Source organism: Paramisgurnus dabryanus, chromosome 21 (genome assembly GCF_030506205.2).
Source record: "Paramisgurnus dabryanus chromosome 21, PD_genome_1.1, whole genome shotgun sequence".
NCBI classification, from domain to species: Eukaryota; Metazoa; Chordata; class Actinopteri; order Cypriniformes; family Cobitidae; genus Paramisgurnus; species Paramisgurnus dabryanus.
The window spans coordinates 18,927,919-19,047,480 of NC_133357.1; the positions used below are offsets into that span (position 1 = coordinate 18,927,919).

At 36.6% G+C, this 119,562-nt stretch overlaps 6 protein-coding genes and 1 long non-coding RNA gene across 11 annotated transcripts; 4 read left to right on the forward strand and 3 right to left on the reverse strand.

Annotated features, from left to right (window-relative positions):
• Nucleotides 1–2,875: 2,875 nt before the first annotated feature.
• On the reverse strand, nt 2,876–8,638 carry commd7 (COMM domain containing 7). The gene is made up of 9 exons (XM_065286127.1): nt 8,485–8,638; nt 7,572–7,625; nt 6,358–6,460; nt 5,782–5,838; nt 5,662–5,699; nt 5,482–5,572; nt 5,330–5,379; nt 4,422–4,470; nt 2,876–3,817 (listed from the first exon to the last, which is right to left on the reverse strand). The coding sequence occupies exons 1-9, from the start codon at nt 8,566–8,568 to the stop codon at nt 3,741–3,743; spliced, it is 603 nt and encodes a 200-aa protein (XP_065142199.1). The 5' UTR covers nt 8,569–8,638; the 3' UTR covers nt 2,876–3,740.
• A 1,049-nt stretch (nt 8,639–9,687) lies between these two features.
• Nucleotides 9,688–64,430, forward strand: dnmt3bb.1 (DNA (cytosine-5-)-methyltransferase 3 beta, duplicate b.1). The gene is made up of 22 exons (XM_065286128.1): nt 9,688–9,884; nt 14,282–14,374; nt 33,162–33,312; nt 34,985–35,073; nt 37,303–37,446; nt 42,843–42,962; nt 43,984–44,142; nt 46,313–46,420; nt 47,194–47,335; nt 53,842–53,982; nt 54,231–54,275; nt 54,462–54,541; nt 56,612–56,724; nt 56,864–57,047; nt 57,126–57,210; nt 57,309–57,454; nt 59,814–59,904; nt 61,164–61,312; nt 61,424–61,509; nt 61,661–61,730; nt 62,232–62,350; nt 62,448–64,430. The coding sequence occupies exons 2-22, from the start codon at nt 14,315–14,317 to the stop codon at nt 62,587–62,589; spliced, it is 2,424 nt and encodes an 807-aa protein (XP_065142200.1). The 5' UTR covers nt 9,688–9,884; nt 14,282–14,314; the 3' UTR covers nt 62,590–64,430.
• Nucleotides 64,431–65,101: 671 nt separating this feature from the next.
• On the forward strand, nt 65,102–80,350 carry LOC135775706 (uncharacterized). The gene is made up of 22 exons (XM_065286129.2): nt 65,102–65,191; nt 69,337–70,893; nt 72,436–72,577; nt 72,672–72,755; nt 72,861–73,006; nt 73,097–73,183; nt 73,346–73,489; nt 73,599–73,706; nt 75,211–75,352; nt 75,448–75,768; nt 75,872–75,916; nt 76,001–76,080; nt 76,271–76,383; nt 76,639–76,822; nt 76,921–77,005; nt 77,247–77,392; nt 77,510–77,600; nt 77,865–78,013; nt 78,138–78,223; nt 79,397–79,466; nt 79,549–79,670; nt 79,774–80,350. Exons 2-22 carry the CDS (start codon nt 69,349–69,351, stop codon nt 79,922–79,924), a joined length of 4,041 nt encoding a protein of 1,346 aa, XP_065142201.1. The 5' UTR covers nt 65,102–65,191; nt 69,337–69,348; the 3' UTR covers nt 79,925–80,350.
• Nucleotides 80,351–80,413: 63 nt separating this feature from the next.
• cdc42l2 (cell division cycle 42 like 2) lies at nt 80,414–82,602 on the forward strand. 3 transcript variants are annotated; one of them, XM_065286140.2, is made up of 6 exons: nt 80,414–80,619; nt 81,076–81,200; nt 81,423–81,495; nt 81,774–81,874; nt 82,037–82,174; nt 82,249–82,602. In XM_065286140.2, exons 1-6 carry the CDS (start codon nt 80,601–80,603, stop codon nt 82,336–82,338), a joined length of 546 nt encoding a protein of 181 aa, XP_065142212.1. In that variant the 5' UTR covers nt 80,414–80,600; the 3' UTR covers nt 82,339–82,602. The 3 variants fall into 3 exon arrangements, with proteins under 3 accessions (XP_065142212.1, XP_065142210.1, XP_065142211.1); XM_065286138.2 differs by having other exon boundaries at nt 80,417–80,619; nt 81,977–82,174; XM_065286139.2 differs by having other exon boundaries at nt 80,418–80,619; nt 81,060–81,200; nt 81,977–82,174.
• A 134-nt stretch (nt 82,603–82,736) lies between these two features.
• LOC135775710 (F-box only protein 44-like) lies at nt 82,737–96,009 on the reverse strand. 2 transcript variants are annotated; one of them, XM_065286136.2, is made up of 6 exons: nt 95,844–96,009; nt 90,701–90,935; nt 89,084–89,123; nt 88,884–88,979; nt 86,722–86,857; nt 82,737–84,157 (listed from the first exon to the last, which is right to left on the reverse strand). In XM_065286136.2, exons 1-6 carry the CDS (start codon nt 95,856–95,858, stop codon nt 84,014–84,016), a joined length of 666 nt encoding a protein of 221 aa, XP_065142208.1. In that variant the 5' UTR covers nt 95,859–96,009; the 3' UTR covers nt 82,737–84,013. The 2 variants fall into 2 exon arrangements, with proteins under 2 accessions (XP_065142208.1, XP_065142209.1); XM_065286137.2 differs by lacking the exon at nt 95,844–96,009 and adding an exon at nt 91,498–91,601.
• A 419-nt stretch (nt 96,010–96,428) lies between these two features.
• Nucleotides 96,429–100,413, reverse strand: LOC135775708 (F-box only protein 44-like). Of its 2 annotated transcripts, none has more exons than XM_065286133.2 (7): nt 100,054–100,413; nt 99,857–99,960; nt 99,236–99,485; nt 98,007–98,121; nt 97,827–97,922; nt 97,251–97,386; nt 96,429–96,937 (listed from the first exon to the last, which is right to left on the reverse strand). In XM_065286133.2, exons 2-7 carry the CDS (start codon nt 99,932–99,934, stop codon nt 96,791–96,793), a joined length of 822 nt encoding a protein of 273 aa, XP_065142205.1. In that variant the 5' UTR covers nt 99,935–99,960; nt 100,054–100,413; the 3' UTR covers nt 96,429–96,790. The 2 variants fall into 2 exon arrangements, with proteins under 2 accessions (XP_065142205.1, XP_065142204.1); XM_065286132.2 differs by having other exon boundaries at nt 96,433–96,937; nt 99,857–99,972; nt 100,054–100,410.
• Nucleotides 100,414–103,427: 3,014 nt separating this feature from the next.
• Nucleotides 103,428–106,036, forward strand: LOC135775705 (uncharacterized). The gene is made up of 5 exons (XR_010543918.1): nt 103,428–104,542; nt 104,873–104,970; nt 105,112–105,197; nt 105,278–105,392; nt 105,531–106,036. It is a non-coding gene; the product is annotated as an uncharacterized lncRNA (long non-coding RNA).
• Nucleotides 106,037–119,562: the final 13,526 nt, after the last annotated feature.

A 119,562-nucleotide genomic window follows, 5' to 3' on the forward strand; every position in this document is an offset into this window, starting at 1 on the left:
CCAAATATTTTCAAATACAGTACTCTGATTGGATGATCTACATGATGAAAACGCCTCACAGTATTTCCTTCTTTTTTGTCTCATTCTTTCTCGCTCGATCTATAATTTGCATTTTTGAGCTCACTCCAGGAGTATTGTTTAAAAATTAAACCAGTGGAAAGGTTTGGAATATTTCACACACATTCACGGCCTTGATGTGATATTAGGTTTTTATAATCCATAGAAGACAGTAAAAATATAATCCACACCAGAGACAAGATTAATAAGATATGATCAGTTTTGTACAATCAGGCAAAAGAAAAACCTGATATCTTTATTTAATTCTATCATTGTTATGTGCCTGAATATTGCGTTGCAGTCCAAATGGTGATGAGCTGTATAATTGTAGAAGCTCTACCCAAATTGACCCACATGAAAGTTCATCTGGTTTTTAATTAGATTTCAGTGATTTTTTTTTACAACAGGCCAAACATTTGCAGGCAACTTGGACACCATGTATTTTGTCTTTAAAAATGCAGCCAGAAATTGACATGGTGGACACTGAGATTGTTTTATAGCATAACTTGTCAATAGTACATGGCAGATGTTCAGAGAATTGCTTTAGGGTGTCTAGCTAGTAAGTTTGTGGGAATGAAACTTCCTCTTTTTGCCATAACAGTAACCTTTCCATATACCCCCTTCTCACTTATGAACCTACCATAAAACACACACACGCACACACAAACACGCACGCACAAACATACACACACAAACACACACCAGGTGTTTAGTGGATGGCAGGTGTGAACAAGCTTGATTGGCCGGGAAATGCAAAAATGCCAAATCTAAGATCTTCAAGTGCTAAGATCTGGGATTTATTCAGACAGAGTCTGTTTAACATCATAGGTACATTAGTGATGTCATGATTTACATTTAATTGCCCGCCTATTGATGGATTTATGGATGCCCGAAGACAGAATATTACATTTACAAATAAAAGCAGTATTTAATATCAGAAGTATTAAGTGTTGGACAACTCATTTCAGACATTAAGTACATTATTTAGTCCAATAAGACTAAAATTGCAATGAATTTTAATGATATTAGAAGTTCACCCACAAAAAAAAAAATCAGAGTAGAGATAAATGCTATAGTTCTAGACATATTCAAATAACTAAAATATTATTACATTATATTATTGTATAACAAAATAATTATTAAATAAAGTGTAAATATTAAACATATTTTAAAAATATTTGTATTTGACATTGAAAGTGAAACTGACATTAATACAGTGACATAAATTGAAACAATAAGTCATGATATAACAGATTATATGTCAATAATTCATATTATGATAACTGATAATTACAAATAAATGAACTATTTGATTGAAACTTTATATATGGAAATTTGGAATTTACGTTAATTGGTCACCAGTTATCAGATGTGGAATATTTTTGTTTTCACTTTGAGATTAATGTTATTAATGTTGTAATTAATGTTTCATTGATGTAAACACACCCTTTTACACCAAATGACAATACGATATAAAGGTCAGTGAGTTTTACTATTAAACTTAAAAGGTTTTGTCCTTCCAGAATAAAAGCGGCAAAAATGGGCACAAATGTACAAATCATAATTTTAAAAAGACTTTCTGTTTACCAAGAAAAGTACTGCTGCAGTATTTGATTATTTGGCAATTCTTCTCAAGACTTGTGTGTGTGGTGATGTCAGTAATGATTGCTCTTTCAGTATTGACTAAACAACATTACAAATTCCACCAAAAAATGAATGATTTTTATTTAAGGTTTTAATAATTATGCTTTGCATTTTTGTGCTGATATATTCCTCTTTCCTGGCACTTTGCAGTCATTGAGTACCTGTACCAGATTAATAAGAGATCTTCAGTCAATTGTTTTCCTATTAAGCAATTATACATTTATTTCAGCTCAGCCAAATGCTTAAAATGAGTTCTCTCACAGTGGTGTCAAGTGAGGCACCAGCATCATCTTCAGATAATGTTTTCTATAACTTGCTGTATGTTTCTTTGCTTTCTGTAGCTTTAAAAAATAGATTTTTTTTACTTTTCTTCATCAAAATCCTCACTAGTCTTTTCTTGAAGTGGTACAAGGCAGTTGAACTGACATTTTCTTTATTGTGCAAACAAATTCTTGTTAAAATTGTCAGTTTTAATATTAAAGTTGTAAGCAAAAGCAGAATTGTTTGATTTCAGAATTACTGTTTAGTTAGATCATATGAAGATTAAAGGTGGTAAATGAAGACGATCTGAGAAAATGTACTGTCATGTCAACTTACTAATTTTTATCATTACAAGAGAAAAGTTGCTACAGCTTATTAAATTAAAAAGATGACTACTTTCAACTATGTTTTATAAATTATAACAGCATTTCTAGTCTAGATGAATAATAGTAAATTAAAATGCCTTCTGAGTTGATTAAACAAACAAAATATTTAGGACAGCAAATAATTTTTTTACAGTGTACTGTTTTGTTAATATGTTTTTTCTTTTTTTAGAAAAAAACCATGACCATTTAATTAAACAGTGTTGAAGTTTGTCTTTGATTTTAAAGAATACAAACACAAGAGAAGAACTTAAATGAATAGATACATCTATTTCATTTAATGTTTCCCTATAATTATTTTTCTCTTTTGTATAGTTCCTTTATTTCTTTTGGTTGATAAAATCCATTTGGGTTTTCACACTTTGTTGTAAAGAACAGGCTGTGACATGCAGACAGAAGAGTGTCTGTCAATGATACAGAATATTGGATGAAAAGACTACACAACCTAGTACACAAATAGTAATGAAATATGAGAATGAGACAAACTGAAAATAGATCAGAGGAAAACTTAGAGGAATGCAAGAGTGAGAAACAATAAGGACAGATATATTTAATCAGTTGAGTCAGATGATTATATCCACTTGGTGTTTCTTTAAGCTTTAATCTTTGTATTACATTGCTCCAGGATACAAATGTCATGTTACAAACTCTCAGAAAAAAGGCACATCAAGGTACCTTTTAAAAAAGTATGTTTATGATGTGTATTGATGTACTTATTCAAATGTAGTAATCAAAATGTAATTTTATTTTAGCTTGACTCACAAATTTTATAAAATAAATAAAAGTTGATACTATCACTATCATACGTAGTACTATATTGATAAATCAATTTTATTACAGTGTTTTCCTGTGAACCTGTGCTGTATGAAACCAAAGATAATGGATATTACTCATATTACTATAAATAGGGGGGCAACTGAAGTCCCACCTTTCAGTTAAAAGAACCAATCATCAATCTTTTAAAACTTGTTGATTTTCTGAGAAAAGGGGCTCTGTACAGTCGCGTAAGGCGCTTACCAAACAGTCCCCATGTGCAAAGATAACTGCTGTAGCCAAAACAACGAGTGCTGAGCTTAAGAAACAAACTTTATAATGACAATTGTCATTTTAGCATGTGATTTCAGAGATATCTGTTCTTTTCTCATTCAAGCTGAATTTCAAGTATGTACATTTAAAAATAAACATCTTAAAAAAGCACATACATTTACAGAAATAAACACCAAAGTTTATTCTGAGAAAAGTGATTAATTACAAAGGATCAACAATGTGGAATGTGATATGGTCACAAAACACACAAATGCATACATTCACATACATCAAGAAAAATCAATCAACCATTATTTTAGTTGAAACAATTTGTCAGAAAGTCTGCACCTGTGAAAACATCTGAAGCAGTTAACTAAAACAATCCATACTGGCTTTGGCCCTCTCCATCTCATGAAGGAAGTTATAGAATTGGGGTAAAGTCAGCTCTGATGAGGAAAGATAAGATAAAATACATCAACTGCATACCAAAAACATTCAGAACAATTACAATGCAATGTAAAAAAAGCAGCATGAAGTTAAAACTATTTTGTTTAGCAAGTCAATTTACCATACTATTTTAACATATTTTCCGGACTATGCGTCGCACTTTTTCATAGTTTGGCGGGTAATGGAACTTCAGGTGCAACTTAAACGTCAAAATTATTTCATATGAACCAAGAGAAACCATTACCATCTACAGCCGCGATAGTCCGCTCTATGCTGCTCCTGTATTTATGTAATTCAATGGATTCAGTGATGGGGAATGACTTTGTGACCTTTTTGAACTTGATTTGGCTTGTCGTGTTAATTTAGCCTATTCAGCCTTCCAGGTATGCTACTGTGTATTAATTTACACCTATTCAGCCTGCTGTTCTGTGCTATTGTTTAGTTGAATAACTTGCATTCCAGATTAAATGTCTGTTCTTCTGCTTGGATTTTGACTTTGGACTTTAAGTCCGGAAAATAAGTTAAATTTTAATTTAAAGTACCCTAAAAATTTTATGTTGATTTGACAAAAATTCTGCATATTCTTACAGTGTGAGTACTTACCCATGTACACATTTTCTGTTGCGTTTCCTTTTCTGATGACCAATTTTAGCTGTAAGAATAAAAAAATCAAGTTTAAAATGGCCAAATCAAAGATTACTTGGGTTTTTACCTATCCCACTGTTTTCAAAATTCAGATACAAGAACAACAATGTTAGTCTACTTCTGTTCCTTTGACTACAGAATAACACAAATAATACATTGATATCACAATTATTTACAGAAACCCCATATTATAGTATGTGTCTTGGTGAGAAGCATATCTTTATAATACTATACTTTATAATGCAACTGACACCTTTGAAATCTGGGAAAAGTAAACATGATAGGAGGTCAGTACTATTAATATATACAAAAAATGTCTTATGAAAATCCCTGGGGTTCATTTACAGCTGTAAGAGAATCAGTAAGGGGTAGGGATGTTCATATTGACCGGTTAATCATAGGTAAGAATTTATGATTGATTCATATTATCAGTTAAATGAAAAAAAAAAAAAAGTGTTAGCACATGGTGCGTGTCGACACGTGCATATAGACAATTTCGGCACCTTTCTATCCTAAATTTGTGAATGGCCTGTAAATGACGTGAATTATTGCTGCTCTGACAGTCTGGTAAATAAATAATTTGTATGAGAAATCGTTTATAGTGCATATGTGTCCGTGCTTGAGTAAGGTTTGGAAGCTGCGCGTGTGTGCGCAAGATGATGCATCTTAATCCGGACAGACCTTCGCTATTCGCCCTAGACCCGTCCATGACCATAAACATCTCTCTTTTTGCACAAACAGAGAGAAAAACTTTTTTCAACTTTTTAAAATGTGTCCTGCTTTATAAATGGCAACTGTGGTAGATGGAAAAAGAGACATTCTGCCTTCTTTAGACATTCACATTTTTAATAAAACGAGACGTTTACCTGTAGAAAAATATTTCCGGTCTTTTGTAGCTCACTTGTACCAACAGTAACTGCAAAGGATTATACAATTACATGTTATCCAAAGCACATTATAACCACGATGTTCTTCATCACTGCAAACAATACAGATACACAATGTATCCTTTACATACCACCAAATTTCCATTCCATATCAACAAGCTGGTTGACCATTAACGTCTGTCCTACTGCCAGTCTGGATAACACAGGGTAGTGAACTTTCCACTGAAATAAACAGAAGTAAACTGTAAAACTTGCTTACAAACTAACAGATAAAATGTTCACAGAAACACAGTAACTTATTCAAGAAGTACCTGCTCGGAGAAATGACTGGCTTTGTCCTCATTTAATCCTATGCAAAAACAGATAATTCATTTTAATATGGACTCACAAGCGATATGATTAATTTGCACAGGTGTGTGGTAAGAGCATACCTAATGACAGAAGATCGAGCTTCACCTGTTCTGCTGTCAGGTTTCTTTTCAAAGCACCTGAAAAATAAGCCAGAGGACAATGTTTCTACATGCACATTGTAGGCTTTCAGCATTCTGTAACCTTTTCTTATGTTTTTTCTCTTATATAAAAGTGATGAGTCTATTTCATGGTTTGATTATGTGTGACTCAGTCTATAAAATTCCACCTAAAGTCATTTTTGTGCTTTAGTGTTTTCTCTGGGTGCGATTTGTTGGGAAGGATGGGGGGATTTCCCCCCTTTGGTCTTTATCTCCCTGCCTCTGATTCATTATTTTTTACAACATTTATCCCCCCATGATTAATGGTCATCAAACGGCCATAAAATACATCAAAGATAATTTAATATAAATAAAAACGCTGTCGCGCAATAGTGCAAACAACAGTAAAATCAGAAATGGATTATTACTGTCAGCGCTTCCACTCCTGTGACAATAGATGACGTCTATGTTATGTCATGATCTTAATGTCACAATTAGATCATGAGACTTTGGTAAGAGTGATGTATTTATTCAAAATAAGAGTCCTGAATGTGGTACCATGAGGTAGCAGGAGGACACTCTTCATCAGACTCTTCAGTGGCCCCACGCTCATCCCATTCTCTCCAGCAAACTCTGTCAGCTGTCGCAAGAATCGCTCCGACTGAAAGTAAAGACAGGTACAGTTTTTCTTCCCTTAGGTCATTACCACTAAAGTGTTCACACCCCACAGGCACTATTCAAAAGGTAATAACACCTGAGGTGATCCATGCAAACATGATCAACGCTCCCCAAACAATGACAAAGCATTACAATTCATTGACTTTGGACAATGACATTAGTTATGTATGTAGGCTACTGGCTACTATGGACAAAACTTGCTAACAGTTGTTTTTATAACTTTAACTTTAATCACTTTTTGGGTCTCCAAAGCAAGAAGTTATTCCCTTATGGGAAAATCATGGGGTAATTTTGATATTTGGCTAGAGCATCGCTTTAAATTGCACAATGTAGTTCTGTTAGTTGAGGCCTTATTTGTCTAAAGTTGAATTACACATATTATGATTAATGATCATTTTATATGATTTAAAAATGATTTACGATAAATAAATATATATTTTTCAAATGTAAAACTAGGGCCCCTCTGGCACCATCTTGCAGCCCTTGGGGAGCCACAGTGCCCAGTTTGAGAACCACTGCTTTTGACAACGTCGGCGTCTGTACGTGAAAAACACAAAGGAAAAACTTATCCATTTTTAGTACACTGTTGTCGTGTAAATGTACCCTTAAATGTAAATGTACCATTTAATTGTCTACCTGCCTTCATTCTGCATTGATAGGGCCATTAAGGGTTGGGTCTTTATCTTCCCTTTAGTTTGAATGACATCAATATTCATGACCATCGACTCCCTCACATATGGCCATTTCACAACAAAAAGTGTTTTACAAAAGTAAAGTAAACAATTTGTTTAATGTAAAAAGTGGCCAGTTTTGTTTATATATTTATATTTATACTTTACTAACCACCCATGCACATGTCCATGCATGCTGCCCACGTATTATTGTAGCACAGTTTTTTTTAAGGCTTCATAGACTTTTTTAAGACTTCACTGTCATAGCATGTCAAATCTTCTCCAGAGCCCCAAAACCCCTTTAGATGCCTGAGGGTTAACTTTCCCCTCCTTATGTTACAGATTGAACACAGAGAAATGGTTAGTGTTGTTATGTTAAAGTGACAGGGAGTCTAGAGATCTAATCTGTAAACCACGACTTACCTCTTTGGGCTCTAGTAGAAACTGATACAAGATCTCTGTCAGACTCACAAACTGCTGCAGAGGGAATGAATAAAAATGTTTTAGTGATTGCCTTTGAACGAAGTTTGCAAGTATGCATTTGTCAGACACTTTACTCCAAAGCAACATACAAACATTCGGTTCTTTAATCAGTATGTCTATTCCCTGGGACTGAACCCATGACCTTTGCATTGGTAACCATTTGGTCTACCAATTAAGCTGCGGGAACTTAAAAGTACACCAAAAATGTATTTTGGAAATAAAAACACTCTTAAATATGTATTTTTATATATAAAATAATATACATTAAAAACAAATACATGTAGATGTCTGATTACTTATATTAAAAACAAAAGTTTTATTGTTTACACATTTTATATTACTGTTGTTTTGTATAATATGTGAAAATCTGAAAAGAACAAAATATCATTAAATTGTCTGATCTACAACCAACGTTACAGTATAGCACGCCATAAACTTGCAATAGCATGCCATACATTTTATGCCATAAAATTTTACATCCTATCGTTTTATTTGTAGGTCTGACAATTCTTTGTAAATGTATTTCCGCATAGATCTGTGGTCTATAGCCATGTATACATATCACTGCAAATGTTTAACTTTGCTAAGCAAACTTGCACATCAAATACATATTTTAGTTCGGGAAGCTAAATTAACTGAGCATAACCCAGCTTTGCATCACTGAAGAAACAGCAGGTTAATCGGGTTAGCGCTATGGTCATCTCACGTGATACACACTGAGCCAGAGCTCATCTGACTTTCTAATTGTTTCTTCATCGCAGTATTTTACGTGCTATCGTGTACACAAATGCTGACTGCAAAAACGTCACACTAATATCACCGTTCATTCATTCCCAGCATACTGAATTCCTACCTGTTCACTGAACTTATTGAGGTTTTGAAAGTCAGTGCTGACATTATCAGATAATGTATCGCTCGTGAAATGTAACTGTAACATCGTTTGTGTGAAGCTCCGCTGTTGATAAAGTCACTGAACTGTCACATCTGCTTTCACACTTCCGCTGCTAACCGAGCCATCACAAATTCATTTCAGCACTTTCGCTATTCTCGGGCTACCCACGCGTCCGCTAAACGTGGGATCTTGGATCTCTTTTTTTTACTGTGATAGTCAATGCTAATAAAGCTGTGTATTTTTATTTTATTTGTAAATGTATCAGCATTTCAATATTAATGTGTTAAGAAGAAAGACCATACTAGATTTATTGTATACCAATTATTATATATACATACATACATAAAAAAATGGGTCTTTATTAAATGACTAAATAAACTCTTGCACAACACCTAACACAATGTACATCAATAACGATAGTATCCAAAAAGTATACAGTAGGCTACTGTTTAAAAGTTTAGGGTCAGTTATTCTTTAATTATATTTTTATTAATACTTTTAGTGTAAAGATGGAATTATGTTTTATATAAAATATCCAAAATAAACTAAAACTATGTTTTATTTCAGCCCTTTTCCTAGAATTTTTGTAGAATGTACTTTTAGCTCAGGTGCTTTTTAAACTTAAATTATTCTAAACTACTTTTTCTTTATTATTTGGTCCAAGTCATCCATTAAAAAAAAAAACATTTAAAAAAAGATAATCAAAAACATTTCAGCTAAGTGTCTAAACTTTTAACGACAGTGTTAATTTTTGGACTTAAGAATTATTTAAGAAACTGTAGTTTGCAAGAAATGAACAAACTAAAGCTGTGCTTTTCTAATAAAAATGAAAAATAAAATAAAATAAAACTGATGCATATCTGATTTGCAAAGAGACAGAACCTCAAAGAACATTTTTACGTTACAGGATACGCGTCTGATCAATAGAAAGGAGGTGTGTTCGACTTCATAGGCGCTGCACAGATATAGTAGACTGTAACATTAAGTATCGCGACAACTATTCCAAAGCTTGGCTTTTATATCGCTCTCGCGATACTTTGATGGCATTCGCCGATAAGTCTGCGCAGCGGCTAATGAAATCAAACACACCTAGGATTAAACAGAAGGAGGTAAAAGTAGTTTTTATTCCGTGGATGCGAGATTCGAGACCCGGGAAAAGTCACGCCTGGAGTAGAGGCGAAAGACCGAACGGTCCCTGGGAACGAGACTCCATTTACATATTCGCCCCAAGGGTTTAAAGGCGTGTGTAGCAGCAAAGGTTAGTGTGGCATACCGCAGCAGCCTGGCAGTGGACTACTTTAACGGCACCATCAATCTGTGCTCTCAGTCATTTTAAAATAACACCGCAACTCCTGAAACAGGTAAGTTTCACTTCACTTCTGCATAGAGCCGTTTGATGCGCGTTCTCAGGGAGAGTTCAAGTGCAGCGTGACCGCACATGTCTAATAGAATGGGTTACCTGCTAAAACTTAGATTGTATTTTTGTAACTTTAAGTCAAATAACAAATACTACTTAAATAAAAATGATTGCCTTTTTATCCAAAACTGGAATAACATGTGATTACCGAGCGTGCACGCTCGAGGCGAGTTGAAAGATTTTAGGTGATTATGTAAGTGGCGCGAGGGGGAAGATTGAAAGACGTTTTTTGGGCAATAACTGTTTGTCAGAGTTGTTTGCTATTTTTTGTGTTACTTTTATATAATTTTTATTCGTTTTAAGATAATTTATCGTTGGATTTTCACGTTTTACGTTTTTATTAAAATCCAGATGTTTGCAAAAGACGCATGTGGGAAAAGTTCTCTGAATGAACCGGTAAATTCTCTGAAAAGTTTTTTTTCCTCAAATAAGTTACTCTTTTACATGTTCAAGTAATTGCAATCTGTTAAAAAGACACTGAAGCACATTTACTTTGTAAATTTTTTTATCGAAGCAAAGCGAGTTTAATTAATATCATTATGCAGGTCACGAAGGAAACGATCTCAAATTATGTTACATTTCTGTGATAATAAAAAGCGGTTTATTTTGTTATGTAGCCATAGAAGTTTCATAACAGCGTCATTAATGTTTTTACAATATGGATGATTGATGAATATTGTCCTTACGAAATTACCTATGGTTTTTGTTTTATTTGTAGTAAGACCATAACCACACATTTACCATGGTCTCACTAGAGTAACAACAGTTTAGCCATCATATTCATGGTTAAAATGTATTAATACACAAATCAGTTCATCACCAAATAACATGGGTTTGCCATTGGCTATAGTAATAACTGTGTAGTTAGACGTATTTCCAAAAACAGATCTGTGAGCGCGTGTAATTAAAATAGGGGTGCGGAGTGCAGGTGAATGCATCGGGGTGAACGCGAGTTGAGCGCGCGTGCATCTGAACGAGAATAATTTGCGTCGGTACGGCAGAGCGCGTGCTCGAAGCCCGTGGGGCCTCTCGCTGGAATTCCGCAGCAGCCGCGTCGTCACCTTAGTTTTGCTCGGGTGCAAAATGACTCAGACCTTCAATCAAACCTCCACTAACAATGAGCTCAGCACACTGAACTCAGAACGGTACGGACAGCTCAAGCTTCGTGATTGGTGCTTGAGAATTAAACAAAACCTTAAGTCGGTCATTCAAAAACTTTTCTCTTATTTCCAGCTCACAGCTGCATTCACTACAGTAAACTCAATGGGACTTAAAATCACTTGTACTGAAGCCCACCCTTATGTCAAGTTTGTTTACAGCAAGGCATTTGATAGTGGTCTTAATATGGGTTAATGTGGGTTTTGTATTCTTCAATTGCAGGCACGCACACACACGCACAAATTACACAAATGACAAAAACCCTTCCCACATCAGGTCCACAATCTCTGTCATTCATACAGACCTTTGATGTGGACTCTTATTGTATTCTCGGATTCACTCTTTATTCACTTGCACAAATGCTTTCAGTTCTCCCGCTGTGCTATGCAGAATAAATGTGAGTGTGCGTCTTAATGCACGTGTGCTTGACTTCATAAAAAAAACTTAAACATTGTCACCTGTAGATAATGGACTTCTGAAATAAGATCCATCAGCACATGCTGTAGATACTTTTGTGTGTGCGTACTTGCAAACGCTTGTATGTGTGTTATTCAGTTATTGTGGAGGATGCACCTGGAGGTCTCGCCTGTGTTCTGTCTATATATAGTGGGTTGGTTAAGTGGATTTATTTTAGTTTTTTATTCCTCTATTCAGATCCAGGGTTCAGGTGTGTTAAGCTACAAATACAGTATACTGATACACTACTTAACTAAAATTGAATTTTACTTGAAATATTAATTGTAATAATTTTTTGATTATTCGTACGTAGCAAACAATCTAAAGACCTGTGAGTTAATGGTTTTTGGTTTCGATCAGTGTGCATGCCAATTAAAAGGTTAAATTCAAACAATTTGTGGGATATAAATGAGGCAACAAAAATGTCTTCCAACGTGATGGGCAAGAGTGAACACAGAAACACATACGTCACCCTCAGGGTGTAATGTGAACAACAGCTGTAAACTGAAAGTATGAGTGACTGATGCCAGTTATGTTGATAGGCTGATGCCAGAAATGTTTCCAACTCATGGGAATTTTGGACTATAGAAGGGAAAATAAACTCATGCAACATGGCTAATACAAGTGATGCTGTTAAAGGAACAATTCTCCCAAAATTGCTGTCATCATTTTATTTAATCACCCTAATGTTGTTCCAAACCTATAGACGGTTTCAGCAGTAACAACAGTACTTCCAGTAAACTCCAAAAAATAGAATTCATTTAGAGTAGTTTATTTCTGATAACAAGCAAGATAGTTTACCTTAGTTCAAATCAAAGTTAAAGCGAATCAAAAACTACACTGAGCTAACGTTACTGTGTAAAATGTGTAATATATAATATTATCTAAAAATCGGCTCCCTTTACATAGCGGTGATCCATGATCGCCCTCTCCCCTCGTCTTTAGAAAACCAAAACATTTGTTATTTTCGATGAGGTCTATGTTCCGGAGTCCAGTTTAGCCACTAGCCATAACATTAAACAAACAAAGACCAGAAGTTAAGTTCCTTCCAGATGCGTAACCGCGACGATGTGCGTTCGTCCAATATAACGTCTATTTGACTTTTTTCTGTTAGTGAGGAAAACGCCATTGTTTTTCAATATTTGACTATGTTCTTACCTCAACTTAGACGAATTAATACATCCCTATCTTTTTTCAATGCACGCACTTAATCTTTGTACAGCACGTCGTAAAATGTGTTCGCAATTAGCCTACCCACATTCATTCCTTAGGATCCAAACAGGGATGAATTTAAAAGGCACCAAACACTTCCTTGTTTTCCGTATTTAAAGACTGTTACATGAGTAGTTACACGAGTAAGTATGGTGGTACAAAATAAAACGTGGCGATTTTTTAAGCAGATAAAAATGAGAACTATATTTTATGCCAGAAGAGCACTTCGTTTGCAGCACTCCGACCTCGGCCCACAGTAACATCATCACTCCTGACTACTCGGCCCTGTCGCTCAAACTTCCGTCAATATTACTGCACCCGAAGTAGGAGTTTTGCAAACTAAGTGCTCTTCTGCAATACAATATAGTTCTCGTATTAGTCTCAGACGACAACATATTTGTCCTCTATCAACTACTGAGGCTTTTCTTTGCGTTTCGAAATTGAGGTTGGTTGCAATTCACAATCTCACCACTAGATGCAGCCAAAAACACTGGACCTTTAAACTCAAGATTCTGTACGATTCTGTGAAGCAGGTAGAAATCAGGGGCTTCCAAACTCTTAAAATCTGATTTGTGGTCAACTTGATATTAGGGATGCTAAACAATTAATCGCGATTAATCGTTAGCAGAATAAAAGTTTTTGTTTAGATCACATATGTGTGTAAACTGTTTATAATAAATATGTATATATATAAATATGAACACATTCATGTATAATTTTAAGAAAAAAAAAATTATATATATTAAGTATTTATATTTATATCTAATATAAATTATACATAAATATACAAATGTATATACACATGTAAACATTTCTAAAACATATACATGCATGTGTGTACATTTATTTATACAAAGTTATTATACACAGTTCACACACATATATGATGTAAACAAAAACTTTTATTCTGCTAACGATTAATCGTGATTAATCGTTAAGCATCCCAAATATTAAGGAAAAGTTTTCATCTACTTTTGTGCATAATGCAAAAAAAAAAGGTTTTGAATAAAATAAGAGATTAAATGTTAGAAAGGTAAAACCTTCCTTAATGTTGTGGCTTTCATTGTTTAAAGTTGAAATTTAACCACAGATAAATTTTTGCCTAGACTGAACATTATAAAAGGTTCACCTAGACAATTATTATCTGAAAAATTCCTAAAAGTGAAACCAAAGCTACAAACTGAAATATGCTGTGGTTGTTGATGATGTAATGGATTATATTTATTCATAATTGATGAATTTTATTTTGTTATTCTTAAAGGTATTTCAAATACATTTTTGTTTCAAATAATTTCCTTATTCCAAATATGGCCACACTGTTGGTTAATATGACAGAGGTAAATATTTTGTTACTGACATAAAAACACTCCTTAGATGCCAGCAGATATGAACACTAAGAACATTTTTATTATTGGAGCTTATAACTGGTTCAATTACAGTATATTGATTGTCTCTTTCCTTTTTGTCTTTTACCCATTTAATCCTTTAAATAATGAAATGCTTTTATTTTGACAGGAAAGAGAAGAAAGAAAAAAGTCTGAAATAGTGATGCCAACCAACAAGTATTCATCCGCCATCATGGCGGAGAGTGACAAGATGACTGCCACGGTAAGATAAAGAAAGACTGTAGGGGTAAAGTAGCAATACGTTCATTACTTAAAGGAACAGTTTACCCAAATTAATAAAGATTCAAGGATCACTTGCTTACACTTAAGCTTTATGCAAAACTTCAATGCTTCAAAACAGCGATGTCTGGTTAAAAGATAAATGACTCAATCTGCTTCTAAGCATCTATAGACCCCTTTAAGGTTTGTAAACATTGAATGACTATCGGGTGCGCGCGCAGCATGGGGTCAAACTGTTCATACCATCCAGGCTTTATAATTTAATCTAACAAGGCTGGAAAATGATGACTTACCTCAAATGAAGTGAGCACTACAAACACAAGCCTCTTTGATATTTGCATTGTCCCAGTCTGCACGTTAATTGCTTGCAGCCGCAGATGTTGTATTTTTTTGTTTTTGAGATTCTGCATGAATCGCGAAAACTTAACGGAAGACCTGGTGTGATTTTCAAAGCCCACGACGTAAGTAGGCATTTTTGACGATACCGAATAATACGCAACTCAATCTGCTCTAATGACTTTTCTGACCCCGACATGCGCAATGGGAACCGCCTGTGACGTGAACCGTGAAGGGGTCTATTCTCCAGCACTTTATTTTACAGCCCTGTTCTAATGCACATACTATGTACTTACTTTGTAACTATGTAATTATAAGTCACCAACTTTGACTCGAAACCTAAACCTAATCCTAACCTATATTAATGCAGTTACTAGTATTATGTTGGGTAAGTGCACTATAATTACACTGTTAGTGCTCATACCCAGTGTTCGAAATCTAAATGGAATTTAATGAAGTATCTACAAATTAACCGTTAAAACGTTATGTTTTACTGTATATAGTATGAATATGGTAGCGTGAATTAAATTCATACGTCGTCATAAAAACAAGTGAGCCGTTCACTGGGATGCTGTTAAAAAAGCCATTTTAACCACAAGAACAACTGTTTACCTAATGTATTTACATCTGAATTGAGCTGAATTGTTACCACCTGCTAACATTTTTTTGAATATGACAGCATCTTCGATTCCTCTCCTGGTGTTCATAGGATAGTAAAGTGTCTATTGAATGTAGACTTCAAAATCTTGTCGGAAGTGGTAGGTCATCCGGGTATTTCTCGCCTCCTTTTTTAATACTATGAATTTGGACATACTCTCCTTGTCATGATTTTTTACATAATATGGAAGTATGCGATTTTGAACGCAGCCACTGATCCTCTGTAGGTTGTGTAAAGCAAAACCAGAATGGTCTAAAATGTTTTGTTTAGTAATCGGACATCACAATTGCAGCTTTTTTAAAAGCATATGGACCACTTAGAGTGAACTGTCTCTTTAAGGGTTTATTATGTTCAAAAGCCTAAAGCAATATCTGAAATAGCACATGACAAATGCTGTTATGATAAAACAGATGTTTTCATAAGCTGGAGGATTACTGCCATGTAATCACTCTGGTCCAAATATATGCCCATCACTTGAATAGCCTCACTTATCCTCTCTACTACACACAATGATGTGTAATGGTGTCAGTTTCTCGCACATTTCTTAACTTTCATGTGTTTTGGGTTCAGAGTGAGGCCAACAGTTCAGTGTAATTTATGGGATTATAAAACAGGAAAAGAGGGAGTGCTTTTCACAGAAAAGAGAGAGAGAGAGATAGGAAAAATGATTACTGTATATCTGGCTTTATCAGTGGAGGAGCTGATGTATCAAGAATTCCAAAAAAAAGTAAGATTTGTTACGCCATGCTTTAAAATATTATTTTATTTGTACTCATAAAAGAATATATTATTTGTTTATTTCCTTTGTCACTAAATGAGGCAAGACTTTATCATTCTTTTCCCCATTCCTTCACTCCACAGAGCATAAAGAAAAGGAGATGAAAGATAGTGTGATGAAGTGAGATAAAGAGTGTGAGGGAATGAAGGGACTGGTTTAGAAAGATATAAAGAGTGAGGGCGCACTCACATTATCCAAACCAAACCAAACCAAGCCCCAGCGCGATTGTCACCCCTCCCTACTCCACCAGGTGCATGCACTCACACTGTACTTCTTATCGATCCGAGTCCGGGCGCGCTTTCGTCATTAAGATGCGATTGTTTTGAAAAAAGCAGGAAGTAAAGCTCTCTCTTAACACTGGAACCCACCGTAATGATAAGTCTGTGTTTTTCATTCGGAGTCGTTTGGTGCGCGATTACAGACAGCCCTCTCACATGTCATCATATTGCTTAGTTCATCTGTCACGTGCGCAAGTCAGACATTCACGTAACCCCGCTGCGCGAATCAAAAGGTTTTTACGGAGGCAGATGAAGGTGAGTGGTCGCGCAGCTGACGTCTTCACCTTTTGAATCGCGCTCAGGCGCGATTGCGCTCACACTACAGCCTTCCGCGCCTGAGCCCAAGTGAACCGTGCTCCGGCCCACCTCTGCAACCCGGCCGTGGCGCGAATAACCAATCCGGGCGCGGAACAGAGCGATCACACTAGTCAAACAAACCAGGCTTTGGGGGTCAAACGCGCCCGAGCGCGGTTTGGTTTGGACAGTGTGAGTGCGCCCTGAGAGAGGGATGAAGGGTTTGGGTTAAAAAGAGTGAGTGTAGGCCTGTCACGATAACTACTTTTCATAAGTCGGTTAATTGCCTCAGAAATAATTGCGATAGTTGATATTATGGCCTTTTTAAGACCATTTTGTGTCACAGATTAGATATGTCAATAAAATAGCATATTAATGCAAGTACATCCTTTTTAAGAACACAACTTTGATTTTTAAGAATATTAACCCTTGTGGGTTGTTCAAATTCACTACCCTTTTGGTTTGTTCGTGTACAAAAAAGGCCACTTAATCTTTTATCAGATTAATATTTTTCCAAATTTTTTTCATAAATCTGTTAAACAATCTCAGTACTGATCAAAACTACCAAATGTTTACAAATTTTCCATGATTTTAACTGTTTAATTGCCAAGTTCATAATTGGCGGGGGGAAACACACAAATATTTTTAATATAAAAAGTGATTGTGTGCTGGATTTTTAACCTTTTTCACAGTCTTGGGCATGCCAAAGATTCGTAAAAACATTGGCTTTGATGCATTTTTAGTTTTTGTGCAGGATCAGTTTGTACACACCCACACACACACACACACACACCCCCCACACACACACACACACACACGCACGCACGCACATTCACACACACACACACACACACACACACACACACACACACACACACACACACACACACACACACACACACACACACACGCACGCACACACACACACACACACATTCTGGTTTCCATGTTTTGTGGGGACATTCCATAGACGTAATGCATTTTATACCATACAAACCGTATATTCTATTCCCCTTACCTGCCCCATTCCCTAACCCCAACCATCACAAAAACGTTTCAGCTACTTCACATTTTTAATAAACATTATTCTGTTTGATTTGTAGCTTGTTTCCTCATGGGGACATCAAAATGTCCCCACAAGGTCACAAAAACACTGGTATTCCTATCTTTGTGGGGACAATTGGTCGCCACAACGTGATAATTACCAGGTACACACACACACACACACACACACACACACACACACACACACACACACACACACACACACACACACACACACACACACACACACTAATATGCTGTTATACTCCATACTCCAACTCAATTTACAAGCAAGAAATTAAGCTTTGTTTTTTGCACAGTCCTACTACAGGGTTAATGGTGCCACATGGTGATCAACAGTGAAAATGGCAAATTTTACCTCTTAGCAAAAGGAAAAACCTCCAACAATCAAGAATGCATGATTATAAGGTGTGATGGCTTTGCATTCAAAAAATGTTGTTATAATGGAAGTCAATGGTGGAAATAAAGCCGCAAACAACTAATTAGGGAGAAAAAAATAAAAACTGATGCTGCACAAAAATAAAAATCTATCAAAGCCAATGTTTTTACCAATCTTTGACAAGCCCAAGACTGTAAAAGAGGTTAAAAAATCCAGTCCACAATCACCTTTTATATTGAAAATCTGTAATTTTGTGTGTTTTTTGTCATCAAATCAGTGACACCACTTATGAACTTGGCATATAAAAAGTAAAATCATGGAAATTTTGTAAGCATTTGGTAGTTTTGATCAGTACTGAGGGTGATTAACAGATTTAAAAAAAAAAATGTGGAAAAAAATATTATTCTGATAAAAAAATATTTTAATTCAGTGCCTTTTTGTACACGAACAACCCGAAATGGTAGTCAATTTGCCCACGGTATATTGTTGAGTTTTTTGGAAAATTTTAAAAGCAAATATTTGTCAATATAAGATTTGTCACCAAAAATCATTCCATTTGCTGAAACACAGAGAAAGTTGTGGCCAAATTAAGAGATAAAAAAACAAAAATGACCAAAAATGGCCTCAACAACCCATAAGGGTTCATGTAAAATATATGAAATATGAATATGGAAATTACATTGGAAAGTAATAAAAAAAATATTCGAAATATTTAAAACATAAATAAATATAATTAAAAATGCATTTCAAACAGCTAATAGTGATTGTTCAGTATAAATCCCAGCTTGATCACATCAGTGAGTCGGGCTGTCACTTTTTATTCGATATTCGAATATTCATTCGAACATGACGTGAAATATCCGTATTCGAACTTTAAATAAACCATCCGGTTTTTAAAATGACATGTTTAGCGCATTTTTCCCAGTAACATCTCGTAATGGGAAGGAGGCTGAGAGTGAGACCGACGACGGCAACTGTGCGCAAGAGAACATGAACCTAATGTACATATCAAGATAGAATTATAGTTTGTAGATAAAGTGACATATTGTTTATAGTGTTAAATATTATAGCAGAATAAAAAGCTTGTGTTAATACGTTCGCATTATGAAATAATAGATATTCGAATATATTCGGATACATTGCATGATATTCGAAATCCGTTCGAATTTGATTTTTCTCAAAAGTGACAGCCCTATCAGTGAGTATGCGCCATTACACACAATCATGTTTATAATAGCTACACCTCAGATTTAAACAAAATACTAAAATGCTAATGATATTCATTTTTTTTGCAAACAAACACACATGTAAACACTATGGTAATATATCGCCTCTCAAAAAACTACAGACGTCATGTTCACCTATCGTTCGATAAGTTGATAGTCATTATCGCGACAGGCCTAAGTGAGTGAGTAAGTGAGAGAGAGAGAGACAGAAATATGAAGGGAGTGGGTTAGAGTGAAATGAAGAGTGTGAGGGGTTGAAGGGAAGAGGGAGAGAGAGAGATGAAGGGATAGGGTAAGGGAGGGAGAGAGAGAGTTCATGCTCTTTGAACACTGCACCTGGGTGAAGCCATAGACCAAAGCTGCTTGGCCAGGGAGGAGAGAAACACACATGGCCATTCAAATGCCTGAGAAAATGTGCCATGAAATTTTCTGCAGAATCGGCCTGAAAGGATAAATCCACACCATAACATTTTTACTATTGCTTAATATAAAGTTCTTATAATTTCTGAATTTAGTTTTGTATATTCTGTGAGGTTACTTTTAACCTTCTTTTAGTATACCGGTAAGCATGCCAATGTTGTGGTGTTATGAATGGCAGTAATTCTTTTGAAATGCCCAATACAACACCTGTCGCATGCTTCTGGTTGCTAGAATAAATAAACAATAAGAATTATTTGTTGACAGAATTCCACTTACTATTAGGGCTGGGCGATATACCTAAAATTGGGAGTCTGTCCTCCAAATAACATCCCCTTAGGTTGTTTGTGAAAGCAGCTTATCACGCCCTATAGAGCTCCTGCAGTTGACATCACACAGCCTAAACTCTGTCTTTGGCAGGCAATCATAGAGCGATTGAGTGCGGTAGCATTGGTATCGATAGTGGTTGAACAATAATTTTAAACTAGATTGTTTATACCTTACAAAACTTACTATTTCAACATGTTGTATAATGATTTTATGTTTTTATAGTAACCCTGAAATTACATGAAAGAGTTTAAAATGTGGAAAACAACTGGGCTGATACACGTTAAAAAGACATTATAGGGATATGTTATGTTTTATCTTAGTCGTGGATGTACATATCTATCAACATCTTTTGATTTAAAGTGCACAGTAACTCTGTTGCCATGAAACTCCTGCTGGCGCCATTAATTTCATATTCACTCCCGGACATTCTTGTCTGCAAGTATGATGGTGTAAACAGAATCCGTCCGGACCTTTAATGATAGTTTTCTTGCGTCATCACTAGTGCTGTGTTCAAAATATCGATATGACGATACATCGTCATGGACGCCTGACGATGCGCGCATCGATACAGCACCTTCCGTATCGATTCGGATGTACTTTTGAAAGTAACGTGACGAAATGCTGTTGATCCGTGATCCATATGGAAAGGACGCATGTGTCCCGCGGAGTACGTAGAGTTAAAGGTGGCGGGGTATACTTTCACTTTGCGTGTCTGTCTCGCTGGCGCACGTGTCTGCATAGTGAGCCGCGTACTCGCGCTCTCTCGCGCGCGCGCCCATTAAAGTCAATGAGTTCAGTATGAAAGCGCAGATATCTTAGCCTATACTACTGCAAAGGGCTTTATTAGCCATGCTCTTATAAAACAGTACTAACGCATTTGAGAAGAAACACGACAAAGATTTGCATGTGAAAAGTGTACGTCTAGAAAAGAGATACAGAGCTACTTCAAACTATAACTGTCACATTAATAATCAGATTTCTATTAAATAGTATTAAGTCTGACTGCATGTTTATAGATATATTCATAGACGTGGAATAATGAGAGACAAGAGTAAGGCACCATCTTTGTAAAACTGCTTTTAAAAAAACATAAGTTAAGTACTAACTCTGGGATTTTAAATATTTCTAATGGCTAATAAATGAATGACAAAAACACAACTGTTACAAGTCAACACTGCTTATTCAATGTACAATAAACAAATAATAATAATAATAATAATAATAATGTTACTAAATTCTGAACAAAAATGTAATTCAAAATAGTTTTGTATCGGGACCCTTGTATCGGGATACGTATCGTATCGGGGAATTGTTGGCGATACACAGCCCTAGTCATCACGCACTTAGGGGAACGCCCTCTGGTGGGCAAGAGAGCGCTATCTGCTATTGAGGAAGGTTAGAAGTAAGCGATTTCTTTAGTTAAATTGAATAGTAGTTGTGCAATAAAATGCATGACTTACAAGTAGATAGTCCTGGGCTATGCTTCTATAGACAAAAACCCAGAAAAGGGAAATCAGTGAATTTTGTGACATAAACGCGTATGCGCCTCTGTCCCTAGCATGGGGAAACAATGGCAGGCAGCCATCAATATACACTCGTATTTACAGTGACCACTTCGTCAAAGGTAACTCTACATAAACACTGGATATATTAATCATTGTATTTTTGCCATAAATAATATCTTTGCGTAATTATTTTCCTGGATTTTGGTCGCGTACTGAGGCAACCAAGTACAGTGATTAGGTAAACTAACTGCTAAAGTTAGCTAAAAAGTTGTCATGTGAAAATGCGAAATTGATGTGAAAGAGTAAAAATGCAATGTTTGCGAATTCGTTGCTGTATATAATCGTAAGTGCCCAAAAGTTTAGTTTTTGTGCATTATTTTGTTCAGTAATTTAAATATTCGTGGCTTAAAACACATGGAAAATTGGCCAGCTTATGGAGAGCCCGATGGAAACTGCCGCTTTCTTGACCGCGGTATATATTTATTGAGTATGTGTATTATGTGCTGAACAACGCATTACGGTGACAATTTCTGTGGCATTGCGTGCTGGAAGTGGGACGCTAATTTAGTGAACATCCTATGGGTCATATTGAGTGAAATGCCAAATGACCTCCTAGATTGTTGTATAGGTTGAAGCATAAGTTCAAAGTTTGACTTTAGTATGTCATATGTTTGAGTTTCGCTCTTGTGTTAAATGTGATAACAGGCTTTACTGGCTAAAATAAGTTGTTTTACAGGTTTAAAGACACAACATGCTTCCAGTTGTGCTCATGTTTTGTCTTGTCTGGAATTATAGATGTCTGCTAACATAACCGTTATCTGATTAGTGTCTCTGTGGTGCCTTTGGCTCTCTCTCTCTGTGCGCTCACATGGTTGGTAAGCATGGCTGCAAATAAAGCATGAGTTTCTAGGAAATACCGCACTGCAATTCCTCTCCCTTTTCTCTCTCTCTCTCTGTTTCTCTCTCTCTCTCTCTCTTTTGTGTAGTATTATATGATATAAAGCGAATCTGAACCACCTAGTTTGATCCTCTGACTTTGTGCTTTTCTAAAGCTTGAGGCAGGGGCCTGGGTCCCCTTTATGCAAGGCCAGTGCAGGGGTGTCATTGATAAACTGAATGAATTAAGGAGCATGTAACCCCTTTCACCCTTCCAGCTTCCCGGCATCTTCCTAAACTGAGAAACAGAGGTGGGAAATTTTTCTTAGAGCATTTTTTGTGCTAAAATTATTATACTGGCTTGTGATTTGATTTAAAGTTAAAGTTTTTTATCGACTTTATGCATTATGTAGCTTCAGGAGGCTCATTAATATTTTTTTTCTGTGCATGCACGTTTCAAATAACACATGTTGGGTAAATATTGGACAGAATGCACCTCTGGGTTAAAATTGACTCAATGCTATGTTGTTTTAAGCCAACTGCTAGGTTATTATAACCCATGGTTGCAAAACAACAACCCAACATTTGGGTCATTTTTAACCCAGCATGTGTTTTGTCCAATATTTACCCAACATTGGTCAAAAATAACCCAGACATTTTTGAAAATGTGTGGGCCAAAAATTCAGTGTGTTTTTAATGTATTATTTAAACAAACCATTATAAAGATTTTAACAACTGTGTAGAGATATGCGTGATGTGAAAGTTCTGTTTCCCATCATGCATTTTGTGTGTTAAATTTTTGTCATAGTTCAAGATCAAATTGTTATTCAGAACTTGTAAAGGCTGGCAGTAAATCTCAACACATTCAGTGTGATTGGTGGGAATGAGTGAGTGAGTGAGTGTGCATGTTGGCAGGAACACTGATCTTCTGCAACACAGCTGTGGCATGAAAGATGTCTGGTGTTTTAGTAGACAGCGATGGCAGCCAATATTGTTTCCACATCCATGAACACACAGATTTCTTTCCACGTTCATTACTCAGAACTGTTCTCAGTGTATAAAATCTGTATATTTCATCTATTTAGCAGCTGAGTCCTTTAAGAAGTTCATTATTATTGTTGTTTGGTTCGAAATGATCAAACATTTGGATTACAGCATATATTTAATACATTTCTACAATACATATGCTAAGAATAGAGAATGAAGCTAATTAACATTAAGGGCCCTATTTTAACGATCTAAGCGCATTGTCTAAAGCGCACAGCGCAACATCTAAATGGGCGTGTCTGAAGTTAACGACGGGAAAAATGGTTTGTGCGCCAAGCGCATGGTCGAAAAGGGTTGGTCCTTTTTTTAATGAGTAATGGGAGTATTTTAGGCGTAACGTGCAATAAACCAATGAGAGTGTCAGCTCTCATCCCCTTTAAAAGCCAGTTGCGCTGGCACTATGTCTAATCACTATTTAGATGACAGACTTTGTAAACTGAAAAACTAAGCAGAAGAGGAAGAAGATCTCCAGATTAAGATTAATGTTACATAATGGGCCCTATTTTAATGATCTAAGCGCATTGTCTAAAGCGCACAGCGCAACGCCTAAATGGGCGTGTCCGAATGCACTTTTGCTAATTTAACGACGGGAAAAATGGTTTGTGCGCCGAGCGCATGGTCGAAAAGTATGGAAGGTTTTTTTGGTCTTTTTTAAATTAATTAATTAAATTATAAAATAATTAATTAAATTATAAAATAATTAATTAAATTATAAAATAAAAAATAAAATCGCAAAATATGTCCCAAATTTGAAAATGAAATGCTAAAATAAAAATTTAAACATTATATTAAATTATTTAATTTTCATTTTTAACGTGATGAAGCATCATTCCGGCCAAATTGAAAAATTAAATTAAATTGATGATTTCACATTTCATTTTCAATATAATCTTGAGTCAAGACTGACAATATTAAAATAAAAAGGCAAGCTTGAAAAGGAATCTGTAAATATTTTTTTTTTAAGGGCTTTTTATTCATGCCCAAGCAATAATAGGGACAAAATTAAAATAAAGTTCAGTTTTAATTTTATGTTCTCTTTTATTTATTGGTTTTCATTTTCTTTTTCATTTTCGTTTTCATTTTCGTTTTCAACTTGTATGCAAATTCAATGTTAATCAGTGGGTGGGGTTTACTTGCTCATAAAAAGGGGAATGGCTGAAGCAGCATAGATATGTGAAGCAGTGTTGCCAAGTCAGACACTGTTTTGCCAACTTAGCGACTACATCTAGCGACTTTTAGACCCATTTAGACAAACTTAGCGACTGTTTGGATTAATCCTAGCTTCACATCTGTACAGAGAAGCTACTGTGTCGCATGTACCGGCCCACGAGTGCTGGGTGGCGCTGTCTCGGTGAAATGTGCGTCTGGTGTCTCTGTACATGCTGAGCAGCAACATATTAGACTGTACGAGCTGACGCGTGGATGAGATTCGCGAACATTGTTTACATGTCAAAGGAGGAACAAACAATAAAAAGGGGCTGGTCCACTGTTATATATGTGCGTATTTTCACACATTTGATCCGGTGAGGCGTCAGTCATTCTCATCAAATGCATACACATAGCACAGTGTGATTATCGTGCAATACATATGCCAAATTCCGGAAAGTATTGGCGTATCATATGCTCGCAAAATTGGAATTTGGCTTATGTATAGCACGATAATCACACTGCGTGTTATTTGTATGCATTTCATGAGAATGGACATACATAGACACGTCACTTACTTTTGCAGCGGGCACACTGGTACAGAACAGACCTTCAGCCTTTGTGACGGGGCTCAGCTTCGGCCCAATTTAAACCCTTCATCCTCATGTGTTACGCTGATTTGTGAGTAGGGCTGTGACCGTACAGGATTTTGTTTTACCGCGGTGAAGAAGCAACAAAATCACGCGGTTACAGCACAACAACCCACCCCAGGAAAGCAGTAATCTTATATATCATTAAAACGACAAATTATATTAGCAATAACAGCATGAAATAATATGTATTTCTTTATGTTAACTTTTGTTTTTTATATCTTTTGAATATACTATTGATTATAGAACTTTTATGTCACCGTTTATAGCCCATTTTATACAATACATTTCATAGAATAACAACCTGAAAAGCTGTAGAAAGAATATGCAGTTTAAGATTGTTTCTGATGAGTTGTGCAAAACCTGATTCCTATTTCTTTAGACATTGTTTTTCGGTTAACTTTCCGTGGATAGAAACGCACTTCTCCAAACTTGTTGAAACGCTGAATAATTTATTGTACAAAAAATGGGTTAAAAACAATGACAAAAACGGTTCCATAATTGATATTAAACTCAAAAGATATCGAAAATAAATAGTTTTTAATGTTATTATGATTAGTATGTTTAATTCGATTTTTTCAAAGTGGATACAAAACGAAATAGCCTATTGCATCATTCCGTAAATAACTGCGCAAAACTTATGGATACTCCAATCAATGCTTTCAATTTCAGCTGTCCATTTACATCATCAAGAAGATAAGACTTTTTTAACCCGAGCTGGAGAAATTCACTTACAGCAGCTCCAGATATAAACACAGCATTCAACCAAATAACGAGTCGCGCTGTCGGTAAGCGCTCACCTGCCTTCATAACGATAGTTGTCATGTTTGCCCATTATAGTTTAAAATTATTATTATGCTATTATTATCATCACCAACACACAGTGCCTGCTTCTCCTTGAACGAGAAATAATGCGCGTGGCTCGGACTCCTTGCACATGAACTTGCATTGCACTGACATTTCCTTGCAGAGATGATGTTATTCGCGCAGGGGTTTAAAACCAGGGAGTGAGTCGGTACCGTTCAAGAAATCAGAGCACCTGTGCATGACACGCTTCATGTTTAAGAAGGTTGCGGCCGTGACATCACCGCAGCTGGCATCTCACGTATGGCCGTACGCGGTAAGCGGCAAAATTGCCGAGCGGCTTCAGCTTTTCTCTTGTATTGGAAGCGTTTTGTGCAGCATTTAGTGCAAATATGTTTATCTTCAACGGTGCCTGTCATGAAGTACCATGTCCGGAGAAGGAATAGGATTTTGGGTGCACGAGCAAGGCGTGTGGACCAACTCCGCTTCCCCTCTGTAACCGCCCCCGTTTTGCCGCTTTCCGCACGTCTCCTATTGAAAAAGAACTAAACACTCGCGGTTGCCGCGTACCATGTGAAACGGCTACTGCGGTGATGCAGTAACGCGTTATCGTCACAGCCTTTATGTGCTTGCTTCAGCTATGGTCAGAACTGTATGTTGTGTCCAGTGCAGTGTACAGGGTAGACCCTGAAAGACTTGCATTTCACAGAGGACGCAAGTCCTGATACGATACTTGTAAAGACAACACATAGGCTGAATAAACAGATAATGTTCATATAAAAGTAAGTGACTGGTCGGTGTATGTCTTCAGCTCGTTAAACTGACGCCTCACTGGATCAGATGTGTGAAAATACACACATACATAACAGCGGACCAGACACTTTTAGTGTTTGAAATGTAAACAATGCATGCGAATCTCATCCACGCGTCAGTTCGTAAATTGTTCACTGCTCAGAAAATGCACAGAGGGTAGACGCCAGGCGCACATTTCACCGTGACCGCGCCACCCAGCAATCGTGGGCCGGTACAAGCGACACAGTAGCCTATATGTGCAGATATGAAGCTAAGATTCATCCAAACAGTCGCTAAGTTTGTCTAAATGGTTTAAAAGTCGCTAGATGTAGCAATAAGGTCGCTAAGTTGGGAAGCAACACAGTCGCTGAGTTGGCAACACTTCAGCCAATCCCATTTTTTTTTAGCAAGTAAACCCCACCCACTGATTAACATTGAATTTGCATACAAGTTGAAAATAAAAGTGAACACGAAAATGAAAATGAAAAAGAAAAAGAAAAACAGAACATAGAATTAAAACTGAACTTTACATTTTAATTTTGTCCCTATTATTGCTTGGGCATGAATAAAAAGCCTTTAAAAAAAATTATTTACAGATTCCTTTTCAAGCTTGCCTTTTTATTTTAATATTGTCTGTCTTGACTCAAGATTATATTGAAAATGAAATGTCAAATCATCAATTTAATTTAATTTTTCAATTTGGCCGGAATGATGCTTCATCACGTTAAAAATGAAAATGAAATAATTTAATATAATGTTTTAGTTTTTATTTTAGCATTTCATTTTCAAATTTGGGACATATTTTGCGATTTTATTTTTTATTTTATAATTTAATTAATTATTTTATAATTTAATTAATTAATTTAAAAAAGTCCAAAAATACCTTCCATAGAAAAGGGTAGGTCCTATTGTAGTGGGAGTATTTTGGGCGTAACGTGCAGTAAACCAATGAGAGACTCAGCTCTCATCCCCTTTAAAAGCAAGTTGCGCTGGTGCTATGTCTAATCCCTATTTAGATGACGGACTTTGTAAACTGAAAAACTAAGCGGTGGAAGAAGATCCCCAATTTAAGATTAATGTTAAATAATTGTGTTGTTTTTCACTTGTACTGAAATTGTTATTTTTTTATTAAAACCTTTAAAACCCGTTTTCTTTAAGTCATGGAAGTAAAAAGCAGGCAATTGCTTTAAATGTATGGCTATCCAATATCATCAAAAAAAAATTTACAAGTAGGCTATGTAAGATAAGGTTTGTACTCTAAAAATACTTTATTTGTAACAAACAGGGGATAAAGAATTTACAAACGGCTCTCCTCACGTTTCAGCACTTTGGACAGCGGTTTTTTTAGCAAAGAGTTTTTTTAAGCATTACTTAAAAATGTTTCTCATCTCACCATATCCGCAGGTACAGAGTCATCCATAAATCCGTGAGGAGCATTTAAAAAAAACATTTAAAAACAGATGCATTTGTTTAAAGCAAAGCATTTATTTACTTACCAGGCTGCAGGTGAAGCAGCTCTTTGCGCCTTCTAACGTCTCATAATTGGTACTCATTTATGTCCAAGAGACTCAATAATAATCTTTTACATTCAATCCTTTAATCTTTCATATTTAAAAGCGTTTTTGTGCTGCTGCGCACTCATATAATTTGTGATAAGCAAACCCGCGTTGTCCCCCGTGTATAGGCGCATTTTACTAATGCGCTCTTTAAATAACATAAAACACATTGCGCCATTGACTTCAGACTTTAGACCAGGTTTTTGTTGGTCAATGGCGTAGTCTATTTTAGTTTCCTCAAAATAGCAACGCGCCAACAATGCGCCTGAACACACCTCGTTTTCAGACCAGAACGCCCATGGGCGCAAAAGGGGGAGCAAATGCATTTGCTATTTAAACAACGCAGCGCTAAACGTGAAAATTACAATTGCGCAGGGTGGAAACTAGCAAAATACACTTGCGTCGCGCATTGCGCTGCATTGCGCCGGGTGTAAGATAGAGCCCAATTGTGTTGTTTTTCACTTGTATTGAAATTGTTAATTTTTTTATCAAAACCTTTAAAACCCATTTTCTTTTAGTCATGGAAGTAAAAAAGCAGGCTTTTAATTGCTTTAAATGTATAACTATTCAATATCATCAAAAAATTATTTACAAGTATGTAAGAAAAGGTTTGTACTTTAAAAATACTTTATTTGTAACAAACAGGAGATAAAGAATTTATAAACGGCTCTCCGCACGTTTCAGCACTTGCACAGCGTCAGTTTTTTTAAGCATTACTTAAAAATGTTTCTCATCTCACCATATCCACAGGTACAGAGTCATCATATACATTAAATCTGTGAGGTAGCATTTTAAAAAAAATATTTAAAAACAGATGCATTTGTTTAAAGCAAAGCATTTATTTACTTACCAGGCTGCAGGTGAAGCTGCTCTTTGTGCCTTCTAACGTCTCATAATCAATCCTCATTTATGTCCAAGAGACTCAATAATAATCTTTTACATTCAATCCTTTAATCTTTCATATTTAAAAGCGTTTTTGTGCTACTGCGCATTCATGTATGTGATGACCAAACCCGCGTTGTCGCCCCGTCAATAGGTGAATTTTTTTGGGGTCAATGGCGTAGTCTATTTTAGTTGCCTCAAAATAGCAACGCGTCAACAATGCGCCTCAACACACCTCGACCAGAACGCCCATGGGCGCAAAAGGGGGCGCAAATGCATTTGCTATTTAAACAGCGTGGCACTAAACGTGAAAATGATAATTGCGCAGGGTGGAAACTAGCAAAAGACACTTGCGTCGTGCATTGCGCTGCATTGTGCCGGGTGTAAGATAGAGCCCTAATTGGTCAAAATAAACTAACAATGCACAATTCTTCTAAAGCTTTTATTAATCTTAGGTCATGTTAATTTCAGCATTTACTAAAACATTTTTAAAATCAAAAGTTGTATCTGTTAATGCACCATGAACTTACATAAATAACTATTGGCATTAACAAAGATTAATAAATGATGACAAACTATATTGCTTATTGTTACTTAAGCAATATTGCTCGAGTATGAGTGTGATATTGTTGGATAAAAGCAATATAGCTCTCGGAGTCATGTGATATAGCTATCATCATGGCTGTGATTAGGCCAGATGCAATAACTATATCACACGACTTTGAGAGCGATATATTGCTTTTATACAACAGTTCGACGGCACAAGTTTGAAAAAGAAAACTAGAAAACAACAGAGTTATTTTAAAAGCCTCTTTGTTGGGGAACTATGAGATGAATAGATGGACATTACATCAAGGAATGAGGACGTGGAGAGTGTCCAAATAAAGGTACCTCAAATCGATTTTTTACGTGTGGCATCGATACATTGGATTGTTAGAAGTAAAATGTATGTTTCAATCAATTTTGATGTATTGTTACACCCCTAGTCAGTACTACATATAACAGAATAATAAAGTGTTTAACACGATGTGGACGCTGCAAACTCTTTATTTTTCAATCACTCCGCAAAAAGACTTAAATTACTCTGCTGATTTTTGACATACAGATATGATTTATACATCATTTAAAACGTTAAAGTGACTAGTTTTTTTCTGTCCACTCCCAATAAAAACAGAATGTTGTGCTTTTTGCAAAATTAAGAAAATAAACATGATGCACGTTTTGTTCTCTTTCCCTCAGTGAAGTCCTTTCAGAAACGCGTCAGAAAAATTAACTGTCACTTAATGAATACTTGTCATAGAAACAAAAGATAAATGTCTACATAATGCTTGGAATGTCTCCTTTTAAATGATGTAAGTGAGATCGAAAACAGATATTATAATTCGGTGTAAACTGTATGAGAAGGAGGAGAGGTACCGTCTTTCTTCTGTTACCTCATTATCTGTAATGAGAAGAGATTGCCACACCTCCGCGCCATTGAAGTGAACGAGCAGAAACATCCATATGCATAACTCGGGCCTCCTGCAGTCAATGGATATGCAATCCTCAACCCAGTCTCTCTATTCCTTGTTATGCTGAGTTGTTTCATCCGAGTGCATCAAACATGACATCTAAATCCTTATTTACTTGCGTATGTGTGTCAGTCAAGTGTTTTCTTTGTTCTTCCGTCAAACACATCACGCGATGGGAACGCACATACACAAATCCACGAGTCAGGAAACTCGACGCGCTTTTTGATATTCTTATTAAATACGCGATTGCAAACAGTACAATCCTTATTTAGTTGCGTCTAAGCATATATCTCCGCACAGCAAGTTTATTAAACACAGGATCACTTGCATGTGCATACATTCACTGCTTTCATGATCAACACGTGAGGTAATGGCGGCAGCTATAAACAAACATTGATAGGTTTATCACGCCTGACCAACCAAACACTAACCCTGTGTTCATTTTACGATGGCCAAACAGTATCTTTACCATGATTAGGCTACTATGTTTTTAAAAGGTAACTTATATTTGTGAAATTAATAGAAAATATTTCAATAGAAATATATATAATGTGTGTGTGTGTGTGTGTGTGTGTGTGTGTGTGTGTGTGTGTGTGTGTATTTACATTATATTGAAAAGTAAACCTTATCATGGTTTTACTACAGAGAAAGTCACATCCCCGCAAGGCTCATTATGTGGCTATTTTGTTTCTCAGCTGTGATTATTCAGGAGCTTTCCCGCCTCCACGCATGCGGTCTTTCCCAAGCAAAAGTGTCTTAGAAATTGTAAATCAATATATTGTTTTATGTGAGTGAGTAGGCAGAATGATTTTCACATAATTTTGAAGAAAAAACTCTAGACTACTAGATCCTGTTTAGAAAAGTCTTGGGAAAACATGTTTAGAATGAGTTTTGTGGACTTATATCAGTGACTTAAATATTTTGCTTTTTCAAAAACCACGCATGAACATTTTTCTCTTAAAAATACAAACATGTACATACATGTTGATTATATAATATTGTAGCCCAGTTTGTGCTGAACACAGTGTTATGAGACTTTTGCCATTAATATGTTTTTAAGCAACTGAAAAAAGCACAAATGTCTGTGCATGTCAAAACTTCTCCAGGGCCCTAAAAACCCCTTAGACCCCAGAGGGTTAATAGCACCTAAACATGGAAAAAGTCAGATTTTTATGCTATGACCCCTTTAAAAAGTTTTTTAACTTGACAAAATACTCCACTTATTGCGTGGGACTGCCTAAAATAAATTCAGTCTTTTCGCAAGAGTTCAACTGCAAAATTCAAAAGACAAACATGTTTGGATCTAAACACCATTCGTCAGGCACTTCAAACGCATTCAGGGCCCACTAAGGGATTTTTGATAAGCCATCAAGGATATTAACCAATCCGCATGCTGAAGAGGCATGACCGAACACATATCCGTCCTCAGACGCATGTTGCTTGCGTATGCTCTGTTGACACTTCGCACTGCCAGCGCAATGATCCTGTGAATGCTCTGAACGATCTTCTTCAAGTTACAACACAGCTGTGGCTGCTACAACAAACAAACCTATGAACAAATGACATCGGAAGAATTAAAAGTGCATTGTGTTCTTTTTCCTGCTACTTTATTCAAACAAAACAGAAAGTAACAACACTAAGCAAATTGTTATTTGCACTGCAGTTTACATAGTGGTGGGATTCATACCTGTGTAACTATGAGAAATTTGGTCATTTAGCAGAATAAGTCACCTGACCTGAGCTAGTAACTAGTAATTTATAGTCAGAATACATAATTTTTAATATAAAGAACATTCAGTGAAAATATAACCTTGATATCTTTATTATATATCATAAACTTTGTTCTCATAATTTGATTTTGAGTCTTTATCCTGGATTTCACGACAGGGTCACATATTACTGTAAAATGAGCACAATTTCATCTCAATATCAGATATTGAATAATATTGTATTATCTGATGCTTGCTGATTCACAAGTGTATTTATAATAAATGCTCTGTTAGGTTGACAGTGATGTAGTGGAGCTGTTTCGACCTGCCCTCAATTACTATCTCTTTTTATGAATGAGACCAGCATATGTTTGTATTGTCAAACACTCATTCAGATCATGCGGACAAATACAGGGATTTACCTCTGTTGTTGCTTTGCTTTTCCATATATTGAATTCCTGGAAGACCTTGTTCCAAGATTGTGGGTTTGTCTTCTGTGAAGGTTAAAAACAGGATGTCTTTTTTTTTCAGGCGGCTGTGAATGGTGACACGGCTGTTGGAGAGGGACTGACACAGAACGACAGCGGTCTGGAGATGACCAATGAGAAAAGCCCGCTGACCGCAGCAGAGCCACCTTCACCTTTCAGTCCCAAAATGAATGGAGGCGCGGCCTCACCCGCAGGTACATAAGCAAGCATGATGCACATGGTTCACATGATGCAACAAACACATATTTTAAAATGACGAGCAACAAACATGACACTCCGAACACATATTTGGATTTGCACCCCTCGGAAGAGAAGTCACCGTCCGCCACTGGATCCCACAGTTAATACACAGCTTAACTACATTTGCACTTAAATTTTTAAGTTTAATCAACATAAATTTCAACTTTCTTGACTAGTGAGGAGTTGCTATAAATTAAAGTAAAATTTAATTAGCTTAAGGTAATTCAACTTTATTTTTATAATTTAGATAACTCCTCACAAGTCAAGAATTAATTGTAAATTCAAGTTTATTAAACTTGAAAAATGTAAGTGCAACACAGAATTTTTTTGTGTATATATCATCACTGTCCGGCAGAAACGTTGCATATCCATTTTTGGTCCCTTTTCCCAAAAAACATTGCTATTAATTCCTCTTTACGTTTGCCTGTGGGTTTTGCGAATAATTGACAGATAAAAAGTATTGACAAGAACTTGAACCTCAAAACTTTACCCCGCGTCTGAGAATAGGGTGCCACACATTCCACACACATTTTCAACCTGTGGTGTCTGCGTAGTATGTTATGCAAGGGTAAATAAAGAATTAATTAGAAAAATATATACAGCATTTTCTTTACCTCAACAAACACTAAAAGCTTGTGTTTTATGTATTTGAGGAGCAGAGAAAAGTTTATTAGTCTAGCAATTGTCGTCGCGTCACAACACACACAACGCTGTGTGTATCATTTCATCTTTTATTATTTGTTTGGTCAAATGACAGAAAAACCTGAGTGCCTACATTGTTATAATAAACGTAATAATCTGTAAGATTGTAATGTGATGTGATGAAGACCTTTTTAATGTTTTCTTATAATATAAACATATTTATGCGCTTTGCTTTCATATTCTGGTCTCATTTGTTTGCCTTTACATAATGTGCTTATTTTTAAGGTGTGTACTGATTTTTGTTCTTTATTATCACAGTCTTAATGCCTGTGTCACGTAATGCTTTGTCTTTGCAATGTTTTACTATGGGAGAACAGTTTGCGTGAAACTTGTTGCGTTTATTTTCTGGGCTCATCTGCTTGCCTACACATAGCATCCTATGCTTCATAATGTATGTACTGAATGTATGGGCACGGTTGAACGCACAGCCTTGCAAAGCATCGTTTATTTGACTCAAACGTGTACACAGATGTTCAACGCATGTGCATTGCGACAAAAATCAATGCATCTCCTGCTGGGCGACATGCTACATTCTCCTATACACGCATGCGTGACCTACGCGTTTAAAGTACGCATGGTTATAACACGGACATAACACAAATCTCCACCATCTGCTTATGACGCTTTATCTGCTTATGATGGTTTATGTCCTTCTGGGCTTGATTTTGTTAAAAATTAATGACACGTGCAAATATCTGACCATATTTTCACCGCAATATGAACTTTGACAAACCCAATGTTTAATTGTTTTAAAAAAGTGTTTTTATAATTTCCTGAAAAGTAGCGGTTTTGGAGATTAGAGGTTTTGATCGAACAGCAAGGATATAAAGCATCACTGTCTGACAAACTGCAGTTCTGTATTTGTGTCTGAAATGTCTTATACGGTATTCTGTTCATTTAATCTATTTGTGATTTATCTGTCAGATGAGAGTGAGAACAGCATGAGAAGAAAGAGATCTCGTAAGCGCTCTGAAACAGAAGAAGACAGCGCCTGGGATTCCTCATATAGTGAGGTGAGAACTTCATTACACATCAGATATAAGGATCATATTTTATTGGCAGTGGTTTTTTTAACCTATAGTTATATTACTCAGCATCATGTGTTACATATTAGATCATAATATAATTATATAATACCCATTAGCTAGTTTTCATGTCAAGCACTGTCGCTCATTATAAAATGTGTGTAATAGCTTACATATGTGTCGCCACATGCATTTGTTTGTCACACATTCTTGATAAATGTCTAGTGGTAATAGTTACCAGAACATATGCTGACTGCTTTAGATGCAGACCGAACAACTCTGAAGATCACAAAGATGAAAGCACCTCATTTACTATGGAAGGTATTTTTGGTCTTTTTTAAATTAATTAATTAAATGATCAAATTAAAAATTAAATCGCAAAATATGTCCCAAATTTGAAAATGTAATGCTAAAATATAAATTAAAACATTAAATTAAATTATTTAATTTTCAAAGTGATGAAAAATCATTCTGGTCAAATTGAAAAATAAAATAAAATTGATAATTTGACATTTCATTTTCCATATTATCTTGAGGCAAGAGAGCCAGTATTAAAATAAAAAAGGCAAACTTGAAAAGGAATCTGTAAAAACATTTTTTTTAAAGGCTTTTTATTCATGCCCAAGCAATAATATGGACAAAATTACATATATGAATATATTAATAATTTAATTTAATGTTTTAATTTTTATTTTAGCATTTAATTTTCAAATTTGGGACATATTTTGCAATTTAATTTTTTATTTTATCATTTAATTAATTAATTTAAAAAAGACCAAAAATACCTTCCATAATTTACGTCAGGCAAATAAAAACATTTGGCGTTTTTGCAGAACATATACTATGGACTTTAATGGACCCTAACACTTAACAGTTTTAATGCAGTGTAAAATTGCAGTTTCAAAGGACTCTTAAAGATCCCAAACGAGGGTCTTATCCAGCGAAACGATTGTCTGCACTTTTAAACCACAACTTCTTGTCTTCCTCCGGTCCTGTGACGCACCTCATGTAATTGCGTAATGACATAGAAAGGTCACGTGTTACATATATGAAACGCACATTTGCGGACGATTTTAAACAATAAACTGACACAAAGACAAAAACATACAACAACGTCGGAACAGTCCTCTTTCTCCACACTAAACACTGGGACGTAGTTTTGCATACGTCGTCTGTGACCTTTTGGTATGATGACGTATTACGTGAGGTCGCACTGTCACACGACCGGAGGAAGACAAGTTGTTTTTATTTTTCTTGTCAAAAATGACAATTGTTTCGCTAGATAAGACCCTTATGCCTCGTTTGAGATCATTTAGAGTCCTTTGAAACTGCAATTTTACACTGCATTAAAACTGTTAAGTGTTGGGGTCCGTTAAAGTCCATTAAAATTAGAAAAAACCTGGAATGTTTTCCTCAAAAAACATAATTTCTTCTCGACTGAACAAAGAAAGACGTCATCATTTTGGATGACATGGTGGTGAGTAAATTATCAAATTTTTTTTAAGAAAATGGACTTATCCTTTAATACAACAAGATGATGCACAGAGAAAACACAATTTTGCATTTAATTTATTATTAAAGGATTACTCCACTTTCATTAAAACATTCCAGGATTTTATTCCATATAGTGGACTTTATTGGACCTCAACAGTTTACAGTTTCATTGCAGCTCATTTCACTTCATTGCTCTAAACAATCTCTTAGCAAAACGCTCGTCATTTTCGCAGACTACTTAGTTTGAATCTGTAAAGCCACAATGGTATTGATTTTCAGTGTAATGAAATAAATAAGACATACAGCAGCTCACTGTGCTATTTCCTGCCACCGCTTTAAACAAACACGCTGCTGCGCTAACTGAAAACACTCAGCATGTGTGTGCATGTTCACGTGTGTATATGTTCGGATAAACACATCTCGTCTTTCAAGAAGATAATTGCTGTGATATCGCTCACTCTCTGAAATCAGATCAATTGTGATAAGCCGAAATTAGACTACTATGTTCATATATCACTGTTATCCTGACTTCTCTTGACAACAACGGCAAGGGTTGTGCAACCAGCTGAAAGGGAAAAAATGAAAAGACATAAATTATAATGACATATTTTTGCAGACAGAACAAGTGTTGTTCTGTGAATGAAAGGTTGTCTCTATCTGTACATTTACATGTTATCATTCAGCAGACGCTTTTATCAAAGGCACATCGGCATGTTGTTTCAGGAAAAAGCCGACGTTGGGTCCGGTTGTGAGACGGGTTTGCGGCAAAGGCCTCGTCCGAGGACCATCTTCCAGGCCGGACTGACGGGCCACAGCAAACCACGAAATAGAGAGGGGGTGCAAAGCAAACAGGAGCTCAACAACCTGGTAATACTCAGATTCACACGCACACCGTGACCGAAATTTTTTAAAGTTTATCGCTATGACACATTGAAGACAAGGAGCTGAGTTTAAGCTGTTACAACACTGTTGTCTCCACACACTTAACTATTTTAAGTATCGATGTCTGTCAGCTCTCACCTCTCTTTATGTTGACATACAACTAAAGTCGCTTCTACCCAGCCAATCAAACACAGCAGTCTAGGAGATGCAAAGAGAGAAAAACGTCAATCGCCAAACATATGTCACTGCTAGCTTTAACTTGTGTTGTGGCAGGGTAAGACAAGACAGACAAGTGGGTTTGGCGTTGGGCCTAGAACATAAACAATAGATGGGGATTATGGTAGACCACCAAAACCAGGTTGACTACTAGTTAGAGACCAGATACAAACCAGCGACAGAATCCAGCATCTCAGCAGCATGATGTCATTTACCACAGAAAATAACTCATCTCAGTGGCCTGACAGTGATGAAATCACAATGGACTTGAATGGGTGTGCCCCAACAACCTTCACTGTAAGTGCTTAGCTGTCATTTGTTTTTGTTTTTAGGAAATTAAGTACAGAAGTTGAAATTATTTTCTGTGGTAATGAACAGCTTTTTGAATTCTGTGAATTTTTTTAAAGTAATTTTTTGGGCCATTTTGCCTTTATTGATGATAGACAGTAAATGAGAGACAACATGAAAGTAGAGGGTGGAGAGAGGGGTATGGAATCGGCAAAGAACTCAGGATTCGAACTCGGGTCGCCGGAAGTGCGTTTGCACAATATGTCGTAGCGCAGCCCACTACACCATCAACTCCGACGAATTCTGTGAATTTAATTTTTTCAAAAAAAAATAAAGATTAAGTGGACAGTTTACTAAACGGGCCAAATTAGCACGAGAGCGCAATTCGCAAAAACGCAGATGGGAGTGGAATATCTTTGGGTTATTTACTAACGTTATTTACTTACACTTGAGTTAAGCACCACAGACATCGTAAATGAAAATTCTGGGTATGAAATCCCAGCTATCGAAGACGAAGTACGAGGGGCACTAACTCAAAATAAGTGTTCGGAGTATCATGTGTGTTCCTTGCGTTTTCAAAATATGTGTTTGTTGCGTCATGTAAACCATCTGCATCACGTGTTTTGTCAAAATAAGTGCCTGCTGCACACGCGTCAAAACCGTTTATGATAAAAGAGACGCTCACGTTCACAAAATACACACAAGACACTCCCTTAACACTAAACTCTGATTACACATGAGATTATGAAAGTATCTGGCAAATGCGAGTGTCTCTTTTATCATAAACCCTTAGACGCGTCTGCAGCAGGCACTTATTTTGACAAGACACGTGATGCACACAGGATCTCTCGATGTGTAGAACACATATGGTCGCTGTCCTTCCGAAAGCACTGTATTTTTTATTGATTACACACTGTGTTGTCTAAGTTGACAAGCACTTTTAATACTTTTTATTGATGTAATATTTGCAAAACCCACTGACAAACATAAAGAGTGACCAATAATAATGAGTTATGACAAAAAAATGAATTCTCATGATATGGAGATAAACGGTTTCGGAAGGGCAGCGATGATAATTTGGAAAAAAAAGGAAACAAACACATGACGGGTTACATACATGTTGTGACGAACTTTGCATCAAGTGCCCTCGAAAAAAGAAGTCACCAGCCACCACTGCAATAAGGTCAGTTGCAAAAATAACTAGACCACACCTTTTCAGGCTAATGATCCACTGCGTGTCTTTAGTAAATCCTGACAGTCGTTATTTAACCCCAAAATGATGGTTTGCGCTGGTGCAAGCTGTTAAGAAAATCTGTCCCTAAATCATTTTTAAAAATGTATACTTTTTTAAATATTACTACTCCAATGTAGCATATCAAGCGAAAACTTTAAACGCTGCTCAACTTATATGAAATGTTTAAGAACTCACTCCTTTGACATCTTCTAATGTAGGTGTTTCATGCTCTCCAAAAAGTAAAAACTGTTAAAGTCTACCGATTATTAGTGCATTTTTATTTCATATTTGTTAGTGTTTTTATTTATTTCTAAGGACCAGATTTACCAAAAGACTGCGCCAGCATTAACCTCCTAAGACCCAGGTTTTGGTTTGTCTTTTTTTTTTCAGATTTCTACCAGCTATTTTTGGGGTTAGGAAGAACCAATAAATATAATAATAACCAAATTGTTTTCTAAGAACATGAAGCAGTGTATTTGTCCATGTTTGTATACAACAGGTTCCAGTTACACAGAATTAAGTATTATGGTGCAAACATCAAAAAATGTCATGTCCACATATGTGGACATCCAGGTCTTGACTACTATCAGGATATACTAAAGCCACGCAGTAAAAACTTGTATTTAGTATATGTAGTGCATATTTGACTTTTCCTTTCAGACGCAAAATTATGGTTTGCGCTCAACAGTTTAGTGGTATTTGCAGCATTATTTAATCATCTTAAACCATATGCCAATTTGTGCTCCTCTTGGTAGATAGCGTTGGTCTTTATGAAATGTTTGCACTTGTGATATTTAACAAGTGCCTTGTTAGTAAATCACACCAAGAAATTTACACTCTCATCGCCGCTTTTTTGAAAATGCTCTCTCACGCTAAATTGTCCTGTTTAGTAAATCTAACCCTAAGGGGCGGTTTCCTGGACAGGGATTAGACTAGTCCTTGACTAAAATAAATGTAAGAGCTGTCCAAACTGAAAACAACTTTCATAGAAATATCTTAAAATACATCAGTGCCCTTTTTTTTCCCCTCAAAATGTCCAAGTAATGTTATGTTTGTTAAAACTACTTATATTTCCTAATTAAACTAAGGCCTAGTCCTAGCTTAAAGGGATAGTTCGGCCAAAAATGATATTGAACCCATGATTACTCACCCCCAAGCTGTCCGAGATGCATATGTCTATAATTTTTCATATGAACATAGCTCCCGTTAAGACCGCCATCTTAGGGCGTTTTCACATTAGCACTTTTGGTGCGCACCCAGGTTCGATTGACATCAGAGTTCGGTACATTTGAATGATGTGAACGCTGTCTTCCGAACTCGGGTGTGCACCCGCGAAACGTACTCGAGTCCGCTTGAAAAGGGTGGTCTGGGGTCCGGTTCATGTGGTCTCCAGATCGTTTCGCTGCTAATGTGAGCGCAATCGCACCAAATCGCGGAAGTGAACCACTGTTAATTACGTATTATATGGAATGTCCCACCAAAACAGACGTGTGTGTTTGTGTGCGTGCACTTACCTTGACAACAAAATGCATAGAATGCTTGCTTGACTTTTGTTCTTATTTTTTTAAACGTTTGGTTTTGTTTTCAAAAAAATAATACAGAAACGCACTTGCGTCTATCTGGCCCAAACATACTAAAGTCGTTTCGATGACAACGGTCTGTCCGCCGACGTCAATTTTTGCGGAGGCATTCAGAAATCATCTCTCTGCCTGGAGTTCGTCAATCACACTTGTCGTCTTCTCGTTTACAGCGGTTGCCAAGCAACATGATAACGCGCCGGCTGCAGCTTGATGATGCAAGTGTACCGCGGTTCGGATGCAAAAATAATATGTGAACACAGTCCATGGGGGGCATGGGGAGGGGGAAGCAATCGAACTCGGGTTTGGACCAGGCAATCGCACCAAATGTGAAACCGTCCTTAGACTCTGTGTACACTCTCATCTTGAATGCGGACGCGACTAAGATGGTGGCGTTACCGGAAGCTAGATATTTTCATTTATAAAGATATATGGATATTGGATATTTCTTAAACAAAATGGCGCGGATTACCCTCAGAAGGCCTTTGTTTATCATCGTGGAGCCGTTTGGATTTCTTTTGTGAAGGATGGATGCACATTTTTTGGACTTGAAGGTGGACCCCGTAACATTACATTTAATCAACTGAAAGATCTAAAACATTTTCTAAAATAACTGAAAATGTGTTCATCTGAAAAATGATAGACATATGCATCTCGGACAGTTTGGGGGTGAGTAAATCATGGGTTTAATATCATTTTGGCCGAACTATTCCTTTAAGCTAATCCCTGTCTCTTTTTCTTGCTATACACATATATACTTTTAGGGATTGTTCATACTTTTGTACATTGTATATTAAAATGCTATCAAGATATATAAAAAACACAATTTTATTTGGAAACTCATATTTACCATAATTTTCGATTGCATGTGAAAGCAGCATTATGTCACTCACTGGGTTTATTAAGCCCCATGTATTTTGGTCATTTGTATTTTTAATTTGAATTGATTTTTTTTTTCAGCTTTATGCATTCAACATTAAGTGCAGCCAGTTATTTACAGTAAGTTTGATAACAATATACTGTCTTCCTAATGTCACACTTACTATTTATCTAACACAATTTATATTTGATATAAATGGATATATTTTTAGTAAGGGGGTCCCTCACAAAAGGTTCTTTATTTTTGAGGGTCCCTGACATTACTTGTAAATAAATGGCACTGATATATGTTAAGATACATCAGGGCACGATGTTTATATATTTAAGGACAAGTTCGGTATTTTAGACTTAAAGCCCTGTTTTCAGATTGTTTATGGTAAAATAGAATGATCTTTTGCAGCGATTTTTGTGTGAGCATATCAGTGAACACCCCTGACCACTCGGTGAGTTTCACGTCTTTGTAAACGAAAGTTTAATGCATTTTAGGAAGGATTGTTCCAGTGCACCATTAAACCCATTGTAGAGGTCTGAGCTGAAACACAAACACGCGAAAATTCTCAGGGCAGCCGCAAATGTCGAAATTTCAGTCAAAACCGTTCTATTTCACCATAAACAATCTGAAAACAGGGCTTTAAGTCTAAAATACCGAACTTGTCCTTTAAGGCAGCTCAAGCATGCATTTTAGGTTGGGACTAGGATAAGCCCTGTCCGGGGACTCTGGGAAACCGATCAGTAGGGTCTGGTTGGCCAAGGGGAGTTGCATTCTTAATGACCCGGGTTCAATTCCCACGCTGGAAAAAATAGTAGATGCTTATTTTTTTTTTATTTGCAGGATCTCATTTGATTTCAGTTTAAGTTACTTCACTAACCTAATTAATAACTTAATTGCATTGACTTGATACTTGCTTCTCACAAAAGAGATATCACTGCTTGTATTTTAATAGCATCTAATGGTTTAACAGTATTTAAGGGATAATTAGGGCACATCGACACTCACAACAAACAACATCCCTCAAATTTGAAATGAATGAGTTTGTTGCCGTTTGATGGATCAGTGTGAATTTACCCTTAGGGCTTTAAACATATCATGTTACGTTTCTGTTTACATTTAGTGTAATACTTTGGCTTACAAGATCAAAGATTTCCAGTTTCTATGTGTTAAGATGTCTGTGCTACTTTGTGTGCAGGTTCCTAATGTTCCCGAAGGACCCGTTCTTGAGCTGATGGAGCAAGACTCCAAAGACTCTGCACAAAGCAGTGCCACTTCAACGTCCACCGGTGAAACAGCAAGCCAACCTGAGTACAAGGTACCACGACATCACACACTCAATCTCTCCACCCATCTCTTCCCGCCTCGTCCCGTTCCTCTTAACGCCCATGCACAAACAACCCACGATTACCTCTGTTTGACCACCTGCCTGTGACATGTAACAGTAGCCTCGCCGAACGGCTTTGTTTGAATGCGAAGATAACAGCCTTTGTGATTGTGGCGTATCCTCTAGTTTGTGAGTTGCAAAGCCGGGCAGCTGTGCATTTTGTGAGCACTGATGACCGAGACAAAGAGACTGTGGAGTGTCTGAATGGGGTTTTTGTGGGTTATAGCGGTTGACTAAGTCGCTGTTGACCACAGACACATAAACACTCATGCATACACACTTGCACAGGTGAGGGAACAACAGGGTGTTGAAATGGTACCTGATTGATTGGGAATCGTGCCCGGACAAGCTCAGTGTCAGAGGTTTTGCTTATGTCTCAGTCCAGATTTAAGCAATGTGCAGCACCATTATAAGTCCTTCTTTGTGTAGTTTGATCAAAGAAATACGCATTTAAAGAGATCTTTCATGCAGGGATTAAAATAAGCTTACTCTTATATTGTTTGAAAGCTGTATGAGTTTCTTAGCATATTTTACTAAGCTCTGATAAGTATCAAAACACCACAAAATAGTATTCAGAAGAAGCAACATTGTTGCAAATGAAAAGAAATCGGAAGCATTAGAAATCTGGGAATGCACACATTTATTAGCAGAAAAAAGTGCTTGACTTTGGTCTATCACATTTGGGTTTAAGATTTTTATTTATGCATTATATCCACAGTGACTTACAGTGCATTACAAGTGATATATTATTAACAGTATGTGTGTTTCCTAGGTTCAAACTCTTGATCTTTTGCAATTGCTCTACCAGTAAGCAATAAAGGCGCACAAGATGCACACATTTGTACAGTAAATCCCAAACTCTTTGGTGAACTGTCCCTTTAAGTGCTGCATTATTTAGTTTGCACAGCATATCATCAGTTAATTTTATTTGTCTTTCCTTTCTTCCCTCCAGGATAACAAAGGTTTTGGTATCGGAGAGTTAGTCTGGGGCAAAATCAAAGGTTTTTCCTGGTGGCCGGGTATGGTGGTGACCTGGAGAGCGACAGGGAAGAGGCAGGCCTCTCATGGCATGCGCTGGCTACAGTGGTTTGGAGATGGAAAATTCTCAGAGGTAAACAGGTTGAAATCATACCAACAAACATTTATGCATTTGGCAAACAATTTAATCCCAAATGACTTGCAGTATATTCAAGCGACACATTTTATCAGTATACTTGTTTCCCAGGATTAAACCCATGTTTTTTGTGCTTTTGTAGAGCACTTGAAGCTGAAACCGATAGATGGCAGTACATTTTAAGGAATAGTTCACCCACCTAATAATTTACTCTTAAAGGAAAACACCACTGTTTTTCAATATTTTACTATGTTCTTACATCGACTAAGACAAATGAATACATCCCTATCTTTATTCAATGCGTGCACTTCATCTTTGTACAGCGCGTTGTGAATGTGTTAGCATTTAGCCTAGCCCCATTCATTCCTTAGGATCCAAACTTAGAATTTAGAAGCCACCAAACACTTCAATGTTTTCCCCTATTTAAAGACTGTTACATGACTAACTCCTTACACGAGTAAGTATAGTGGCACAAAATAAAACGTTTTAAAAATTTTAGGCGGATACAAAATTAGAACTATATTTTGTGGCGGAAGTGATAATGTAACTGCGCCAACGTCAAAGTGCTGCAAACTAAGTGTTCTTCCACCATACAATATAGTTCTCATTTTTTATCCGCTTTAAAAAATCACCACGTTTTATTTTGTGCAAGTCTTTAAATAGGGAAAACATGGAAGTGTTTGGTGGCTTCTAAATTCATCCCTGTTTGGATCCTAAGGAATGAATGGGGCTAGGCTAAATGCTAACACATTCACAACACTCTGTACAAAGATTAAGTGCACGCATTGATAAAAGATAGCTATGTATTAATTTGTCTAAGTTGAGGTAAGAACATAGTAAAATATAAAAAAATGGTGGTGTTTTCCTTTAAGAAGATATTTTGATACATAAAGGTAAACACACACAATGGTACCCATTGACTTCTATAGCCATAAATATCATTATTTATTAAAATATGTTCTTTAGTGTTTAACAGAATAAAGACATTTATACAGGTTTAGAACAACATGAGGGTGAATAAATGATGAAAAATTTTTACATTTTAGGTGAACTATCCCTTAAAGGCTATGTCCACACGAAGCCGGTGCATTCCCTATCCGGTCATTTTTTTTCCTTGCTCTAAAAAAATAATCCGTAAACATGAAACCGACTGTGTAGTATATATGCTGGACCAATATGGGGTGCTGTAATTCTGCCACAGATATACACTATACACGGAGAAGAAGACTTTGAGCATGCGCATAGCCAACGTATGGTGTTGTCCATTATCGCTTGTTGGTCACCACAATTGCATAGAAGTAATAGATTTTGCTGTAATAAAGCTAGTAGGCTTTAGTAGCTTCTGTAGCACGAACACTATCACGTAGTCCGACTCCGCCGTTATTGTTGTTGCTGTTAGGTGTGACGCTTCCGACACGTGATGTGATGACGTTTTCGCTTCACAAAATATACGGATTGGCTGTACACACGAAACCGCAAGGGTGTCGGTTTCAAATTTATCCACTTTAGGACCCGGTTTCAAAAAATAGCGGATTCAGTCTCCCAAAACGCCGGATCCGTGTGGATGAAACGCCAATACGATAACAAATGTATATGTATACAGTGATACGTGTCTCCGTGTGGACAGCCCCTAAGTCAGGGATGGGCAACTTCGGTCCTGGAGAGTTAAGGCTCCAACCATAATTAAACCCACCTGAAGCAGCCAATTAAGGTCTTACTAGGCATACTAGAAACTTTTAGGCAGGTGTGCTGAGGCAAGTTGGAGCTAAACTCTGCAGGACACCGGCTCTCCAGGACCGAAGTTGCCCATACCTGCTTTAAGTGATTCTTTATACTGTTTACAAGTTCCCTGCAAAATCAAATAAGAAATATTAGGCAGTTGTTACCAACAACAAATATCCGTGCACGTCTTTTCACGTAAACGTAAAACAACAAACTATACTCCGGGCTTTATAGCCATTGAAAAGCCTAAAATTGTAAATCTGCCATTCTTGCTGTTCAAATTCTACAAGAAATGCACTTTAACATAGGAAACGTATGTGATAAATATGAAAAAATATACACTATACATCAGTTGCTGCCATCTCTTTCTAATGCTGTGCTATTCTGTAAACTACTATTCAAAGCGATTGTCTGCAATGCATCACATGTCTGGTGTGTCTTACAGGTATCCGCTGACAAACTGGATTCCATCACAGCCTTCCCAAAGTTTTTCAACCAGTCATCCTACACAAAACTCGCCTCCTACCGGAGAGCAATATTCCAGGCCCTGGAGGTAACAACACATTTTTGTCTTTGTTAATTGTTATTGTAAACACTTAGCGACAATTGTCGCCTTAAGGGAAATTAGTTTATACATCCTACCCAACCTTTGATGTATTTGGATAACCCTGTCAGGCAGAGTGGTTACTATGACAAATATCTCTGATTATTTATCATTGTAGTCAGAGTGAAAAACTGAAACTGGCCCTTAACATGTTGCCAAGGACTAATGACACAAATCCTTTTTTAGTTTAATTTCTTGTTATTCATTCATGCCGGTAAAATGTAATGTTTGAAAGGCAAACAGTGTGTCTGTGCCTGAAAGGGTTAACAAATTACATCTGGACACAAATATCCACCTGTTCTTCTGAAAACTAGCAGCTTTATATTACTTAATAGACTTTTTATGTTTATAAGTGTGCGAGTTAAACAGACGACTGGGCAAACACTTACTTGGGAATTATCTGGAATTCCCCAGAGGTCCCTCAATTATCTCTCTCACAATCATAGCTCCTAACAAACTAAACAAAAGCATCCAAGCCCAGACATGCAGCGGTACTACAACAGGACTGCCTGTGATACACTCTGTTGTTCTCCATATAACACGGTTTACAGTCTGTCATTTATCTCAGTTTCACACTTAATCTATTTATTTTGTGCGATAGAGTTCACATAGTTGGTATTATTCCAATGTATTCATATTTTTCTACCTCTGATGTAAAGTCTGTCTCCAAGAAATGTTATTATTACTTTGACACGCTCCCCTGTTCATCGGGTGGTCCTCAGGTGGCCAGCATTCGCGCAGAGAAGACATTCCCCCCATCCGAGACGGATAGTCTTGAAGAACAGGTAAAGCCCATGCTGGACTGGGCTCACAGCGGCTTTCTGCCCAAAGGTCAGGAGGGCCTGAAACCCAGAGAGAACACAGGTGAGAAAACATTAGGATGATGTCATCTCAGACCCCTCAGACATTCCAGAACTGATTCCTGCATTACTTAATTGCCCCGGGATAAGTTAAGGTAATCCTTTGAAACAGTACTTAACTGGAGTGGACTAATACCAAACAACCTCCAAAAAAAGTCAGAATTTAAAAGGTGTTTTATTATATCAGATAGCAAAATATTAAAACTGATTGGCATTTGTTTTAAACATGTATTTTACATTTATGCAATTTTTTTAAGCAAATATAAACATGTTAGGTATAAATAGCAAGACCAGTGGCGGCTGGTGATTTTTTTTTTGAGGGCGCACAATGCGATGCTCGTCACAACATGTATGTTGCCCGTCATGTGTGTGGCTCGTCATTTCAAAATATGTGTTTGGCACTTCATGTAAACTTATGTGCATCACGCGTGATGTCAAAATAAGTGCCTGCTGCAGACGCTTCGAAGGGGTTTATGATAAAAGAGATGCTCGCGTTTGCCAGATACTCACTTAATCTTATGTGTTATCAGAGTTTAGTGTTAAGTTACTGTTTTGCGAGTATTTCGTGAATGTGAGCGTCTCTTTTATCATAAACCCTTTCAACGTGTGTGCAACAGGCACATACTTTGAAAAGACGCATGATGCACATGGTTTACATGATACAAAAAATACATATTTGGACATGATGAGCAACACACATGACACTCTGAACACATATTTTGAATTTGGGCCCCTGATCAAGACCCAAATAGACACATGTAGGGCATGGGAGGAAACGATCAAAAACAGGTTGAAGGACAAAAAGATCAGAAACTCAAAATAAAATAAAAAACATAAAAGTCTAAATAAAGTGTAAGAAGAACCATCACCAGATTTGAAAGAAGAAACAGATATTTTTTGTAGACATTGTTATATTGTTGAAGGGTTAGTTCATCCAAAAATGAAAATTGTGTCATAAATGACTCACCCTAATGTCTTTCCAAACCCTTAAGACCTCCATTCATCTTCGGAGGACAGTTTAAGATGTTTAAGATTTAGTCCGAGAGCTTTCTGACCCTCTGTTGATAATGTATGAACCTTGGGCGCACCAGATAACACGTCAGCAGCGTCATACGTTAGCAGCGTCACTGCAGTTTGGTGAACGCGGCACCAGACCCAGAAGAGAAGACAATGCTGAATTAAGTCCAGTGGCGACAGGTGACTTCTTTTTTCGAGGGCGCTCGATGGGAAGTTCGTCACAACATGTATGTAGCCCGTTATGTGTGTGGTTCCTTATTTCAAAATATGTGTTCGGCGCGTCGAGAGATCCTGTGTGCATCACGTGTTTTGTCAAATAAGTGCCTGCTGCAGACACGTTTAAAGGGTTTATGATAAAAGAGAGCTCACGTTTGCCAGATACTCTCATAATCTCATGCGTAATCAGAGTTTACTGTTAACTCTTTCCCCGCCATTGACGAGATATCTCGTCAATTAAGAGAAAACGCTTCCCCGCCAATGACGAGATTTTCCGTCTTTCCGCAATACCGCTATTATCCACCAGGTGGCGCCCTTCCGCAACTTTTTAAAACCGCCCTATGGCAACCGCCCAACTTTTTTATTGCCCTATGGCAAGCGGCTGCATGTCCGTGTCTGTTTTAAAGATCGCTCTGAATGGGATCTCTATGAAAAGTCCGTCATAAAAATGGAATTATCTCTGCTTTTTGCTCAAAATATGGTGTTTTTGCAAAAACCTACCCATATTCAAAAGCTGATTACAAAAGAACCACTGAAGGTAGGATAAAACGTTTTTTTTTTGTTTGAAAGCAGAGGGTCTGTTCTTTCATTTGGTATAATGTATTTTCTGGAAGGCATTCAACTTTGGTGAAAATCATGAAAAACGCTGGTGCTGGCTGGCAACTTTTTTTAAAAACGCTGGCGGTGAAAGAGTTAAGGGAGTGTCTTGTGTGTATTTTGTGAATGACAGTGTCTCTTTTATCATAAATGGTTTTGAAGCGTGTACAGCAGGCACTTATTTTGACAAAACACGTGATGCACATGGTTCACATGACGCAACAAACACATATTTTGGAAACGCAAGCAACACACAGGACACTCTGAACACTTATTTTGAATTTGCGCCCCTCGGATGAGCAGTCACGAGTCGCCACTTTTTGTTATTTTTGGATGCTTCAACAAATGCTAACTGACCCACTGATGTCACATGGACTACTTTGATGATGTTTTTATTAACTTTCTGGACATGGAAATTATACACTACATAGATTTTCAACGGAGGCTAAGAAAGCTCTCGTACTAAATCTAAAACAACTTAAACTGCCATCTTAAATCTACTTATCCGTGTATATCTATACATATATATTATGTTTTAATCCCCATAAAATTGTAAAAAATTGTACCAATTATGTTATATATCCTCTATAACCAGCTCTGTCTGGCTGTCTCCCAAGGGTTTTTTCCCCTCCTAGGACTTTTCCCACAGGGTTTTTCCTAGGTTTTTTTTCAACCCCTGGGAAGCAGCTGACATTGGCCTCACTTAGCACCCTCTTATTTGTGTTACATTATTACTACGCTCGGTAGTATGGTTAATCTTAATCTTAAAATGAACAGAGGTTTTACAGGTTTGGAATGACATGAGGTTGAGTCATTAATGACATTATTTTCATTTTTGGATGAACTAACCCTTTAAGTCATATAGTACATGTTAGCAGCAGGAAAGTAATGTAACTTGCTATTCAAGTTTTCTTCAAACACAAAAGTCATGTTTACCTGTGAGAATATTATGAATTAATTTGTCTTATCAAGCACATCTCTTCATTACCACGCACATAACGGAAAACATGTCATTTTTATGAAATTGATTGTAAGCAGTGAGGCGTGAGAAGCTGTGCTGTATCCGGCAATAAGTCACGTCTGCAGGGTGTTGTTAGGCACGATGCGAAGTGTAGTGTCTGCAACCCCTTCACCTGTGACTTATTTACGATACTGCACTAGTCCAGAGTACCGTATTGCTTTTATAAAACGGTTACCACACAATACAAATATTAAAGCAAAAAATATATATCTACAACTTTCATGAAGTAAAGTCTTTCTTCCGCTGGAAAAAATAGTCCCTGACCGACTGTGAACAGCAACAGAATGTTCAGACTATAGATTGAGATGTCATGATGCAGTGATACAACCCTAAAACGTTTACAAATAAAGCTGTAAACCCGCAGGCGTCAAGCTCAACCAGGTGTAGACATGTTACTGTCCCACTTAGCAGCTCTCCTCTATAAATCCAGCCATTAACATCTCTGATTATAGGCTTCTGTGAGATGTCATGTTTACATAGCCATACTTTCAGCTTTTGAACGGTTGTGTTTTCCTCTGGGCAGGAATCTACTGTGGCTACAGCTGTGACAGTGTCATTAAACTAAAACTATGTTTATATTATAGTGCATTTTGACTTTTGCTATGGTTACTCCTGGCATACACACTACTCTTGAGTTTTGTATATATGAAGGTGCGTTCCATTCGACCGTAAGTGGACTGTGAAGTGGACTTCACAGGGTATTCCGCCATCTTAAGTGAGATTCCAATCTGAAGGGAGCGAACATGTTCAGTTCGAAGGGCACTGCGCACGGCATAGGGAATCAGGGAACATCGATACAAAACTTCACAGGAAGTGGAGAGCGACAGTTACCCAGTCTGAACGATCAGACCAGTATGCAATTATATGACCATTTCCTTTATTATTATTATTATAGTTTCACATTAACATGCACATTGCGTGCTTTTCCTCACATGGGGGTTTGTGGGCTTCACTTACGCGAGAGAGCTTGTAGAGAGAGGATTCCTTCTTGCACGCACATGGACTTAATGCACGCGTCTTGGACTCCTTCTAGCATCTGAAATAAAACCAGTGCGTCTTAAGCAGCTGCCCTTCTCTCTGTCTCACGTGCACGCGCTCTCGCATCTGTCCAAAGTCTTAACATAAACTAAAGTAGTAATCCTTACGTATTTGTTCAGTTTTATGCGTTTCATGCGAGCTGAGGCAAACTATCCCTTTTGTTTAAAATATAACCCGGTGCATCTTGGCGGCTCTCTCGCGCACGTGCAGAGAGCTGCGCTCTGTCCGAAGGCAGATCACTAGGTAGTAATCCTGTTTATGATATGCATTACAAGGAGTTGTAGCAATACATCCCTCGTGTTTAAAATACAAATCACTTTCCGCTGGACACATGTTTTTAAAGGCACCTCTGAGAGGTTTATTTTCCCCCGCTTGACAAGCCGACTGGACGTGACATGAGGGCGTGGCAGCATCGACGATCCCATTTTTAATTCGAAGTTCGAGGTTGTGACTTAATTTCGATCGATTTCGATTTAAAATGTACAGTACACTGGACAGTACCCTTTCAAAAAGGTACACCTTTACCAAAAAGTGCATATTAGTACTTCAAAAGTACATATTGGCAGTTCAAAGATACATATTTGTACCTAAATGGCACATATTAGGACCTTTTATAAAGGGTACTGCCCCAGTGACAGCTTTGTACCTTATATTTGACTTTATGTGTTTTCTCTGATCGGATAGCTATCTCATTTGTTAAAACTGTTCCATTTACATTTGGCCACATAAATGCGTGTGAAAACGGAAGATGCGTCTTCTACTCCCGCGCATAATGCAAATACACCATTCATTACTTCGCCTTAAAAAATGTAAGACGATGTTTATTCAACAACAGGTGGCACTTACTGTATGTTGTACTGTATGTTGGGCCGGGCACGCGCTTCTCCTTGCTTGGTATGAGCTGGAGCGCGCAGTACAGAACAGCAGGAGAGTGACGGCGCGATGATTTAACATACAGGTTCATGACGGGGAAAAGCGTTCATCTCTCTCTCAATGCTTTATTTCTTTGTTTAATATCATTTTATTCGTTCTAGAAACTTTTTTTTACTCACTGTCGTCGCTCCATAAAGCATAAACGTGTCGACTTTGTTTGTTTACTTCTTTGCCGGTTATAACTTCCAGGTGACGCGCTTACGTTTGGGAGGAGTAAAACACTGACATGTGGTTTTCCTTTACCTTTGCTGTTTTGTTATCTTTTCTCCGCCGCCCTGTCTTTTCTCCGCCGCCCTGTCTATGAGGCGCCGAACTCTGCAAGCAACAGTGCGCGAGAGAGACCGACGCTCCGTCCCAAAACGCATACTATATAGTAGGCGAAAAGCACTACTTCTCATACTATTTGCCTACTATATAGTATGGAATTAGGCGGTTTGGGATGCAGGGCGAGTGTGTTCACTCCGCTCCGCGCTTAACTGAAGTTTTTCCTTTTTTTATTTTTATTAAACGTCTCTGCGTCACGCGACACAACGAATCGATTATGAAATTCGTTGCCAACACTTTTAGTAATCGATTTTTATCGATTTAATCGATTCGTTGTTGCAGCCCTAATAAATAGAAAAACCAAAACATTTTTAATTTTGACAAGGTATTTGTTTCAGATTTCTGGGTATTTGTTTGGTCAGTTTAGCCACTAATCAAGTAATTAAACAAACATAGTCCGGAAGTTAACTTTGGGCCAGGCCGTAACTGTAGTATGTTAGTAAACTTACGATTGATTTACAAGTAAATTTAAGGTGGAAAGATTACACCTTGGACAAATTCTCTTTTTTTATAATAGATATTTTAAATTTTCTGATTTAGGGTAAAATTTTAGTTCGGCTACTTCCATTTAAAGTTTATCAGGCCCTCTGGTTTAAACCTAAATCTATTTATCATCCGAAATCATTACACATACAGATGACTTCATACAGGTGTGAAATTAGGAGTATTTAACTCAAAAATAAAACTTGAGAACTGTGAACTCTTGAGAAAAGGTTATCTCTGAGTCTGAAAGTGTGATCTTACAGTGGTTTCTGAAAGAGGAAATAGCGTATCTAATTACTGTGGGATTTATAGTTTGCCCATAGCGATGGCAGATGTGCTGTACGAAAGCCCAACAGACCGTCTGCCTGTTTATGGCTCTTGCGCTGTATGTGAATCGCATGATGAAATATCTGGGTCATTGTCCTGATATACATTTACATACATTTACAGATATAAATATGACTTTTACTGTAACTTAAACTTAAAAAATAATTTCGGGATGGATAGGGATGTATAGAGCACAATGCAGATTTGTATAACGCTTAAAAAGCAAATAACATCGATTAACAACGTTTAAGCTCATGGTTACATTAACTTGAATAAATAAAAGTTCCTTAAAGGTTTTATGGACTGTCTTTAAAAGCTTAAAAGATAGTGTTGAAAATCTATTTCCTTATGGAAAACAGCAACTGAATTTTATGTCTGGAACCCAGCTGTTCCGACTTGATCTACCTCTTGGTACTTGAGGACTTAAATATTGTCAAAGCTGCTTTGGGGGCCGCCGGAAAAGTTTGAGAACCACCGCTCTAATGTGTCATTTTTTAGTGTATATGTGTATGTTTGTTTACAGTAGTGAGTAATGTGTATGTGTCTTCTTCCAGCTGAGTACTGTGTTTTTCCCCTGGCCTCGGAGAGCTCGGCACTGCTGGACTCCAGCCCTCCAGAATTCCCTCCCTCTGCCAAAAGAGCTCGACTCAGTATCTGTAAGGCCAAATCTGGCACTGAGGACGTCTACAGCAGAGGTCAGATATGGGTTATTATTCATGTTGATGCCTGACAGCAGATTACCGTAACGTTAAATGATATACGTGTGAATATAGATGTGTAAATGTGAGGTCTGAAATCGCCTATTCACACCAGATTTGAAAGATGCATGATTAGATTGTAAAATAAAACCTTGTGGAAAACTAAAATGAGGTTTAAATGTTTTATAATGTTTGAATTGTTGTTGTTTATTATGCTAATAATGGCAGTTTCATCTGTATTGCAGAACAAATGGTCAATGAAGTTTTAAAGAATAACAGAAGTATAGAAGGTAAGAAATGTTTTAAGCTACACCTCCAATACAAATATCACACATATCCCCCCTTTATCTTGAGCTTAATAAGCAATCAAAATATAAAAATAACTTGAAAGTTGATTTTCCAGTGTACCAACTAGTTTGGCTTCCCAAAATTGTGTTTGTTTAATTTGCTTGATTTGTTCTTGCTCTCTGTTCCAGAGTTTTGCCTCTCTTGTGGAAAAACGAGAGTGGCAACCTTTCACCCCCTGTTTGAAGGAGGCCTTTGCCCAACATGCAAGGTAACTCCAGGTTCACCTACTTATCCTCTCCAATCTCATGTCACACAATACAACCTGAGATTCTGGGAACCTGGCGCTGCAACACGTGCTGACATGATTGCTCATAAAAGTGTCAGACAACATTACTTGATCCTAACACCTGGACACTGCTATTGTATCTGTTGGTTATACACTGGGATAAATAAAGTCATGAGGAACTACAGATTTGACATTGCTGCCTCCAATGCAATGAACAGTTATACTTTATCTGAAACAAAATAACAGATTTGATTAACTCTTTCCCAGGCCATCGAGATAACTTGTCAATTTATGCTGGGTACACACCAAAAGATGTTTTTACATCTTATAAGATTTTCAAAATGTGATAGACCACAAACATTAGGATAAAATCCTAGATTTAACTGGTGTGCCATGATGTGTCAAAAACAGCACACCACTCACTGACAGATTTTCGCCCAGAGGACACAGGAAATCTCACAAAATCTTGAGACTTCAGAATAAGCATGGCGGACAATATGCAGGAAGACATTTCAATGATAGTGTTTGGAATGATTTTTACAGAAAAATTATGGAAAATTAAAAAAATGGTTCGGATGAAGTCGTCGAGGCAGCGGGAACATGGTCTGTACAAGTTCACTTTGCATCAACTTCACTTTTTGCTTTGCCATGACTGCTTCCGTCTTCCATCATCTTGCTTTCTGATTGGATATTGATTAGTTTCACGTGATAATCTCAAGAGCATGCGCGCGTTTGTCCTCAGGGTTCCCCCCCACATCAGGATTTCTAATGAAACATTTAATATTTACGATTCGCGATCGGGGAGGCTCCGACGTTCTTCCAGTCAGGTTCGGACACTCTTTACACACCTCACACAAAGGGAAAATCTGATGAGATAATCTGTAGAACCATCAAGATAAACGGGACATAGCTAGGATTGTCGGAAGGGGGAAATCGGCCCAAAATCAGCCCGATTATCTTTTGGTGTGTACCCATCATAAGAGAAAACGCTTGCCTGCCAATGCCTGCAATCCATATTTCCACTATTATCCACTAGGTGGTGCTCTCACCCAACTTATAAAATACTGAAGCATCCACTGATCCAAAAACAGTAAAAACTCCATGTATGTTTTGATCATCATTCTGATTTTGATCTTTAACCAAAGTCCTTTACAAAAATGCAATTATCTCTGCTTTTTGCACACAATTTGGTATTTTTGTAGAAACCTACCCATATTTGAGAGGTGATAAAAAGAGATAGGATGAAATGTCTATATATTTACATAAGAACATTTCCTGTAAGGCATTAAACTTTTGTGAAAATCATAAAAAATCCTGGCGCTGGCTGGGAACTTAAAAAAAACACTGGCAGGGAAAGAGTTAAGAAAGTATGGAGTTGCATGCGGTTGGCATATAGTTTGTAGAATGAATGAGATTATACTTTGTGTAAGATATTTAGGAAATATTGTTCCTAGAAGCATTGTTTTTTTATGTGCTTGCACATTGGCTGGAGCAGCATGAATAGTTTTTAATGGTGTCTTAAAGGAACGTGCCCACATTTTTGGAATTTAGCTTATTCACCGTATCCCCCAGAGTTAGATAAGTCCATACATACCTTTCTCATCTCTGTGCATGCTGTAACTCTGTCTGACGCAGCCCCCGCTAGCTTAGCTTAGCACAAAGACTGGAAGTGAATGGGTCCAGCTAGCAAACTACTCCCAATAAGTGACAAAATAACGCAAACTTTTTTTTGCTCCTTTAAGTTAATGCACGTTGGTCTGTTTGGTGGTTTTAGAGAGGTTGTGAGCACTTGGCTGATCATCTGAACCAGCTAAGATCAGATTGGACAAAGTGGGAGAGCAACAAGACCACATTAAAACTAGACAAGACCAGCAAACCTAAGCCCGGAGTATAGTTTGTTTTTTATGTGCACACGCATTGTACACAGAGTCTCACGAATGCGTAAAAATTTTCATGAATGAACATTGCTGTCAGATTTGATTGCATTGTAATGCAATTTTGATTAAAATGTAATTTGTTACGTATTTACAATTGTGTTTTTGTTTGCATCAGGATGTTTATTTAGAAATCTCCTACATGTACGATGATGACGGCTACCAGTCCTACTGCACCGTGTGCTGTGGCGGTAGAGAGGTGTTGCTTTGTGGAAACGCCAACTGCTGCAGGTACCAAACCAAACGCATCGTCTCACGCTTCTCAGTCTTTCACATCTGACGATCTCTTGCATTCCACTGTAACATCTCGGCCCCTCGTCACTCTTCACCTCGATAACTGTCTGCATATTGTCTTTCTGTCTACCTGCAGGTGTTTTTGCGTGGATTGTCTGGATTTATTAGTGGGTGCGGGGGCGGCCAACAGCGCCCGTGATCTGGACCCGTGGCGCTGTTACATGTGTCAGCCCCTGCAGCTGTACGGTGTACTGAAGAAACGCCACGACTGGAGCTTAAAACTACAGGAGTTTTTCGTAAATGACAACGGACAGGAGTTTGTAAGTCTTACATTAACTTGCAGCAGTCTTTGTTTTTGGTGTTGTAGGTTTTTAATTGCGCCACTTTTTTTCTTCCAGGAAAGTACCAAGATTTACCCTGCGGTTCCAGCGGAGCAAAGACGTCCAATTAGAGTTCTTTCGCTGTTTGATGGCATTGCCACAGGTGAACATGAAGGCTGTTTTAAGATTTCTTTATTCAATTTACGTTTTAGTTATCGGTTTTCACAGGTTTTATATCTGAATACTGATGTTGATTTACAGGTTATTTGGTGCTTCGAGACTTGGGCTTCAAGGTTGATTTGTACATTGCATCAGAAGTATGTGAAGACTCAATTTCGGTGGGCGTCGTCCGGCATGAAGGAAAAATTCAATATGTGCATGATGTTCGCAACGTTACCAGAAAAAACGTGAGTGTACCGTGATTGTTTTCTTTTGGTTTGTGTCTCGTATGGATTAAGATCATGATTTTGAATGCAAGTCAATGACGCCCTCTGCCGGTGTCATGAGCAATTCGGTCCCCCCTGGGAATTCTTCCCCCTTAGGACCCCCGCGTGATTCCATTGGCTGAAAAAACTCCTCATGGGTTGTTTTCTTAGCACCTTATTACCATTTCTACAAATCACGTTATGATTTATGTAGTTAGAACGTTGTTAAAATTACAATTGATGTCTTTTAAATGATATGTTTCATATAGTAGTATATAAATGAGGCTATAGGTGGGAGATCTACACATTGCTTGCATCATTTTATTATTTCGATTATTATACTGTACCCTTTCCACTTTTGTACTGTGTAAAGTTACTTATACAAAACATTACTACATAGCTGAATCAAACATTAAAATTATAATTTATAAGCCATGATTACTACACTTTTACTATTAAAAAAAATACATTTCGTAAGGTATGTTAATCATTTACAAAAATAAAAGTATTGTTTTTGTAAAACAGATGATGACACAAAAGTACTGACGTGTCTGCAACATGAATATTAGTTTATTATATTATTTTTTTGTTAACTTTTATTTTAAAAAAAATTATGCTTCCATATTGTACAACGTAATTAGCTTGCTAGACCGCTAACGCAGACGAGATATCGCAATTGAACAGGCATTAGTGCTAGGTACCAATCGGGGTCCTAGGGGAGACCGAATTGCTCATGACACCGGTTGGGCACACCAAGATGGCCGCTCGGACTCTCCGCTGGCTTAACCTTACGCTGTTACATTAGGTGTTATATGCGCAATCCAGTCATTTATATAGATCAGTGGTTACTTCAAAAATATGTGTAAAGTCAGATATTAAATGTTTGTCCCACCACAAGAAACCAAATTTGAATGACATGCACATCTGCAATATTCAATGATGTCTGTATATTATGCACTCCTAATTAAATGTTTAACAATGACAGTAACATGTACAATAAAATAAATAAAATATTTAAATTTGATAAAAATATACAAATATTTTAAGTAGCACAGGTATATTTGTAGCAATAACCTACAATACATTGTATTGCTCAAAATTATAGTTTTTTATGCCAAAAATCATTGGAATATTATGTATAGATCATGTTCCATAAAGATATTTTGTAAATTTCCTAGCATAAATATAAATTAAAACTTTATTTTTGTGAGTGGATGCAATTGCTAAGGACTTCATTTTGGACAACATTAATCAATATTTAGATTTTGTGCACCCGTAGATTCCAGATTTTTAAATAGTTCGGCCAAATATTGTCATATCCTAACAAACAATAAATCAATGGAAAGCTTATTCATTCAACTTTTAGGTGATGTATAAATCTCAATTTTAAAAATAGAGCCTTATGGTTTTGTGGTTCAGGGTCACATTTAAACAAAGAAAAGTACATTCACATTCCTTTTTTTCTCAACTACTTGTATAAATGACTCTTGCTTTCTAGTAGTTTTTGGCAGGGTATCTTCACACACACCTGGCCTGAGATTGTTTGTTTAGCAGCGTGTTGCTTGTTCTAACAGCACCTGATAATAAGTCTAATGGCCTCACCTGAGTTTTGCCTTTGTAGTCACACCTCTAAGTCTGTTTGGTTTCCATTATCCTTCTTACTTATTATCAAACACACACACTTACACACACAGAAAACAGCGAGTTGTCTTAAGCTTTAGTGATGGAACACAAAGGCTTGTTCGTCCGTCTTAAATCCCCTCTCTTTCAGTTCATTCATTCACCTCCTCACCCGCCCACCCACTCAATCATTCGCTCACCCATCCATTGTTGTTCATGGGCTGGATTGGGTGGGATTGCAGAGATGGCCGTATAAAAGGATTCTTGTCGCGGAAGAAAAGAGAGAAGGGGTATATTGAGGGTGGTGTGGGGCGGATGAGGCCCTTGATAGGGTTATCATTGAAACACTGAAAGAATTAGTAGACCAGCTGCAGACACACTTTCTTACTGGCACTCACAGATGCGCTGTCGGCCTTGGACTGTTTCTAGAGCATTTTGAAAAGTCCCTTTAAATATAGTCCATAACATTAATGGCTGAGCAACCAGTAGTTAGACTTATAGAAAAGTTTAGATACTGAGCAACAAATTACTCGGATATATATGTTAAATATTTGTAATCTCATACTCTTTTATGGTCAATTCAAGTAAAAGTGGTTTTCTTCTGAGAATGCCAGTGATAATATGTTTAATGCCAAATGAATTGCTGGTAGCTTCACCACACATCTGGAGCTTCACTGTTACTATGTCTACTAACACTAGATGGTGCTGTTCTGTTATTCAGATTGCCGAGTGGGGACCCTTTGACTTGGTGATTGGTGGAAGTCCCTGTAATGATCTTTCAATTGTCAACCCAGCCAGGAAAGGTCTGTATGGTAAGACAGTATCACTTATAGTATATATTTTTTTTAATACTGTTATTTCTTAAAGGAATAGTTCACCTAAAAAAAATTCTTGTAATTTACACCCAAATGCCATGACTTTTATTCACATTTTACAATTATGCATTAAGCAGAAGCCAAAGCAATTTACAAAATTGAGAAAAATTTCAAAGTGATGTTTTTTTAGAATACAATTTTATATCAAAAGATCATGTTATCTTCTTATATGGGAGCAAACATGGTGAAGCTCCAAAATGCACATCCCTTCATCATCACAAATCAGATGTCACCATGTTGACCCCCATATAAGAAGATAAAACAACAGCATTTTAGTATCAAATTATTTTTTTAAATTAAAATAAAATTAAATTAATTTTTTTTGTTTTTGACTGAAGAAAGTCATTTTTGGGTGAACTATTCCTTTAAGCTTTAAAGAATAGTTTAACCATGAATAAAAATTTATTATAAATTATACATTTATTATAACTTTATTCATTTACTATTTACTTAACAAATCGTTCAATCTGAATTGTGATCAACCCGGTAAATTTAATTCTTGGAGTGAACTACTTCTTTAATGTTACTAAGATTGAGCCCTGAGCCTTGTGTTGAAGGACGAATCAAGCTATATAGACTTCAGGATGTGTTTTTTTGTCTTGCAACATCTGCTTTTTTGCATAGCCCATACGGCAAAAAAATCGAAAATAATTTTACATATATTTTTTGGCAATTTTTTAAAATACACTTTAAAAAGAAATATACTTTTAAAGCATTTTAACATATATTTAGCCCTCCATATATTTTAATCCAAGAAAATATATTCACGTCCCATTGGAAAAAAAACTTTGTTAGATTACAGGTTTAAAAAGATAAAAAATAAATATTAAAAAAAAATGTATTCACTGTTAATAAAATTTGTTTAGCAAATACTGTATTTAAAATAAACTTTGTCAGGAAGAAATATATATTTTGTCAAATGGGGTGTAAAATTTGAAATGTATTTGCTTACCCCATAAATATGTTTCGAAATAGATGTTGATATGACTGTATGGTTAAAACTTAGAACTATTTTCAAATTCAAAATATATATAATTAAGCTTTTCTTTCTACAAAATATTTAATCATTTATTTAAAGCATATTTTTGGGCATATATTTTTTGGCTGTATGGGATGCATTTATATCAGCAGATGATAAAATCTAATATAAAACTTAACTGCATATATTTGCCAAATTGTATATTACTCTTGTTTAGAGGGGACCGGGCGGCTGTTTTTTGAGTTTTACCGCCTGTTGAGTGAAGCAAAGCCAAAGGAAGGGGAAGACCGACCTTTTTTCTGGATGTTTGAGAACGTGGTCGCCATGAGCGTCAACGATAAGAGAGACATCTCACGGTTCCTGGAGGTTTGTGCTTTCGTTCTAGATCGATATGACTATGTGATTTGCTTTGAATCTGCTTTGTTACAAATTTACTTGATGAATAGCTAATCTCATCCTGTTTTCTGTGTGCTGTAGTGTAATCCTGTGATGATCGATGCCATCGAGGTGTCAGCTGCTCACAGGGCTCGATATTTCTGGGGAAACCTTCCGGGAATGAAGAGGTACTTACACAGCCTCTTATCTCATACTGTCCTTATGTGTAATCTCCTAGTGCCAATGTATCCTCTAAATTAGATTACAATAAAGATTAAATTTGTCTCTTTATAAATGGAACCATTATGTAGTGATATGAATAAAAGTGCTTTGTTGCAGACCTCTGTGTGCCTCTGGGATGGATAAATTAGAGCTTCAGGACTGTTTGGAACATGGCCGTGTGGCAAAGGTAACATTTTGTTTCTTGAGATGCTTGCGATCTTGACACATTTTGCACACATGTGACCCTGCATGTAAAACCCAGCTTAAGTCATTTTTTGTGTTTTAAATAAAATCATCCTACACAATGTAAAGAACATTTCGTTAAAATAAAACCCAAATTTTTTGAATATTGAGAAAAGGTCATGTCTAAAAAGTGTAATCAAACTTTGATGCTCCTAAACTCATAATTAGGTTGAAATTTTGGCCTGGATTTCAAAGACAGAGGGTCACAAATAGGCATTTTCTTTACAAACCAGAAGTGTAGTACTTGCCAGGGCAATTGCAATGACGCCCCCTGCTGGAAAAAATTTGGCAAACTTTTTGTAAAATGTTTTATTCTGTGCAGCAAATAATTACTTATTTTACTTGTTATTTTGTCTGATAAAGAAATGCTAAATATATACTAAATGGCATTTGATTAGTATACTATTTGGATGTTAAATCTAACCCTTTAATATGCAATCTGTAGTTCGGCAAAGTACGTACCATCACAACACGGTCCAACTCCATTAAGCAAGGCAAAGATCAACATTTCCCCGTTATGATGAATGGCAAAGAGGACATCCTGTGGTGCACAGAGCTAGAGAGGTTTCTTCATACACCATCAAAATATTCGATTGAATGATATAATTGAAAATATCTTAACCCGTATCCTAATCAAATTTTTCTCATTCTCCCATCACAGGATTTTTGGCTTTCCCGTCCATTACACGGATGTGTCCAACATGGGACGTGGTGCCAGACAGAAGTTGCTGGGGCGGTCCTGGAGTGTACCTGTGATCCGACACCTGTTTGCCCCACTCAAAGACTACTTTGCCTGTGAATAGCATCTGCAGTCCACGATCAGTTAGTCTTAGGTCACACAGCATTATATCAAACACAGTAACAAAGTACAAAACCAAATGTCCTCATTAAAACAACAAGGACCTCTTGGAGATTTAGGAGATTATCTCCTAAATTACAAAACGATCTCAGTTTTGGAGAGATGAGCTGAGAGGTTGGGTTGAGGTCGAAGTGGAGACTCCTGACCATCAGACCAAACGGTAGTAGTTAGACACTGTGGTGTGATGTTAAGAACATCACTTATTGATAACATGGTCAGTTTTCGTACTAGATGTTGTACTTGACGTGTCAAGGTTTGAAGCTGTCAGTAAGGTTTGATCTATACACGTTTTACAGTTTTTAAAAGATTTTACACAACGCCTTATAATAACAAGCCAAACGTAAAAATGAAACAAAGCAAACTTCCACGGTATCTTTTGAAGCTTAAGCTAAAGAATGAGTGATTTTTTTATATCATGTGTAATGTCATTATAGATCATGTATGCTTGCATGTGACACATTTCCATTGTATTGATGGTGTGAGAAAATACTTGAAATTTAGCATTGCAAATGTGCAAATACAAAGCTGTGAGCCCTCAAAACAATGCATTAACGAAATCTTTGCTCAAGGCATGATTTTACCATGCCAGATTGTTTTACTTTGATTTGTTTGATTAAAGGTAGAAATCTCATTTATGACACTTAAAATATTGAAATTTTCATGAACATTCCCCAGACAGTATAGTGTTTGTAAGGTCGACATTCGCACAAGAAAAATATAACAAGAAGGTGTTTTTATGAGCAGGACTATAGGGCATTAGCCTGCGCTCAACTCAGAATTTTCAGCTTGTTTTGTTTAGGATAGAGATCATAAGTGTACTGTATTTTTACCTTGAAATTAATGTTTACAAATTTTAACACATTTCAACTTCTTACGTTTTTTGAACTTTTTCATACAGCATACTTTAAATTGTCATTTTGTAGCTCGACCTCTGCGACGGAGGACTGGTTTAGCAAAATGTTGACTCTTTATGGTTCGCTCTCACAGAGATGCTTTTTAATTTCTTTGTTTTTATAGTTAAAGTTGCTGCAGTTTTCTAAAACATTGTATCACTGAATGATTTGTGATACCTAGCACTCTTGATTCTTTAACGCAAATGCCTCATTTGTCAGAAACACTTGTGTGTGGTGCCTTTTGAAGAGAAAAGATACAGCCTACCATATAAGGTTTAATTGTAGGTTGCGAAGAAATTTTTGACTTTTGTTGTTATACTTAATGCTGTAACCCAAACAGTTAAATACGACTAATATATATGCTTAAGAAAAACTACTGTCCAAACTCAAAGCTTGACCATTTTAGTAACTTTAATACCACATGAGACTTATGAATATTAAACCTTTCATTTTTTACTGTTTTCTTTTTCATTTTATACACCTTTAAAGTGTTTGTTAGACAGGCATAAACAGCACAAAGACTGTCTTTTTCCTGTATGCTTTTTTACTGTACATTTTAATATCATAGCCTTAATATTTTGCTTAGTAGATTTTCCAATTTGATATAAGATGCTGTCATTTTACTTAATATTTTACCTGCTTATTCTGTACTTTTCAACCTTAACAATACTTTTATACAGTCGATTTTATATTTTTTATATTTTTCTTTTATAGTTTTTGTATACAAATTACTGTTCTCTTGGGACAGTATAAAAATAACCAAAAATGTTAGTATCTTGAGAAAAAAGCAATAAAGACCAAGAATCCAAAACTTTTGGACTGTGTGTTTCCTAAAAACCTAATTGGTTGTTTTTTATGTGAACTGTCTTACTATAAATTAAATGTAGTGGGGGTTGTTACATGTATGGACTATATGAGTAATTCCAGCATTTTGGATGCAACATTTTCAGTCAAAAAATAAAACACAATTTCTCATAGAATTTACTTATTATTAATATATTGAGCTGATGATCCAAAATTCTGAAAAATATCAGTCTTTATTTGTGTTTTATAATTTATAAAAGAAAATAAACGTGTTATGGATGTGACAAAGAACAGAGACAAGTGTGGGAGATTACTTTGTAAGAATTCTGTTAATTATAATGCACAAACAAGAAGCAATAATACCAAACAAATGAAGAACAAATAATATTTTATTTTATTTTGTCATCTGCGCATATATGAGAGAGAAACCATGTTATAGATGTGAAAATTCTGCTCAACTGTGTAATCATTTGAAAAATTATTTAAAAAAAAAATTAAACTGGTATTTATGTTGACATCTGATATATAAGTGTGGGTAAAAACTTTTCTTCATGGTAAGGTTGACATTTGCGTGAAATTGCTCACTTCCAGTAGACATACAATATTTGTCTGACTGTCAGAATGAGACCTGTTCGGATAATTTTTTTAAATTCAGGTAAGCTTAGCTAAATAGTTACATAAATGTTTTGTCATAGTACTTCTGTAGAACTACATTACCCATGATTCTGAGCGGAACGTGCTCTAAATTGGGCGGAGCTTGTTGTGCGCCTGTCGTTGAGCCCATAGTTGAAGCGACGTTCTGAAGAAATAGCGGGAATGTAAGAACGAGAAGCACATGAAGAAGTACAGGTGAGTTTACGAAATCTAATGGATTTCACTTTATATCGGAAATGTCAGTAACAAGGCGTGCAAACGCCCGTGTCATTATTATATGAACTGTATTGTATTGGTTATGTTTCAAGTACACATTCATCTCATGTTTTGGAAGTGCCTGTATAGACATCTGGATAGACATGTTTAAAGACAGAAAACGTCGTTACAATATTCAAGACGGTCGCATAATTGTTTATTTATACATAGTTTAATTGTCAGTTACCTCAGAGTAGAATCGTTTAGAATTAACGTTACACGTTTCATATCTGTTTTAGCCTAAACGTCAAGCAACTAAAAGTAGCATGTTTGTAAACCATGACTTTTTGGTCTTTATGTTTACCCCTGTGTTGGGTAATTGCGCTTATATCATTGTTTAATGTCTTTCTTAAGTTTCGCGCTATAATAGTGGAATCTTCTTCTTGTAATGTGTTTCGGAGACGGGCTGTCATACAGGTATTGCATTACTGCCACCTACCGCATTGGAGTATGGATTGGTTATTTGATACTATATATTTATCACCTGCAAGTGTTGCACCCCCCCCCCCCCCCAAAAAAAAAAACATAATGCAGCTGCTATATTTTTGTGTTATTTTTATATATGTCTGTGATGACAGATTGAGTAACATATTTATTTGAAATATTTCTTTAAAGGGGACATTTCTTTCACAAGACTTTTTAAGATAATAGAATCTTTGGTGTCCCCAAAGTACATATGTGAAGTTTTAGCACAAAATATCATATAGATAATTTATTATAGCATGTTAAAATTGCCACTTTGTAGGTGTGAGCAAAAATGTGCTGTTTTGGGTGTGTCCTTTTCAATGCAAATGAGCTGATCTCTGCACTTAATGTCAGTGCCGTGGTTGGATAGTGCAGATTAAGTGGCGGTATTATCCCCTTCTAACATCACAAGAGTAGCCAAATTTCAATGACCTATTTTTTCATGTGCTTTTAGAGAACGGTTTACCAAAACTAAGTTACTGGGTTGATCTTTTTCACATTTTTTAAGTTGATATAAGCAATGGGGACCAAATTATAGCACTTAAATATGGAAAAAGTCAGATTTTCATGATATGTTCGCTTTAAAGTAGGGCTGCAAAACTATTAATCACAACTAATCGTTTGCAGAATAAAAGTTTTTGTTTACATCATATATGTGTACGTACTTTGTATAATAATTATGTCTATTTAAATACACACAAATGCAAATATATATTTTAAAAATATTAACATGTATACATTTTTATATTTAAATATAGTTTATATTACAGTTTATATTATATGTAAAGAATAATTGATGGCGGGCCATTGAATTACAAGAAAATAATGCACACCCAAGGTGCAATGTGTAACACCGCGGGTGGGCATTATTTTCTTATAATTCAAAGGACCGGAGTCAATTATTCCTCTTATACCACAGTTACCACAAATATTGCTCTGGTGCCCATTTTTAAGACATTTGACAAGTTAGGTGTGCGGTTATCAGAAATTAATGCATACCCACGGAACAGACCCGTGGTATAAGTAAGCGATAATCCACGGCCAGCCATGCATTAAAGGGTTTTAATGCACGACGTAGAGGCGAAGAACCACCCGACGCGTAGCGGAGGGTGGTTGCCTCTGCGAAGTGCATTAAAACCCTTTAATGCATGGCTAGCCGTGGATTATCCCGCTTATACCTTGGTTATTTGCCAAGTTAAAGCTGTAATTAATGTTTACAGTGTAATTTTAACCGACAGGTAAAAATGACGGTCATCTTCTTAAGTTAAGGCTCGCACTCCGTCCGCTTTAAATAAAGTAGTGCCATTGTATTGCATTTATTTAAATGAATTATCATATTTATTTAAATTCATTAAAGAATTTATGAATGACAGCCAACACTGACAGTGACAAGGCAATCTTTATTTGAACTAATCATTTATTTAAATGAATTATGTAAAGTGTGAAATAAAACCGACGTCTCTAACCACGATTACTATATAAGGACACATTACATTTATTGAAATGGATTAAATTAAATGAAAACAAAAATCAAACAGTTGGAAATCTCTCTCTCGCTCTCTCTGCAAGTGTAACTGTGTTACTATGGTTACCAATGTTTATAGTAGTGGATTAATTTCTAACTTTAATCAAACTGACTGGAACTACCTGTGCGTTAAACGGTTTTAATGCACACCTTCCAGCCAATCAGAATCGAGTATTTAAACAGACCATGGTATAAATAATTATAAATACTTATTGTAAAATAGTTTTTTCTCTTAAAATCATACATTCATGTCATTGTGTGTATTTATATATGAGGAGCACTTTTCCAAAACGCTATAAATCCATTTCAAAAGTTTTCAGAAAAAGTTAATTTTTTACCTACCTACACATTTTGTGAATATTCAATTTATTCTGTTAAAATGTTTTTTTTTTGCTCTGTCTGAACATGTTGAATAATGATTATTAAATCAAACACAATATTGTTGATTATAAATTCAAAGTTACTTTTTTTTCAAAATGCTATACCCATCATCAATTGTTTCCATAAATTAATTGTTTGTCTTTAAAAAACAAAAAACACAAATAAGAGAACATGCAACATATAATCAGGGACTCTTCATACTATAAATGAATAAGTAAATTATTCAGATGTGATATACATTGGAGCCAGTATGAAATAAACTGAATTACACATAACTAACTTGCTATTACTCCCTCCACCATTTTAGTTTTCTCCGTAGCAGGGCGTTAGGAACCTCTTTATATTTATTATACACAGTACACACTAGGGATGGGTATCGTTAAGGTTTTAACGGTAATACTACTCTTACCGATACTACTTAACGGTCCGGTACTTTAACGGTATTCTTGTCGGTACTTTGGCCAATGTTAACATTTGATCATGAACCTGTGTTCACATGATGAAGTTAATTATGTGTCTGCATTCCATTATTACAAATTAATTATTTCTAAATAATATACATATATTTGTTAAGGCACCAGCGTGAAAGCTGCAGAAAAAATACTCTAAATAGGATATTTATATGTAGGCTATTTTGTAAACTAACTTGAAGTGCTGTGCATTTAGCCAAATAAATGTTTACATACTGATTTTTCTTTATTTGGGATTTTAAAAACAAGTAGAAAATATGTTGAATGCATAAAGTCATTTCTCCCAAAAGAAACCAACAGAATTTCAACCTAAGGTAAGCAAACCAATTAGGGAGATTGTACATTTATTTTAATGACATGGACAATGTTGATTCAACACGATTTTAGCATAAATGCCTGACAGGCGCAGTGGGCGCGTGCAGCAGGTGACGCAAATTATGGGTCCTCCGAGGATTAGACCGTCTCATTTCAGTTCTCTTCGCGGACTTCTGAGGCTGCCACCTTGAAAGACCGAGTGCTCGCCTTGTAAGGTTGCATGCTTAGAAAGTCACAGCCCTTGAATTGGGACACAGTTTCTGTCTGGACGTAATGCACTTTTGAAAGATGCTTTATCAGATTGCTTGTGGTTCCGCCCTTACATGCAAACATCTTGTTGCACTTACCTATATGACAATGAGCGTTGTCTGCATCAACTCTAGTAAAGTATAAATGCACTTTTGAACGTTTTGCTCTATCCGCCATCGTCACTCTTTGTATTAAGTGGGAGTTTCATGCTGTTATGCGTGCGCAGCGCTCGTTGTTGTTGTGTGCGTGCGTGTGACAGACAGCCTCCGCGGCGTGCATGAGAGATCTCGCAGATCTCACAAACAAACATCATAATATTATCGCAAATTAGAAATGTTTGGTGAGATAAAATGTGCACGAAAACATTATTAAGCAAGAATACATAGTACATTTATTTTTATTTTTTTCTCCAGGACCGAAAGCAGAACCGATAGCGTCAGATCTTACTGATACTACGGTCTTTTATAATTTAGCCCTGGGGCCAGTTTAATACCGGGTTTCGGTACCCATCCCTAGTACACACACACACATTATGTAAACAAAAAACTTTTTGCAACTATTCTGCAAACGATTAGTCGCGATTAATCGTTTTGCAGCCCTACTTATTAAATTCAATACTTGACATGTGTAGGTGCCTTTTTCATGTATTATGTAATTTTCCCCCTTTTATTTTTTCATAGATTGCTGAAGTAATGGAGCGTTCTTTAAGACCCTGCCATGTTGTTTTGGATCGTTCTTTAAGACCCTCCCATGTTGTAAGCACACAGTCTTCAAACAACATGACAAATGCTATGAAGAAATCCAATGGGGAATCTTCAGACTCTCAACCCTGCAGCTCTGCCACAATGGGTTTAATCAGAAAATATTGCACGTCTGCGTCAGCTGATGCTGGCTCGCTCATGAACGATAGCAAGGTCCGACATCTCTCAGACCAGAAATATCTGGAAGACCTTGCAGCCATCTGCAGTCAGACCCCATATTGCCTTTATTTTTACCATGGAGTTGAGCTCGAGGAGGAGAAGGTCAGTGTGATCACAGTGGGCTTTTTTGACAAAGCTACAGGGGAAAACAAAATCAGACTGCTCGATGTTTTTAAACCAGAGGAAGAGACTGCGGATGCCATGTGCACCTGTATTGTAGAGACTCTGAAGAAGTTCAAAATACCCCTGATGAACATGGCCATTATCCATTCAAATTTCCCAGATCATGAATGTCTGCTCTCAGGTCTGAAGATGCTGAAACCAGACATCGTGTCTTTATGTGGACTTGCAAATATGGCGGGACACGCGTCTCACAGTGGTGTTTCGGAAATGGATTGCTCAGACCCGATTCGGAATCTTATCGTTGAGATCTACAAACACTTTCCAGACCTCCCAGCTATCCTAAAAAAATCCCTAGTAGATGTTGATGGGTCAATGTTGAATCAGCACTTAACGTCTCACTGCTCTCTCTTCTGGAGAATAATCAACAGAATGACGATAGTATGGTCACACCTTGAGAAATACTTTGATGAAAGGGCAGATGGAAAAACAATCCATCTCCTTCTTAGTGATCCTAAAATAAAACTCAATGTTTTGTTTCTTAGGCATGCGTTGCAGCCACTTTATTATTTTCAGGAGAGTATTAACCGAGGTGTCGGCGTCATGCAGTTTTTCCAAGATGCTTTTCAGTTACTGAAGTTTTACACGACGAGTTTCCTCCACCCTAAAGCAGCAGATTCATTTCTTAAGAGAGGAAAGATCTCATTTCTGAAGGATACAGCTGGACATTTACCTAGAGGACAGGTCGACATTGGCAAAGACGCGGCTGACTTTCTTCTGAAAAATGCTAAGGATTTGACCGATTACTTGGAGGGTTTCCATAAATCTATTATCTCTTTCTACACAACTGTTACTCTTGCTATTGTGGGATGTTTACCATTACCGGGCTACATGTTGAGGAACGTGTCTCTGGTGTTGAGCCCAGGGAAAAAGCTTGAGGTGACTGGCAAAATAGTCCAAGATTTAGGTCTTTGTTTTGGAGTCTGCTCGGGACCCGAAAAGCTTGGTTTGCTGACGGATGAGTTTTTGGAGTACCAGCTCCTTGATGAGGAAGACGTATGCCCAGATGAGCTGTCAATGGAGCAGTACTGGAAGAGAGAGCTGAGGATTATGGGAAGGACGTCTTTTTTTGGGAAATTAATACTGAGCATGTTGGCCCTACCCAGGACGTTGAGAAAAGAGAGCATTTTTGAGCAGGTTAGTAGCTACCTGGTGTATAAGCATAAATGTGAAGAGTTCAGATGCAAAACCTCAAAGTGCATCTGATGTAAAATAAGCATTTTTTTTCAGGCTTCAGTAATTTCACGTTAATGGCAATAAAAAGATTATTAGTCAGTAATTGAAATGCCTTTTTTCCACAAAAGTTACTTTAGTCATTTCATTGTTATTTAACAAATTTGACTGTCATTCGCTGCAAAACCCTTTAAGTGCATGCAAGCTGTTTTGGCAAAATCCTCCCCTTACTATAATACGTATCAAGAGCATTCGGTTAATATCATAATCTCGTTTTGGACGGAGCTAGTGTTAAGCGGCATAACGTTGGTAATAGGCATGCAAAATTTCCATGGAATTAACGGAAATATATGGGAATTAATGGGAATGAACTGTGAATTTTAAAAAATTGCATATAAGAGTTGCATATAACAGGGAACTTAAATGTAGTTTTAAAAGCCTTGCAGCATAATTTTGTTTAAATTGAACAAGATTTAATCTAGTCTTATAATTTATTCTTAAAATTTAATTTAAATTTAACATGCACAGATAATTTCTTGAATCCTGCACACAATATAATGTCAAAATGTCCATCTTTGCATGTATTCACCTAAATTACATACATTTGTTAAAAACTTCCTTGTGCTTTGTGTAAGCTAGTGTGCAACAACATTATACCATTGTTAGGACAAATACACTGACGTAGAAAACATTTAGTTAAGATAATTAAAAAAGTAATAAATAAGAATGTTTATTTATGTTTGTATATGAAATAGTTTGTATAAATTTCCAAATAGTTCCCGTAAATTCCTGTTAAGTTTCCAATTTGTAATATTTCCAAAATTCCCCAGATAAAGTTCCCATGAAAAGTTTCCAGAAATGTCCTAGAAACTTTTCTTACTTTTGCAACCCTAGTTGGTACCCACATAAGATAATTAGTTGTGCCTTTAACAAATCTTTAATTGTACTTGCTGTGCGTTCACACCAGACACGGAAAAGGCAGCAAATATGCGCTATTCGCGTAGTTGGACGCTTGAACATTTAGAGTTTACTCGCTTTATTCGCACGTGAAATTCTAGTCATTCGAGACATTCACTCATAAATTTATGTCATGGGAGGGACTTATATAGCTCAAATTGAGTAAATTTACCAGATTGTTCAACCTCCTCACTCACTTTCTTCCAAACAAGATCCTTTTTATTCCTGTAAAAGTATGAAGATGTCTTGTGTAGCGATTGTCCTGCATTGTTGTTTTGTTCTGCCTCTGCTCGCTTCCTTTAATCATGTCACTGCTAGAGCAAGCTCCTGATGCGCGGCACGAAAATCAGCCAAAGTTCAGATTTTTCAACTTAGGCGGATCACGCGGCAACGCTCAATTCGCGCGGAACGTACAATCCGCGCCACAGGATACCTTGACTTCCTTAAATCACTCGTGCTTGCCGCCTCTTTTGCGTCTGGTGTGAACACACCATGAGTCTTTGTAGTTTGATTTAGAGGACATCATAATGTTTTTTTTGTCTGTATCAGCTGTTTCATCACTTCAAAAATGGAAACTTGGGACAGAGTGAGGATATAGACATGATGGATGATGATGACGTCACAGACAGCAGCTCATATAAAAGCGCTCCCTCACATCTCAGCACTGAGAATCATGGCAGCATCACATCCGGTAATGATAACTTACAGATTTACTTCATAACATTATTACTTATTTACAAATTTTTTAATAAATGAGGATCTTATCTCATAAATTTAAATCTTAGAAGTCACAGATGTGATGGAAGTGGAGGCTGCTGCATCAGTGTCACCTGCATCACCTGAGTCAGAGAGCCAGTGTGACACACAAGGTTTTACATCCCGTTTAAAACTACCACCAGATGTTGTTTTATACTTTCCACAGTTCAACCTTATGTAATCTTTGGTTTGTTTAGATTTACTGTGTGCATCTGTAGTTATAGATGATGATGATGATGACATCCCTGATGATGACGACAGCAGCAGCAGCAGCAGCAGCAGCAGCAGTAGTGATGATGCCAAACCTGAGGATGATTCCAGAAGAGATGATGATGATGATGATGTCAGGAGGAGTAATGCTAAAGTAACTATGCAATGATTTCTTTGAGAAGTGGGTGTTGTTTTACTTTTTTTTTTTTTATGTCCTGATTAAACATTTCACTTTATTTTCCAGAAAAGGAAAAGAAATATCTCATCAATGCATAACAAACAGGATAAAGCAAGTCAGCATAACAAACAGGATAAAGCAAGTCAGTACCAGGTAAATTGATATTTTTTGCCTGATAAGGGCTCACCTTAGCACCAGCACTATGTAGAGGCAACTATTTTCAGTTAGCATTACAATCGACAGTGCTAAGATAATGAATAATATCCATAATGCTAATGCTGTATTTAAAAAATGACACTTTGTTTACCCCTTTAGGGCGATTACAAAGTTGGTGAAATGGTTTGGGGGCCTATTGAAGGCTTCGGTCTCTGGCCTGGACTGGTTCAGAGCTGGGATAGCGAGAAGCCATGTGACTCCATGCGTAAAGTGATGTTCTTTGGTAACAAGATGGTGTTAGAGGTACATAATGCAAATGCAGGCTGTTAAATAGTATGCAATCTAACATTGTAACCTTTGTGCTTGAGTTTTTCAAGCTCCTGGTGAGAAAGATTGTCTTTTTTTAATGCAGATCAATGCAGATGATCTCCTGCCTTTCTTTGCATTTGCCAAGTGCTTCTGTTCAAACTCCTTTGCTACGGTATCTATGTATAAAGACGCAATCTTCAGTTCTCTTCAGGTAATGCAAATTTTGTTTTGGTAATGCCATCTTTTAAGTGCACCATTATCAGATTATGAGGCAAATTATTTAATCAAGATTGCAGTTTTGTTTGGTATTACTAGAGGTCACCATTCAAAAAACTAAATCGTAGCTATGATGCTCTGAATAATGGGAGTTTTAGTGTTAATCTCTACTGCATCAGTTCGACAGGACTGGACTCACAAATCATGTTTATGGATGATGTCATGAAATAAAGTTTTATAACCGTTATGTTATAAATTAAGCAAACAGAGTGGCTTGATAGAAAAAACAATAGTGGCGTGCTAAAATATTACTTCCATATGTGGCACTGCACAAATCGATCAGCGTATGAAATCTTGTGAGAGCAACTCTATAGTACTGCTTTTGGATTGCTCTCGCTATGATGTCATACACCAATCGGTATGTGCAGTGCCGGATGAAGGTGAACACATCTATGATTTCTACCATAGTAAAAACGAAAGAAAAAAAATATGCGGACATGACACCATTGACAAACCACCCTATGAACAGGCAGTATGCTTTAAAAACGGCAAATTCTCTATATTTAAATGTTGATAAAAATATTTGGGATACTTTTATATTTTTAGTACATGTGAACAAAATTTATAACACTGTGCTAGTAGTTTTTGTATATTTTAATGCAAAAATCTTACATATTGTACCTTTAACTTAAAGGCTGTCAAACGATGAATCATGATTAATCGCATACACAATAAAAGATTGTGTTTACATAATTTGTACTTTGTGTATCTATTTATTAGGGCTGGGCAAAAAAAAGTTATTTTTCGATTAATCGTTTTTTTTTTACATGGTCGATTCAGAATAGATTCTCAAAGAGCAGAATCGATTTTTTTTCCATATTTTTCCTGCAAACATTGAACTTAAAATTAACATTAATCCAATTACTAGTATTCTTCACTAGATGTCACCCTCTTTTTTGCCTTGCGCGATGTTACCAAGGAGCCTGTCATTCTTTCATTCAGTGCTTAAAGGTGGTTTTAGGTGCTTCATTGACGTTGATGCCACCTTCACATAAAAAGTAAGAGGTATGGAAGCATTTTAGATTTTGCAAGCAAGACGACAACGACAGTGTTGTGGCTTTTAATTTCTTTTTATTAATTATCCACTTGAATCGAAAATTGAATAGAGAATCAAAATCGAATCGATTTGATAGCTTGTGAATCGAAATTGAATCGATCTGGAACATCTGAATCGATACCCAGCCCTACTATTTATATATGTGTGTGTGTGTGTGTGTGTGTGTGTGTGTGTGTGTGTGTGTGTGTGTGTGTGTGTGTGTGTGTGTGTGTGTGTGTGTAAATGTAAGAAACATATTATTTATATATATAAAAAATTGTATTTATATATATATATATTTACACAAACTTTTATTTTGTATGCGATTAATCGTTTGACAACAAAATGTAACTCCAAAGGTTAAAAAAAAATAAAGATTTTTTTTTCCACATTGTATTTCTAGGTGGCTTCCAAACGCAGCCGAATGTTTTTTTCTCCTGACACAGACAGTAAAGATGAGCTGATTCAAGTTATGTTAAACTGGGCCTTTGGAGGCTTTAAACCATCAGGTGTAAATGGGCTTCGACCTCCATCAGAACTCCGTGGTATGTAGCAGATACCTGCTGGAAAGAAGTGCTAATGCTGGATTTTAACACTGAGACTAGTATTAATAGTTACTTTAAAATCTCTTCATTTCTAGAAACGGATCTTACACCACCACTGTTGAATGGGAACGCAAGCTCTCCAAACCACAGTCAACACCCTGAAAAATTATTCAACTTAACTGTTTCTCTAAATAAACTCTCTGAATCTCTGGACCTGAACAACGGCTCGATAGACCTTAGGGATGAAAACGTTTACAGGACACTCGAGTCTCCCGAAAGGAATCAGAGGCCGTCTCAAATCAGGAAGACCCGGAAAAAGTACTTCTATGCACGCCGGAATAAACATGAAATTATGCAGAGCATGCAGGAGATTGAAGGCATGCAGGTCCGGCCGAGACAGAACAGCCAACAAAGATGTATGTATATGTAGTAGTACACCATTCTGATGTGTTATTACAAGTAACATAACGGTAAACCACAAACCCAATTCACCAAATGTTATGGGAATTTTTTTTACAGATGAAATGGTGAATGAAGTTTTGGCAAACAAGAGAAATATTGAAGGTAGGAGAACCTTTAATATACTTTGACATTTGTTGAAATAGCCGTTACATGCAGATGCAAAATTCAGTTTTTCTTTCCTCTTAGAGTTCTGTTTACCATGTGGAAAGACATCTGCTGAAACCATTCACCCACTTTTTGAAGGCAGCTTGTGCTCAACATGCAAGGTATACACCACTAAAACCTGGAGTATTGTCTTTGATATGAATGGGGCTTTATTATCAAGTTCACTTCAATGGAGGGCAGATTCTTGAAAATACCTTGATCTCATTTGTATTTTTGGAACAAAGTTTCTTATGGTGCTTTTAATAAAATGATTTGAATGATATCTGCTGTTTTTGTGTTTATCATGTGTAGTATAACTTCACTGAGACGCTGTACACATATGATGAAGATGGATATCAGGCGTACTGCACTGTCTGCTGCTCCGGCACGGAGGTCATTCTGTGCGGACTCGACAGCTGCTGTCGGTAAGCGTGTTTATGATGATAAAATGATGTTTTAGAGATGTGCAATGTAAGGGCGCACCCATATAAACTAAACCATACTGCACCTGAGCAGGTTTGACCCCCAAAGCCTGGTTCGTTTGATTGGTGTGACCGTTCCATACCGTGCCCTGTTTGGTTAAAAGATGCTTGCAAAGATGGTTAAACCCCAGTTTAGGAAACCCTGTTAAACAGGCCCACACGCACACTCATATTAATTTTGGTATTTTCCCTTTATAGCTGCTACTGTATGGACTGTCTGGATATCCTAGTAGGCCCTGGGACTTTTATCAAGTTGAAAGAAATTGACCCTTGGGTCTGTTTCCTGTGTGCACCGCAGAACGCCTCCGGAGCTTTGAGACCCAGACACGACTGGAGCATCCGTGTACAGGAATTATTCGCCAACAACAGCGGCTTGGAGTTTGTCAGTGTTTGTCTTTATACAGTTCACCTTATAAAACAATTGTGTTTGTTTGACTCTATCATTTTGTAATGAATGACCGTATCATTTGTTCTCTGCAGGAACCTCATCGTGTTTACCCAGCAGTCCCTGCTAGCCAGCGACGACCAATCAAAGTCCTTTCTTTATTTGATGGTATAGCCACAGGTAACTCTGCCCATATGGTGAACGTGATTTCACTAAGTAGGATGTGATCCTGGATTAACATTTTTATTAACCAATCAGATTGCAGGATTAGGGTGCATGTTAGATTTAGGTTTAGGATTGGGATTGGGTTAGGGGCTGTTAAAAAATTCTTCTCAAACTATTATTTCACACTTATTTGAGAGGTAAATATGGTTCCGGTCGCTTCAGGTGCATTTAGCTTAAATTTGTGTTTGTGTTTCAGGATGTTTAGCTCTACGGGAACTTGGCTTTAAAGTGGAACAATACATGGCATCAGAGGTGGATGAAGAGTCTGTTATCGTGTCCATGGTCAACCATGATGGAAAAATCACACATGTGGATGATGTCAAAAAAATTACTAAAGAACATGTACGTTTACGAAATCATATATTGACTAGTTGGCTTTCTCTTTTTGACTCTACACTGATTTTTTATATAATTATGAAAAAACTGAACAGGCTAAACTTGCTTGCTTTCAATGCTTAGATTAAAAAGTGGGGCCCTTTTGATCTTCTCATTGGTGGAAGTCCTTGCAATGACTTGTGCACAGTCAATCCTCACCGGAAAGGCTTGTATGGTAAGACACTTAAGTTAACAAGATTATTTAAGTTTTTCCACATCTGACTATTATTTTGGTATTAACAGCTTCAGACAAACAGATCATAAAACCAGAGTAACCTCTGGTTTACCCAACAATTTCTTATTGTTTTCTTTCTGGGCTAAGGATAAGCTTCATTATGGACAAGTGAATTAAGTCACTGACAGGCACTGAATCTCATGTGAAATAATTTCATCCATTTCTATGAAGCCTTCACTGATTTATAACATTGACTTTTTGCAGATGGTAGTGGGCGGCTGTTTTTCGAATATTATCGGCTCCTGAATATTCTGAGGCCAAAGGACGACGATCCACGGCCATTCTTTTGGCTGTTTGAAAATGTCGTGTTAATGGAAAACAAGACTAAAAATGCCATCTGCCGCTTTCTAGAAGTAAGTGTTATATAAAGTAGAGGTTTAATAAATAATAAGTTTTTCTTCTTCTTTTTGTGGCTGTATGCTGAATTTATTCTTGCGTTTTTGTTAGTTATGAATTTTAATAAACATTTGTTTGTAGTGTAACCCTGTGCTTATCGACGCTGTGAAAGTCAGCCCAGCTCACAGAGCAAGATACTTCTGGGGAAACATACCTGGCATGAACAGGTGAGTATTTATAAGACTATGAAACATTGATACTTATACATTGTGCCATGTATGTATTAGTATTACCATAATATGAGTTATTTATTTTGGTATTTTAGTAAAACTGTTAGCGTGTTACCTAAGAGACAGGACAATTACTCTGCTTCGTGTCGGTTCCTGATAACACGGTCGGGTCTTATTTCTGCAATAACAACAGGCTGCCGGTTGCACAAAAATGCTATTTAGTTTAATCAATTGTAAAGGGTTACAATTATTAGGGTTAGGTTATTAACATTTTCCCGCCATTGACGAGTTATCTCAATTAAAGGTGGGGTGCATGATCTCTGAAAGCCAATGTTGGTATTTGAAATCACCTAAACAAACACGCCCCTACCCCAATAGAATCTCCACCTTCTGTTGATAGACCCACCCCACAAATACGCAACCCAGGCAACAATGTTGGTTAGTAGACACGCCCCTTACTGCTGATTGGCTATAAGTGTGTTTTGGTACTCGGCCCGACTCCCTTTCCAAAGTATTTTTTCAAAAAAACACTTTTCTCTCTCTTAAAGAGAAAACATTTGCATAAAAAAGTGTTCCTGATTAATTTTTATGTTAATCTACAATACCGAGATTATCCACTAGATGGCGCACTTGCCAAATTTATAAAAAAATCTGAAGCCAAATCGTTATTTACTAATGTTTTGATAATCATTCTGAATCTGATCTCTAACAAAATTCCTTCACAAAAATGCAAATATTTCAGCTTTTTGCTAAAAAAAATATTTTTAAAGAAAAATACATATTTAAAAAAATATAGATAGGATGAAAAGTTTTTTTCCCGTTTTGTTTGTTTGTTTATTGTTTGTTTCAAAGCAGAGTTTGTTTCTTTCATTTGATATATTTGTACGTTTATATATTTTTAGAAGACATTTTTCCTGGAAGGCATTTTGTGAAACTTGTGAAAATCACAAAAAATGCTGGCGGGGAATGAGTTAAAAGACATTTATATTTCATTTTTGTGTAATATTAAACTGTTCTTGTCAAAACCGTGTGTTATAAGTTTTAAGCAGTATCTGGGAACAACAAACCTGCAAATGTCTTGACGGCCAATCAGAATCAAGCATTCCAACGAGCCATGAAACCATACCATAAGCAAACTGCATTAAGTTTGATCTCTTCTCATTTGACCAGACCAATCGTGCCCTCCAAGAGTGATAAACTAACTCTTCAAGACTGTCTAGACGCTGGCCGAACTGCAAAGGTTTGAATGCAGGACATTATATCACATAATACTTCATTATTGTAGTACTATGCAATTACATGAGTTCTGTCACTGTTTTTAGCATGAAAAAATTCGTACGATTACCACACGGCCAAAAGCAATGGGGCCGGGGTGCACTTATAGTGAGTGCCCAGTCATTATGAACGGACAAGACGACATTATATGGATCACAGAAATGGAGAGGTATCTTTTATTACTTTAATATTATTGTAGCTACGCCACACAAATATACCCCACTCATAAAACTTCATAAACTACTATTTCCTTTGTTTTTTGTGCTTTTCAGAATATTTGGATTTCCGAAGCATTACACGGATGTGAGGAACTTGGGCCGTTTGCAGAGGCAAAGAGTTTTGGGGAAGTCCTGGAGCGTCCCTGTCATTAAACATCTGTTAGCACCACTGAAGGATTACTTTGCTTGTGATGAACTGAACTGATGTTCTCTGACAGTGTGAAGATTTGGATACATATGCGTTTTGTTACCTCACATCTGTGGTGTCAGGCACTGCGAGAGAATGTTTTGAAGATTATCTGCTTTGGATCCAAGCACTGCAAAAGCAGGATTGGCACAATTTGTCTTGAATTTTTTTAGCTGTAATTTATTTTATTAAATGTGACATCATATCACAGATACAAATGTCTTTTTTTTCAAATGAACTAGCTCAGTTAGTAAAGGATCGAGCAAACTGAATCAATAAACCTGATAAAAGCACCTGTAACGATGCCTTGACTGTTGTACATACTACAATAGCCACAGGATTAATCGTATTTTGGTATGTTTATGTTGAATACAAAGAAGTCATTGTTCAATACTTTAATAAAAAGTTTTGTTTTTTTCTTAGCTTCTGCATCTAATTTACTGATTGATTCAGAGCTTCCCGATTTGACTTTTAATATGAAATGAGAAAGACTTTTATTGTGAAATGCACCAAACGCGCCGAGAATGGGCAGCTGGTCATGGCACTTGCCTGTCGACTTTTGCAGTTCGTTGCTTATAAATTGACGTTTAATTTTAGTTTAAAATGTTTAAAGTGAAAGGTCAAAACTGTTGTACAGGTGCAGTGTTTACAGAGTTCACCGCAGACGAGTTAAACTTGTGCGTCTTGTTTAAGCATGTTTCGTCACTCTTCTGGTAATGTGGTTCATAAGAAACTATCGTTACACACACGGGTTTTGTGTGATAAAAATCTCATCCTGTTTTTTGCTTTAAATATTTTTCTGTTACCTGCCACAGTATAAGCCAATCATACAACTTGCAAATTATATATCGTTATATAATTATATACCAAGCATGTCAATAAGTTTATGTCCCAGAAGTACTGCTGTTTTATTATAGCAATATATTTGCGGTACAGCAGAATAATCTGTGAAACATTGAATGTGTAGTTTATTTTTGTACTGTGACATTAAGTATTGGAAATATATATATTTTTTGAAAATAAAGACACAACATTTGAAAATAAAATTATATCAGTTTGATCAGCTGGATTCAGTCAATTAAATCTCAGAAGTCCAAACTTAAATAAAAACGTGACCTTTTGCATATATGTGTTATTGTATTGTTAATTACAGATTATTTTGATGCCAGATGCTGGAAAACAACTTGTTACAATGGCAATGCCCACTATTAAATGTGTGGTGGTTGGAGATGGTGCTGTGGGTAAAACCTGCCTTTTGGTTTCGTACACAAACAAGTTCCCATCACAACCTACAGTAAGACTTCCTCTCTTCATTTAATAATTCAGTATTTTTGAATGGTTTTATTGGTGTGCTTATCTTGCCTGGTTTCAAATGAGAGAGAGACAACTTTTAACCCATTATCAATGGCAAACAAGAAACTGCTGATTAAAAGTATTAAATAGTTATTTTGTGAACACATTAAAATGATCCTAGAATTAAACATGAATAATAATTGCTATATTTAATGTTTTTCAGGTGTTTGACAGACATGCTGTGACCGTCATGATTGGTGCTGAAGCTTATACCATTGGATTATTTGATGCTGTAGGTATGATGTTGCTCATATTAATGAAACATAAAAAGTACATTTTATATCTTTCCAGAGCTATATATTATTATAATTTTTGCCGAGCATATTGTATATTTATTATATACAAGGTCTTTTCTGCACAAAGACTGGCACTAAATTGTCAAATAAATTGCATATGAGTATTGAATAGGAAAACATTTATTAACAGAGATAAAGATTAAACACATTTCACAGAATTAAAAAAGTCATTCCTACAGACCTATCTTAATCCAGTTCAATTTTTTGTTATTTTGTAGGTCAGGATCAATTACGGCCTTTAAGCTATCCCCAAACAGACATCTTCTTAGTTTGTTTCTCTGTAGTTTCCCTCTCCTCATTTGAAAATGTGAAAGACAAGGTGAGTCAAAGAGATTGCTGGTGGTGTTTCTGGAGCAATTTTTATAATGTACAATTATTTGGCATCAATGTTTTGATAAATTATTCATCATTTGAAATGCAGTGGGTGCCGGAGATAATGTATCACTGCCCGAAAACCCCTTTCTTGCTTGTTGGAACTCAGATTGACCTAAGAGATGATCCTTTAACTGTTGAACAGCTTGCAAGAAACAAACAAAAGCCAATCAAACCAGAAACAGCAGAAAAATTGGCCCGGGACTTAAAGGCAGTGAAATATGTTGAATGCTCTGCACTAACACAGGTGGGTATGTTTATCAACTAAATTGTGTTGTCCCCAACAAAAAGGTCTATATATTTTCTTTTATTTATTTTTAGAAAGGACTGAAGAATGTATTTGATGAGGCAGTATTAGCAGCCGTAGAGAACCAAGTGGCCCAGAAGAAACATAAATGTGTACTTTCATGAGGTGGACAGAGCAGCTGTCACACCAATGAATCTGGGCCTAAACAACAAAATCTTTTATCCACATGTTTTAAAATGATCTCTGATTCATTTATTTGCTTTACTAAATAATTCATTTTTTATGGTGTTTAATGTTTTAATGATACTTTCTTCTCACACAATTGTTCAAATATTATAGTAAGGTTTATCATATTTTTGGAAATATTTTAAATCTGTAAAAGTTGCATATTTTTATTATAATGTAATAAAATGTAAAGCGTGGAGATACATTGTTGTTGGTACAGTATGAGACATTCATAATATTACCTTACTTGATCCTGCATAAACAAGTCTGTTATTAATACTGTGGATATGCTCAGTACACACATTTAAGAGTTTTCATTTGTTGAAAAGAAATGCTGAATTCACTTCATATATTATGCACTAAAAGTATGTACTCTTATTGTAAGAGCATGCATTTGAGGGCGTAGTAAAAGAGAGTATGGGGTGCAGGGGCATACTAACTTGAAACAAGTGAACAATGTTGCCTAATTACACACACTGTGACAGTTCATACACATCGAAGTACAACTCACTGCAGTTCAGATTTTCTTTATTTCTTGAATTTACATTTTGAAATTTCACCACATCATTTAGGACATCATAAATCTAATTTAAATCATATTTGTAATGGATAGTATTTGAATAAGACAGCAACACATTTTGAAAAGTTTTATTATTGCAAAATCATCAAAATCTGCATAATTGTATTATTGCAAAATCATTTGTTTGAAAAAAAAAAAACACTTAAAGAACCACCAAGAATGTTGAAATTGAATCAGCTAAATATTGATTTAAATGCAAAGGAAACAAACAAGAAGCATATAATGCATATACTGTAGCCTGCACAATGTACAAACCTGTTAAGGCAATGTTTCACAATCAGGAGGCATGGAGTATTACTTAAAACTGAATTATATTTAGAACAAAAGCATGCATTAAAACAAGCTAAAGCAACTAAACAGCAAGATTTTCCAGGTGTTTGATTATTTTTATAACACATACAGATACAGTACTGTGCAAAAGTCTTAGGCCACCATGCCAGAATTAGATTTGATGTTTTTGCAATGTTATAGTGCTCATATATAATTGTTTCTCAGTCTCTTTAATAGAATACATCCAGAAAATACAGGAAATGTGTATGTAGTATTAAAAACTGTATACAAATGTAAACTGATTTGTCATGTTTTTAGGGTAAACTCCCCTTCCACTTGAGCCATAGCAGGAAACTGCAGGATCTCTTAAACCTAAATCAAATTAAATCCTAATTATTTTTTTAAGAAATTAGTCTTTTTACTTCATTCTGCTCAAAAAAGATGAGTTTAGTGGCAAGAGAGGTCACACTAAACACAGACGATGCCTAAAGAAGACATTTAGTCCTTTAGACTTTTTTGCACATATTTTCTGTTTGTATCTTAATAAAATAGATTGAAAAATAAATATGGATGGACATTATAACTTCTAAAACAACAAGTCTGGTGGTGGTGGCCTAGGACTTTTGCACAGTTCTGTACATCTAGTTATTCAAGATCTATAATATTTTACATGAGTAGAAGTTGGGTAGAAATTAAATGCATCTGCCGATTGTGTAAATGTAAATGAGCATAACTGCAACACAGTGCAAATAAAAAAAAAAAGATCACTCTTTCTCAGGACAAATCTCTACACTACTGTTAATAGCCTGTATTCCATGCGAGCCTGCCCAGTTCCCTGTATCTATCATTCCATGAGTGAAACAGATGAACCGAACTCCAGGTCCATAAGCTTTAAAGACATGTGACACCTGAAATAAACAAAAACAGTTTTAAAAAGGGTCATTTTACCCAAGTTAAAGTTTGTTAACATTAGTCAACGCCTTATTTGACAGCCAACAGTTTGTGTTAGATCATTTAAATGCAATTACTTGCATTAGTTCATTATGCACTAACTAAAGTGAAAGTTGGGCTCATACGTTTACACACCCCTTGTAAAATCTGCAAAATGTTAGTATCTTGCAAAACTAAAAGGATCATACAAACTGCAATTTGTTTTTAATTTAGTACTGCCCTGAGCTATTACACATAACAGATGCTTACATTTAATTCACAACACAGAATAATTGTAGGAGTCAAAATGTGTTATTCACTTTGACCATTGTGTGGCGCTGTGACCATTTACATTTTGCATAAAGGTTGCCTTCCTATTATGGCCCTGTCCCAAATGGCGCACTTCATGTGGATTTTCAGTCTCGTGGCCTTAAATTGCACGTTCTCGCTTAGTCTACGAGTCCGTAGGGTGTCCCATCTGTCATTTTTAGGCTTTGAAGTGTGCTCATCAGCACCTCCTTTGCCCCCTTGATGCGTTCTTCAGCGAAGCCCGCACTGCAGCAGGCTTCGCGCACTTTGCCAACCCAGAAGTCCTTGGGAAAGGGCAATCAGACCAATCAGACGACGGAAGGGAGGAGTTCACACTGACGGGCAAATTCTCTACCTATTTCCGGTGTGATGCTCGAGTCTGTCCCCAAATATGACTCCGGTGCACCCACGTGGACTCTCATCAAGGGTCCCTAAAGTCTGTACTACGTGATGTCATCAAAGTGTGGACTCTGAGGGGGACCACAAGTCCGGAGTGTGCCATTTGGGACAGGGCGTTAGATGGGCAGGTGGTTTGACCCAGAAGGGCAAAAGGTTTTTGACCGCAACAGTGCGAATTGATGACTCGCTGTGATTATATTTAATGTTAAATTGGATATTATATGTGTTGGTATTATGTGGAGCAATTAAACAACATATGATGATGCAACAGAAGAATTGACTTCTCGTTTTTCATGGAGATGTATACAAGAGAGGTAAACAATGTACCATCAACGCAAGAATGCGTGTTGACCTAATTATTCCGGGATCGAATAACCCAGTAGCTTAAAGTAATAGATTTAGCTCCTACAATAATGATGGCAGTTACAAAAATAGCCCAGATCTATAGCCCAGAAATAACACATGATTCTTAAAGGGAACATATCAGAGTTTTGGTAAACCATTCTCTGCAAGCATGTGGAAAATAGGTCATGGAAATTTGGCTCCCCCTGTGATGTCAGAAGGGGACAGTACCACCCCCTTAATCTGCACTATCCAACCAGTGCAGAGATCAGCTCACTTTATTTGAAAAAAACCTACAGAGTTTAGTTCCAACCCTAATTAAACACACCAAAAAAATCTAATTAAAGCCTTCAGGGTTACTTGGAAATGAAATTCAGGTGTGTTTGATTAGGGTTGGAACTAAACTCTGCAGGACAGTGGCCCTCCAGGACCCAGGGTTCCCCACTCCTGACCTAGAGGATCATTTTCGGCTGCTGGGTAATATCATTGAGCCTGCTGCAGCCATGTTACAGCAGCAAAGTATTACGCCAGAATGAGAGTATAGTTCCTAACCATATCTTCCTAAAAATCACAACTTTTAATTTTTCGTCCGTACACAATGTAACTACAAAAGAGTCAAGTTTCAAATAGGAAAAATATCGAAACTCTTTGGTTATTTTTGAGCACAATGTTAATGGTCTAATTAGATTTAATGAATTGTGCTAAGCTATGCTAAAAGGGGACATTTCACAATACTTTTTTAAGCTGTCAAATCTTTGGTGTCCCCAGAATACACATGTGAAGATCTATCTTAAAATACATTATAGATAATTTATTATAGCATGGTAAAATTGCCACTTTGTAGATGTGGGCAAAAATATGACCTGATCTCTGCACTAAATTACAGTGCTGTGGTTGGATAGTGCAGATTAAGGGGCAGTATTATCCCCTTCTGACATCACAAGGGGAGACAAATTTTAATTACCTAATTTTTCACATGCTTGCAGAAAATAGTTAACCAAAACTGTTCAGATTTGTTCTTGTGTTTTTACACAGCCTCTTTACATGGAAATCAAATTTTAATTTAAAATCTAAAAGAAGACCTAAATACTTAAAATTGCTAACTGTTCCTATTACCTTTTGATTACTCATAATTGTAAAGCAATTCATTTCTTTCAATAATTGAAAAGCACAATGAAACATTTTGAACAATTCAAATTACACAGTTCTTACTGTGACACATCAGTCATTTTGTTTGTTAATATATCTGCTGCCAAGCATGGGATCGGTGCTGATAACTGTGTCATCTGCATATATCTGACATTCAGTTTCCTTTCACGAATTTGGTAAGTCATTTATGTATAAGACCTAAATTTGGCCCCTGGGGAAGGCCCCCCACACTATTTGTAAAGATGATCTTGAGTTATTACACACTAATCACGAGATTCCAAATATCTAAATCGGTTAACTGCCTGCCTTAATATATAATTAAAATACATATTATTAAACTTACTTGACAACTCTGCTGATCATTCCCCTGTTCAATGTTAACTGGTTCAGGGTGAAAGACATTGATGGGTTTCTTGTTCTGATCAAGCAGCTCTACCAAGATCTCATAACAACTCTGGCCATTTGAGTTTGGGGCATACCTGCACCAGATCAAGTGCATATAGTAAGTGAAGTAAGTTAGTGAAGAAAGTTTCACATTTATACAGATATCAGCATGTCATGCAATTATAGTCAGGGTATTTTATGAGAAAAATTTACTTAAAAGGATAAAATTCCCAATAAATGTGCAAAAATAACAATGTCAGTTCTTTAGGACTGAACTTTCAGTGGAGAACAACTGAAAACTGAAATAATCTGCAAAAAAAGTCTTAATGGAATGCAAAACTTCTAAAAGTAGTTTGAAGGAAAAAACTGAATCTTAAAGAGCCACACAGATCCAAAATCGAAACTGACCTGTATTGCAGTGTGTCAAACCAGTTGTTATATGGATTGGATCTCCTGCCTGACTTTTTCCACGTCACACAAATGCTTCCACGTCACACGAGATACTAATCTCCGCCTACAGCTTTCCCCGCGGGAGAAACGAAAACTATGACCTTCCCACAGTTAGTGTGTTAACATCATATCACTCTGTGTTTTCAGTTTGTGTTGTTTTCAAAGGAGACTTTTTCAAGGAGGGATATACTAAACGTGTCTGGCTGTGAAGAATCAGTGGTTAAAATTTATTTTTAACGGAGGGATTTAGACGTTTGGCAATGAAAGATGGTTCAGTACCCACTTTATTTGGAACAACATGCATCTCCTAACCACAACCTGTAAGTATGATTATAGCTACATACTTGCTTAAATGAGTGTGAAATGTCTATCGTCGTTTTTATTGCTTGGATTAATGATGAATGATATCGTTGTTTAAACTCTTAATATACTGTCAGAGAGTCACGTTAGCAAGCGGTTAACGTAACGCATGCTCACTTACGGTTTTGCTATGCCCCGGTTAGTTTACATAAATGCTTAAATGAGTGTAAAATGTTAGTTTCTATATCGTCATTTTTATTGCTTGGATTAATGATGAACGATATGTATTAATGTCGATAATGTCTTCTCAGTAAATCATGTTAGCACTAGGTCAATACATGTTGCACTATTGTTGGTCTGTGCCACTGATCTGTGGTCTGTGCAGAGACTCTGTCAGTTGACCAATCAGAGCAGAGTAGGCTACTGAAAGGTGGGGTTTAGGCAGACTGAGTCGTTGAACGGCTTCACACGAATCGTTTGGGGATCTCTGAGAAATGGGGTAATTTTAAATTTATATTTTGAGAAAATTACAGTGTTTTTTGACCTGGCATGCATTTAAAGGCATTCTAAGCGAATCTGCGAGACATTAGTTTTTGTTGACGTTTGAACTGTTTTCAAACAGAAGGAGCGCAGCTAACTCCTCGCCCTCCCTTCCGTGCTTTCATGAACGCGCCCAACCCCCACCCCCAAATCCTTTTTGTCGTTTATTGGCTGGAATACTTTGTTTTGTTTTCTGGCGCTATAGGTTTGGCCACTATGTTGATATTGCCGTTTGTGAAGCCTGGGCTGTCTACAGAGATCGCGTTTTTTTACAGTTTGATCAGCGGACAGGCAGCAAGCAGATAGTGAGGAGATGTTTGCTGTATGTAACAAAAAATGTTTTATGGTCTAAAAAGCTTCAATTCGCTTAGAGCGACTTTAAACCTATTGTCCAGGACTTATAAACAGTGATAGGATGCTTAAAATTGGAATCTTACTGACTATTTAAAAGGGACATTTTTGCAAGCACTGTTATAGACGGTTTCAGCAGTAACAACATAAACAAGCGGCTGTCGTGGTCTGCACGTAACTTCCGGTAAACTCCACTAAGAATAAATAACACCAAAGTTCTTTAAACGTAGTTTATTTATATAACAAGCAAAAAAACAACACATAGATTACCTAGGAAATCAAAACATTTGTTATTTTCGACGAGGTATTTGTTCAAGAGATCAGTTTAGCAACTAGTCAGACCATTAAAAAAAAACGAAACCGGAAGTAAAGTTCGGATCCAGACGTGTATCGCGTCAGCGCACGTGCGTCCGATGAAACCGTCTATAGATGCATTCCTGTCTGCAAAGTGTCCTTTTTCCTTTATTATCTAACACTTACCAGTCTGATATTTTGATGTCAGGTTGTATATCATCCATTAAAGCAGGACCGTAGCCATCCTTTCTCAAATTAATCAGCTGTCGTTTGTAACACATCCTGAGGAAAACAATTAAGGCAAACTTGATTCACTTTAAACTAAACTGTTACAGACTAAAATTGAATTGTAATAAAACTTCCCAAAGATGAGAAAACAAACCTACCAGGTGTCTCCACCTACACTCTCCCATCCATTTAATCCATCTAATAAAAACGACAGTGACAAGCACATTTATAAGAATAAAACAAGTGACATTATTTCAACAGGGTGAGCATGGCACAAATTGCAACATGGCTACTTTACTTGTTTACACAGAGTCAGAAGATGATCACCTGAAAATCTGGAAAAGTTGTTATGTATTTTTTTTGTTACAATGTAGTGAACAAAGACTGTTTGGGAGGAATGAAAGTAAATGCTTCATTATATATTATTTTAATCACTATCTTGTTATATAACCAAAGATATTTAATATGGACAAGATGCATCACTTGTATTGATATTAATGGGAGAGATTGCAATAGAGACAGAGTGCAGCGCGTCATATCCTGAAAACCACGCCCACCGGGGGGAAAACAATCCATCCGTCTCCATTGACTTTGTATTGCGAGAGGCTGCCTCCTTGTCATTTCTTGCTTATAACAAAAAACAGAATAATGCCTAAAAGCTGCTGTGTGACAATATCTACAGCTATTAAGCCAAAGAACCCAGAAATAAGATTTTATAAGCTGTCGACCCCAAAAAACGAGTGTTTAAAGACACAAAAGTGGAAACAGGCAACTTTTCATAGTACTCCTATTAGTAGAACTGCGTCCACTAGAGGGAAACGTAGTCGGTGATCCACTTTTTTCAACTTAAAGGCTGGGTTTTATGTCTCGACAACTCATAAAACTTAATTCTGTTTTTTTTTGGCTTGTTAGCTGTACATCCTGTCACACACAGCAGCTTTTAGGCATTATTCTGTTTTTGTTATAAGCCAGAAATGACAAGGAGGCAGCCTCTCGCAATACAAAGTCAATGGAGACGGTTGGATGGATTGCCCCCCCCCCCGGTGGGCGTGGTTTTCAAATTAGCATAACTGCGCTCCTTCTCTATGGTCAGAATGGCCATTCTAGTCCCGCCTCCTAGTAAAAAGAACCAATTGCCAACTGGAATCCTCAGGGAGAGGGATTGACAGGTCTTGGTTCTAACAAGACCTGCAACTTTATTAAAAGAACATAGAAAAAAAAAAATTTTGAGTCTGCAACTCCTAGTAATACACAGAAAAACCAGGCATACACATGTGCAAACATTAGTAAATTGTGTTGCGTGAACCATTAAAATATTCTCCTCCCAAAAATTTTGCATCTGAAAGGGAAACTTCTAGAAATGCATATGCAATAAGGTCAGGCACAAAAAAACTAGACCACACCTTTTCAGCACGAAGTATGACTGCACATCTTAATAAATCTTACATTTTTTAACCGAAAAAAAAAGCATTAGGTTGTGCCCCACTCTCCCCTACTCTAAATTTGTCTTTCCTGAAGTAAAAACATAATTGCAAGGTTTCAAAAGAAATCGAATGGCATTGAATTTTAAGTGAGTCTGATGAAACATAAACATGGCTTGTGTGGCATTACAACTACCCTAAAATGTATGTGTGTATGTGCATTTACACACCACAGACAACGCTAACAAAGCATTTGACATATGTGCGGTCGGATGAAGCTTGCATGCAAACACTGTAACTGTCCAGAACTTGAAGTTTACTTAATTGGTACATATGCTAAGACCTGCGGCCCACCTTCAGATCTGGGGTTTATGAGCAAATTACGTCTTTTCTTGGACAGAAAGTAAAACAGAAGCCAGTTTTTCGGAGGTCTGGAGGGCATGATCCCCTCTCTCCAACAGCGCTCCACCCAGTGTTTTTTGCACGCCACCATCCAATGACCACACACTGAACGACAGTTTAGTGCCACGTCCTCTGCAGGCAGATTCAGAAAGATCTTCTCAAGGACAAGTGAGGGTAGACTTGGGCACTAAAAGAGAAATAAAGATTGTTTTCAGTCCATCTCTCCCCAGCCAATGTTTTTATGTGAGGCCAAACTCGAAACAAGCTACTTAAAAAACACAAGAAAAACAAGAGCGTTCAGCTTCATTATTTATGCATTAATGCCATTTCCAACGAACCATATGCTTAAGCCAAGTGTGCCCTATATAGTTAGCCTAGATATCTGTGTTATTTCTTAAACATAAAGGGACCCATTTGTGCTAAACATTTTGATTTTCCATTAGAGACCCAACTACACTCTTTAAAATAAACCTTCTACACAATGACATCAGAGAACCATTTTTTGCTGAATAGTTCCTTTCTGTTGTGCAAAAGTTTTTGTAGTAAAAAGGATTCTTTATAGACTTTAAAAAGTAAGAAAGAGGATGACAGAAAGTGGAATAATTTTTATAGATGAAGACCAATACAAACAGCCAAATACAGTAATAACATTTCAAAATGTTGGCGAAACTGTACGTGTATCTCTAGAATGCAAACTACTCTATTTTGGTTGTGTATGCCCAGAAATTATGGCAGTAGATAATAAATACCTGATGGGCGTCCTTCTGGCAGCCAGTAAGAAGGTGAACACACGCAAATGGTAAAAACAAAAGAGACCAACATTAGAGGACTGGATAGATGTGACCATTGAGATGGAAAAGGATGTTTGTTTTTACATCATGTGTGTGTTTTACAGCAGTAATTCAATGCGGCTGAGCCGGCGCATAACGCACATCATAACCAAACGTTATGTGATTGGCTTATGTTTACACCGATGATTTTAAACTTCAGACAAGCCCCTCCCACGAGAAGGAAAACGATTGTCAATTATGCCCAGCCAGACTCTGTCTATTAAGTGTAGCAAAATAGCAGAGGATGGTATTACCAGGCTAGTTAAAGGGCACCTATTATACAAAATCCACTTTTATAAGGTGTTGGAGACCGTAGTCGAGTTGTCAAGTTACTGATGCAATCGGATGTTAGTGCACCTGTCCCTCATACAAACGCATACTATTTCATGGCTGTTATTAGGTTTGTTGGAGTTCATGCACCGCTGCAAGACCCAACAGGTAGATGACATCAAAGTACCGTGAGAGCGATTCCAGAAATCATACGGAGAAGTCTGATTTCGAGTTGCTCTAGCGGTATTGTGATGTCATCCTCCTGTCAGTTCTTGTGGTTCCACATGAACTCGAACAAGTCTACTACGTCATAGGTCACATGATAACGTCATGTTGTGTCAGATGTGCCATGACCCAAAGATATTAGGTGCAATCTACTAGTCAACCAATGTTTCACGGGTTTTGCAAGATATAGCGTGAGACCACATGTTGGGAAAAGAGGAAGTGAAGTACAAGCGTAGGATCAAAAAGGTTGTGTCAGAGGGGCCATATGACCATAGAGATGAAATGCAATATACACGCCACAGTGAATTAAAGTTAATCCCAATGATTTAATTAATCAAGGTTTACAGAAGGAAACAAAGAGACGAAGGAGGAGCAAAAGAAAGACGGCAGGAATGCTCACATAAGCAAAGAAGAGTTCATCAAAACTACAACAGTAATTATCAAAATGATTAAGGATCCAGCACGGACAAATAAGATGTTAATAAAATTAATACGGGAAATGGAAAGGGCCGCAACCGACCCGATAGGGGGGCAAATTTGAGAAATATGATGAACGAGGTTGAATCTTTAATAATTTAAGGATTCAGTGCCGTCCAACTATGTGTGTGATTTTTTTATGTGTTTTGTAACCTGTGTCACGCAGAGCCTAAGCAAATTGTGATTTTTCTTTCTTTGACAAGGTATAGAGAAATGAAGGCCAGATATTAGTATATTAGTATATATTTTCCTTATTAGAGAGAAAATGTAACAAAGCTGTTCTAGAAGGAATTAAGTTGATTTTTCTTTTTATATTATAGTATGTGTTTTTTGCTTGCTTAAGAAAGGAAGTCTGGGCATAACTAAAGAGAGAAGTGAAAGGATTTGTAAGGAAAGAGGCTGAAAGTCCCCTGGTGTCATCGTGGGGGGTTTGAGCAATGTGGGAGGCACAGTTAGATCTGGGCTGTTCCTCGTGGTGAAGACTACTCGTATTTTATTTCTGTAGCTGATATTGTTTGTTATGAAAAACTTTGTTCATTAAACCAAAGCCATCTGTCTATGGCGATTCGTAAACTTTCTTTTTAATAAGTCTCTGAGTGAGTTTATTTATTGAAACAAGATAGTTTGCTTTTGGACAAATCATAGACCAGCGCCCCAGAGCCGGATCCAGCTGAGCCCGGCCCGGACACCGCCCAAGGTTACTAAATACCTAGCAACGCACTTAATTGAAAGGTGAGATAAAGTCAATCATTTTGCAGTGTTGGTTTGGTTTATCTGAATGTACATTTGTAGGGTGATGCGGATGATGAATTGCTGAATTATATTGAGGCGGGGTATTTTAGGGAATACAGGCGGGATATCAAATACAACAGTCAACATGGTGGATGCTGTCCAAACTAACACGAATGTACGTACTGTCTTAACGCTCTTTAAGTAGGTATACTTAACATATCTGCTAAGACACCCAGTCCACCTGCCCGCTCTCCTGAGCTTTCTCTGGTGAGCGTGGATGAACGTCCAACATGCCATACTAGGAGTAGTAGGGCAGTTATCCGGCTTGCTAGGTTTGATGATTATGTGATGGACAAGTAAAAAAAATGGGTTATCTATAACAGAAATGTAAAGATTAAAGAAATGTAAAGGTACTACTGGTGTTTACAAAGTACACTTGTAGGTGAATATATAATATGGTGTTTTGATTGTTTAAATTAGTCAATTGTTGAATTTGTTTCTGTTTGATAAGCTATATGTAGATGGGTCTATTTGGTTAACACAGATTGAATGTAAGTTACATTTCTTGTGTTTTGCTAAAAAAAAGGGAGGATGGGGTGGATTTTGGTTCGACACACTCGGTGTTTGATTAAGTTGATGCATATGTGCATAGATATGCATATGTGTGTGTGTCGATTGTTTTGGATCGATTGCTTATGCCTGACATAGTGATGGAAATTTTCGTTCATTTAGGTGACTCGTTCATTTTCAGTTCGTTCACCAAAATGATTCGTTCAGACTCGTTCACTGATTCGTTCAGTGACCATTTCTTAATTTTACAAAAATACGCCAATAGGTGGCGAAGATGTGTGTCATTATATGTTATAAGACAATGAATGACTTTTTGCAAAAACTCATTAGTTTTTAATAAAGCTCAAATTGTGAAATACTAAGCATAATTTTATCAAGTTACCGAATATATTAAGACACACGTACATTCATAGTACATCTAATCTGGATTTGTTGTAAATAAAGACTCCCGTGCATGCCTCCTCTGGTTCAGTCAGTCATCAGATCCTCGTTCACGAATCATATAATTTCGGTCATGTCGTTCAAGACTTCGTTCAGACGCAGATGACTGATTTAAGTTCGGTGAAAGGGTGGATTAAACTATATAGACATATAAAACTATATTAAACAGAAATACCAATTTTTTCAACAGTAATTACCTTGCTTATCATTTGTATTAAGGTAAATAGTCCGCCTAAACATGGTTACTATAACTTTATTAAAATAAAACCACATGATTATTTCACAAGATTGTTTACGTTGCCCTCGCTATCTATACGATCTCTCTCATTCATTAGGTTGTAACCTGTACCAGTCATTCAGTTTGTTTAAGAACGCGATCTCTCTATCTCTCTCTCGTTCGTTCAGACTCAAAACAGCGGCTCGGTCAGTGAAGGGCGTATTCATTCAGTACGTTGAGCCAATCATATGCTCGGCCACAGCTTATACTCGATTGCCATTGGCTCGTAGTTTTGTCACTCTTTGAAGGCGGAAAGAAAGCCGCGCATCATTTGTCCGTGCTCCTCAAGAAGGGAGGGAAATTTCAGTGAACGAGAAATATGAGTCAATGGATGGCGTGAACGAGAACTATTCGTTCACATAAAAGATTCGTTCAAAAAGAACGATTCGTTCACGAACGTAACATCACTAGACAGATTGAGAGTTAGTAAAGAAGCTCATAGCACGGAAGCTCTGTCTCCTGGTGTTTTTATTAAATACATAAAGTGTACAATTGAATGTCGCCGCTCGTCATGCCTACAACAATACTACAAAAAACGCATTGTTTTGTGTGTGTACCTTTAAATGCAAATGAACTATTGCTCTTCGCTCCCATACGTTACACATACTACAGTACAAAACACACACCCTACCACTGCTGCAACGCTAGAAAATCAAGTCTCAAATGCTAAAGCAGATCGAGCGTTGATGTATACCTAAACTGAGTTTAGTCTTCATCAAAACAGATAGTATTTCTCACATTGTCTAAGCCTTTGATCAATTCTCGAAACGATTTAAGAAAAACAATTAGTTTTAAACGTCTTTGGAGACAGCCGAAACCTAAACCAATCGCACCAGAATCATCGAGCGGAGTCGGATTTCGGCACATTTGTTTAAACTCTTCATGGATTTCGACACAACATTTGTTTAAACTCTTAATGGATTTCGGCACAACATTACACTATGCACTGTGTTTGCTTTTTCTTGAGGTTTAACTTGGGCGATGTCCTGTGCTCAGGGAGCAGAACTTACTGGCATGTTTATTATTTTTTATTCATAACTACTTAGCAGTAAGTTACTGCTAAGTAGTTATGAATAAAAAAGTAAACATTTTCAAAAATCACTAAGATATGAATAAGCACATGACTGCATTACATTTGTGCTGGGAAACAAGCAGCTGAGAGAAAGATATAGCGATTTTACTCAAGTATGGTGCACAACCTTCAGGAAATTACAAGTTTTTGACAAACAGTTTTTGACATTAAAGTATCATCCAGTGAAATAGAAACACTTACCATAGCATTAGCCATGTGAAAAGTCCCGCACTAAAAGCTAAAAAGTAACAAAGAATGCAAGGTACGACCAGAGAAGCACTGCTGTTTTCGTGAAACCGTAACTTTATAGGTCCGTCACATAGGCTACTGTACGTAGCGATCACGTGTCTGCCAAGAAAAATGTCAGAAAGTCATGAAAGCTTGATGTTTGTTTACGCAAAAATATTATAATTTATAATATATACCCTTAAAAAGTATTCATTCAATGTCAATGTATAAAAATAGTTACGTACACTGCAATCGAAGACACCAGCATGATTTGCCTACAAACAATTCCTCCCATCTATTTAATTCCTCTAATAAAAACATCTGAGAGGAAACTTTACCTGATACAGAGATACAGTAACATATAACCGTACTATTTAGTTTAGTTTTAGGAAATACTTTAAATCTGTAACCTTTGCATACTAAATTGTGAATGTTAAATTACAAATATTTGTATAAAACGAATAAAGGGTATATTGTTGAGAGTAAAATTAGCATTTCAAACATTTATTATGATGCCCTAGTTTATATTTTATTGGAAAAACAGGTATTTCATTAATAATGTATATATGATCTGTAGAAAAAATATGAGTTTTCATAAAAATAAACTATTATCAAGTCATAAAATTATCTAATAACATTATTAGTATTTTAGCATATTTAGTTGCTTATCATTACCAGTGCAACACTATTTGCTGGAACAAATTGCAATTGGTAACATCACTGGTAAGTAAAAAGAAGAATCAGGTAATAGACTTAACAGAAGTTGTTACATTTTGATTTATATACATAAAAGCATGCAATAAACATACAACATACAAGGAGCATATGATACATATATCCTTTGTATCAGTACAAACATGTGTTGCATTGTTAGTTTCTAAGTACATCAGTGACTTAAAAATATTATATAATAAAACCATTTATCTCTGAGCAGCTGGACAGATCTCTACATTACTGTTTATAACCCGTATTCCATACCAGCCTGCCCAGCTCTTTGTATCCTTTCCTCCGTGAGTAAAACGAATAAACCGAACTCCAGGTCCATAATTCTTAAAGACGTGTGTCATCTGAAATTAAAGCAGTGAGAATAAAAGGTAATATTTTAAACAACCATTGCAACCTCAACATTTATAATCAGATCCTTCCACTTTCTAAATGTCTCTCTGGAAAGCGAGTTCTTTTCACAAAGATCTTATATCCTGCTTGATCATCTCTTCTATGTAACCTATACGTAACCAGATCTTCGTCGTATATAGGACATTTTTCTTTCTGCAGATAAATTATTATATATATATAGGACATTTCTCTTTCTGCAGATAAATATCACAATTGTTTTACATTTATTTAAATATATCATTTAAATGTTATGATTTAACTCACTTGACACCATTGTTGATCATTCCACTGTTCAAAGAAAACTTTTTTAGGCTGAAAGACACTGATGGGTTTCTTTTCCTGATCAAGCAGCTCTACACAGATCTCATAATAACACCCGCAATCCCAGCGTGGGGCATACCTGCACCAAACAACAATACACACCAGACTGAAGGAAATGCCTAGTGTTTGAGAAAAGTGTGTTCAAGTTTTGGGAAAGAGTTGTGTTAAGGCTTTGGTCTTCCTAGCAAAACATTTTAAAAAGTTGAAAGACAGTAGTTATAATTCAGTATGCAATTAAGATTGGAATGGGTATGGAAAATGATGCAAACAAAGAGGCATTTATAAAGTTCAAATTACAAATATTTCAATGGCAGTTAGTTTTTGAGGATTGTTTCATTTGGAGATTTTCAAACCTCAATCTACATTTACTAAGACAACTAAAAATGAAAATTGTCTTGGAATAGAATACCGAATAGAACTGAAAACTGTTGTGCAGGATAAAAGAGACTTAAAAGGGACTTTGCAAGCACTGTTCTTCTGTCTGAAAAGTGATTTTTTTTCCTACTGCAAATGATTTACCAGTCTGATATTTTGATGTCGGGTTGCATTTGATCCATGAAAGCAGGACTGTAACCCTCTTCTTTCAAATTAATCAGCTGTTGCTTTAAACATAACCTGAGGACAAAGATTACAGACAGGTCAAGTTCTGAAATTACGAATCAAGTTCTGAAATTTCAAAGGATCAGAAACATAACTAACATATAAGAGGTGGCAAAGCATTTGTCATTGTTGTCATTTGGAAGGGCTGCAAAATTCTCTTCTACTTTCCAGCGGTGTCCACCATTCTCTACAATCTTCCATCCATTGAATTCATCTAAAAAAATACCAGTTTAAAAGACATTATATGAATTTACCATTGAGCATTAGATCCCCAAAACAGTATTTTGAAGCAGTGTTTCTCAAACAGTGCCTCAATAATCTATCAATCTATCAATAATCTATCACATTTGGTTATTTTGTAACAATTAACATTTAGATATTTTATTTTATATGAAAACAGATGAATATAATACATTATAAGAATCATTATAATAATACATTTACTAATAAAACATTGATTAAACATATAAACTAGTATCACTCTATTTGATTCACAGTACCTGCACTACGCAGATTACAGGTATGTTAACAGTTACGGGCTGTTATCAAGGTCATGACTGACCAATGAGAATCGAATATTGTAGAGAGACTCATGTAATAACAGGAGTAAGTAAATGTATTGTTTATCCCAAACAATGATTGTGTAAGCGTAGGTAGTCTGCCTAGGATTTAAAGGGATAGTTCACACTAAAAAATGAAAATTCTGTTATCATTTACTCACTCCCATGTTGTTAAAAACCTGCATATTTTTTTGCTCTGATAAACACAAAGTCAGATATTTTGAGAAATGTTTGTAACAACAAAACCGTTTGTGAACCCCATTTACTTCCATAGTAGGGAAAACATACTATGGAAGTAAATAGGGTCCATAAACGGTTGGGTACAAACATTTCTTAAAATATCATCCTTCGTATTCATCAGAACAAAGAAATTTACCGGTATACAGGTTTGTAACAAAATGAGGGTGAGTAAATGATGACAAAAATTTTCATTTCTCGGTGAATTATCCCTTTAATATAATTGCAGAACATCCAAGAAAAGAGAAAATTACAAAGGTTATCAACATAGGGGTGGTTTCCCAGACAGGGATTAGCTTAAACCAAGACAAGGTCTTAGTTTAATTAAGAAATATAACTAGTTTTAACAAACATGCCTTACTAAAAACATTACTGACCTTACAAACTACTGACATTACAAAGGGCACTGTATTTTAAGATATGTCAGTGCAAGTTGTTTTCAGTTTGAACAGCTCTTATTTTTTATTTTTAGTCTAGGACTAGTCTAATCACTGTCTGGGAATTCACCCCATAGTTTATAGTGTGGCTCACCCTCAGCTCTGGGATTTTTTAATAAGTTACGTCTTTTCTTAGACAGAAAGTAAAACAGACGCCAGTCCGCCGGGGGTCTGGACGCATCGCAGGGCTTGAATCCCTCTCTCCGACAGCGCTCTTTCCAGTGTGATTGTGAGTCCACCAGCTCCTTCCATTCATGACACACTAAACAACACTTTAATACCACATCCTCTGCAGGCAGATTCAGTAAGATCTCCTCAATCACAGCTGAGTTTAAACCTGGACACTAATTCAAAACAATTGGTTTTGGTTTCAGTATCAATTCCGATGTCTAATGCAGTGGTTCTCAAACTTTTTCAGCGTGCGGCCCCCTTTGTGTACAGCGCATCCTTTGCGCCCCCCCCAAAGAAAATTTATGACAAAAAACAGTTCTAAAACTTCACATTTTAATTAAACAAAACATTAAATTATACAAAGTAGTGCTGCCTTTTTTATTTTTTTAGGTTCAATTTCACAGAATTCATGATAAATTAATGTATTTTATAAAAATGTCATAAAACTGGGGCCCCCAGGCACCATCTCGCGGCCCCGGACCGAGTTTGAGAACCACTGGTCTAATGTAAAAGAAATCAAGTGACACAAAAAATGTCAACTTACTGCATCTGATTCGAGTTTAAACAACTTCTTAGACACATCATTTTGATCAGAATTATCCATTCTTCTTTTCTCATACATTGGGTTGTCACACTGTGGATCCGGACCTAACGTTACAGCTTAGGTTGAAAACACGGAAGTAACTTAGATTTTTGACTTTACAGTATCAACCATTAAAAAACATAAATAATGACACCTACCTTGCTCATCTCAAAAATCACTTCTCTAACAGATAATAAAGTAATAATGTAGGGATGGCTCCCGCGAAACTGACGTTTCGACACTGTGTCGAGATCCCGAAGCGTAAATGTTTCGAAACACTGCTCCGAAATGTGATTCGAAACACCCATGTCACGTGATGAAGTGATTCGAAACACTAAGCGGTGCATTTCACAAGTATTTCGAAAGGTGGCGTACCTGTCGAATCTGCTTCGAATCTTAAACTGACAGGGTAGGAAACAAAACTGACAATACATAGATGCGTTTTTGGCAAGATCAAATACTATAAATTACTGAAAAGAAGTAATTTTTCCTCATAGGTATGTAACACTTAGGCTACTTACAAAAAATGCATGCCAGCATAAGTGTCCCTTGTGTGAGAATGTTTTCAAAGGCTGGAGAAATTATATGTAAAAAAGTAGCTGGTTGAGTTTATCAACACAGAACAATTTATATATTTGAATAAAGATCTTTATATGTAAACAATGTGGCATATTAGCGTGATATATTTTATGAATCTCTTATTATTTATTTGGTATATCTCTATTCTATTTTTTTTTTTCATTAAATAGACCCGAATAGCCTATAGTTATCGACAATTGTGAGCCTAAAAGCTCATGTAGTTGTCAAACAGATGTTAAAACAACAACAAAAACCATTTAATTATGATGACGTAGCGCATGCATTTCCCAGGTCCGATCCTACGCATGAGAGTCGAGAGCACTATCCACTCTCCCATTCTATCACTTGTGTATCAATCAAACAACATGTGGGATACAATTTGTTAGCGCTCGTCTAAAATCTTGTCAAGGCTGCTTCATGTAAAGACATGCAAGCGACCGCTAGGTGTCACTGTGGAGGCGGTTTCGGATTGATGTTTCGAAGCCTCGAAACATACAGCACAATTGATTCAACTGTTTCACGAAGCCTCGCTCTGCCCACCACTATAATAATGATGATGTGAATATGCGCATACCCTCATATAGATCTGTTAAACTTAAATACATCTGGCAACGGATAATCGTTTCAACGACTTGACAGCTCACCCGTCCGTCACATAAATCTGGATTACCGCAATTCCTTAAACAGTTGAATAACACTCTAGTTCTTCAATATCAAGAGTTTGCCTGGGGCACGATCAAGTTCAAAACGCTGCGCAAAGTTTTGCTACGGTTTCCGGATTGAACGACAGTTTCCTGCAAACGGTTTGAGATACGATAGGTTGGTTCGACTTCATACAGATGACGTCAAAGTACCGCGAGAGCAAATCGCGAAATCTTATGGAGGAGTTTGTTTTAAATCGCTCTCGCGGAACTTTGACGTCACCCGACTGTCTGTTCTTGCGGCGCCGCATTCTTTTGTTTGGTGGGTGTGTCAGAGCAGCAGTTTAATCAGCAGCAACATGTAAATAAACCATGCGGTACTAAAGAGACAACTCATACATTGGGTTTAAGTTGTAATGTAGTCTTTCATTCCAACATTAGCTGTCTGCACAGGCGGAGGCTGCAGTTTCAGGACCGCAGTTTCAGGACCGCAGTTTTAGGACCCTCGTTTTTTTTAACAGCGCCATCTAGCGAAACTTTAGCCTCTGGTGGTGCAGGCAGATGCTACTTGAAAAAAGTGCCACAAATGCATATTTTCACCGAATTTAAACTACTTTTAAAGTTTTAGATGTTTTTAAAGGTTTATTACACCCAAATACTGCTTTCTTTATTTAAATTAAATCTGATTTTTAGGAATGTTAAGTAATTATTGGCTCTACGTTGCATTATTTAATAACTCATCGAGTAAAAAAACAAGGAATCGTGTACTTTAGCCTTTTTAGTCAATCACATATTCAAGAACAGAGGGAATACACAAGGATGACTCTGGGGTAGATTTAACATTTTTGTATTTATAAAATTATATATTGCAACAGTTGAATTTTAACACACACAAAAAAATAGTGTAACACTTTACAATAAGGTTCATTAGTTAACATTAGTTAATGTATTAACTAACATGAACAAACCATAAGCAAAACATTTGTTACAGTATTTATTAACCTTAATCTTTAATTAAGCTAAATAAAGCGTTTAATTGTTTTTTTTCATGTTAGTTCACAATTCATTAACCAACTATCAAGTATTACTAATTGTTTAAATTAACATTAACAAATATTAATAAATGCTGTATAAGTGCAGTTTATTATTAGTCCATGCAATTAATGTAGTTAACTAATGTTAACTAATTAACCTTATTGTAAAGTGTTACCCAAATTTGTTAATGATGTGAACAACATAAGAAGTGCATGGACAACGTCTTCACTGACTCCTAAGTGAGAGAAAGATAAAGAAATGAATGAAACCAGGAACATTTAGTTGAACATGTTCAACAACTCTTTAATTTTTGATTTCAAACTTTAAAGATTTTAGTCACCACAGAGCACACACATTATATACGGTACAAAATTATATCAATCTTCATACCAAGTAATGTTCATATTAGTATTGCATAGTGTTCATTACAGGATCAAAGGTTCTTGAAACATTCATGTCAATAAAGCACATCTGAGCAGATAAAAAATAATAATAGAGAGAGATAGATAAATATAAATATTAAATATTTAAAGCACACATTGTGATGTATGCAGCAGCAACTGGATGCTCTCCCCTCTTTTTTTCAATTGTTTGTCTATGATTCGATTAAATTCCTCCACTTCACTGAAATAGTACATAAAGAACATAATCACTGATTAACAAAAATGCTTTTAAAAAGTGGTACACAGTACAGTACAGTACAGTAAACAGTACAGTACAGTAAACAGTACATGACACAATCTAACACATGGTATTTTAACAGTCAATTATTATGATGGCCTACTGTTATGTCTGACTATAAAAATGTCACATGTCTCAATCAACATTAAAACCACATCTAAATGAAGAGACAAATTCATAACATGTATTGTGTGGTAACGTCAAAAAGGCTGACTGTGATCATGTGACAGTTAAAACATATTTATATTTAGCTAGTAACTAGTGTAAGAATTTATAGTCAGCCTTGACAAAGATTCCACTCCAATTTAGATGTTGAAACAAGCTCATCCCTCTAAAAGGTTTGATAATCAGAAAAGGTAATCTCAGTTCAAGCAATACAATTATATAACCTGAAGTAATACTTTCTTAATAGTAGTATGGGAGCAAATGTGAGACTTCTCGAACCAACACAGATCAAAGAGGGTTCATGATAATAAAAGACATCTATCTAAACATTATCTGACCACTTGGTTGAGCACACAGTTGGGTACTAAGATAGCCTGATCATACAAATCCCAGGACCCATTTAGGCACAGTGGGAGACATAGGGGTCATTTGTAGTATTACACAGCAAAATCACCAGTGTTAAATTTTCAGGGATGGTGTTAAATACACAGTGTTGATGCTGTTTTAACACTATCTGGTAATAAAATAACACTGCCATTGCTAGGCCAGTGTTATATTCACGACAGTGTCAGTGTTAAACAAGGGTGTTATCAGATTTCACTCTGAGCGGTGTAAATTAAGCCACGCCTCCACTAAACATATCCTGTCAGGGATTTTACCGCCATTTTCTTTCACAGGAGGACTGAAGAGATCAGGTAAATCAGTCTCATAATATTCACATGGTTTAGCTCAATTAAACTGTTATTTCTCTGTCTGACTCTACGCAGCCATATGTCAAAAAACCTAAATAAGATATTTTTCCCATTTTATTTCCCCTTTGTTCGTTATTTGGTTCAGTTTAATCAGAGCTACCTTGTGTTACGTTGTTCCCTTGTAAGTTTAGTATAAAGTTAAACTGCTAGCTAAAAGTTTAAAACCAAGAAGGATAATATTAACAGGAGATATGAACGAAAGAATTGAACCATGATAAAACGCGACATGCACTACAAATTGAAGGTATGAAATTAAGTTAAATGAAAGCTCGTTTATTCACCATATGATGCTCGTTATAAGGTAATCATATAGGCTAGATACCGTGAGTTAACGAGGTCGTTTACATGCACGTGAGTGCACGGATATCGGTTAATTATTCAAATTACTGAAAAACACGGAGAAAAACGCAACCGCATCGTCATGTGTTTTTCTAAGATGTATGCAAACAGGGGAAATATCGCCAAACCAACAATTAATTTGACCAAAACCTCACAATATATCATCATTTGTATGCACGGAATTTCTGGATTGGATGCATTGTGTGTTGTAAGCTATTCGTGGCGCTAGATGTCAGACAGATGCAAATGGCAAATACATACGAAAGTGTAAAACGTGTATGGCGAACATTTGTTTTTCTGTCATTATAGATGCTAGTTTGGTGAAAGTTCACACTGAGTGCTTCAAATTATTCAGAAGAGATGCTGTTTTTAGGGCAGTTTATTAAAGAAGACCTGACATGGATGACTTCCAATGAGAAACGACTGCTAATACTTATATAAATTCATTACAGAAGGTAAGTTTATATATTTATACATATAAATCATTTTATTTAACATAACTGAACAGTTAACCAATCTTTTTAGTATATGTAGTTTTGTACATATTATTATTATTATTATTATTATTAATCTGGCAAGAAACTCACATGACCTGCTGCCAACTTTAATAAAAATATATTATCTTCTCATACATCGTTTTGCTCTTGATGTCATATTAAATAGCAATCAAATTGATTACTATTTTGAAAATGTATAAATGAAGATTCATATTTTGTCTTGAGTGCTGTTTTTAATATAAAAAGAATGTTGAGTTTTCAGAGTCTTTATTGTCATTTTTGTGATAGGACCCTACCAGACTATATTTGAATACGGCATACCCATGAATTCTTGAACTGTTATTCCTTAACCCAGTTTGGAGGATAAGAGCTTACCAACTAGTTATGTGAGTACACACAGTACATTTGTACTGTACACTGTCTCTAACATGATTTATTATACTGAGATGATTTTGATTCAAATAACGGTTAAAACTGCACCCTTTTTTGGTATTTTCTTGACTCTTTTTGTCTTTGAAAATCTGCAGAAATATGCTGAGGTGATGTATTGCAAAATAGCCAACATACAACAATATGGATGACCCTCTGTCTGGTCAACAGGAGTTTAAATATGGTAAGTGTACATGGGTTTGCTACTTTTACGGTTTTAAAGTTTAACTGTATACTCATGGTGTTTAAATTCTGTTTTGCTAGGACGGGACAGTTATGTGGCAGCTCTTCCCTGGCTCATTCACCTCTTGCCTTCATTTGTGAAAGGAAGAAAGACTGGAGAGGGTCAATGTGCAACTGAAGCTACTGATTGTGCTGTGTAAGTTTTTTTAGTATTTTGTTCTAGTTATTTATTCAGCAGTTAGTTTGCTTGCATTGTTCACCCCATGTAAATGCATACAAGTTCATAAATACACATCAAATACATTCATCAAATACACTCTTTTAAAACACTTAGGTGATGAGCATCAATCCATGCTTTGAGGGGGATGAATCAGCACAGCCCTGCCTGCACTGCGTTGGGAACAGAAGTTGCATCCAGAATTTTTGCATCATTCTGGACCAAAACGCCATTCCCTCCATGATGAAGACCACTGATGCAGCCTTCCACTACATCATGAGTAAAACAACTACAGAACTAAATACCAGGTTGGAACGTATTTAAGAAAAATGAAACCTCTTTTGAATTGAAATTTTTTGTTTTGTTATGGAAAAATCTTTAGTATTGTGAAGGATAAGCATTTCTGCCTGCCAGTAAGGTAATTGCTGTGTATTTTAATGTTCAAGTTTTGAGTAGGGTGGCTAATTTTTTTTTTTAACTCATTTGATTTATTAAAGACCTTATAATAAGTGGTTTTCATGTCACTGCGCTGTGGTTTAAGATAACTTTCATTATTCCATACTGTATTCTGTATTCTAATTGTAGCTGAGGTATTTAAATAAGCAGTGTTAAATGCAAAGTGTTGTGTGTATCAATGTAAATATTAAATGTGATGTACTTTAATAAAAAGAGGTTTTGCAAAATTTCTTGTCATTTGTCTTTTATATAAACAACCCATTAGCAACAAAAGTGGCTATTAATCAGTATTTTAACACTTAACATTGTTGAATTCACATTACACTGGTGTTGACCTTAAATTAGGAGTGTTAATTTTTAACACTGTATTTCTGTGCCAACACCAGTGTAGTGTGGAAACAACAATGAATAGTGTTGAACAAAGTGTAAAATTTAACAATATTGAGTGTTAAATTAACATATAATGAGTGTTGTTAAATTAACACTACACTTTTGACTAAATTAACACAGTGTAGTGTGGACACATATACACACTTTTCCAGTGTTAAATTTGACACCCTGGGTGTTATTTTAACACCAGTGATTTTGCTGTGTAGTCTTAATTTACATTTAAAGGGATACTTCATTAGCATTAGGGGTGGGAAAACAGGTTTGAAACTATAAAGTATTAAGACTGACTTTGCTCAGGGTTCACTCCAACTCCGATGAACCCAGAGTGCTTCATGTACTTTGCTACTGCTTCAATTGAATAAACGACTTTTTGATTGAGACCTTCAACGTCATCATTTTTTCTTACAATTGGCGAGCCAACCAGCGAGGGATTTCCGGAAAAAAAAAGCGGGGAAAGGTAAGAAAGGTGGACTTTTCTTCTTTAATGCTGTTTTTGTTTTAGGGAACCCCCTCGTTTAAAAAAATCTAGAAAAGAAAATTGTAAAGAGAGGAAGGAATTTAGTTTGTTTAATTTAGCAGGAGGAGTTCTTAAGCCTATTTTATACAATTCTGTTTGAGATTCTAACGAAACTGAATTAACCCGAAGCAGTGTGGTGGCAGAGTTGTATTGGAATTTTTGTTTCTAACGTAATTGAAGCAAAGTGTTTAAGTTGGTGTGTTTCTAAAGTAACTGAAACGTGGTGTTGTGTTGTTATAATTTCTGTTAAGATTCTAAAGTAACTGAATCAACCCGACGTAGTGTGGTGAAAGAATTATAACAAAAGAGTTTCTAAAGTAACTGAAACTTTTTGTAGTGAGAGCCCGACGCACGGTGGCTCTGTGAAGTTTAAAACTTAAAAACTTGAAGCAGTGTGGATTTGCTCGACGTACTGTAGCAGAGTTTTAAACGTGATATAGTGTTGTAAGCACAAAGTACTGTGGCTAGATAGTTTTAAAATATAACACAGAAGCCCGACGTAGTGTGGTTTTGTCCAATGTACTGTGACAGTGTTACATTTTAATCTATTTGTGAGTGTTGGCGTAGCAGAGGTTTAGGCCCGAAGAAGTGTGGCCTCCAAAGTAGTAAGACTTTCAAGTTAAAAGAAACTTGGTTTGGAATTGTTTCTGTTCTTTCTGTTAAGATTCTAAAGTAATTGAATTAACCCAACGTAGTGTGGTTGCAAAATTATAACAAAAGAGTTCCTAAAGTAACTGAAATTGTTGTGTAGAGAGCCCAACACACCGTGGCTCTGTGAAGTTTAAAACAAAAACCTGAACCAGTGTGGGTTTGCTCGAGGTATTGCAGCTGTGTTTTAAACTTGATAACTGTTGTTACCCCAGAAGTGCTAAAGCTAGGTAGACTGTTGTAAAATATAATACTGTGTGGTGTGTCTGACATATTGTGACAGTGTTATATTTTAAACTGCTTGTGAGCATTTGTGTAGATGAACTTAAGGCCCGACGGACTGTGGCCATGTCTGAAGCAGGAACCTTCAGGTTTAGAGGCCAGACATATTGTGTTGTTAATTCAGTGTCCGACGTACAGGAACTATGAACAAACAGACTAACGAATATCTTAAAGCAACTAGATAACGTGTAGTCATTGTAATAGTGAGTTGTAAATACCTATTGAATTATTGCACATAATTCGGTAAGACAATTGAAATGGAAAAGCTGATTGTTAAATACATCGTCAAGCATGGCTCACATGGAATGTTTGATGGGATAGAGAACGTTGTTGATAAGCCATATGAATGGGCTATCTCTAAGTTTGAAACTTTTCCTAAAATGCCTAAAAATGAAAAAGGAAAGATTGCCAATGCGCTTCAAGCGGTTTTTGCGTCATACAACGTCGTTAGGAAGAGAGTAGATGAGTTAAAAGCTGAAAATGAGCGACTCAGTGTTGAGGTAATTTCTACAAAAAATTACCAGGCTTTTGAAACAATATGGAAAGAAGAAAAGGTCAAGATGCAGAATGAGATTGCACACCTTAGAACTAACAAGGACATGCTTAAATCATCTGTGGAAATTTTGGCAAACAATTTGGAGGAAGCACAGACAGCTTGTCAATGTATGATAATGAATGGCACAACTGAGAAAAATGCTAGTAAGACATTGTTAGATGTTACAGTGTGTAGTCCAGTTTTGGAAATGCCAGATTTGCAGGAAGAAAGTCCTGAGAGTTGGGAAAGAGATTCTCAATCATTCAGAAGTCAGTACTCTGACTCTACAGTTAGATTTCCAATGGCACCAGTTCATGTGACTACAGCTATGCGTGCTAGTGAAGGAAGGGGAGAGCGAATGACCTCTACCATGGTCAGAGCATTTAATCCAACTGAACTAGAAATTGTGATCAAGAACATTGGGAAATTTGACCCTGCCAAGCAGGACCCATTAGATTTTCTAAAGAATCTGGAACAATATGCAGATCTGTACAATTTTACTGATGGTGATGCCTGTGTTGTGCTAAAAATGTGTCTGCCTGATACTTTGTCTGGAGCCTTAACTCAGAAAGTAAAGGACAGAACAGCAAATAAATCAGAGAGGAAACAGGCACTTCTTGAAGTTTTGGGTATGATGTCAGTTGATTGGGATAAAATATCTGAGATGCAGATGAGGAAAGGGGAGCACCCAGCAGCGTTTTCAGAACGATTACTGGAGACATTTAAAACTTTCAGTGGCAATCCTGATATTACTAAGAATGATGTCACTTTCAAGTCTGCCTTGATTAACAAATGTGATCCAATCACTCATTCTGCTGTGTCAATGTTCGTAACGCCTTTCTCTGAATATGATGACATTATTGCTAAAATGACACAGTTTTACAACAATAATGCTAATACTAAAATGAAAAGTGCCAAATCTAGACACCCAGTTGCTGCTTTTGGCAGAACAGAATATTCTAGATTAACTGATGGCTTCCATCATAGACAAGGGAGATTTGCAGGAATAAATTCAGAAGGTGTTATTCTTTGCTATGCATGTGGAAACGCCGGTCACATTGCTAGACATTGTCAAGATAAAGAGAGATATCGAAACTTTGTCTGTCATGCATGTGGAAAAGATGGTCACATTGCTAGGCATTGTTCAGAGAAAAGATGGAAAGATAAAGAAGTTGTTTGCTTTAGATGTGGAAAGACAGGACACAAGGCAAGACAGTGTCACTTTTCACATAAAAGGCAGATGGGCTTTCATAATTTGCTTAAGAAAATGGTCAATTTAGAAACCCAGTTAGCACTGTTGAATGGAAAGAAGGAAGAAACCTTGCCAGACACATCACTGTGTGAACAACATGACTGTAAATCAGTCACAAGCAGATGTTGATGTGAACTAGAGAATTGTTTTTTATGATAGTAGCACATTTTAGGAAAAATATGTTTACTATCAAAAGGGGGGAGATTCTTGAAGATTCATGAAAAATGATTTAATGTGATTGATATGTAAATTTATTTAGAAGAAATGTTTTAATGCCAATAATTTAAAAAAATATATTTTTTAAAACATTACTGATGTTTGATGTTCTGATTAATCATATGTTGTGATTAATCATATGTGACTTTGATGTTTTGAATGTGGAAAATTCTTGTGGGGGAAAAGGGGGGCAACCTCTTCTATTCTTCTTGTTTCAGGTGTAAGCATGGAGATGTCTAAAATGTTTAACCTTAGGGAGAAAGACTATTTGGACCAGAAGGCCAACAGGACAGGTGATGCCAGGGTACTTCCTCAAGAAAGAGGAATCAGGACTTCTCTAGAGTTACTACTGGAATAGGAAATCCAGACATTTCCAAACCTGCTAAGATCCAGAACGACTGCTAAGATCCAGAACAACAGGTCTAAAAGATCCTGTGACATACGAATCGGAACAATAGCCATGAAAGCTTCATCTAAGGAACTGTTTTCAAAAATGAAAAAGATTGAACAATCGATAGGAGAAGCACAAATAAATCAAACAATTTCCAGAGAGTATGGACAGCAGTCTTCCTACCAAGGTGGAAAACAAGTGGACAAATGACATATATCCATACTATGAAAAGTCTCACTACACATGACACTAGAATGAGACTACAATGTATGCTATGCTTTAAACAATTTTCCAGGAGCAAGGAAATTTTGAGTTTGAGAACATTCTAAAGGTGGACAATCTTGGAACATTACAGGAACATGTTCTTAAAAGAAAGCAAGAACCTTCCTAGATTTTTTGCAAAGTTGTCATCAGAAGAATGGCGGGAAATAAACACAGATTGTTGTGACAAAACCCCATTCGGTTTCATGTTGCGAGTGTGACATGGTGGAAAAACAACTATTGTGTTGAGCACCAGAAACGGACTTTGATGCTTGTGAAGTTAAACTCACTCATATTCAGAATCATTTCTCTAGGATAATAGTCAAAGATGAGAGAAATGGTGTTACTACAACCTTGAATAATTTTTCCAACTTGTCAATGGTAGCCAATACCTCATTATAGTACTTCATTATGTATAAATACAGAATCAGCATGGTCAATGGGTTATTAGAACTTTCTATATGTGAATGTGACCCAACAACTACTATCCTATTTGTTGAAAAATATTCCAGAATTTGATTTTAAATTGCCAGAATTAGACAATGTTCTAATGTCATTGATTTTAATGTGAAAGATAGGGTAATGGGGACTTAGCTATGGCATATTCAGATTTACTTTGGGATGTAAGCTTCAAAACAGCTGTGTGTGTATCTTACTCATGGTTTGTAAATGTATTATGATATGCTGTATGTGTTCTCTATTAAGACGCCAGATTGCAGATACTTCACTGATCACCTTAGGACATTGCCGTTGGCTGTGATGTTTCTTGAATATTTCTCTCCCAAACCCAAGAAATGTTTGTTTCATATTGCCAAATTTTACAAGAGACCCTATGATAATCTTGCCTAAAGGGATGGAGCGATAACCAGTGTGCATGAGGTGATGACCCAAAGACGGGTAAGCACCTGCCCTAATAGTATGGGAGGTGTAATCTTTATGAATGGAGTGGATGTGATGCTTCTCTGCCAAGAGCATCAAACGGGGGACTGTAAGAATTTATAGTCAGCCTTGACAAAGATTCCACTCCAATTTAGATGTTGAAACAAGCTCATCCCTCTAAAAGGTTTGATAATCAGAAAAGGTAATCTCAGTTCAAGCAATACAATTATATAACCTGAAGTAATACTTTCTTAATAGTAGTATGGGAGCAAATGTGAGACTTCTCGAACCAACACAGATCAAAGAGGGTTCATGATAATAAAAGACATCTATCTAAACATTATCTGACCACTTGGTTGAGCACACAGTTGGGTACTAAGATAGCCTGATCATACAAATCCCAGGACCCATTTAGGCACAGTGGGAGACATAGGGGTCATTTGTAGTATTAGTCTTAATTTACATTTAAAGGGATACTTCATTAGCATTAGGGGTGGGAAAACAGGTTTGAAACTATAAAGTATTAAGACTGACTTTGCTCAGGGTTCACTCCAACTCCGATGAACCCAGAGTGCTTCATGTACTTTGCTACTGCTTCAATTGAATAAACGACTTTTTGATTGAGACCTTCAACGTCATCATTTTTTCTTACACTAGTAACTAACTAACAAGTTTTTACAACCAGCGTAATACAGTTTTCTTGTACTGTCACTAAGTCAACACAAGCTTTTATGCAACAGTTTAATTAAACGAATGTGCTAACAAGTTATTTACAGCATTATTCTATAAAAAGCACGTTGAATGACCTCTGTGTATGAAATGTGCTACACAAATAAACGTGCCTTGCCATATTACGTATGATGGATATGCAAGACTATTTAGCAAATCACAATCACTATGTTAATCGGCTATGTTAACTTTCCAATGAAATGCATCACGATTGTATTTAATGTTCAAATAAAAATTGATTCAAACTTGATACTCACACTCTGCTTGTCATCCATCTTTGTTGGTCCTCTAGTTCGCTAGGTAGTTGTCACTAAAAACCTAGGGTCCTATAACTGCGGTCCCGAAACTGCAGCCTCCGCTTGTGCAGGCAGATGCTACTCTTTCATTCTGGAAAGCAAGTGCAGTGACTGTAACATCGAACGTATTTTACAGTATTAAACACGTATTTATAACTATTTCTTCGCGCTCCAGAAACTTTTATAACAACACAATGACCTTCTCAGCTATCATAGAGGCAACCCTTGCGTCATTAGAACAACATTGTGTTCAACGAATCACGGTTTCTGTTTAAAAAACGTTGTGCAACGTTTTGTCGTGGCTGAACGCTTGTACATCCTCATTTTCTTTCCTCGCTTCCTCTGCGTCTTAGCTCCACCCTCTGGATGCAATCAAGGAAAGATGCGAGGACGAGTTGAAGCATTAAGTAGGGGTGTGCCGGTTTCAGAATTGGTGATGACGGTTATGACGTGAGTCAAATGTGACGGTTCATAACATAACCGTCTGTGGGGGGGCGTTTTGCTCGTTTAAATGCTTGTGGATTGACGCGAAAGTGTCATTTTACCATAAAATCATGAATGTGATTCCAAGTGTATTTTAAACAGTAATGACTTTAAGCAATTTAACAGAAAGCAATGAAATATTTAAAAACACACTGTTGACAGAAGACTGCGCTGTCACTCTCTGCTCAGCATAAATGAATCCTCTCTCATATTTTGATAATCTTCAGAGAAACAGATTTAATTGTGTCTATATCTGTCATTACATGGACCAGAATGTGGGTTAAAAAGCGTCTTGAAGAGGTTTTGCTCATAAATGCATGTAAAGTAAAGTAATATGAACTTGAGATTTTTATACTGTTATTAAACTGCACAGTATGCGCAGCAAACGCAGCCGACAATGGCCACGCGCGGCAAACGCTCTCCACATACAGTACGCGCTCTTCAGTGCTCACACTTGCGAAGTAAACCGGCGTTTGAATAAACAAGACACTGATTAGCTACTTACTCTACGTTTATTTAAAATTAACAGCAAGACAAGCAGTGAATCTGCTTTCAGGAGAGTTAGTAGATTAGCATGGGAGGATTTGAACTTGAAAAGAGGAGTGTACTGACGCCTTTCCGCGGTTAAGACAACATTCCTTCTTATGGTCATTCATGTTTATTTGATGCTATAAATTAACTAGAAGGAAGAGATGATTTGAAAGGTGAGACTTTGTTTAATACGTTTAATCTCAAAAGTAACCGAAAAGTAACCTGGTCTGTCCTGTATGTCAGCGCGTTGTCAGTGTCTGCTCCGCTCTGTATTTTTCACTGCGTGAGAACATGGTGGGGCGTATAACACAGACTGTTAACAATTGTTTTAAATCGTATTTAAAAATTCTTTATGATAAATTTTTTTTTAAATATTTTAATAACACGGTTTTGCCGGTTATAGAGTTCTAATGACGGTGTTCAACTATAACCGTCGGTCTCACGGTTATATAATGACCGTCACAGCCCTAGCATTAAGGACAGGATAGGCAGGAATTATCTAAAAAAAACCTTTTTTACAAATTTGTTTAAACTGTCTTTATATACCAATACATAAGTAAAATGTAAGTACTCTGAAAAAGAGAATATAAAAATCGGGTGTCTGTAGACCTCTCACCACTGGCATATCACTCTCTGTATAAAGTGCATTCTCTATTATCAAATTTTCAATTGCATTGAATCTAAAAATATTAAACAAGATAAATAAAGTACTAAGTTCATAGCCTCACTAGTACTACATATAAAATGGTCTAAATTAACATTGCAACCATTAGAGGCCTCTTTAAAATAAACACACTACACAATGACATTGGAGAACCATTTATAGCTGAATGGTTCCATAAAGAATCTTTAACATCTGAAAAACATTTCCCAATCCTGGTCCCCGAGTAAATGAATCAGCTAGGTGTTTTAAATAAGGAGACATCTAAAACTTTTTGGAAGGGGGTACTCAAGGACCAGGATTGGGAAGCACTGCTTTAGACTATGAAAAGGTAGGAAAGAAATTGTTATTTTAGGAACCTTTGACTGAATGTTTGTTTGGGGAACCAAAAATGTTTATTCCATAGTATCCCTGTGATAATTGTTTTTTGAAAGAATCCTAAAAAAACTAGAAAGATGTGAATCAGCACATGATAGCATGACATGGCAACAAGCAGTTGAGAAAAGGATCAACCTCACATAGGCTATAGCGAGTTTACTAGAGTTTATCGTGAACCTGCAATTTTAGATGCCGAAAACAAGGAAATTACAAGTGTTTGACACAGTTTTTGACATTAAAGTATCAACCAGTGAAACAGAAACACTTACGCATATGCAGGCTGCATACGTTGCCATCATTATTATATATTTTAAGATGCTGTTCTTAATAACTCATTCTTAAATAAACAATCTGTTTATAAAAATATTTAATTTGTTTAAATGATAACACAGTCAAGAAAATATTTTTTATTAATGTTAAAGTTTTGGATTGAGTCAGTGTAATATATTTAGGGGCAGTTTCCCAGACAGAGTTTAAATTAATCCAGGACCAGGCTTTAATTATATTAGGACATTTAAGTAGTTTTAACAAACATACCTTTTAAAAAACATTATACTGATGTGCATTTTGAGACAAAACAATGGCACTAATATATGTTAAGATGTAAGGTGAAGATATATGTGAGTGTAAGGTGTGTTTTTAAATTGAAACAGCTCAGATATGCATTTTAGTATTGGACTAGGATAAACTCCGAACAGGAAACCATTCCTTAGTAGATTAAGTTTGACCTGAGGCAAAACACATTGGTTTAATATAATGACGATACAATAGATTATCAATAAAAATATAAAGATATGTTTGATTTTAATACAATGTACATTCAATGTAACAAAGCCAAGTTTAAGGAGAATCACATTGCTTGTGTCATTGTTGATAATTCCAGCAGAAAGACTTTAATTGCATCCAATTATACTAATGTAATTATATTATGAGGAAATTTGCCATGTTATTAAAATACATTAATCTGATGTAGTGTTTGATTTGAAAGAAAAGTACACTAAGTAAACATAATAAAGTCACATTTTATACACACACACACACACACACACACACACACACACACGAAGCATTTTTTTGTGCATGCAAGAATGCGATAAACATAACCAGTGATGGGAATAACGGCGTTATAAGTAATTGGCGTTAGTAACTGCGTTATTTTTTTCAGTAACGAGTAATCAAATAAATTACTATTTCCCCCGTTATAACGCCGTTATCGTTACTGACATTAAAATGCTGCGCGTTACTAAAATTGATCTCACTGAAGTGATTTTCAGCCGCGTATGCTCACTCTCTCAGCCAAACACTGTTGTTCTCTTGTGTATGTGTTGGGAGAAACATAACTAATGATGATTGGTGTGTCTCTGTGTTAGAGGGGGTGGGAGAACCACATAGCTGATGGTGATTGGCTTAGTTTCCAACGTTCGCCAACCAGAGGCAGAGTTCACAAACAGGCACGCCCACTCGCACAGTCCGACTCCGAGTCTGAGCGAGCGAGCAGTGTAAAAAAGTCTGAGCAACTGAGTCACTTTGTCGCTAGATTTAGCAACTTTCTATCACTTTAGCGACTTTATAGGACTACTCTAGCGATCTTTTCTGACGTGGTTGGAGACATTTGTAGACTGCCATGAAAATACGCGTCGTTTTCTCTTCTCAACGAGCAGCGGTGCGTGCTGCTGCTGTGCCCCATCTCAAAGCACTGACATGCAGCCCGGTCATTGCGCATCAATCACTCGGAAAACACAGGCGACAGGGTGATGGCAAGTACAACAAGCTCAAAGGTAGCGATCGCAAACACGAAGTATAAAGCACTACTTTTCCATTTTTGATGTGAAACGCAAGAATGTTTGTGTAATGTGCAACTTATGCCCATGAAGAAAAAGTCTCTCCACGTCTGTGGCAAGTAATTCTGATCTAATAAAGCACCTCAAATCGTCACATGCTGCCAAAAAATTTGTGATTTCTCTTTAGTATTCATTTTAGTCATTTAACATATTTAATTTGTAAGGGGTATTCAAGTTATTTGAAATATTAGATTTTTTTAAGTAACGCAATAATTACTTTTCCTGGTAATTAATTACTTTTATAATAATGTAACGCAGTTACTAACTCAGTTACTATTTTTGAGAAGTAATTAGTAACTATAACTAATTACTTTTTTAAAGTAACGTTCCCAACACTGAACATAACATACCAGAAGCATGTGAAACATATAGACGGTTTCAGCCAGGGGTGTTGCTAGACATACTCTAAAGCTCTACTCAGGGGCGGATTTAGTGATTTGGGGGCTCAAGGCGAACCATGTGTCGGGGCCTTAACTATGCACCCTTTATGCAACCTTTACTGTATTTTTCTCTCTTTCTCATCGCTATCTCTTTTTTCCTCTAGGTTACATAAGTTTCAGCCCCCAATGAGGTTGAGATTAATACTTTTTGATAATATGATTGGATTTTATACTAACTGCAGTACTACATGGTAAAAAGACGTGTATAACAATTATGTACTTTTTATTTTACTTTGTGTACTTAATTTCTTTAATACATTTTCATTTAATGCCACATTACATCCACAATATATTTTAAATTAAAATACTTTGTGTTCAAATGAACATAATATGATGAGAAGAAACATAATATGGTTTTAAAATAATGCAATCATAGGTGTTAAGAACTCGAAATAAGATAAACAAGGGGTGAAATTTGACTTTCTATGTGGATGGTAAAGCGTCATGTATTGCTTCTGCATTACATTATGTAAACAGTTTTTATATTATTGAACTATACAGATGTCATCTATGTACACATCTTGTACTTTGATGTTCGCTAGTGATATACAGGGCAAAGCCGAAGCATGCTACCGTTTTCATAGATTTAAATGAGACTAAAGCGATCACGAATTCGTGTGCAGATTGGGGATGAATTACAATCTTTAGTGGTGCTGGGCAGACATTTCGGCGGACTAAAGCTTACCTAAAGGCTACTGTACCTGAGATTACACGCTAATATTATATAAACTGTAGATCCTGTATTATTTGCGGAGCATACTCACCGGCACACTATCAGTGTCCGTGGCCGAGAGAGAGCTGTGTCTGACGGAAAAGAGGTTGCTGAGAGCAGCACAGACCGTGGCAGTGTTTGTGTGGAGAAAAGCGGAGACTTTTGCAACATTTTTGTGTGAATCATCTTTTCTGCTCCATTGGTGTAGCTACGTTTCACTTTTAGTTTATTTCCTTGCAGCTTCACTCTTTTAATGTATCAAACTCACTCGCTGCTGCCTGCAGCTCTGCCCGCTTTGTTGATTTGAGCTACGCGCTCATATCCGGTAGTGCATGGAATGATCCACTTTAAACTATAATGGGGGGCGCATTCGTGCAGATGTAATAATAACGTTCAAACCGTTTATGGGAATATACTGAAAAACACAAAAGATGATTAAATAGAATTCTTAATTAAACAAAATTATGATAGTTTTCTGAGAATCTTGATGATAAGCAGGGGCAAAAAGTGGCAGCTCACCAAGTACACCCCTGCGTTTTGGGGCCCCTTGGTAAGGCGGGGCCCGAGGCAACTGCCGACCTTTGCCTAATGGTAAGTCCGCCCCTGGCTCTACTGAAGCACAGGGCCAACATATATTTATCATGACTTTTTTCTTGATAGCCTGCTGTGTGCAAGTGTGCAACACAATGAATTATACAATATATTTTTTCCTTTGCTTAAAGGAATCACTTCGCCCAAGTAGCAGTGCTTCGCCTTCTGAGAATATAGTTCCCAGTATGTATACGGTTAAAAGATGGCTGTGTCTCATATGACCTTGTTATTTGTCCACGGTGTTTCTATACAAATCACAACACATAAATAGGAAAATGTTGGCATTATTTTATCACTTATTGGGAGCAGTATGCTAGCTGGAGCCATTCACTTCCAGTCATTTTGTGCTAAGCTAAGCTAGCAGGGCTGCGTCAGACAGAGTTACAGCACGCACAGAGATGAGATATGTATGGACTTATCTAACTCTGGGGGATACGGTGAATAAGCTAAATTCACAAAATGTGGGCGTGTTCCTTTAAACCACTTGTCTTACATTGCAACCAGTATGGGGAAAGAAAAACATGTATGTACAGTATATACAAATATGTAAGAGCATTATTAACATGTTTGAAGGCATAAATGGCAAACAAGGAAATAGCCTAATGGCAGCAGAGAAAATATTCTTGCACATTTGCATTTTACATTACCAATCACAATCCCACACACAGAATTGTGGGACAAGACGATGTAGGTATCTCAGGAGTCAGGGGCTGTTTCTCAATATGCATTCTTCTTGTGTTCACGCTCTACGTCATTATTAATCGCCGAAGTTCAATTCCAATTCTCAAGAACGCAAGTACAGAGGACTCATGAAAATACCCGGATGTGTTCATGCAGCGAGCACAAACTTGTGCGCTGAAATCGTTTTACGCTCCAGAATTTATTGCGGCAAAACAACAGAGTTTCCCACCGCAAGCGCGCAAGAGTGAGAAGCTGGTTAAAGTAAACGTTTGTTTGTGAACATTAAGTATTAAATGCATAAAAAATACACAAATTTGATATTAAGATGTATGTTTTATGTGGCATAGAACAACTAATCTTAATTGAGTTTCTTATTTTAAATTACATTTCCCTATTTGTTCACAATCTGAAATATTTACATTTACAAAATGTCATCATAAAAAATAATGTATATAATAATGCAGATAATGGTATTTTTGGCACTTTATGAATGTGGCAATGTTGAATTTGGGGAGGTCATGTGACCAACAGGAACATCGCATTTCTCACAAGTGCGACCTTCTGAGTTCGTTCTTCCAGGGTCGCCTGGGTCGACTTCGCAAGGCCAACTTGACAGAGGTTTTCCTGAGACTTTTCTGAGACCTGACTGGTTAAGGATGTAGTTTGTCAAACTCATCACCTCTACTTTCTGCTTCCCTTTGTCTGTTTTGCACAAAACATTTCTGATGTCCAACTACAGGAGCCAAGAGTGATGGACATCGATTTAAAATGAGATTATCATTATTATTTAAATGCTTAATTTAGTTTTGTCATGTTTTCATACAGTAATGTAACTCACTTGTGTGGCGTCACCTGAACTTTTGTGTGTGTCTGTAAAAAGGAAACACAGAAGCGTGTGGATTTCTACATGCACATGGCCCCTTCCCACAGTAAAAGTGGTCTAGTAACGCCCCTTTTTATATTTCTGATTAAATTATAA

Bases quoted from the DNA above. Each gene is read 5' to 3' on its own strand.
- LOC135775708 (XM_065286133.2), bottom strand. From the start codon at position 99,934: ATGTATGAGAAAAGAAGAATGGATAATTCTGATCAAAATGATGTGTCT. The intron at 98,122-99,235 runs GTGAGCCACACT...GTATTTTTTTAG, and splicing joins AAAAAATCCCAGAGCTGAGG to ATGAATTCAATGGATGGAAG. The intron at 97,923-98,006 runs GTTAGTTATGTT...CTTTGTCCTCAG, and splicing joins TGCTTTGCCACCTCTTATAT to GTTATGTTTAAAGCAACAGC.
- LOC135775706 (XM_065286129.2), top strand. From the start codon at position 69,349: ATGGAGCGTTCTTTAAGACCCTGCCATGTTGTTTTGGATCGTTCTTTA. The intron at 72,578-72,671 runs GTAATGATAACT...TTTAAATCTTAG, and splicing joins TCATGGCAGCATCACATCCG to AAGTCACAGATGTGATGGAA. The intron at 75,353-75,447 runs GTATGTAGCAGA...CTTCATTTCTAG, and splicing joins ACCTCCATCAGAACTCCGTG to AAACGGATCTTACACCACCA.
- dnmt3bb.1 (XM_065286128.1), top strand. From the start codon at position 14,315: ATGCCAACCAACAAGTATTCATCCGCCATCATGGCGGAGAGTGACAAG. The intron at 14,375-33,161 runs GTAAGATAAAGA...TTTTTTTTTCAG, and splicing joins GTGACAAGATGACTGCCACG to GCGGCTGTGAATGGTGACAC. The intron at 37,447-42,842 runs GTAATACTCAGA...CTTTGTGTGCAG, and splicing joins AACAGGAGCTCAACAACCTG to GTTCCTAATGTTCCCGAAGG.
- cdc42l2 (XM_065286138.2), top strand. The intron at 81,201-81,422 runs GTAAGACTTCCT...AATGTTTTTCAG, and splicing joins AGTTCCCATCACAACCTACA to GTGTTTGACAGACATGCTGT. The intron at 82,175-82,248 runs GTGGGTATGTTT...ATTTATTTTTAG, and splicing joins AATGCTCTGCACTAACACAG to AAAGGACTGAAGAATGTATT.
- commd7 (XM_065286127.1), bottom strand. From the start codon at position 8,568: ATGTTACAGTTACATTTCACGAGCGATACATTATCTGATAATGTCAGC. The intron at 5,573-5,661 runs GTACTTCTTGAA...TGTTTATTTCAG, and splicing joins CCAGTCATTTCTCCGAGCAG to TGGAAAGTTCACTACCCTGT. The intron at 3,818-4,421 runs GTAAGTACTCAC...TTTCCTCATCAG, and splicing joins AACAGAAAATGTGTACATGG to AGCTGACTTTACCCCAATTC.
- LOC135775710 (XM_065286136.2), bottom strand. The intron at 86,858-88,883 runs GTAAGTGTTAGA...GATCTGGTGCAG, and splicing joins GACATCAAAATATCAGACTG to GTATGCCCCAAACTCAAATG. The intron at 84,158-86,721 runs GTAAGTTTAATA...TGTTTATTTCAG, and splicing joins ATGATCAGCAGAGTTGTCAA to GTGTCACATGTCTTTAAAGC.